Source organism: Numida meleagris, chromosome 5, assembly GCF_002078875.1.
Source record: "Numida meleagris isolate 19003 breed g44 Domestic line chromosome 5, NumMel1.0, whole genome shotgun sequence".
NCBI lineage: Eukaryota > Metazoa > Chordata > Aves > Galliformes > Numididae > Numida > Numida meleagris.
Window position 1 is genome coordinate 17,869,168 of NC_034413.1, and position 121,896 is coordinate 17,991,063.

Consider the following 121,896-nt stretch of genomic DNA (forward strand, 5'->3'; position numbering starts at 1 on the left):
AATACACGTCTGGCCGCCCTCAGGAGAGAAGGGTCGGGGCGGAGGGGGCCGGAGGAGGCCGAAGTGCTTCTCCTCGGCTCTGCTGGCTGCGGAGATTGCCGTGCTTGCAGCGCCACCTGGCGGAGGGAGGCCGCTCTGCAGCACGGCGGGCGGGACGGACCCGAGGCCGCTCCGAGAGCCGCCCGCGGGGAGGCGTCCAGCAGCCGGCCGGCCCTCGTGGGCCGGGGTGGGAGCTGCCTCCGTGTCATCGTGGTCCCCGTTTGTCAGCAGCAGCAGCGAGGGGGTGTGAGGTGAGGTGCACGTAGCTCTGAGGTGATCCGGGAGTAAAGCTGGAAAGGAGGAACCGCTGTGGGAAGCTCATTCTATCAACGTAATTGCTGGGAAACAAAACAGTTGTAAAACATCAATAAAGATTTAATTACGTATTGATTGCTGCCAAAATGTTCCCTGGGTGAACAGGTGCTTTAATAAAGCGGAATCGATTCCTAAGCTGTTCTGACCAGTCCTTTCCAAACACGAATATTGACTCAGGGTCTTTCTACTCATTCACAGTTTAAGTGACATGATTTTGTTGGAAAAAAAAAAAAAAAGATAAACGCTTAGCAAAGCAAAACACAACACAGACTGTGACGGGGGCACAGTAAGAAATGCCCGAGCCTGGTGCCTGCCTTTTGCTGCCTGCGTGCCAATCCTCCTCCAGCCCGCTGGCTGCCCTCACTGCGGGCAGAACTGTGTGCCTGGAGCGGGGGGCTGCCCCCTGCACCTTGCTGTGCGCCGGGGCCAAGCCCCTGCCTGGGGGGCAGCTGTGTGAGCACCTCTCTGCTCAGCTCACACCTGGGTGTATGTAGTGATAAGCTGGCTGCAGCTACCAGCGCTGTTCCTGATCCCGAGGAAAGCTCGCAAAAATCTATTCAAGCTATGATGTCAATGTGTGCAAATTAAAGAATGTTTAACCCCCAAAGGCTCAGATTCCAGACAAAGGTGGCTTGACTCTCCCAGCATCCTGGAGCAGATGTGTCCTAGAAGCCCAAGGAATGACTGCAGGATCCCCAGGCGGTGGCCCACCATGGGTAAAGGAAGGCTCTGTAGAAGAGGTGGTCTGGCTTTGTTCAGGCCTCTGTTTTACAACAGTTTGGAGTCATTTGGTGGTAAAATGTATTTAAGCGTTCAAAGAGAGATTAGTAAAGCCATTGCTCCAGTCAGGAAGTGAAAAAAGAGAACAGTGAGTAGGGAAAGTAGGAGCTCTGTCATGGTTTTATGATTTTCGGTTATTGGTACTCCACATCATAACATCATGTAGTGAATGTACCTGGTTCTCAGAAGAGAAGGACTACTACATTTCCCAGGGTACTTTGCTCCTCTGTTACCATTTTCCAGACGGAGGGAAAAGATAAAAGCTCGCAGTATAAAAACTTGCAGATCATGAGACCTCGTCCCTTTTTCCACCGTCTCTCGTCCTGGCAGCACCTCGCTCCCCAGCCGTATTATCATCGGTAGTAGAGTAAGGCCTACCTTGATTTTGGGACATTCTCTCTCTGTGTACTGGATTTATCAGCTTAAATTGTAATTATATTGTATTGTAGTGTGTTGTTTTGCACTCCGATATATTATTTAGTAAATGAGTTTGTTTCTCCTCAGATTGTTGCCACTGTTCTTTGCTCTCAGGTCCATCTCCTTACCCTTTTCCCCTTTTCCCTTTTCCCGGGGCGTGGGCCTGTGGATCCCCCGTCCCCTTCGTCACGGAACTGGGCCAAACGCCCGTAAACCGTTCACAAGCTCTTTTCCCCATCTTCCCACCCTTAAGATTTTATTTTATTTTATTTTATTTTATTTTATTTTATTTTATTTTATTATTTGTGGGAGGAAACATGTGAAAAGGACATTCAGGCTTCCTGGCTCCCCACAGCTTCTTCCAGGAGTGCTTGGAGGCACCCCGTGGTGGTGTGCAGTGCTGAGCTGGAGGCCTGAGGGAAAGGCCACAGGCGAGGCACGAGAGCTGGTGCCGGGGTTCTATGGGGCAGCCCATGCAGCACTTCTGCTCAGAGCACAGGGTTGGCTCCAATGCAGGACAGCACAGTGTGCAAAGACTAACACAGGGACATGGGTAATACTGGCATGGACAGCCGCTTTGGTCACTAGGAGTTGGGAGAAGGGAGATCTGAAGGGAGAGTATCCTCCATGCCGAACAGATGGGAGCATTTCTGAATGAAAACATGTGTTTGTTTTTTTTAATGTTAACTTCATAAATTAATGGCAAATTAGCATTGATTTGTTAATGTAATATGCTGTGGTGAGAAAGTACTGCCTGCCACAAGCATCTGCATGAGATGATAGTCTTCTAGTGTTGAGGCTTTCTTGAAGGATCTCATTTTGCTGGCAAGATCGCTACCTCATGACGAAACTGCACTTCTTCCTTGTGGCTTATGGGAAGGTATCTCCTTTGCAGGGAAGATAGTACTAACCTATGAGCTGCAAAGGTGGGACTGCACCAATGACACAACATGTTTTACTTCAGCCTCTGCCCTGTACCCAAATGCACGAGCTGACTCCAAAGACTCTTCAGTCTTGTAGCGGTCAGGGTCAATAAGTGCAGTACATCCCCGTGCTGGGGAGACCGCAGCAGCAGTATGGAGATGTTTTGTTCAGTGCAGTGCAGTGACCTCTTCTCCTCCGACCACATGTAAACAAGAGGGCCACTCCAGTTTCCACCATTCCCATCACTGCAAACAATACTGGGCTTGTAAGTAGTTGTTCATTCTTCTGGTGTCGTACATTTGAACTCAAAGGACTCATCACCGAGTTTCCCAGAAATTATCAGTAGAAAACTGGTTGTTTACTAAAAAACCTTATGTTAAGCTTCAGAAAATAAATTTAAAAAATCATAGTTTATGATTTATGTCTGTCTGCCCTCCCAGAAGATGATAGAAACAGTCAGCCCTGGGGACCTGGGCTCCTGTCCGTTTGGCGGAAAGTATGATTTGTTCAAGCTGTGCTTCTGTTTTCCCAATATCCCTTCCTGTTCCAAATCTCAATTAGTCCCAGTGTGTCTGCATCATGCCTCAGATTACTCGCATCCTTGGGAGGTTTGGGACTGACATTTCAGACCAAAAACCGTGAACCCAGTACCTAAGGGTGGCATTGGTTCAAGTCTCCAGGAAGCTATCCCATAATACTTAGTATTTCTTTGAAACTAGAAAAATGTATATGGTGATATTTTTTCTATGGCATATAAGTCATAAAGATGCATCTGGGTGGTTTTGCAATCCCAAGAAACCTTTTCTGCATTGCTTGCTAGATAAAAGTACTTACTACAGAAATGCAGATTTCTGTAGACTCTGAACATGCAGGAATCTAACATTTGGAGAAATAAATAGCTCTGGAACACACAGAGGAACCAGTATTGTTCTCTCTGTGGTAATGAAGAACAGGATATGTTGTAGGCACAGTATTATTAATAAATAGTGAGCAATGCAATACAAATCTGTAATTCAATTTAGGATTTCAGCTCAAATTGTTCTTTGGAGTTACAGATGACAGTAAGCTTTGAAATTGAGTTACAGTCGAAGCAGGAACTGAGTCATGTGTAGCAATGTTCTAGAGAAGCTTACAGTCACAGTCTGGAGTGGGCAAAATGTCATTGAGGGTAGTATATTCACTGAAAAAATGGCATCTAGGGGATGTAAATTAAATTGGGCTTATAAATAAATGTCAGACAGCAAAAGAGGGAAAAGTGAAAGTCAACATTTCCATATATTGATTTTAAAATGGCAACTTTATTCTAAAAACTAGTTCAAGTTAGAAAAACAATTGTTTAAAGATTTCATTAATCTGAACCTGAGACATGATGTTTTGGAGGGGAAAACAATGACCGAATTCAGTTTGCCTCAGAATATGCATTTTTTTACTTTCCTAAAAATCTCCTAATTTTCTACTTTAGTTTAAGCCGACTCACCTCAGTTTTCCTTCAGTTCTGTGATTCAGTCACTGAGCTGAAATATCCCTTATTCTTTTTGCCATAAAATAGGCTGATATTCTTCCTAAGAGAGGAAAGAGTCATTGCTTTTAACTTCACAAGCTGTCTTCTCTAGCAGAAAAGACATGGTGAGGACTTAATTCTGGATGAGTTTAAACCGGAAAAGCAGACCACAGAGGAGCTGGAAAAGAAAGGAAGAGGAAAAGTACAGCTGATGTCAACCTCTAGCTTTGCCAGAGCTCTGATTAAATGTTATGAAGCGTATCAGAATGATCAAACAGCTGTTCTGTCTTCCCGTGTCAGTTGGTTATTTTCTCCTTTCCACACCTTCCAGATTTTTCACCTTAACATTACTTCATTACTTTGCTAGGAAGCAAAGGACAAGATGACAGAAATGTTTTTGTAAGAAATAATGCCAAATGACTACAAACACAGCTTATTGTTCAGATGTTCCTTATTAGCTATTTAATAACAATTTTTTCCTAACCTGAAATAATAAAACATTCATTCAACTGACTACTAGATTCAAAAAGTTTCCTTCACCAATGAACAGAAATACCACTTTTACTAAGATCGTACCAATCATTCATATTAATTGAAGGAATTACTGCTTAAATATGAGAAGATCTCATGGTCATTTCCATGCCATCACTACCTCAGCCTTAGCTCTCTCCATGCAGGCAAGGCAGGCAAGGGTTTGAGTCCCCACATCACACATGAAATGTGCGGGGCTGGAATGAAAGATGTCCTGCAGAATCTGAAAATCATTCTGTAAATCCATTTATTCCTCACTGTTTCTCATGCTTCTGGGACTGAAAGAAAATCCCTGCTCAAGGCAGTTTTCTGCTCTGCAGATGTGATAGCTCTGTATTTCTAAGCCAGAGCTGTCTCACCATGAGCAATGTGCTAACTGTAAAAGCCAAGCTGAGACAGATCTTCACTTCCTGGACTGCCTGTAATGAGGCTAAATTGATTAATTTCAGGAAAGAGTTCAGATGCCATGGTGCAAACTGTTAAATCAATAGCAGTTTCAAAGTAGTAAATAACAAGATCTTTCTTTTGAAGCACCAGATATCGTGTAGAGTGAGAAACTGGTGATCCAATATGATACAGCTTGTAAGCACCAAACTAAGTATCTAGTTCTCTTCTTCTTTTTATTATTCACGTAGATTATCCTGTAAGAAATAAGTCCACAGTCACACTACTTACCTTTTTTCCTGCCAAGTAACCTAGTAAAGCTGGTCAGACAACCTAGGACCCTGAAATCCAGGCTAAATTCAAAGAGCTTGACAAGCTCATCTGTGTTCATGTACGCAATCATCTGAGTAACAGTTGCTTCCCAAAGGAAATGAGACCTGGCAAAAAGCTGGAGGGGCTCCTGGTGTGGGTTTTTTTTTTTTTTTTTTTGATAGAGAGAAGCCTCTTCTTAAACTAGCCAAATACCAAGAGGACATAGTTACTTTTTTCTGGTTACCTGGTGAACTTTTCACATATTACACTGGTAGGTCATAGCCACTTTGTTAAATGTTTTGATGACAGGAAACACAACAAAAATAATTTTCATGAGCGCATTATGCTTTAAAACTCTCTCCCTATTTTAGAAAAATCATGGTTGGAAACTGTGGCATTTGGATGACCCCAAAGCTGTTAGCTGTTCTTCCATCTAATACTAATAGTCAATTCTGATATAGAAGAGACAAACATTTGTGATAATAAACGTTCAGCCTCAGTCATTGACTTGTTTATATGAGGTTGGTACTTGAGGGATCCAGTGTAATTTAAAAGGCAATAAATTGAAACAAACTCGCTCCATTTTGGAGGCTGCTTATGAACTCTTTTAATTTGGTGTCATATTTATTTGGAGTGAATTAGATTATCCTATTCATTAGATGCAGTGGCTGGTGATGAATGGAACAACATTTCACATCAATGGCATTAATTGAATCCTTGCAAGCACAGATAATACCCCTACAGGAAACAGGAGAAGATGGAAAAGTTCACCAAAGTAGATCTGCAAATACTACTGTGAAGAGGGAGACCTACTGAACAGTCATGGTTGGCAGCAGCAGTTGACTGCTTTTCTTTTTCTTTTTTTTTTTTGTGAGACTGCTTAAACAGTCATGATCTCTCAGCATACAGTGAGGATCAGATCCTCCTGCTGCTATGCATTGCACAAGTGCATGTTAAGGGGAAGCTCCTTCTTCAAAACTCAACTTAACCAGGAAGATCACACGATGTATAAGACAGGTAGTTGAGTTAGCCATGCAGAAAATAAGTGATTTAAGATTTGGTTTAATGACCCAGTGTATCTGCTGTGGTAGCTACATGCTGACCTAGCAAACTACTGGCACTTCCTTCACTCTTACAGTGACCTGGCTTGGCAATGAGTTGGCAGAACCTCACTCGCTATCTGCAGTTTGAGACTGCAGACTTCTTCCAAGGGGCAGCTTGAGCCATGTGAAAGGCTCTTGGTGGTGAAAGCAAGCTGTTACACTGCCCTGCTCCCATCTCATAACTCTTGCGTGTTATTGGTCTCAGGCCTGGTTTTGACCACGTGCTGGTCACAGTCAGCTTGTGAAACCAGTGGAAAAGTATCTCGGCACTTTATTAGTAATTACAATTTAGAGAATTGCATCAGCTTAACCTAAGATAACAGACTAGGCAAGGGAGGGAGTCCTTACCACAGCCCAGCAGTAATAAACCTGCCTCTTACCTGCTCAGAGCCCTGCCAGTGGGGTGACACTGCCAGTACCACTATGGGGGAATGGGGCTGCCAGAGGGGAGGGAAGGGCCATTTCAGGCCAATCATGAAACTACCTGTCTCATGGCATCCACAGGTGTGTTTATGGATGAGACGCCAGCTCTTAGGTTGCTCACCAGACATGGAAACTTTTTAAAACTGTCTTGTCCAGCAGCACTGATGGTGCCTGAGGCAGAACCAAGGAGAGCTGCATGTTAGTGTCATAGACAAATCCTTTGCCTCAGGGAAATATGCATTTTCTCAGAGGGAAGCAATAATCGCTAAGACTGGCAGCCATTTTAAATGTCATGTTTGTAACCAGACCCAGGTGATTTTCTCCTCACTCATTAGTAATACATTAGTCATACATGCTGAGGTCTGTTGAAAATTTCTCAGAAGTGTGTCCTATTGATAGAGCCAGAAGCCAGTGACAATTAATTGAGGCATAATGCAGTGTTCAAAAATGAGCATTAGCGGTCTGATTCATGTCCTCTTTCAAATGAGAAGCTGTTTGTTATCAACGAATTACTTTATTGAAGTGAAAACCAGTCTGAAACATTGATGCAAAAAGAGTGAAAAAGGGAATCCAGACTACTAAACTCTGTGTTTCCTGGGTGCTCCCATGGAAGAGCTGCTTCTGTCACATATCGCAGTGGCACAAAGCAAAGCAAAGCAACTCTTCCCTTGGAATGTGGGACCCCCAGAGCTCCCTGACATGCCCCGTGGAACCTGCCCCTGTATTCCTGATGGATCCTTCCTGTCACTGGCATGCTTCCAATCCTGGGTCTGCATGCAGAGGGCACTGTGTGTGCTCCAGGGCAGTTTTCCTGGGGAATTCAGGGGCACTAGTTGGGGGCATTTTTCCTGAATGTTTTGGAACACATGCCCAAAAGCCTCCTGGTTGGTAAATGAGAGAAGCAGATAAGCACATGTTAGGACTGATGATAACTTGTGCCAAAAAGAGAGGCCAGAACTGGTCATTGGAAACACTGGTGACTGAGTGGTGACTGAGCTTTCCCACTGCACCTCTTCTGCCGGGGCAGTCAGTAGCACCATCCCTATTTTGCTGAAGCAGCAATGGAGATGAGTGACTGAAAGCAGTGGATTAGACCACAGACTGTCAGAGCTCCAGGGAAATCATTTGCCCTGAAACACCACCTTTCCTCTCCACTTGCACTGGTACATATTTCTTCCTGACTTGCCCTTTCAATAATGCAGTCCTGAGAAGATGCTTGCAGGCAAGGTCTTGAAGAGGTTAAAACAGTAATAACCACAAAGAGAGCAACATGGACATCTATAAAACTAACCATTTCAGAGCACTAATTTCATCAGCAAGCTAATTGCACATATTGTATCTAAGAACATTTCCAGCCATCTGCAGGAAGGGGATGTCTTAGTGCTTGGAAGGCATGATGTTTTTATGGTTGTGTCTTGCTGACAAATGAATGTGGTGCAGTGAGTTTGGGATGTCACAATGATTATCATGTAGAACAAACATCTCTTGCTGTTAGCTGGAAGTGTTTACATAGCGTCTTTACCATGGTATCTGAATACTGGTTTGTGTTTCTCCTCCTAGTACTCCTGTTACATTTCACCTCAGTTTTAGAGCATGGGGCTGAGTGGACATGGGAACTGTAGCTGCTCCATACAGCAGGGCTTGGCTGTACTGTTCTTCCACAGGAAACCTGTGATGCCCAAGGTACAGAAGCACAATTTCACAGGTCAAAGGCCAGTACTTTGCCAAATCTTCCTCGCGCTTTTACTGTGGATCCAGCTAAATATTTGCAGTCTCTAAACAACTTCCCTCTTAGCCTAAAGCTGATGTGCATGAGATAAGAAAGGTTGTGTCCTCTCCCTATGAAAGAACAGCAGTATGTCGGGAGAGTTTGTGCTGCCCCTGTGATCACTTCATTCTAGGTAAACCGAAATCCTCACTTGGAGGTTTTGACAGACACTAGTTCTGCTAGAAGGTAAGGGATGCTTATAAAGCAAATAGGGCAGAATTCACCACGTGGTACAGCTTTGTTTTTCAGTGCTCTTTGACTCGAGCAATGGAGTTTGATCTCTAAAGGAAAATGCTGCATCATTGGGTAGAGCTGCAGCAAGATTTGCCTTTCTGTCTACTTGGAATCAGCTCCTGAGTCTTGTGTCTCACTGGGAATTGAGTTCTGATGTTTGGCTGAGCCTCACATACCTCTCAAATTATCTCTGTTTGTAAGTACCCATTTTCAAGGACTTGTGTATAAGTAAAGTTTTTCCTCAAGTGCAAAGGTGACCTGCATTGCCCTGATGTGATGGACCTGATGAAATGGCAATGCAGCAAATAACCTGTAAGGCCTGACAGGCTCACCTCCTCCTGCTCACCAGTGAAACAAAGCAGCACAACCTTGCCACAACAAATAGCTATGTCTGCATACAGCCTGTGGGTTTTGTGGGTTGCCAGCCAAGGAACTGAGAGTTCAACAACACCGCAGTCCCTACACTGTGAGAGCTGATGGTCTTTTAAAGAGAAGCCAAAATTATTTTTAAAAATACTTGCTCATGAGTCAGTTTAATGAATGAGCTTGTCAGCCTTTCTGAGAGCTGTAATATTGATCAATGGGACACTTTTCTCACCTGGAGATTTCTGGAGACATTACATTCTGAAGTCTCAAAAGTTTCTGCTGAGATGGACACCCTGCCAAGCACAATATTTCTGCCTCGAAGACAGGGTGAAGTTACTACATCTGGGGTTAAGGCTAAGTAATCCCAGGGGTCAAGAGATTCAGGCTAGACTTGCAACATAGCTCTTAAAATATTTCCCATTTTCCTCTAGAATAAGGCAGTTAAAAAAAACAAACATGTTTCTTGTTAATTTCACGCAATTATCAATGAGACCTCGATGTTTTGCACAAAGGAAATCAAAGCCTTACTGCAGAAATAACTCACTTTACAAGGATTCATTAACATTTCCAGTGCTAGGACTGAGGACCATGGATTTTCTTGAAGTTTGCTTGGGCGCTGGAATGGGCTGCCCAGGGAGGTGGTTGAGTCATCGTCCCTGGAGGTGTTCAAGAAATGTTCAGATATAGCGTTGAGAGACATGGTTTAGTGGGGTTATTGGTGGTAGGTGGATGGTTGGACTAGGTGATCTTGTAGGTCTTTTCCAGCCTTGCTAATTCTATGATTCTGTTTCTGCTTTAACACACCCAGGCTATGGGACCAGCAGATCATGATTTGCCTGAGTACCAGACTTGTCAAAAACTGAGCCTATGTCAGTGGGAAACTCAAATTCAAGCCTAGTTTATGTTGACTGACATTTTCTTACAGAAGAAAACCTTTTTCTTGTCTTTCATGCACGTTCCCAAGACGACTGCTGTAGCAACAGCATTTTTGTCCTGGCACATGGAGGAATGGGGACCCATTTTGCCAAGGTGTGTAAAGCAGGAAGGAAATGTCACCTCAAATTTTGAAGCTCTTACAATGTAACAGAAGGCCTGCTGAAGAAAGCAGGGCCTGCATAATCTCTTCTATAATATAATAATGGAAACATTAGCCTTTGTTCATCCTACAAGAATGTAAGTATTAGAACAAGAAAACTTTGGTCTTTAGACCATGACATAAAAGGTCACCTGGAGAAAAAAAATCGGTGGATTCACATGAAAGACAGAGAGTACTCTTAAAGTTACTCCCAAATTATAAAGTAGTTGGTTCCTTTGAAAGTGAAATCCTGATTTAAGGAAAAATTCTCAGCAGTTGTGGAATCATTTAGCAGAATTCAACTTACAGTAGGCAGAAAATGATTACTATTTTGACGGATCAAAAATAATTTGTAACATAGGTGCCCTTGATGATGTATATGCAGAAAAAATAGCCTGCTTGTTCGTGCCTGAGCTCCCAATTCAGAATGCCTGCATGCAGAATGAAGCATCCTGCTAACTAGGTGTGCTTCAGGATGCTTCACACGTGGTGGGACCTGGGCAGTCCCTCCACTTTGGCTCAGTAATGACTTGTCCTGGCTGCAGAGGCCGTTACCACTCACAGGAGCAAAATCTGTTTTGCTGACTCTAGTGGAGCTCTGCTGCTTTATAGCAGCTGGAAATATGGTTTTAATTCAGCCAAATGTTAATTCCCAAAGGCTGGGAAAGTTTAGAGTGCCTGGAAATAGGTTTTTGAAAATAAAATGCTCTTCCAGCCTCCCCTACTGGGGCAGTTGCCACTTGATCTGACTTAACCTCAGCCCCACTTCCAAGATTGTTGTGAGGCACTCTTGATGCTTCAAAAAGTGCTTCATGCTTTGCAGAAAGTTGATTTTTAAGTATAATGGGCTTTTACTGCCTTTTTAATGTTGAAAACAGTCTTAAAATCGGGAAGCACATTGATTGCAATTAATTGGGAAGACCTGGGTATAAAATCATCACCTGACACAAGGAGAGGTGAGAAAATCAAACTTCATGTAATTCCAATCTAAGAAAATTAATCTTGAGTGGTAACTCTAGGGGAAGGTCCCAGAAGATTTGTTCTTTGTTTGTGCTGTTTCAGAGGCTGGGCTTTGGATTCCTAGGTGAGCTGCTGAAGAAAGCGTGCCTGAAAAGAAACAGGAAACTATTTTACTGCAGAAGCTTAGTGTGCTGCCCCATAAAGAATTTAGGTCTTCAACGAAAATTAAAAGTTATTTAATGTTTTATTTTAAAGCCCTGTTCTGAAGCGCTTGATACATAGAGAGATATTCATCTGGTGGTCTGGAAACTTGGTGTGGTTCTGTTCAAAAAGACATTTATTCTGAAGAAGAAAAATCTCTTGTGCTTACTGGGAGGAAAAAGGAAGTAATTATTGGGCTACTGCTGAAAGTCTTATACTGGTCCCTGAAGATGTGGATATCGTAAGATGTGGTTATCCTGGGGAAGCTTGCCCACAAGTGGCTTCTGCAAAATCAGGATCTTTATTGCCATGCATCATAGGAAGACACATGAAGATAGTGAGTGCTTAGTGACTTGGTAGGGTGGGTTGGAAGAAGAAGACCGGAGGCAAGGCTGGCACTGAGATTGTGGCACTGTCTGATGTCCCAGGCACCTGTCAGCGGAGCACAGGACTATAAGGGCTGGTCCACAGCTATCATCTGCTGCAGCACCAGGTAAACTCTTTTACTAGATAAACAGGCTTTATTCTCAAATAACACAGCTTCAATCAAAACCTTCTCGTTTTCAGCCCTACAGTTGTTGTTTTCATGCTAACATTGCCCGTTTACCTTCAGATTTTCTCTGACTTAATCTGCTCTATGAAGGTGTAAACTGTAACTGTAGCCTAAATGAACAGGTTCTTTTTGCCCTTTTTGGTAATACATATTCTATATTTCTGATTTTAACAATGTTACTTTACATTTGTCCTTGTTTCTGTAGCTGTTTCCTCAACGTGGGTAACTGTACACTGCATTTTGCTTGAGGTCCTTACACAACAGTACGTTTGTCAAGTATTGCAAACTTGTTGCTTTATGATGACTGCATTTTTCCTTCTCACAGCCGCCTCATGTATTGAGCCCATGTAATTCTGGGATGGCAACATTTTCCCTTACCCTGGGCAATATCTGGCTACTGAGCCTTCTGCCCTCTTTCACGCAGCTTATTTAAAAACAATTTTAGGCTCTTTGTTTACAGCCTTGCACTTTCTATTAAGTTTCATGGTGTATCAGTTATGCTCTTTCTCAATATCATCCTATCCTTTTCCATGTTGCTGATGCCTCCAAGTTTAGAGTCATTTGGAGCTCTTGCTTACTCTTATCCAGGTCACAGTAGAAAATCTTAAATAAGGTCGTTCCATTGGTGGAATGTGTTCACCCTCTAATTTTTTCTTTCTACAAAATCTGTCTCTATTGATTGTACAGTATGCTTTTTTTAAGGTTTTTTTTTTAAATTTTTCTCCATTTTCTTCTTAGCCACATCTCCTCTGAAACCCTTTGTAATGCTTCATTTAACTGTAAAGATACAGAATTTGCTACACTGCCATGCCCAAATGAAGTTAGTGAGATCACCAATAAGAGATGCCAGCTAATCTGGCATGTGCTCTCCCTGTGGTGAATTTGTGTTTTCTCTTTACCTCCAGTACTCAAATTTCACTTTTCTTCAGCACATGCTTAGGAATCTTGTATAATACTGAAGCTAAACTTGTAAATGTTTGAATGTTTGTATCCCTAATTTGAAAGGAACTAAATGTATTTAATAAGCCTGCTCTCTTATTGCTGAGGGGTGTTGATGATCGGATTCTCCTCTTTTGAGAAGCACTGGTTGGTTTTGTCTGAGTTTTCATACCACCTTTCTGGCAGTAATTTCTGGTTATCATAATTAGTCATCTCATCCTTTGCAAATCTGTGCCATGCTGTTATGCTTAATGAGAAAAAAAGTAAGTGGTTAACTTGATTTTTGGATCAGAAATAGAGTGAATCTCTTTAGTCTCTGTGTTTTCCATACCAGATAGCAGTCATATAATCACAGAATCTTGTCAATGGTTTACAGGCGTTTGGCCCGGTTCCTGGATGAATGGGATGGGGGACCCACGGACCCACGCCTCGGGAAAAGGGAAAAAAGGGTAAGGAAATGGGCCTGAGAGCAAAGAACAGTGGCAACAATCTGAGGAGAAACAAACTCATTTACTAAATAAGATATTGGAATGCAAAACAACACACTATAATACAATATAATTACAATTTAAGCTGATAAATCCAATACACAGAGAGAGAATGTCCAAAATCAAGGTAGGCCTTACTCTACTACCGACGATAAGACGGCTGGGGAGCGAGGTGCTGCCAGGACGAGAGATGGGCAGAAAGAGAAGGGACGAGGTCTCATGATCTGCAAGTTTTTATCTTTTTCCTCTGGCCGGAAATGGTAACAGAGGAGCAAAGTACCATGGGGAATATAGTAGTCCTTCTCTTCTGAGAACCAGGTACATACACTACATGATGTTATGATGTGGAGTACCAATAACCGAAAATCATAAAACCATGACAAATCTTTAAGGTTGGAAAGACCAGTAAGACCATCCAGTCCAACCATCAGCCCCAGGGTTCCTTTCTGCACTTGCATGATGTAACAAAATGGTGTACAACTTACTCATATGCTTGTGGGACAAATACTACTGCTGCTGACTTCAATCCAGGATGCTAAACAGATTCAGGACATTGTTGTTTTCATCTGATTTGTGTAAATGCCATTCATACCAAGAAGGCTCATGGGGATTTTTGCCTTCCAAGCCTGTTTTGGGTAATGGCAATCCAAATGGCTGGCGTTCCTAAGAATATTAAAATGGGATGGATGGGTCAAGAGTTAGTGTAAACTTCTTCAGGAACACACTATGTATGCTATGGATAGAGCAGTTCTCTGTGGGAGAGCAGCAACAGGCTCGGTACAACACAAGCAAGAGACTGGGGAATGGTTCTCTTGCATATGCACTGTAAAATCTTGTGCTGATACCTCAGAAGGTGGCTTCACAACTCCACGCTAGAGACCTGGTGCAACTCTAACACTTTCTTGTGTTCTGTACTGCTCAGCCCACAGAGGGGCTCTAAGCCTCCGTGCCCACTGAATTAAAGCTTCAGCCCTAGCTGAAGCACTGGAGCTAGTGTTGCATAAAAGGATATTGCGGTATCTCTTGAGCATTGAGGTGTTCAGATATGACGATGGCAGGACAATTAGGAGAGAGCATGAGAGTTATTGGAAATACTCCCTGGAATAATGATTTATTGTGGTCTTTTCTAATTTTCCTGCTCTCTGATAATTTGCGTGTTGACAGGTGTACACATAGGTGTAAATTCGGTCTTTATCAGCTAACAATTCTGAGCCTTTGAGATTCCAACTGACTCCTTGTTTCTGCTTTCCTGTCACTGAGGCCAAAGAAGCAATTTTAATAACTACATGTTTGTTCAGATTTGTTTGTCCAGCTCTCATTGCTTAGTAAGGGTCACTTAACATCTCTGCAGTGTTGTGTTGGACAAACTGAAAAATGAGGCTGTCCTTAGAAGAACTGAGACAACAGAATACAGCTATGCAAGCTGAAACACAAACAGCATCCAAAACACACAGTAGGAATTCCCCTTGGCACTGTAGTACTCAGAAAACATGCCATACATCTGCAATAGTTACAGAGCTTGGATTTACCACTCACTGGAAAAAAATGGGCTTGATAGTTTTTCTGCATTAGTACTTACACCAGGTTGTACTGTACCTGCCTTCTTGTGTTACACTCTTCTCAAGCTGAGGAAAGTCCATGGTGTTAACATGCTAATGTAGGAATGGGATGTATTTTCTGAGAGTAGGAAAGATACTCAGCCCCAACTGCAGGCTAAGTTCTTTCTGCTTTATCATTGTATTGTTCATGTTGTCAATATGGTGCAGTATTCTTCATTTCCTGCCCTGAAAGACTGTTCAGTTGTACCGACTGTTGTTAAACAGAGGTAGCATTTCACCCAGGAGCTGGTTGTGTTTCAATCCTGGATAAAGTGGTTCCTGTAAAGAAAGGTTGCAAAATGCTTTCTGTCTGAACAAAAGTATGGGCCAGTTTTTATTACATGCTATTATTATAATTATAGGTTCTTCTGCTTAATCAGGATGTCCTTAATTAGGATAGCCATTTAATTGGGACATCTCCCAAGGAACCAATTTAGCTTAATGATATTAATGCTATCTAATCAGGGCAGCTTAAGGGGAAAGAAAAAGCTTTAAAAAAAAAAAAAAAAAAAAAGACCCCCGCAGAGGAAAACATAAGCTGATGTTTTGCTGGTCTAATGCATCTACTCCATTCCCTAGAGGTTTGGGATGCATTGAGCAGCTGCAGGGATATCTCCTTAAGGTTGCAGTGTTGTTGCATTGTGAAAATATCCGGCACCAGGCTAGCTGCTGTTGGTGGCGGCAAAGTAGCCTGGAATATGAGGCCCAGGAACTTCATACTGTGCCCAGCAGAAAGAAGTCTCTGACAAATAGGAGTACCAAAGTTGATCTTACTCTGGGCAATACTGAATGCACAACCAATGAGATATGACTATAAGGAAAAAAAAGCGGGGGGGGGGGGGTGGAAATAGCTGCTGCTTCAAGGAGACATGGGATCTTGCAACTTAGACCTAAATCTCAGTAAGAAGTTTGACAGGATTCTCTTCTGCCATCAAGCTGGTGACCATGTCTAGGCCTATGGGCTAACCCTGTGGTCCTGCACTGGTCCCTCAGAATGGGTGAGGAACAAATCCCCTGACCAATGGCTTAGTGGAGCACAAGGCTGACTTCAGTGGTGCAGTTGGTTTAAGGAATTCCAGTCTCCAACATTCTCAACCCTCTGCTTGTTCCCATGCTGCAAGGTCACTGTCTCTTCAGTTGCAGTGATACAGCATTAACTGGATCAGTGACAGGACGAGGTTTAAAATAACTTCTCATTTTATTTTTTTTAGAATGTTTGTGGATTTTTCTTATTATTTTTAAATGCATATCAGTTCAGCGATCCATTTGCCAGCTCTCCTGGAATGCACTGCCATGTCTCGTGGAGTAATGAACAAGTGAATAGAGAGAGCTGGAAAGATCAGGCACAATTCATGAACCCAACACGTTGTATAATTGCTTACCGATTTCCACTGTCTCATTGAAAGCAGGATGGCTATTTTCTGACAGTAATTAAAGAAATCATGCCTCGATCTTCATCTGTCTCTACCTCTTAGGTGCTTTTCCTATATGGGTATGCAGAATTGAGTGTGCTTTCTTCAGTGCACTTGAGTAGTGCTTTTAACCAAGAAATAATTGAAATTGCATGAAAGTGTATCCAGCAAGTTCTGCACAGGTATGTGCTCCTCAGGGGCTGCAAGAAGTGAACTCATTCAAGCTAAGTTAATTACAAAATCAAGTGACTCCCCAGGAAGGATGAACGTCCTAATTGTGTGCCTGCCAGTTATTCAGGTCACCTTGTGCAGCCCTGCTGTCATTTCAGTGCTCTTACTCCTGGACTGAAGATGCTGAGCTGCAGTTTTCCGACTCATGCAGCTGGAAGCTGGCTGGTTGGTAAGTGCAGGTCTGGGTTCCACACCTGTTCACCTGTGGCCTTGGTTAGTCAACTCGGAGATGGATTTGCTGTTAGATTTCAATATACTTTTAGGAAGTTTCAAGGGTCCCATTCTGGGATTTGAGTGCCTAATCTTCAAGCTCTGAGTTTTGTTGTTTCTCTGCTGCACATGAAGTCCTATTGTGATTTGTAAATATCTATTAAAACATTTGTCAGTGTTTTCTTCAATAGATATTATAACTACTATTAAAAAAGAAGTTTGATAAAGAATAGGTATATATAGTGTGTGTGTATATATATATATAAATGAGTGTAGCCAGCCCAGCTGATGACTGAGTTGTAGCAACAGCATCAATTAATTTGTTTCCAGTTTTTAAAAAAAAAACTAATAAATACTTTATGCAATCTTCTAGATGCAGGAGGATTAAATCTGCTCTTTACGCTCACATATTCTCCGTAAGCACAGATGCCTGCTACCACATCTTTCATTAGAATTCTATTTTTAGAAAATGATGTTAAGAAAGAATCATAGAATGGTTGGGTTGGAAGGGACCTTAAAGGCCATCTGGTTCCACCTTCCCTTCCATGGGCAAGATAGTTGAAGTAAAGGCACGTTTCCTCTTACTATACTTAGGAGAAGCTTATTAGCTGTTCTGTGCTGCACAAAATCATAGTATTCAATTACAGGCCAGTCACAATTCTGCTTTCATGTGTGCTCTACAGAATTGAATGTGGATGCTTTTATGGATTATTTTAAAATACGTATAATACACCATGCCCCAGATCCTGGGAAATTGTATGATAATTATATACATGAGTCCTGGAATGCTCTGCATGTCGTTGTTTGAACTATTTGTGGTTTGTGGAAAACGAATGGTGGAAATAGTTTCAACCATAAAGCTGCCTATTGTTATCGCTTAAAGTTTAGCATTTGCAAATTTGGACTGTAAAACATTCATTTTGCAGTGCAGAGAATTGAGCTGGATCAGGGTGTTGTTAGCAAATACGATGCCTGTTGCTCTGAGTGCAGATGGAATATCTCCCATTGTTTCAGTCAGATAGGTCCCTTCTTCCTTCCCACCAATGGTAAGGTGCTCCCTAGCAGTACTCTGCCTAAATGTAAGCAACTCAGAGAATGCATCTGCACTGCTGTGAAACCTGCTTTTGCAATGCATGGGGAATAAATTCATCCTGTTAAGATCTGTTTTTTACAGAGTATTCCTGAGAGAAAGCAGCTGTATCAGCAGCCAGTAGGATTAATAATCCCAGTTGGTCTGCTGGTGATGATGAGCTCGCTTGGTGTGAAGTAGTGCACGCCCATGTGCATTGTGCTGTGCGGGACTTCTGACGTGGCTTGTGGAAATGTGGGTTGTTGGGAAAGAACTCTTCACACTCTGCAACAATTTAGCTGTATTTCTGATGAATGGAATTAGATTCATGCTGAATTTTACAGGGACATGGTGTGGTTGGATGACTTTGTCAGTCGTAAGAAGCTTAGCCACAGTGTCAGCCAGCTTCTGGTGTCTTTGAATCCAATCAGTCTTCCCAAAAGCAGAGGGCACAGGCACATTATGCTCCTCAACCAGTCAGTGCCTTTGCTGTTATTTTTAACAAGACTCCCCATTTGAATGTATTTGCTGTGAGTTTAACAGAAATGTGGAGGATACCAGAACTTTCCAGTATTTTTCAGCTGTCTCTGTTTTTCAGAAATTGATCTTTAGGACATCAGGACCTTTTCTACTGTCTGCCTTTAAATGAAATAAATACTTGGTACATGGAATTATTTATAGTCATTAAGTAACCTATCAAGCAGATGCATCAGTGGCAGTTACCTCACTGAGGGCATAGCGTGGGATAAGTGCATTCTGCTTGCAGTCATGCTGTAATAAAGTGGAATCAAGGCAATATATATGAATGATAAAGCAGTGTTTGCCCACTAGCTGTTGACAGGGAGGCTTTGTATTCCTACAGTCTGGGTAGGGGATGCAATAATTCATGACGTACAATTATTGCATTCAAAGGATGGAGATTTTTAGCTGGAGCCTTAAGGGCAAAACAAAGCCGTACGTTTATGGAGTAAAATGCAAGTTTCATGTTCTGCATGTTATCATAGCTTGCGACTGACAAAGGTTATCCTTCTACTGCCAGGGATGTCTTGAGTCTGATAAAATTAAGCTCTACTTGCATCTGTGTTATCCTACAGTAAAAATGTATTATTATTATGCCACTGTATCTAGCATAACCCACCATATTTTCCCAATTGATTGGAAAAAAAAAAACAACAAAACTACACAGTGCTATATTTTCTTTGTGCCATGACTAAATATACATATATATATTTTTAAGATTTTTAAATTCTGAAAAACAAACAACCAACAACCCACCAGCATTCAGTTTCATCCTGGGTTTTTATCATATAGTCTCTGTGTTGCTACTGGGCTTCAAGTTTATTGAGCGTTTATTGGAAAGATAACAAAACAATTTAGACAGATGCCTAATTAGCATTGTCTGGCAGGAAAAGGTATTCTACAGGAGTATAAATCTCAGCCATATTCTGCTTATGACTTCCTGAGTTCAAAGAAATGACTTCATTAAGCAAACTGAGATAGTGAGGGAAATTCATAAAAGCTGTGTGGACGCTGATGTTCATGAAATATAAACTTGAGTTACCCAGGGTACAGAGCAACAACATTAATATCAATGTTCAATATCCCCTGAAAATCAGGCCAGTATTTAATGGATTAGAAATTCTGAAGAGAATGGCCTAAGAAAGAAATGTCAGGTGGAAACACCAGGAGACACACAGGTCAAAGTAAAAGTATCTCTTATTGGGTCCTCAGGATGTGATGTCTTAACTTACTGCAGGTTCTTGGCAGTCTCAGTTGCTTCTGATTGTGTGTGACTAGGGTCTAGGACAGTACACTGTGTAGGGCCCAGTCTCCTGAAATCTGGCAAGTCTGCAAAGGTGATCTGCATCCTGGTATGAGAATGTTCAGGTGTCCCATGCTGAATTCTTGATACCTGTCCTCTCCTCCTTGGTTGGCTTTACTATACCACTATCAGTCCCTGGGAGTAATGCATCAAGGTTTTAATCCTTCATATATCAGTGATGCTTATCATGTGTTGTAACTTCTGTTTTCTCTTCATAAGCACTATTTGAGAACTAGATCTTATGTATTTAATACTCTGATTAGTATAATGCCATTTTATGAAAGAAGAGACAAAGTAACGCAGGCTGTAAAATTTTATTTATTATTACTAGATTCCTCAAAATGTGCTGCTTATATGGCAGTAGCAAATTGGTTTTTTGGTCTAAAAATCTTAGTCTTTTTAAAGCATATCACAGGTGCAGGATCATTAAAAGCTTTCTTTAAAAAAAAATAAAATTAAATAAATGCTCTGATAAAGCCTTAAAATTGCATGAACTAATGATTTACTTTGCTTGAGCATGTTTCCCCCATATTACCTTTGTAACTCAGTAGACAGGTTTCTCAAAGAACGTACACAAAAGCATTGCTGTAGTACAATGAACTCAAAATTGGTTGATCCTTCTTAAATAGCTAACTCATTTTTAAATGGGTAAAATTTATGTAAGCTTTTTCTGTCCTGTTACCTTTTTCTGGGACTAAAGAGACAGATTCCCCCTTGGTTGCATGAAAGCCTCAAAGCAACAAATGAAATGGCTTTCAACATCCATGCAGACATAATTACATCCAGCCTTGTGCCTTTGCCATCAGTGGGAACAGGGAACAGTTGATACAGCTGTTCACAAAAATGAATAGCATACTACTTTCCACTACTTTTGTGCACAGCTATATTCTGTGCACCCTGATGTCCCTGCGAAATGAAGGAGTGGTGATAAAAGTAACTTTTGTGTTCTGGCTGTTTGTGAGAGCAAGATGCCCAGTGTATAATCAAAGATAGAACTTACATGTGGCACAGATAGTTAGCCCTTTGAAACTTAGATTCATTTTCTGGGTTTACTCTGAAGCTTATTTTGTTGCCTGGGGAATCTTTAAGCAGAGTTTGGTGGGAGTTAGTGTTTATCCAGCCCAAAGCCAATTGTCAGGTCTAGAATCTGTGCTTGATTCTAGACCTGACACTTTCCCTCTTCACTAGAGGGAGCAGCATTTCTGCTCATGTCAGTATAGGTTGTTGTAAAATTGGATTGGTTTGCTATACGTGTTTACTTGGAACCATGGGTACAAATGGCCATATGAGTTGCAGTTCAAAGAAAAGTCAGACCTCACTGGTACTTCTCACCTTTGCAGGAAGAATTGGTACTTGATACAAGATACAAATGTCAGAGATCTGCCATACGAACTCCGCAGGTTTTCTACAAAAACATTCTTATTTAGATCTTACAGCGAAGACACACTTGTGAAAGGGAAAACTCTGAAGATAGCTGTTTCCATTTGAGAGTGATGCTTGAAAAACTATATATGTAAGATTATAAATCATAATCTTCTATGTTCATGTTTAGCAAGACAATCTTACTATAGCTTGACACACATTAGTTAGGTGCTGAAATTATAACAAGTGCAGAAAACAGGCAGAATTAATTAATTAGATGAATTAACCTTAAATATAAAAACACTACAAAATTTAATGGGTATTCAAGCACTCAAATAATACAACACAGTTCTGGTACAAAATCCAGTTGTTTAGGAGAGATTAATGTATTTTTTTTACTACTCAGCATTGCAAGGTTGTATCTGCTCTACTTTCAGCTACAGGAGAAAACTTCTAATTCAGGGTAAGATAAAATGAGTCCTCTTGTTCTGCATTTCTTCTAATGGGCTCAATGTCCAGTCTAGGAATGACATTGCATACAAAGAATCAAGAAAAACAAAAGGTGCAGCAGAAGGCCACATGAAAGAAGCAAAAAAATCTTGCCAGGTAATCGAGGAAGAGGCAAAAGGAAATCACGTGAACTCTCCTACTGGTATATACAAGTTCTGTCCAGAATCAGAAGCACGTCTATGTCAGAACAGCTTCTGCCTTAAGATTTTACATGCAAGAATTCAAGGTCCAAACCTGAAGCTTTGCTGCCAATTTCCGCGCCCCAGCACATGGCTAAGATTTAGCTTCCATTTTTGCCAATGGCAGTTGTGAATTCATCCTTGATGGTTCTTGCCACCCTGTAGCTTAAGAGTTTGCTCTTGCCTTCAGATGCTCTGTCCCAAATCCATAGTGCTTGTCAAGACTGACCATCTGTCTAATTGGAGAACATTAAGTTAAGGGAAGCTTTCTGCATAACTGTACATTAGATAGCTTAAACTCTGTGCAAACCCATTAACTACAACAAGTAATGACATATGATAAGTAATAACATAATTCAAGTTAGAAATGACCTAATTTGGTCACCTAGTCAGTCTACCACTAAGGTGAGTTTAAAACACAGGACAGAATACAGTTCTGTATTTCTTTAAATGAAGTAGGTTAATAATAGAGTTAACCTGTTGATTTCCTTTTTCTGCAATGAACTTCTCACTTTTTTCTTTATTTTTATTTTTTCCTCAGTATGAGCTTCTTTGGCACACTTAATTCTTGTTTCCTCAGCAGTCACTGCGCAATGTCTGATTACTATACTATTTACACGTAGGTTGGCTTTAAGATTTGTGTTTCTGTCTGACCTGGATTCCAGTTATATATTCTCACTGACTTTCTGTTGATGAGTCAGGGTTTCATCTCCATCTTTGTTGCTGATGCCAGCAATTGGAACTGGTGTCTGATATCCACTTTCATATTAACAGGAAATGGTCTGCATGTGTATACTTATTTCTTTGGGACTGCACATGCTCTGAAAAGACAAGGTTTCTTCAAAGAAGAAACAAAGGCTTGTTCAGACTTTCTGAATTGGATGCAATTAGAGCACCAAGGAACTAATGAGTATTTTGCTGCTGAAGCAGAAGTGAAATCTTGCTCCCAAAGCATGGAACAGCTCCTGTAACACAGCCACCTTTTTCTCATCATGATGTGCACTTCCAGCACTGTAGAGCTTTGTGACTGCCAGTGGCAGGAATTGCAAAACCAACCGGATTAACTTCCATGTAGATCTGCAACTGTTTTTCATTTGCTTAAAAATAGTGCTTTGCATCATGTCAGAGTGTTCCAAGAGTTTAATCCACCGAGTAACACTTTCATTTCCCACTGCTCCTCCATAAGTAACTTTCGTCTTTCTTGTTCTATGCCTCAACCTGTATGGGCAAAGCTCGTATGACAAGGGGGAGAAGCTCCAGACAGACCTCCAGTTGTTTGATGCAAACTGGATCTGCTGGACACTAACTGTCTGTCAGCTAGGAAAGCACAAAAACATATATATTTACGTGTCTCTGTTCCACTGGTGTGTCATCAGTGCATAAAAGTCTTAATACTGAAAAATGAAGCCTTCACGAATGCAGCTTTTGTCAGCCTGCAGTGTGAAATTGGATGCGTGAGGTTCTACCTTGGCAGTGGTGGAGATGTGAACTTAGCTGATAGACTCAATGTCAGTCTATGTGCACCACAGCTCAGCTACTAAGCTGGCAGAGCAGCAGTTTGTACACCAGCCCATCGTCTGCACCTCCTCAAAGACATGAACACCCTGTGCACCCCAGGAGCTATTTAATATGCTTACCAACTTCCTTTGCCTGTTCTTCCAAAAATCAGGCAGCAGTGCGCTCCTGTCTGCATTCTAGCTTTAGCATCATCAGTTGCTTTTATACCCACAGGTATGATTGCTGTGTGGTGTCAGTACAACCTCTGAAGTGCTTTCTGCTGGCTAGATAGAATTATGTCTGCAATTCAATGACAGTGAGCCCTTGGAGACTTCAGTCTGCATAGTGGATAAGGGTAAATGATCATATTCTTCCGTTGATGCAGTTACCGAATTATGCTGGCAGCTCAGAATCAGTGACTTCACTTCTTTTTTGAAGTTGCTATTGAGGAAACCATAGATGACAGGGTTGACACAGGTGGAAGCCATGGCTACCAAGTGGCACAATGAGAAGATCAGATTGTGGTGGCAAGGTGAAATTATTTTGTAATTCCAGTCCACGATGGTGTTGAAAACATGCAGTGGTAACCAGCAAACAGCAAAAGCAGCAACCATGGATGCTAACAAAATATTTATCCTTCTTAACTGAACAGCTCGGTTGCTGTATTCACTCTTCTCAAACATGTCCTTTCTCTTCTGCAGGCGTAAGTAGATACGCAAGTAGCAAAGTATAATGAAGAACAGTGGGATGCAGTATTGCAGAAGCAGTAGAGTGGTGGTGTAGATAAGCCTGTGTTGCTCAGAAGGCCACGAGTCAATGCATATGGCCTTGTCATAGGAAAAATTCATGATGTGAGAGAGCTGTTCATACAAATCGTTAGACAAGATGGATGTGGTCAAAAAGGGCAGGGACATGAGACATGCTAAAGTCCAAATGACTCCAATTCCTAGATAGGCTTGGGAGATTGTTGGCCTCCAGCCAGTTGGGTTTATGATCAGCTGGTGTCTTTCCAGAGCAATAAGGACGAGGGAAAGGATTGACACTGTCACAGACGTGCACTGGGTGAAAGAGGTCATTTTGCACATGACCTCCCCAAATATCCAGTAGTCCATCATGGTGTAAACAACGGTGAAAGGTAGGCAAACAAGACACATAAACAAGTCTGAAATTATTAAGTTGGAAATGAGGATGTTAGTGACATTGGTCTTTTCCTTCTGCCTGGCTATAACAGCAATTAGGCAGATGTTTCCCACAATGCCTAGAACAGTCTCCAAACTGTAAGAGGTGGCCAGAAAAACAGTAAGGTCGGTGACATTCCTGCACTGATTAGAAAGATGTGAGGGGAAGCTTCGGTTTGAGCTCAAGTTCTTACTGTTCAGGAAAGGAAAACCGTCATTAACTGCCCTTGTCTTATTCATCCTGGACCCCAAACTCTTTATCCAAAAAGGTGAGAAACAAACACAGTGTGGGTCTTCTGGAGCTGGCCTAAAAAGTTATGTGTTCTATTTCACTGCAGACGTTCTGTGAAGGTCTGCAAAGGAAAGGAAAAAGATTGCTTAGTTAAGTTACAAGAGATTAGTCAGAAGTGCAGTAGGGGAAAGTAAGACAGAGAAGCAAGCACCAATAATTCCATACATCTTCAGCTCCTTTTCATATGGCTAATCAGATTGTGAAATTGAATGATTTGCTAGACTATAGTATGGAAGTCTATGCAAATCTATTGAAATATAACGTTGCTACTTGTGAAGTTATCCCCGGGATTTAAGATATTAACTTAGCACAGTACCTTGAATGCCACTCATGCTGTAGGAATTTGGATCAAAACACACCTGGGGGTAAAAATCATGTATGATCTTGTATTTCATAGAATCATAACATGGCTTAGGTTGGAAGGGACCTTAAAAATCGAGTTCCAAGCCCCTGCTGCAGGCAGGGCATTTGCAAGATTCTGATCCACAGCTCTGCAAAAGGCACTTTATTGAGGGCATTTTCCTTCAGTCAAGTAAAACATCTATGCAAACATTAAAGTATATTGATGCATGAAGTTAACACCAAAATATTTTAACACAACACCAAAATATTTTAAAACAAGTTAATCTGTGAACTGAAATTGTAATTGCAGCCAGAACGTGCATTTGCTTGAGACAGCATCACCATGCAAAAATTCAGGCTCGTATCCTCAGGAGGGATAACATGGGACAATTTTGAAAGCATCTGAAATAATTCAAAATCACTTCAACATTTTTCCATTTCTACACAGCTGCGATAGGTCATGGGAACTGCAGTCCAAATTCCCTGCTTCCCCCTTCTAGATGAACCCCAGTGCCCATGAGGCACTGATGTTTCCCTCTGAGTGGCCAATGTGGCCATCGCAGGGCTTATTGGGTATATATTCCAGCCTTTCGATTTTAGCTTTCTAAATAGCTGTTTTTTTAATTCCATGTGACCAGCTTCCTCCTTCAGTGGAACTTCATGCTTTTCAACCAAGAGAGTTCAAATGTTCTAACAGTCTGTGCTGTCCACCAGATGCTGTTTCTGCACAGGCATGTCAATCTGCTGCTCAGCCATGGCTGCAGCCCCTAAGCTGTGATTTTCATTGGGATCTCAGGAAACCAAGACCTCTCAGAGTTAACTGAGGCTGCTTGGTTTTGGAAATCTACACCACAGAAGTGCCTGTGCTCTACCAGAAGGCACCCAGGAGGCTGCTGTGATCACCTGGCACCTGCACGGGTCCATTTCCCACTCTGCACGGAGGATTATATCCCCTTTCCCTTTTGTTACCAGCTCCTTTCCTCCAGTTAGTCATTAGGGCCCACTGATGTAAGTGACTACCCCTTGCTATAGAGAGCCTGCTCTATTATCCTGACTTTCAAGACCAAATCTACATCCCGGAATTGAAGGAAAAATCTGATCCTGCTGGGAGCTCTCCTCAGATCGAAGGCAGTTACAGGCTGTATGAAGACTTGTGATGTGAGAAGTAAATAAATACGCAGGGATTTACACCATTTACCCAATGCACAAGCCTTTCCTCAGCAATCAAACACTACTCAAGTTTGTGAGGATGCGATAAATTTCTCAGAGTTTTGGGAAAACAAGTGGTCAAGATAATAATGCATAAATAAAGTGATATGGTGAGACTATTACTGTTGGAGTAGCAGTAATTGCTGAGCAAATTCATGCATCGAGGTAAAAGTGGAAGCCAGATCCCACAACTTTAAGGGGCACACTCCCAAGAGGAACACCAAAGGGAGAGAGTGGCAGTGTCTCTGAAGGCTCTGCATTTTGTTGGGTTAGGCATTCCCTCTTTTAATGCTTTGCATTTTGCGGTGTCTCTCACAGGGTGACTGGCAAACACTTCCCGATCATGCATTCTCATGGTGTTGCCCACAGGTTCATAATAAATTATTACCCTCGTATCACAGACTAGGGGATGAGGCAAGGAGGTGAGATGTGAAAGTCTCAAGGGAAGCTTTGGAGCATTAAGTGTATGTGAAAATGCTTGTCAAACCTGCTGGCTTTGGAAAGTCAGAACCTAGATCACCTGAGTGCATAGCTCTTATTCTGGTGACTTGCATGTGAAAAACATTTCTAGGAAAATAGAAACAATGAATATTGTGATGACTTAATATTTATATATCCCGTTTCTGTATCCTCAGACAACAGATTCTTGGAGTCAGTCACTGCCAAGACCTGTGTCATCTCAAGGTGTTTAATGCTATTTGGTTTGGTCTGAGTTATGAACCAATAATAATCAATATGGGCTCACTCTGTTTAGACAATTCAATAAATTGTTAGCTAACAAACTGAATCACCAATGCAGGTGGAGAAGAGTGCTGGTTCCCCTTGCTGCACTGAAAGCATGTTGATTACCCAGTAAAATATAGCCCCCCAAAAATGTGGGCAAAGGCAACAGCCTTTGTCTTCAGAAAGTGAAGCAATTCTTGATTGGCTTGCGGGAGCAACGAGCTTCCTAAATCAGCATGGGGAGGAAGCAGGGGGAAAGAGTTGAGTTGCTGTTCCTTTGTTTTCAAAGACGAAAGGATATAATTTCAGAATCCTCAATGAACTTCAGGAAGGAGTTCAGCTATGAATGTCAACATGGTCCAAAAGCAAGGTCTTCTTTAGTTGATGCAGTGTGAGATGGTATCTCTAAAAAGTGGGTGACACAAAAGTCTGCAGCAACTTTACTGGATACAGAGGAATACAATGAGGAACATTCAGATTTAATCTTTGTTAAATTCTTCATTTGTTTCCTTTACAAACATTCAACATTCTTTTGGAAGCTAGGAAATAGAGCAGCTGAGGTCTGAAGGATTTGCTTTACTGAAAAAAAACAGTCTTCTAAACTAAGAGAAGTCACTTGGGATATCCCAAAGCAAAAAAAAAGAAACTATAATTAATCAGCTTGACTGCCATATCCTATATATGCCAGAAAAATTCTTTGAGGGAAAGGGAATTCTGGTGACATTGTGCTCTGTGAGCTACCTAGGAAAGGGCAGATTGTTCTTGCAAAGCTGACCAGCACCAGCTCTTCTCTGCATTCAAGTCAGTCTCTGTATAGCTATGATGGACAGTGGGGATTACTTTCCACATTAGACATAAGTAGAAGAGAAAAAATGTTTGCAGTTCTTGGCTTCATCATTTGTTACTCAGACACAATTACTTGTCTGGCTCAGAACTTAATTGGTAGCTCAAGCCCTGTTTACTGCTTCCAGTCCATAAGTCTTCATGAGAGAAATATCTCTTACAGCCAAATGGTTGTATTACTGATTTAGAGCTATGGCAATTATCTGGAGTAAAGCAGCTACAGGCTGTCTCTTGCAACTAGAAACAAATGAGTATTGGAAACATTTAAAAGAAGTCTGAAACGTATCACTGAGTATGCACAGACATCCCACGTCCGTGCAAAATCCATAAGGGATTTGATACAGTGAGATTTAACAAAGATCCTCTTTGTTAAATTCTATTCCAAAAGTATTGGGAGTGGGTACCTTAGGTCACTGAAGAAGATAATATTAAGTATTTCTAAAATCTGGAGTATAAGATATGTAAATTAATACTTCACAAATCTATAACATTGAGAGAAGGTTTAAATACTCATGAAAGTGAGCAAAACCAGTCTTATTTCTTATTCTCATTGCTTAGTGGAAAGCAATGGTTCGGTGTACCCATCCTCTGCGAGCTCAAATCCACATCAGTCCGGCACTGAAAAATCAGTTGTTTGCACAGCCTTAATCTGTGCTGAATGATAAAGTTAAGTATTTACTATGGCCTCCCTTGCTTTTGTAAACCTTCCTGCTAAATTATCACCATTAATAATTGTGTTATGATTATTGTGGCAGTATTAAAATCTAATTGTGAATAGGTCATTTTGTGCTTGGTGCTGTCCAGGTCTAGGGGGGTAGACAAGGCTCTCTCTAGCAACAGAGTTAGGGAAAGAGCTTTAAAAGTATACAAACAGAGCAAAGTATTTATTACTGTTTTTCCTTGCTTTGTGAGTGGATTCAGAGTACATTGATCCTTGTGGACTTTGGATCAGGTTCACTTCACTTTCCGCCCTTGTTTCTCTATGGTTTTAAAACCACCAAGAAATCCACAACAGTTTCGTGGAACTGAAGAACTGCGTAAGAATTCTTTGCTTTCAGGAATCCACTTTGGGGAAAGCCTTTCAGCCCACAGCTGATCTTGAATTTAAGCTCTACATCCCCATCAGATCCAATGGCCTAATTTTAAAATGTAAATTCTAATTGAAGGTGTTTCATTATTTCCCCTTGCCCTAGTAGTTTAATGAATGAAAAATCATATCAGAACTGTTTTTAATCCCTACTTTCATGTTCTTCTAAAACTTGTTTATTTGAATTGTATGAATGCAGCAACTACTCAACAACCCTTCCCTATACATTTCAGATATAAATTTCTTGCCTTACGTCCTGGGTTAAAGTTTCAGGTGAATCCTCAATGAGCTGACCAGTTTCTGACCAGGAAATGTCATCCAAAGCAGAGGGAGATCAGAGCACAAAGGAATTAATAATGATAGCATCATCTGTCAGTAACTGAAGCTGAACAAATGTTGACAGCCAAAAGTGATACCTTTATTAAAGAGATCTGAGATCTAATAAATCTGAAATAAATTCTTTAGAAAATTCTTACCTCTCACTGATGGAGGAAACGGCTGCTGTTGCTGCACTTTTCTGTCTTGGAAGAAGGGAGAACTGTTACAGCAGCAAAGTAAGACCATCTGTGTTTCAGCAATCCAGAAGAGACGCTCTGCTCACTGCTTCTGTAGGTAATTTGGGTGGCACTTCTCTCCTTTTTACCCCCCTCCCTCCTTTCTCCTTTTCAGTTTAGCCAATGAATCCCACTCCATCGCTGTTCTCTGACTTTGAACTTCTGGCTCCCTCTGCTGTACTGTAAGTGCAGAAAATCTACAGATGCATGAATGAGATGGAGAGCAGCTTCAGGAAAGAGCTACGAATTGATTGAAGCACAACACCCACTCGTGCTGCACTCTTCACATGTACGAGTGGAAGTGCTAAAGCAGAGAGATGAAGCGCAGGAACAGAGTGCCATTCTCTTCTCCTTCCTGAGGAAAGGTTTATGTAGGCTCCAAAGAGGATTTTGCTTCGTTATTTTTTTTAAACGTTGCCAGTATTGGTTTTCTCATTTTTATTTGCAGTTCACCATAGACTAGAATTGCAACTTTATTTTAGAGGGATCCAGGCACACATCTCTATATACGCAGCTTGTGGAAGGGGAGAGGTGCACTGTAACTCAAGCAAACAACTCAGAAGTGTAAGAGCACTGCAAAATTTGGAAATAGAGAAGAGGGATTGCACCACTACCAGATTTCCTTGGGTTGTTTGTTTGTTAGCTTATTTCTCTCTTGTGAAAACCAAAGGCAGAAATCAGAGCTGCAAATTTTTCTCTTGCATTGAGAGAACATACAGACAGAATATTTCCAAGGGCATTACCAGGTAACCTAATTTTCACCTTTACTTAAAATGTGCTTTAAGCTGTGGCTAGCTACTTACCTGGTCCAGTGGTTGCTGCTTTTCAGTGCCCTTTTCAAGGTGTGATAAGTAGCAAATACGTAGTTTCATTTGTAGGCGTGTAGTATGCCAACAGAAATCAAACATTTCAATATCAAAAATAATGACAAGCCCTTATCACCTAAAGTAACTGTGAAAATAGTCATTTATTTGTACTGTGTTCTTTCTTTCATTTTTTTTTTCTGGTACCAGCTATTAGAGGTAATGTGTCAATGTACTTAAGCTCTTGCCTGACATCTTTCATCGTTAAAGAAATAAAGCAGGAGTAGAAACATGTAAGGTATTTCTAGCTTGTGCTGACATTTCTTGTGCTTTGTGATGCTGAGAGGCTTTAAAACTGAAACGTGCAGTGAATGGTTTAAGCTGGAGAGTGGTCCTTATTTGGTGCTCCTTTCTTCAGCGCATGTCTGCTTTGTTTTTTATTATGCATTTTTCCTGGCCTCCTTTTCAGGAGCTTTATTTACCAGCTGGTTTGTAGCAGCATCTCCCTGTTTGCCACCAGCATCTCCATCCATGGGGAAGGCGGCGTGCAGGCAGCACCCAGGCAAACCCAGACCTTATTTCCAACTCCTTGGGCAATAGGGGCTTCCAATCCTACTGGAGCCAGAGAAGCTGGAATTATTTATCTGGCCTGCTCACTTCTGTTTCTTCCTTAATTTATTTATCATATGTTTATTAGTTCTGCTCTTCCAAGCATCAAAGGAAGGGGAGGGAAGCTGCTAGGAAGCAGGCTCTGCTTTTCCTGGGGAATGTTTTGATTTATGGAGCTGTTCCTCCTGTCTACCTCAGCTTGCAACAGTGCTCAGCCAGCTGTATCTCCACACCTCCCAGACAGTTACAGTTATGCTGTGTCATGTTTATTCCCTCAACGCATACATTTGGGAATAGCCTGCAACCAGCAAATTAGCATCTGCTTTCCTCTTATGGTCAATAGAGAAGAGCTGCAGCACTGTTCTTGAAAGACTGCTCAGGCTTCTGCAGCACAGGGAGCAGGAAATGATCTGACCATAACTACTTGGCTACGGCATCGGGGTTTTTCTTGACTGATTTTTGGGCTGAATTGCTGTATTAAGGTTCTGGCCACATTTGGTGAGGTGAATGGGGCTTTATTAGAGTCCTGTTTCATGCAGTTTTTCCACACACTGCCCAGATGCTCACTGTTAACAAGCTGTTGTGGGAGCAGAAGTAGGGGCTGAACCTGGAAACATGCAGCAGCTGCTGAAGCAGGACACGGTGGTGCTGGGGCTGCCAAGCACAACTGTCCCAACTACAGCACAGCAGGAGAATGCTGGAGCAGCAAGGAGCAAGAGCAGCTGCAGCAAGACAAAGGTGCAGATGCCTCTTTCCTCATCCAAGTGAGTCTTGTTGCCTTGGTTTGGTGCCTTGCTGAAAGGAATTCTGGTAGCTGAGCTGGCTGGTTCGAATGTGGACATGTTTAATAGCACTGTTCAATAGGGACTACTGAAATTGTTATTTGCAGAAAGTGTCTTTGGGGATCCTGATCTGCTCAGGCTTTTGGAAAATGCACGAGAAGGGCTTTTAGAAGGTTCCAAGGGTGGAAATTCCTTCATATGCAAAACACTTGCTGCTGGGAAGCAGCCTGGAATTCAGTAGTCTCAGCTATTCCAAGTCCTGTGTTAGTCAGTCTAGCTGTTCCTGTTCATGTCAATAGGTTTACATAGACTCTAGCAACCAACGGACCAGCCCTTGTTTGCTGTTGATAGGGAAAGGAGTAAAACTGTGGCTGGCATGGTGTGAGTCTGTCCTCCCACCTCTGTGATAAGAACACGTGCTCACGTTGCTGCCCACAGCATGTGCCCCTAATACAGGAAGGCACTTGAGATCTGACCTCTTTCCTCTGCTGTACTTTTATGTAAGAATTGGCCTATATGGAAAGAACCTGTTTCAAGGGGGTTGCATGGGAAACAGCACTCTTTGTGATGGTCGGAGAACTCCTTTCTGAAAGAGGTTACGGTAATAGCAAGGCCTCTGCCAATATTCACTGGACACAGTTAGCACTTTCCTGGGAGTGAGGGGAATGTGACAGCCCTGGGATTACAACTGCACTTCGGATGCTCTGAGGGTCCCCTCCAGCCACACTGGCCTCACGATGGAGCTCTGGAGCTCTGTCTCTCTTTGTCTCTTCTGAGCTTGGAATTTCAGAGGCCAGTTCACCTACAACACATTTAGCAAATTGAATTGTGGTTCAGCATTTGGAGTCCTGATCTCTCTGGCACTCTTAAAGAGTGAGTATGAGCTACTTGATGACAAAAATGCTGTGGAGGAAACGTACCAGAGAGCAGCACATAGTCCATGTATACGCTAAGCCTCCCAGGAAGGTGCTGGGAGGTGTTGTCTGGAGGAGTTACTACCAAGCAGGTCTAACTAATCCTGAAAGCCACAGATTTAAGGAGCTACAACTGCATTTCTCATTTTGCTTACATTCTCAAGTCACCATAATGACTTTCTGGAAGTACCTGGAACCATGAATGAATTTTCCTCTAAAATTTAGTAGGCAGTTTTCCTTAGTAGGTGCAGGTTTTCTACTTGCACACTCTCAGCACTGCACTTGAAAATAGGTTGTGTGACTATGTTTTTCCTCAATGGATATAAAGAAGACATTGGGTTTCCATCACCTGAAATATGCCCTTGTAATACATTTCAGCAAGGTAGAAAAAAGAACATGAAGAAAACACATATGTGTTACTGTTAAATAAGCTGAACTTTCTAAATTATTTATATGGGCTTTCAATGTTGTACAGCACTCTTATTATAATTGCTGTTTATATTGTCTAAACATGTTTTATAGGATATTTTTCATATAAACCACTCTCATGGACTTTGTACCAGGCACAGTGTCGTGCCTGAAGCCTACTCTCTAAACATATTTTATAGTCTAGGTTTTCTACACAAACAGCTTTCACAGGGTTGTTTGTCGCTGGACTTTGATCCAAACAAGATTATTGCAGGAAATTCTACCCTAGTATGGAAAGCTACAGAGCTATTTATACAGCATTTCTTTGCAATAGGTTGGATTCTAAGGCATGAGTTGGCCATTTTTGTAAGATACCAGTTATCTCCTGAAAAATATGTTCCCTTGTACATCTGCACTAATGGATTGACCTACAGAAGGCACTAAGGTGGGAGAGGCTTTCAGAGGGCTTTTTTTCTGTTTGTTCCATCCTGTTCTCCTAGTCCACATGCCCTTTGGAGAAATGTCAATGAGTGTAACAGCGTAGTAAATCTGTTTGTCTGGCAGCTTTGTGTAATACCTATTACTCTAATTGCTAGATTATTTCAAAATCAATATTTAGCTTTACAACCACGTTTTTACAGACACCATGAATTCTTCTGTTTTCAACAAGACCATTCAGTGAGTACTTGGAAGAAAAATAAATTATTTGATATATGTGAAAATTTATTTAACCCTGGATACCAACAGAAAAAAAGTCACAAAGTTATGTGTGGTAAAGCTTTGTTACAAATGTATATATAATAAGACAAACCACCTAGTGTCAGAAATAAGACAGATGGCACAACTAGAGCTGTGAAAGGCGTGAGGTGAATCCATTCCTCCTGAAACCACGCTGCTTTGCTAATTTTCTCTAACTGAGAGATGTAGAGCATATCTAACTTCCAGGGGATGTGCAGAAGAAAGACGAGAAACACACCGAAAAACCTTAACCAACCCCATTGTAGACTTTGCAGCTTATGTCAGGATTAGTCTTCTTCACTACTCGGATGGAGCAGCTTTTCTTGTGGAACAGACCAACGCAGTTCACTCTGTCATAGTTCTTGGGGATTGAAACCCTGTCATTGAGAAAGGCAAGGAGACAAATCAGGAGCCAATGCCTGGACTGGGATAAGGATGCTTACTGAGCTACAGCCATCCGGTGGCAAGCTACATTATGGATTGGTTTGGCTCATGGACTCCGTTAGCATCAACACTGAGGAACCGTCACCAGAGGGGTTGTAGCTTGATGATCTTTAGTGTCTCTTCCAACCTAAGTTATTCTGTGATTCTGTGATGAGGGAGAGCTGTGTCCTTTGTAAGACCTTAGCTGTGTTTCATTTTGTTTCTTCCCAAATAAGTCTATGTGGTTAGCAAATAATTCTGCTTGGTCATGATTAGAGCTAACTGGGATATATGAAGAGGAATTTTGCCCAAGTGAGTATGATATTCTAGCTCAGGCTTTCACCAAGGCTTTTTAAGTCTGAACATTTCAACCAGTTCCTTAATAAGCAAGCAGTAATTTGGGGGGAACTTACAAGCTGCAGCAAACCATCGCATTCATCTTACACTTGCATTGGTAACAATCTTCAGTCTTCCACACCGCACCGAAAACATAGAGGTTTCTGTTTGAAATGCACCCTATGTGCACACGTCAAAAAGCAATAGTTAGTAAATCAATATGGACATGTATTAATAGACATAAATCACAGTCTTATGTTCACGGGCTGGGAACCAAAACTCTACTTTACATTGAGTCACATCAGGAAAGAATCTGATCCAGTGCTTTGCAGAGGAGATACCAAGTCTTTGCTCCCGAAGTGCATGAGAGAGTACAACATGCCATGATTAAGTGGTAGCAACCACATACTAAAGAAATACTCCTCTGCTCTCGTGACAGATCTATAGAAATACATTAGCTGATGGCTATGGTAGGATCTTTCTGCCCTTTCTCATACTGAACATACAGATCTAGACTATAATTTCTCCCTCCTTTCTTCTCCCTCAACTTTTATTAAGCTTCAACACTACCACTCCTGGAGCCTTTGCTTTGATTTTAGCGTTAGGCACCCTACTCGGGTTAGTCAATGCTTCTTGACAGTTCATGTGTTTTGCCACGTGGGCAATGGCTTCAGATACACATCAGCCCTGAGGGTGCACCAATATCATGGAATAGTGTCTGTCTGCCTGGAGATGTCTTCAGATGGGCTGATAGCCAAGTATCCCACTGATTGAATCAGTCTTCAACACAGAATGCATTATACTATTCCGACATTTCTAGCAAAATTAGACTTTGAATTTCTGCTTCATGGATGTCCAGTATATTTGCCATTCTTACCGTACTTGCTGGATGTTCTAAAATAACAGCGGGCATTGCACAGAGTCCTTGAGAAGAGGATCAAGCAGAAGACCAGCAAGAATTTCTAGAAAAGAAGCAGAATTTTTTCTTTAAAATCAGGTGTTTTTTCAGTGGTCTAGTGAATTGACACACTTGCACAGAATTAGGGACAAATCCTACTATTAAAGCTCAGATTGAAAAATACTTTCTGTGTACGTACGCATGCGTGCACACATAGAAAATAAACTGCTGACTTACCATACTTGCATGGGCTGCTCACATCTCATAGTGAGGAGCAGCTGTGTATTTATATACAGTGCACAAACAATGGTCACTGCAAAGGGAGGTGATGTCACCATGAGCACCCTGGGAGCCAGTGGACACTCTAACCTGCTCCTACCATTGATCAGAAGGTGTCACCTCAAAAAATCTTGCAGAAGCTTGTTTTGTGCACTGATGTACATCTTGACCTCTGCTGTGCCATTGTAAATCTAAAGAAACTCCAGCAGATAAATTAGTAACTCCACACCAGCACCAGTGTTGGAGAAAGCTTCTGACTCCCCCAAAATCTGCACCCCCAGTCCTGGCAGGCCATCAGGGAGCAGTGGGGAAAGGGCATGTGTGCAGCAAGGCAGCGGTGTGCTATTGTTCACCTGACCTGCTGCCGGAACATCACCCTGGGTCTGGAACAGGTCATTCCTACAGTGCAGCGGTGTGGAGACTCCACTGTTCTCAGACTGATTTATTATAATTTCAACTTACATGCGACATGTCATTCTGTCCATATTTAATGACCTCTAGGGACTAGCTATAGAGTTTTGTATCTCCCAGTTGCTGATGCAAACCCCTGCCCACGAGACACACACAGATCACCATGAACAGGCAGCACCTTTTTGTCAGCAAAACTGAGATGAGCTGCGTATGTATTGTCTCAGTTCAGAACTGAAACTAACAGTCAGGGTGCTTTTGTAGCTCACATCTTCCTGACAGCAATAGTAGTGATGTGAGGGATTAGGAAAAGCAAAGAAAGCAAAATTCCAGCTTTTTTTTCACCTCATACATACCCTGCCTCCAAGGCAGCAGGGATCTTGCAGCGTCAGTTCTGGAGATCATCAGGATATCTTACCACAGGAGTTGGGGTCTTTTGCAATTGCACCATTGCAGTACACATTATGTGAGGCTGCATCTCACAACCAGCCAGGAAAACTCTCGCAGACACCAGACTATCCATGGCCATGCCGGGGTCTGGAGGAATCCATTGCTTTGCTGAACTGGGGCACAGGCATGACAAGCTCTGAAGGTTGCCAGAGAATTCCCAGCAAAATGAGTTGTGTTAATTCTGCTGGCAGGGATTTTTCAGCAAGCCTGTGCTTGATTAAACACCTTGATAACTCGTTAGCTTCCACTGATTGACAAATAGTTGGAGGAAGCCAAGCTGCCCTGGAAGGGGTTCTTGGACAAGAGGTGCAGTGGCAGAGTGTCAGCTGCTTCTGGAGGGGTCCAGAGCAAAGGAGGTGATTGCAGAGAAAGTGGCTGCTTCCTATTTTGACAGAGGAGTTGATCTGTGTAAATGCGTTTTGTTTTGTTGTTATTCTTAGCAAGAAGCTTCAGAGATTTTATTGTAGTTTGCTTTTAATCTTGTATTTCTGTGTTCATCTTTTGACTTTTCACGCTCTGTGTGTGGTTCTGCTTTAGGAAACGGTTGTGGTGTCTGATGAAGTATATCATGGAAAAACTTCTTCTGTGGTAATTCTTAAATTAATGAACTCCTGTCTGAAGGGAATGATTTCTTCAAATTAACTCTGCTAGATTTTAGAGGAAATAAAGTGAAAATACTATTTCTCTTATGCTATCAAACCTTTAAATAGGTGATGGCCTTCAAACTTCTGTCCTGACCCTGCTGTCACTCTTAATCTTGTCATATTCCTTGATGAGTGACTGTTGAAGTATGTAGTATCTGTAATAACAGTATAGTTACAAGGAAATATTAACATTCTTGAAGAGTCCAGCGCATTCTAAATTCTCCTGAAATAATAAGCTTATTGTATTTATTATTTTTTTTTTTACTGAAAATAAAAGAACTATATTAACAAGTTTTTCCAAACTACTGCTGTTTCTCAGGTAGCCAAGCTCACTGTGGTGGAAGCCATTGTTGACAGAAATACCTGGTGGTGCTGCTGCCTTAATCTGAGGTGTGTGCTAAAGCATGCTGTGTGTGATTTCTTTTTTGCCTTTAAAGTAAAAAAGGCATTCTAAGGCCACTTAGGTTACAAACTTGAGAATGAAGAAGCCAAGTGCTTTTGACAGTTGATAATTTTGAGTTATGTATGGGATCTGTAACAGCAGAGGCTGAACCAGTTTCTCTGTCCATGCTTGCCGAGGTGCTCAGGAGTCTTCTCTTGAGATGGTAAGGCTTTCCAGGTAAAGCAGGTAGTGAAGGAGCAGAGGGTTCTCTGTTGTGTAGATGTGAATGAACACTTCCCCTTAGGATTGTAGAGGTGTGCCCTTTGGGGTCCCTCTGTTAAGAGAAGGATAAATCAACCTTCCCTAGTGGATGGCTGTAAGAGGTGAGGAGGCTGAGTGCCTCCTGAGACATGGAGTGCTTCCCTTCTGTCTCAGCTTGCTGCTTGCCTCTGTGCCTTCTCCCCTGAGATCTGTGGTGCCAGTGGTGCTCACAGCCTGGCTCCAGACAGCCTGTAAGTCTTTCACTCGCTGTGGGATATGGCAGCAGTTAATATATGGGTGTCCTTAGCTTGAGGTCTGTGAAGCGATGAGAGGAACATCCAGCCCTGCCTTTCCCTGTTTATCTTGCTGTTTGTCAGTGAAGCTGCCAAACTAAACTGGTTAAATAATGCAGTGGTTTGACAAATGCAGTGACTGTGCCAAACCAAGGAGGCAGTTCTGCCTGGAGATGCTTTTGCCAATTAGGAGGGTTTTGAATAGCTTGGAGATGCCTGGAGCCAGGCTGGGCTGCTCCCCCCACCTCAGACCAGAAGGGTGCCTTGATGTCACCCCTGGGTCACCGAGGCTCTGACTGCAGGCCAGATCTCGCTCCTGTAACTCAAGAGAAACTTGTCAGCACTGAAAACCTAACCTGTCTTCAGAAGCCTGTAGTTAGACACAGACTGCTGTCCGACTGTTGCTTTTTGAAGCAAAAATTGAGTTTTCTGACTGCTGCTCCTGCAGAAGGCCTCACTCTTTAAACTCTTCAGCTACATGACATAACACAAATGCAATGTAATCACTTCTTCAAAGAGAGGAAAAACTTACTTTGTTCCTTCCTTCAGTACTAGGCTTGATACCTGTGGGCCTATGTGGATGGATACTTAAACTCTTCCCTCTTCCAAGGTTCCAGTTGCCTTCTCAGGAATTGACCCTTGCACAAACCTTGAATCTGAGTCCAGTGCAGTTTCATCTTGTCTTGTTGGCTGTAACGTGCTTTGGGGCATCTCTGCTTTGGTAATGGCTCCTTTGAGCCATTGTGCATTGACCCCTTCTCAAGCTCCCTGAGCTACCTGATGTCATGAAGTCTCAGGACTCTGGTAGCAGATCTAGTGATCAAGCCCTGCACTAAATCGTCTCTTTTTCCTCTTGCAGATGGGATGCTGGTCATGTCTATGGATCCTACCTCTATCCATGGTGTCGCAAATGTGTCTACCTGACTAATAAAATCATGCAGTTGAATTGCAATGTGTCAGTGTGCTATAGTTCCCTGGTAGTCCACAGAATTCCTTCTTGACAGGCATCTCTCAAAACTAGTGCTGGGGAGGAGAGTGGCAGCAGCTGATGGCATGTATGCATTCTGAACTGTAAATGGGATGTTCTGCAACTTGTTCCTTCGAGCCAATGCCCATGGCCTTATCAGTTATGAGCTGCTGGTTCTGGAGAAAGAATTGTCCAGGATTACTTGGCGGGCAAGCAGTTGTATCTCTGTTTCCTGAAATTAAGGCTTTTGAGGAGTTCGGCTGGAAATCTCAGGGTGTGGGGCTGCAGGCTGAACTTCTTAGTCCTGCTTGAAGCTGAGTCTTTAGAATAGACCCCAGCCTTGGGACCTGAGCAGAGGTGAGCTTAGCAAACGGAGCTTGTTACCTTCCAAGTTAAGGAACACTGCACTAACACAATGCACAAGAAACTTCTAAATCTGACATTGAATGTGTTTACTGGCATGGACTGTTGAAAAATCTGTCAACAGGACAAACATTTTTCTTCATGATATTGGAAATTTACTATCTAGAATCTGCTTTTTCTACTCTAGAAGGCAAGAAAATTGGTGGAAAAAGCGGGGAAAGAAGGGACAATGTAGTCAGAAATAGGCATAGTAAAACTGAAGTTTTTGATGACAGCATGAAGGGAGGCTTGCCACCACGGACTTTAAAGCACGAGATCAGTCTTACCACAAACTCTTGTCTTTGTGTGTTTTTTTTTTGTTTGTTTTTGCTCTGTTAAAAAAGTAGAGATGCTAATGCATCTTCTTCCTGAATCTACCTTTGGGTTAGAGTTATCGTTGAGCTTTCTTTCTCCTGTATAAGGGATAACAATAGGCAGGCAAGTCTATGTCCAAGTCCAAAGATCTTATAGGTGCTCAATCCTGTTGATGACCTCTTCAGAAGCTTCTCTCAGTACTAATAGATTAAAGATACTTCTAAAAGGCTGCTTGCATTCTTAAACCCCAGTAGAACAAATGAAAATTAAGCTCAAATCTGCCAGCCTGCAGAATTAGGCTTCAGGTTTTCATACTCTGTAGATTTGGCTTGACCAGCCTTTCCTTCTGGCACAGGAGTACTGTTGTGGAACTAGGATGCCATCTAGTGATGTCATAGCAGAGAACGAAGTAGCTAGAGCTATCTGCTGTGTTAAATTCTTGATAACTTCCCGTAATGCTTGCTAGAAAGTTAGACCTTCCCTGCAATTCCTGGCTGCTGGTGAGCACCAGGAGAAGTAGCACTGGTTTTCCACTTTCCACTTCCTTAGGGCTTCCTCCTCCAAAAAAGAAAAAAAGAAAAGTCACACGAATTTTTGATGCTTCATCTGGTTTTATTTTTAGCCTTAAAATATAGCTGTGTGCAGATAACAGAACATACTCCTTGGCACTGATGTGAAATGAGAGAAAAATTAAAATCATCAGCTGATGATGATGCATAAGGTCATCTTTAATTCTGGGTATCTAGGAAGTAATAAGTTAGTTCTTGCGGCACAGAGAAGCAGAAGGCAGAGAAACGGGGAATCTTTTGTGTGTAGGTTCTGTTTTATCACTCAGGAAACTTCTGTCTGAGTAGACTTCACTTGATGGCTGCATTCTTCAGCATTTTTAAATTTGTGAGAGAAAACCCTTGAAATGAAAAGAGGACTTCTCCCCCAAATCCATGGCTCTTCTTTGTTAGCCCACCCACTCATGTACTTCGCATTTTTTTGAGTGATCGGCTTTCTCCACTACTTCGTAAGAGCAGGCGGTCTTGTTGAATATGCTTATGCATTTTTCTTCGTCAAAATTAACTGGTGTTGCATAGCTGTCATTGGGAAAAGAAGGACAGGTGATTAGAGCAAGAAGGAAGTGGGTTCCATTTGAAATGGCATGTTGTAATTTGGAGAGGTGATGCTGAGCTGGTGTTTAATAATAGAAAAGGGAGCTCATATGAAGCTGACAGCAAGAGGCTGCTCACGCCACTGCTTAAACAGGATGAGGGCAGAGTTATAGTTTACTGATTTGTTTTATAACAGAAGGATGCTTGTCATGTTTACTTGCTACTGCAATATCATTTGTTTTCTGTTTAGCCACGATATGGAACAAGAATTGCATGAATGTTATAGGCAGGACAGTGCATGGCTGGCTGCCCCTCTTAGAGAAAAGAGGTAATGTGTGCTTGGAAAGATCTTAACTAGCAGCAGTAGAAGACTCTTAAGTAACTAAATCTTTTCTCTTGAATAAGTATCTTGCCTGAAATTTTAGCCTGTTCACAATTACTCCCTTTTTTTTCTTTTGTTATATCAAGGATTATTTTTTAAAAATGAGCTCTATTTTTTCAGAGGAACTTCTTGCATGTTCATTGTTGGGTTAATGCTCAATTTTGTGATATGAAAGGAGTGAGTGAGAGGAGGGTCTTGGTGGTTTCTCGGAGACCCCTGTGTGAGGGAAGTGCTTTGTGCCACATTGTGCCAGCGGAGGGAACCCCGCTGCTCTGAACTTACCTGGTGCAGCAGCTGATCCCAGACCTTAAACAGGAGCACTCTAAGCAGTCTTCAGTCTTCCAATGAGAACTGAGTTCATGTGGCTCTCCCTTCATGTCATAGCAGCCTGAAAATGTAGCATGCAGGCAGCTGTCAGACATACTACACTAACAACATTATTGCCTTCACAGTTCCTATAGGAACTTCGTTGGATTTTCACAATAATGGGGCAGGACTACTGTCATATTAAAGCTTGGAAAAGGGTCTCCTCAACTCTGCTGTTCTCCATGCTTCTCGGAGCCATCAAGTTTCCTAGAATAGCTCATCTTGGAACTAGGTGCCCCAAGCAGGGAGGAAACTGGGCACAGTCCTGGTCAAAAGTAAGCAAAGGCTTTGGCTACACTCCACCATGAACACTAACTGTTCTTCTCCCATCATTTAGAGCATGTCTAAATCTCCTCGGTAAATTTGTCCTGATCCTCAGCTGCAGGAAGGAAATATGTACTGGATATGAAGTTCCTGTCCAACACTCATGAAATAAACTTCCAGGTGATTTGGAAAGCAAAATTTTATGAGGACTGGGCTTGAGCGAGGGGAGGATTTGGGAGTTCTAGGTTATGCCTTTGTCTACAAATGTATCCTGTTTCTTTGGCATCATTAGCTCTTTTTTCTTCTAATACCAATAGCTTTTCTGAAAAAAAGGTTTATCTAGGGTCTCTTGGTTTATTTTGCGTGCTGGCACAAATCAGCTCTTGTTGCATGCAGCTTTTGAACACTTATTTTCCTGTAGAAGCTCTCAGAATAGAAACAAGAAAAATGACATTGCACAGATGTATAAATAAGCCTCTGCTACTTCCCTGTACAAAATCTATTTGTAATTTCACCTGTGCCATGTTTCTTAGAAAATTTCTCTTTTATAACATATTATACATTCATTTCTTTCCATACCCTACTTTCCTCCATTTCCCATCAGTTTCTCTCCACTGTTTCCACTTATTTTTAAATTATGATAGATTGCACCATCTAGATAAATCCAATCAGGCAGTGCTTGTGGACTGTATGACAAGATGAGGACAGCTGACTTCTTACCTATAATCTCATCACCATGGATCACTGGCTTCAGTGGCAGAAAGTAGCAGGAAGCATTGGACACTGTCACGCTAACAGAAAGAACAAGAAGGCAGGCCAAGAAGGTTTTCTGAAGAAGAAAGCAGAATTACTGAAAATATTTAAGTATATACTAAAACTTCCTGATGGTAAATATTGCTGTTAGAAACAGGAAAATACACTGTGGTTTTGAATAAAAATCCAATTGCCATTTGTGTTTTAGACACTGTAACACGCCATCAGGAATATCAAGCCATTTAGAAGACACAGAGGCAGAGCATCATTTGAGAGGAAAAATAAACAAGTCTGTCTTTCCAAGCTGTTAAAATCATGTGTTGCCTGAACCAGGAATAGTAGATCCAGTTACTGTCTATGGAAGTAAACTATTCGGGGAACGTGTTCTACTCCTTCCCTCTCCTTATTCATTTTTCTTGTTATTCACTGCTGCTGCTTGTGTGGTTCTTAACAATCTCTCTCTGTCCCTGTGTATTTTGTGTGTGTATATGCATATTTATCTATTTTGGACAAAGTAGGACTGGTGACTTCTTAAAAAATAAGTTAGACTTTAGATATGGAAGGAAGGATTAACATGCATTTAATTTTGCAGAGAAGAAGTTATAAACCACCAGTTCGTTCAACAGGCATCCCTAGAGGGACAAGATGAGTAAAACAACCTGAGCACTGAAAACAAGGGATTTCATTGGAAGGCAGGAAATCTATAAAGTAATGTGTATTTTAATCATGCAAAGTTTGTGATAATTGATTCCATGGAGTTGGACAATCACACAAACATAAGTATCATGAGCATCTGATAATCCTAGGCAAGTCTGACACAAAATACTACCACATCATTTATGTTAACAACCTGCTCTTATTTCTTAGCTTTCTGCATTGGCCCAACTCCGACATGGAATGGGACAGATTGTTTCCTGTATTAAGACTATCAATCACAAAGTAAAATAAGTTGAAAGATGATATTGTAGATGTCACTTAAAGCAGCTACTTGATCTGGACCCAGAAAGTAGGATTTTGGTACGGATTTACAGAACCCTATTAGAATGGGACTTGCTGGATGGATCAGTCTGCGAGGTCCTTAGGGATACTACAGGGATGGAAACAGTCATACTAACCAGTAGTTGCTAGATCAAGAATTTAAGCATATTCACTGAAATATTTTGATTTCTTGAAAGAAGAAAACAGAATTCTAGTACTTACTGAGATAAATTCTCTCCTGGGGGGAGAATGTAGTTATACTTGAGCTGAAAAATGATTAAAAACCAAGATAACATTTTGGGGTTTAAATAAACATTCTGATGTTATCCTGACTCTTCATAAAAGTGATGGTCAGTGCTAGGCTGAGGAAAAACAGAGCTGCTTTCTGCCAGAAAAGTGATTACATTCAAACATCTCACACAAGTGAAAAGCCTTCATCTGGAGTCCTGTTGGACATCTCTTGCATTGTAAAGGCTGAAATCTTTTACCCAAGGTTCTTACCTGCCTGTCCTCGTATGTCTGACTTTTGCTCTCAAAACTCAGTTTTGAGTTATTTAGATCTCTGAGTGCTCAGATAAATCCAACAGAACGTCTCTGAAAATCTGTGGCAAGATAAAATTGTCTTTTACAATAAAAGATGTAAGGACTCACCATTTTTGCAGAATTATGAGGCTTCCAGTAAGGAGATAGCCTATAGAAAGCTCATCTTGTCCAGGAACTTATATAGAGAGGAAGTTTCTGATATCAGTCCTTGAGTAAACTGAACATACATGAATAACTCCAATGAGGTTTCCGCAAAATGATCTCATGCGGTATACATTATTAGAATGAGGAAAGTTTTTGGTTCTGAAGAGATAGGTGTGGCTTTGTTCAACTTATTATCTAGAAGGGAGCTATGGCAGGTACTTCAGAAGGAATTTCAAGCCCAGAAGGAATACTTGGCACACTGAGAACCCCATTAGTGACTGAGTGGTTGTGGTTGTTGCCCACACCAAGTAAGGCTCTTGTGAAAAGGAAGTGGTGGTTGGAAGGAATATGTGGAAAGCCAGGTTTCTGTGGGGAGACGCTAGCCCTTGGAGAGTTGAAGGCCCTTAGAAAAGGGTAGTAGGTAGTAGGTAGCTATTTTCTTCACTAGTCAGTTTTCCATCGAGACTTAAGTGCTGAGGTCTTGTCAGGACAGGCACTCTTTCCAAATTCTTTGGACAGTAATTTGATAGTAAAAGAGCCAAGTACAAATCCCTTTTGTTTAGCTTTGATCTATGTGGTTCAAATATTGAGAACTGTCTATCCCTGGTAGCACGAGCAAGACTTTTAGTTACCAGGACTACACAATTTGCAATAATTTCACCAGTCTGGCTACCTAATTATTTTGCCTCATTGTGTGGATTTGAGAGTTGAGGCTGAATTCCAAGCTGGGGTGACTACCCCCACAATCTAGAGTTGAGAGCTAGCTCAGGATGTCCATTTGAGAAAGCCAGCACTATTGCAATGTGTGTCACGGTGTGACCAGGGCTCATATGGAAAGCCTTAGCTGGCTTTCAGCTCAGTAGGCTGGGTAAATAGCTACCACATAATGAATTGATAGCTTTTTTGTAACTTCCATGTGTCTTTTTTTTAAATTCAGGATGGGCAAAAAGAGCTAAAGAGTTTGCAGGTATTCATAAATTTGATAAAACTGCCCAGAACCAGCTTATCACTAAAAAGTTGGATTTGGCAATGTCAATATACATACTGCCCTAAAACAGGAGATGACTAACACTACAGCCATGCGGCTCACACCCTTGAGCCCTAAACTCTAATAAGTCAATGAAATGTGCTAGTCCATGAGCACAGGCACTGGAAATTTCTTTAGTGACGTCAGCAAAGAGCAAATGTCCTTTCTGGATGTCTCACAAACATATATGAAAAAAGTTCAGGTGTCATTGTGGTTTAAGATACTATCAGCTTTTCAGAGGAGTTATTGTGGAGCGCGTGCATTTTTCCATTAAAGGAAAGAAAAGGCTCAGTAGGCTACCAAGCTTATATACCATGGTCCTCAGCCAAGGCCTTGCTTTGTGTTGGTTGCAGTGCAAATTGAGAGACTCCCACTCTGCCTTCCATTGTCCTGTTCCTATGCTGCCTGACCTAATTGATTTATGTCTGTGGAGTGACTGAGGACAAGTAATAGTTTTGCTTGCCTGTATTTTGTAAGCTTTATATTGTGAGGAAGTAACTATTTCACCTTGGCTGAGGACATGGCAGGAAGCACCACTGAGTCTTGTTCAAGGTACTGGCTCTTCTGCGTCCACAAAATAAAGGACCAAATATTCCATGACAGTTTGAAAGAAAAGTGCCATCAAATTACATTGCCTTGATTCTGTTAGTATTACTGAGCCATGTATTTTTTCTTCTCCTACGGTGTGGATCTTGCATGCAGTATTTTGCCTAACAGATGTACTGCAACAGGTTTTGTATGAGGACTCACCACCAGACACATTGCAATCTGTGATGCAGGTGAACTAGAGTGAGACTTGTGGAATCTGTTACTGTCAAAACCCAGTAGAACTTGCTAGATTTGTGCTGAGTGACAGAGAAAGTGCTTGTTGCTCTAACTCCAGAAGACAAAAATCCAACCAACACACATGCATTCTCTCTCCACCTGTCAGACAAGCGCTGACCGCTCAGCTGCCCCCATTGCAGGGCCTTCTCTGTTTTTTCTAGGTGTATGCAATGCCTGGTATGGAGAGAACTTCTTGCCAGCAGCTTTCTTGGGAATGCAGTAGAGACCAGCTGCAATGCCTAGGGACAGTGAAGAAGCTCTTTTCATGATCAATGAACACCTCCAGTGTATCCTGTTTGTTCCTAAGGAGGTAAAATGGCTTGGAGACTTCCTTGAAGATTTACCTCACATTTTACTTAGTCATTCTTCACCTGGAAGTTTCTGGTTACGTATCACTGAACTCAGGTAACAGGGGTAATGTAAAAAAGTTAGCATTTTTTTTACTGTATTTTTCAGTGCTAGACAGTCAACAGAGAAATACAGTGTGATTTCAGAGTAATGCTCTTAAAGGAATCAAACAAAAAACTAGCTAATACCTATGAAAAGGATTACTCTGTGAACAACACTAAGGTAGGAGAGGAAGCATGAAGCATATCAGCACACAGATCATGAGTAAACACCATCTTGCAAATATATTCCCACTGACCTTAAACTGACAATGCTAGGTGTAATATATACTGGTTTTACAATTGTTGAATGATGTCTGCCGCATTTGCACATGAGACGGGACAATTGTTTAAGGAGAAACATAAGTAAACAGCAATAAAGGATACGGTGTGCTTTTGACACACAAACATATTGTGAATGTGCTAGAAAAAAGTTTTATCTTGGTGGGAACGTCTTTGTTAACTCTGAGGCTCATACATCCACAAACCTCAAAATGTGTGTTCTCAGATCTGTTCTGCTCTAAGAAATATCCAGAAACTTTAATTTTGAAGACAAAGCACTGATGGTGTGGATGGTTTGTCCGGGTGATATCTTGAAGAGCAGAAGTTTGAGCTGAGCTCTCAGTTCAGGCTGAGAGGCCTGAGCTGGAGTCAATAATGTCATTCCTCCCCTAATCCAGACACCTCTCTCTCCTTCCACATGTAACAGAGTCCCCATCCCTGAGCCAATTTTCAGTTAGAATTCCATGTGGTTTCAGGAGAGAGAAACACTTCATTTTTTCCTGCTTAGTTCTTTGGGAAAGCAAAGATCCCTCTTCCTATGAAGAGGAATGACTCTTAAAATGCATGGAAATTCCTCTTCTGGCCCAGAAAATCCCAATATGTCATGATACCAAAAGGAAAGATCAGAGTTAGGCAAGGGATATTAAAACAAGAAGATCTAAAGGACCAGCTGTGAAGACCAAGCTGTGTTTGAAGGAGGACGTCTGTCTGCTATGTAGGAGCCCTGGGAATATCACCACAGGTACTATAGCCCCAAGAAGGGGCGGAAAAACAGAATGGCGAAGAGTGACAAAGACAACCAAAAAGAGAACTCAGCTTTATGGGAAATGCAATATTTCCTACCCTTCTGATTTTCAGCTGAAGTCACGTGGTAGCAAAAAGATCTCAGAAATCTTCAGTGAACCAGAAAAACAGAGAAGAGCTTATTCCAGAAATGAGAAAACACAGGCATTCCAAGTACAGATTGTCATCCAAACTTTGCAGCTGATTAAGCAAATGAAGATTGCAAGTTTGTGAAAAGGTGAAGATTTTTGCTGGAGGTGTGACCTAAGCAGTCAGTTTAGGTCAGTGTTGGAAGGACGATGGGTGGGAGTGCTGCTGCTCTTCTTGTCATGGGTAGGTGCCTCTGGCTTGGTGGGATGTGCTTGTGTCAACAGCAGATCTGGTCTGGCTGCCCCAGCTTTGGAAGTACTCCTTTGGTCCTCCAGGTGATATCCAAATTTGGGCAGCTTTGCATCTTTAACACACTCTGCAATGTATGCACAAAATGAAAGGAAATCTTCCTGCTTATCTTCAGTTTTATACTCTCAGTTTCTCAATTCAGTGACCCCTGGGATTTTTGGGGGAAGACTAAGTTAGTTCTGTTTATCTTTCACCTATGCTATATTTTGGCTATGTTTTGAGAGTCTGAGCTTGTTTCCATTATCTAAACCTATTAGTCACTAATTCCAAGAAGATAAAATTTGTTGTTTAGATATTATTGCTGTGTGGACTTATAACGGTTTGGAGTGGGGTGGGCAGCCACATTCATGGGATATCTTGGCTGGGGGGATCTGCTCTCTTTTCTTCTTTCAGCTGTTTTTCACTGTAACATATAAAATCCTGCTTCCTTCCATTTCTTGTTCTAGACATTTTCTTGTTGCTACCAGCAGACAGCAGCTAGACCAGGGCAACCCAAAGTGTGATGTTGTAGCTCTTGCCTCTGTCAGTTCCACCTGGAAATCACTTATAATCTGAGATTTGTGCTGAGGGATTCCTCATACTAAGAATGTAAATGTGACCGTATGAGATAATAAAACAATTTTCATGTATTTCAGAAGAAATACTATGGTAAGGTAAAATGTAAAATGCTGAAATATTCTATGGTATGGCACAGTTCCCAAACAAAACAAGCTGGTTGTCAGTGCTGATGTGTGCAGTTCTCAAGGATTTGAATTTAAAAAAATAACCTGTAAGAAGCATCCAAGTCCCTTCTGTTAGCAGATTTATATTTGAAGTGAGCTTTTAAAAGAAAAAAAAAAAAAACATGAAAAGTCATTTTTCTCAAGAAACAGTTCCATGAGCTACTGTAAGTAGGAATCCACACATTCAAAAGACGACTTCTGCTAAGAAGCAGAAGCTGCCTGTCTTTTAAGTGAGAAGGCTCATGCAGGTACCAGTTTAGGCTGTATTCTTTGTAATTGTAACATGAGCTGGCAGAAAATGGAATAAGTCATTCAGAAGTTTCAAAACTCTTCTGCAAGATGCAAAACCTCTGGAGAAAACTTACCTTCAGCAACAGGAGAACATTCGTTTCCACATGCTGTTTTTGGGAGGGGAAGCAAAAGTTTGAGGAATGACATGCTTAAATCAGTGAATGAATATAAAATTTTAAAAATGCATATGCAAATATTTGTGCTGCAAAAAAATGCTGAACCAACTCTAAGTCTGTCCCCTCACATTTTCTACAGCTTAGCAGGAAGCAATTTTATGGAAACATGGACTTACTGACTGATATCCAGCTCACAGTGCAGTGGACTTTAGAAGGCTAAGAATGTAATACCAGCACTTGCAAAATGCTTGGATGTTTCTGACCCCCCCCCCCCCAAAAAAAAAAAAAAAGAGGTATCTTGAAGCCATAAGAAAGTTTAAAACAGTGTTCATAGCCAATTTACCAAAAACAAAGCCAGAGAAAACTTACCACATTAAATCGTTCTGATTATTTGCGGGCAGATTTAGGATAGGACTGAGTGGGAGGTTCTGTTTAGAAGCCCATCAGTGGCTGCACTTCTCTGCCTGGTGACAGGCAAAATCCAAAATTTAGGACTGCAGAAACACAGGGATATGGGATGCCTTAGGTAGCTCTGCATGCAGTTGGAGGATGGGCTTGGGGTGGCCTTGGTAGAGCAGAAATTGATGTCAGGGCACAGCATGGCTGTTCAAGTCAAACAGAGGCAGGAGAACATTTGCTGATTCTGGAAGGGAAGGTGGTTGCGAGATCTCATGTTGAGAGGGAAAGAAAAAGGAGCAAGAGAACTGGAGTTAATATTTCAGCAGATGGCAAGTGGAGGTGAGACAGAACACCAAGTGTGCCAAGCACTGCCCACCCAACATGAAAAGGTTGTCCTCAGGAAAATGAGGTACACAGAGGATCAACTCACCCTGCAGTTTTTCTTTCCATTTCTCTTGTGAAAGCCCAGCCGGTTGCTGGCTATGTGTTAATTTGTCTACTCCCTCTGCCAGGAGCTCACCTCCTTAAATCCCAGCCTAGCTGATTTGGCGTTCTGCGGGCATCTGAGTTTCATAGGAGGAGACACCTGTTGTTTCAATGGCTATGTTACAGACCTGGAGAAGACATTGATCTTGGGATGAGAAGGCACTGTAAGAACATACCTCGAGACAGCTGAGATTATGCAGATATTGGGTTCTTTTCAAACTCCAGAGATTCTGAAATTCTGACAGGTGGGATCCAGCTGTGCCAGTCACTCTCAAGAAGATACCGAAAGGTTGTCTCAGAGAGCATCTGACATGGAGGAGGAGAGAGCTTGCTGAAGAGAATCTGGTCCAGTGTCCTCCTCTCCTCCCAAGACTGCTGTGTGCCTGGAGTACGAGCTATGGCAGATCATGTCCCAGATAGTGCATCACTTTCATGTTTTGGCATATAGGGAGCTAAAATGGCTGCTCTGATGCTTGGCAAGAACAGAACCTGTAAAGTGTGCAAGCGGCTTCTGTCAGGGCAGAGATATTTAGCATGTTGGAGTAGTGAGGGAAATGCATTCCTCTCTCAAGAAAGATGTTGTTCCTCAGTGTTATTATGTACAAAGAACCATCATTATGAAGCAATTCTGGATGTTTCATCTGGATTTATTGCATTCAACAAAGCTCAGTGATATCAGTGCAAGTAATGACAGAAATAAGACTTTGTCTCTGATTATGCATCTTGTATATTGAATTAGAGTAACTGGGAGATTAAAAGGGATCCACTGAAGTACTCTTTGTTATAAGATCTCTCATGTCTTCATGCATCTCTGTGATGGCAAAGCTTTTCTAGGAATGGGCAAATCACACAGCACAGAGAGGCTTGGAGCAGGCACATTGTTAGCCTACACGACTGTACCGAGAGCACGGCTTTGAGGGGTCCTTCGGCAGCACATCATAGTCACATTTTTTCTTGTTGAAAATGACTTTACATGTTTCTTTGTCATAATCCACAGGAGTATGATAGCTGTCATTGACAAAGAGAAAGCAAATGTTAGGCAGAGAACAATAAACAATTTAAGAATTCAGTGCTTTGGTAAATATATCTTAAACTAATGCTGAGTGAAAAATCTCTGAAACTATGGCTTAGACCAGCCTAGCTAGAGTGTCCACAGCTACAGCTTCCAGGTCCTCAGCCAATATCTTGCTGCCCTCTGCTGTGTAGAGGTAACAGTATGTTCAACATTAGCCTCGGAATTTTCTAGCACAACACTCTGCAGTGTGGTATAAGCACGGTTTTCTCTCTTTTCCTGTGATTTTTCATAATCTTCTGTATGCTTGGAGTGTGGTTTCTGTCTCCTGACAGAGGGTGTCACCTGAGAAAAGACGAGGAACGTAATCACCCCACTTTAGTTCTTGGAGAAGGTGGGATATGAGGAAAGGAGGATGGAGAGAGAGACACATCAGAGCAGAGCCATGTCACTCTAGAGTCTGCATGTTCAGTGCAGAAAAGCATCTCTGGAAAGGGATTCAGATCATCATGAGCCCTTTAGAGTATCTTAAGTGCCTTGAGGTATGAAATCCTTCCTACTCCCTACTTTTCTTGACAAGGAAATACTTAACCACTCTGTAAAAGGAGCTCATAAGTTGCTCAGCATTGAAGCCAAGCACCAACTGGATGTGTCTGGGAGGGTCTTTGTCCACTCACAGTCAGCAGAAATTGAACCAAGGTTATCACAACCAAGGAGTCAGAAGCTACATGTGGCTTGCCCCAGCTCTGTGATGGGTGAGGAAAGGCTCTCTTGTGTCTTTAGAAACTCGTTTATTCCCAGCAGATGGAAACCTATGGTCTTTTTATGGGCAATGATGCCAGACTTACAGGGAGCAGCAATGCATTTCATGTTGGCTGCAGCTGCATGTGAGGCATTCTTCTGTCCTTGGGATCTCTCCAAAGGGGTACAACACTCCATCCAACATGCAGCCTGTGTAACACAGCAATAAAAGATGTTATTTAAGCCTCCACACTACAGACTGAAAGGTTTAAAAATGACTGCATGTTTTCTGGAAATGTTTGTTCCTGATAATGGTAAAACAAGTCACTTTTCTCCTTTATCCATTACCTGGATTATTTTGAGAGCATGAACTTGTTTCCTCTTTACTTCTCAGGGACAATTTCATTGTTACAGACCTGGGGTGAAAGTGAGCAACCAAACATCTGGGGCTGCCATCTAGGACTACACTGAATTCAGAAATACTCTCACCTCCAGCAGCAGCTCCATGTGCAGGAGTAGCACTAGCAACCTACCACCAATAGCAATAATATTGCTGCAACTATATCTAGTCCAGGGGAAAGCTTTGTTTTTCCCTAACTTTGGAAACTTGTTGCTGGAACCTCCTGTCCAGGTCCTTCTGACATCTCCCACCTCCTTGATATTTTGAGCCCTTCCCAACAGTTGTGCATAGAACGGAGCCAATAAAATACTATCGAGTGAGAGAACTACCCCTGTCCTTACCATTTTTAGCCTCTCCTGGCTTGAACATTTTACTAAAGCAGAATGCATCACCATGTGTCACTATGATGCCCATTGCAAGAAGGAAGGACAAAATAATTTTCTGTAAAAGAGATACAGAGATATTTAATTCCACATTGATTATAATCGCTCCAAAAATCTAAGTAACTGAACCTGAAAAAGAAATTAGAAATAACCTTATATGGATGCAAAAATGTTGGAAAAGGGAACTCTTTCACAGCATTGATTTTCCCTATGTGGGAAGAGGCAAAATCACAACAATTTTGGCTGCAGCATCAATCCCTGTCAAAGTCCAATTTCCAGAAATCACAAAAAGCTTCTGTAGAGATTTATACTTCAAAGCCCTGCCAGATTCTTCTTAGCTTTTTTTTAATTGCCTTTGAGTCAGATGTAGCTATTTCTCCAGTAAATCAATCTACGTAGCACACCCATTCCTTCGCTTTTGAGCACAGCAATTTTACCAAATGTGGCAGTAAAAGAGGATCTTATAGCTAATTAAATCCCACTAAGTTTTATGAAATAGGTGGCTGGATAGAGAAGAGAGACAAAAATTAGTGCCTTAGGGCAGAATACCAGTGCCGTATATTCTACTTAGCAGCATTTGAACAATCTTGTCAAACCATGCACACAGATCTGGGTATGGAACCATGCATCCTTCATGCCTAGTGGTGGAGACAGCTAAACAGCTGCAAGAGCTTTTCGGTGATGTCAGTTGGGGCCTGCTGAACATCCAGGACTTCTTTGGAAAGACCTACATAACTTTGTAGAGGTACTTATATGGAAATAAGGAGACTGGGGCACACAATTAATTTGATAAATTACTCATGATGGATAACTTCAGGCAAGGGTTTAGAAATGGCCAGAGAATGAGAAGCAGTAGGAGACGTACTTCAATTTTCTTGATAGCACTTGCAGACTTACACAAAGCTTTGTAATATGAAAAGGTCTTTCCAAGTCACTGTTCAGAACACCAGAGATTGCTTCTACTTGAAAGCGTGGTTAAAAATACCAGTGAGAGTCTTTGCTTTTAGATAGCTCTGCTGCCTACCTTGAGTTACTAAAATTATAAAAGTAAAAAGATAGTAAAAGTTCTGAACCAAGATGAGCCAAGGGGAATCTCCTCTGTGCTGGAAGACAACTGGTATTTTAATTCTTGAAGTGCTACTGTCTTACAGGGCTGTAGAAGAGTATGTAACATAGTAACTGGTCTCTCTGGAGGTTTCATGCACATTTGGAGTAGAACTTTGGAGCTACTCATTCTGCACAGCTATCTGGGGCTACGGGAGTTCAGGGAGTTGTGGTTTTCCACAGAGGATCTCAGTGTGCTTAGGATACTGCTTGCTGTGTTTTAGTTGTCCAGAGCATGTTCAGTTTGGTGGCAGCCTTCCTCCAAACTGGTGCAGGGCCCTGCAGCAGCACAGGCCACTTCTGCCAGAGGTCTGAGTGCTGTTCCTCACGTTTTTATAGCAATGACTGAAACTTTTTATTTGCTGTCCTGTGCTGTGGTTCTGTGAATGTTTTATCCTTTGTTTGCTCCAGCATTTGTCCTTATCTTGCTATTCAAAGAAATGCAAGCCAAATGAAACTGGGCATGCTCCTCTTTCTAAAGAGCAAAGTCCCGGACCCTCCACTGAATCTAAACAGAAAGAAGGGGAAGTGTGTGGTGTTCGATCTCTTCTGAACTGGTCTTTCGCTGGAATAACCAAGGGAAACATGAGCTAAGTAACAGATGGCAGGCAGGAGGCAGGCTGAGCAGAGAGGATCAAATGGATAAGAGGGCACTGGCAAAAATGGCATTATTTATTAAATTAAGAGATATTATTTCAGTTAGGTTAATGACAAGGACTTTTAGTTCTACATCAGGCTTGTGTTTTTTTTCTGGGCTTTCAAAAGCATGACACTTCAAGGAATCTTTTTCACTTATTTGCTCTCTTACAAAGGGAATGCTACCAACCATCTTGCAGAACAGTCTTCTGAACTGGATTTAATGGACTCTGCAAGTGGATGGATGAGTTGATGTGGAATGAGATAGCAGATCACCTTGACCAACTAAGTTTTTTTCCACTGAGTACTGTCGAGCTCTAAGGAAAATTAAGCAGAGAAAAAAGTAGATGATAATTTCTCCCTTCATTTCCAAATCTACATATATCACAGAAACTGCTGCCTCTTCTGTAAAACTTACTCCATACCATACATTGTCATCAGAGATAGTAACTGATGTCAGTAGTTTATGAAACTAGGTAAGCATAAACAAGAGAAAAACTGGTCCATAGGACTTTGTCTGTCTATTTAGCAATATCTAACTGGTGATTCAGATTCTGCAAACACGTTTGGAGCCTTAAAAAGCTGAAACAGGACAGGCCTTGATAAATCAAAAGAGAAAAGCAGACAGAATACACTGTACTATATATTCACTTGTAAAGGAAATTTTGTATTTCACAGCTACAGATTTTGACAGCATGGTTCTAACTGATCATGGAATTGTGAATATTTTCACAAACAATTTGGAGAAAAGGGTAACAACAGATGAAAGACCCAGACATATACATACAGTTGGGTTTTGTTCCTCAAATAATTACAAAGTAAAAAACCAAAGTTCATAGTAATCTTCATAAATGCATATTTCTTTGCATCTTCAGGCAGTTTTTAGGGGAATATATCCACATCTAAAAATGCCTAATTAGGTGATTCTCTTAAATATCCTTCTGTTTCAAAGCAAATAGTAATCTGTACCCTCCTTTAAAAATAAACCTTTGACTCACCATTGTGTAATGTGTGGCTTCCAGAGAGCTCCAAGTCTCCAGAAGATCTCTGCAAGTGCTTTCTGTGGAATCTGAAAGCAGATATTTTATGATGGCTTTTTGTTGAGCAATTTAAGTCTAGAGAAATAGCTTGTTCAGCTCAAATGTACTTATGTTGAAATTTCTGGAGAAACTGCTGAAATTTTGCCAGCTGGCACTGAGAAAATGTTTGGATCTGTGGAGCACTGACCTGGGTAAAGAGTTGAACCCCAAGCAAAGTTTTCCTTGGAAGCTTTATGATTAAAAAAAAAAAAAAAAGCAAAAAGCCTTTCTGATAAAATATAAGTATTTATACGTAGCTGTAGACAGTACCGTACAGGTCAGCCCAGGTGGCTTTCAGGTACGGCAGGAATTCATGTTGACAGTTTCTTCTCTCAGTGGGCTGGAACATGATTGGAGGAGAAAATCAGGAATAGCTTAGAGATCTCTTGCCAGATCTTTGGATACTCGCATTTAATACTAATGTGTGCACTGTAAGATAGCCAAAAGGACTTGTTAATTTCTGGTATTAAACTTCTTAACAGTCAGATGTTGGTCAAAGCAGGATCACATCAGAACATTTCTCCTTACCTTCAACTATCAAAGAAGTATTTTCTCACAAACCAAAAACCTGCTAATCTTGTGGGACTGTGCAGCCTTTGATTCGAGTACCTGTGATAAAGTATGTGACCACATTTATACGTGCAAAATACTTTCACGAGCAGTGGAAAACATCAGAGTATTAATAAAATGCTCTCTCTCATACTCCTGCAACCTCTCTTCAGAAGGAAACAATAAACTGTGGCCCTGCCTATGTTTCAAAAAGAAATACTTCACTATAAATGTTAGCAAGAAATAGAAAATTATACATTCCCACTGGAGATTTAACACCAGATACTGGAATATGGCATATGATTTTAAGATTATATTTAGAAAGCTTGGACAAGTAAAACCAATAATATCTGGCTGTATTATAAGCTAAATAAATTTGGGCTTACCTATTCTAAGAGTCAGTTAAACAATCCACAAGGTTGTAGATAATTCGGAGTGGTAGAAAGGGAAATTGTCATTCACTTACTCCCACATTTCCACAGAAATACACATACAGTGTATTTCTGAGCACCACTAATAATTAGTTTAGCTTTCAGATGTACTTATTCCAAAGAAATCAGCAGGAACAAGAACAACAACAAAGAACAACATCACATCAGAATTCCATGACCTTCTTAGAGAAAATGCTGAAACTGAAGTCTCTGCAGTTTTGATAATCACTGAGTAAAAAAAATCACAATTTATGAAAATTTCATAAGCATTCAATTTTACAGACTACACACTTGTCTCTTTTTGTTATTGTTCTAGTATGTTTAAAAACTTTCATTTCGTGAAAATCCTGTTTATGTCACTGAGAAAATTCAGTAACTTTCCTTTTTCATCCTTCCCTTTCTGCATTCCAAGTAGTAGTCTTTTATCATAGAAATCTTCCCCTTGTCTGTGCTTACAGACTATCAAGTCAACTTATAACTTATTTCAAATGAGTACAGTGGTTTTAGTCTACAGGTGAGTAGCACTGATTCTTTCTTTCCTGTGACCCGTTTCTAAACATTTCCAATTTGACAGCATCTCATTTCAAAACTGAATAGAGAGAGAGGCATGGGAGCTTGCCAGTGCAGTGGAAATGACCACAGATAAGATGAAAACAGATAATAATGCATTTCCAGTATACACACCCGAGGATCACAACTGCTATCTTAAGTACCATATTTTTCTAGTATGTTTTAGGTACATGATACTGTCTTTCCATCCCTGAATTCTTTTCAAGCCCACTGAAACTCATGTAAAATTCCTATTTCTATAAAACATATAAAATCTCTAAAGCATGGAGGATTAACCAAGCACAGTTTATTTTACCATCAGACAACCTCACTTAGTCATTTTTTGTTTCATTAAGGATTAAAGATCTACCAACAATGATTTTATATTTTCTCACAGATCACAGCTGCAGGGGAATTGGACTAGATGGCCTTCAGAGGTCCCTCCCAACTCTAAGGATTCTATGATTCTATGATCAATAGCTACAAGTAATTCACACAACCATAGAGAAACTTCAGACCATGTGCACCAACCTATGGCTTGCATCAGTTTTGCATTATTCTCTTCCCTTCACCTACCACGTTCAGGATTTGTTGACCCCAGGTCACCACAGGCTTGACAAGGATTTTTATGCCAGTCCTTTTGCGGTTTTTCATAGACAGCTCAAAGCGAGACTAGTTTTGCTTTCAAGGCACTTGTTAGGCAGAACACCTTATTCTTCTGCCAGTGAGTTTCTGATCAACACGCTGGAGCCCTGCCAGACATGCTGCTTGGTGTAGGTAGGCTGGTCGTGTTCCTCTGGGTGCCTTTATAACTCCTGTCTCAGGATATAGAATCATAGAATCATAGAATTGCTCAGGTTGAAAAAGACCTTCAAGATCATCAAGTCCAACCGCAACCTAACCATACTGCTCTAACTCTAACAACCCACTGCTAAATCATGTCCCCAGGCACCACATCCAAATGGTTTTAAAACACATTCAGGGAAGGTGACTCAACCACCAGCCTGGGGAGCCTGCTCCAGTGCTTAACAACACTTTCTGTAAAGAAGTTTTTCCTGATATCCAACCTAAACCTCTCCTGGCACAACTTGAGGCCATTTCTCCTTGTCCTGTCACCTGTCACCACTGAGAAGAGACCAGCCCCGCTCTCACTGCAATCACCTTTGAGGTATTTGAAGAGAGCAATGAGGTCTCCCCTCAGTCTCCTCTTCCCCAGACTAAACAGCCCCAGTTCCTTTAGTCGCTCCTCGTAGGGCATATTCTCCAAGCCCTTCACAAGCCTTGTTGCCCTTCTTTGGACCTGCTCCAGCACCTCAATGTCCTTTCTGTACTGAGGTGCCCAAAAGTGAACACAGTACTCGAGGTGGGGCCTCACCAGTGCCAAGTACAGGGGCAGGATTACTTCCCTAGTCCTGCTCACCACACCATTCCTGATACAAGCCAGGATGCCACTGGCCTCCTTGGCCACCTGGGCACACTGCTGGCTCATATTCAGCTGACTGTCCATCAGCACACCAAGGTCCCTATCCATCAGGCAGCTTTCCAGCCACTCCTCCCCAAACCTGTAGGGTTGCCTGGGGTTGTTGTGATCAAAGTGCAGGATTCGACACTTGGCCCTGTTGAAACTCATATGGTTTACCTTGGCCCATCGATCCAGTCTATCCAGGTCCCTCTGTGGAGCCTTTCTACCCTCTGGCAGATCAGCACTCCCTCCCAACTTGGTGTCATCTGCAAACTTACTGAGGGTGCACTCAATCCCCTCATCAAGATCATTGATAAAGATGTTCAATAGAAGAGGCCCCAGCACCGAGCCCTGGGGGACACCGTTCGTGACTGGCCGCCAACTGGATTTAACTCCATTGACCACAACTCTCTGGGCCTGGCCATCCAGCCAGTGTTTCACCCAGCAGAGCGTATGCCCATCCAAACCATGGGCAGCCAGCTTCTCCACAAGGATGCTGTGGGGGACAGTGTCAAAGTCCTTACTGAAATCCAGGTAGACCACATCAACAGTCTTACCTTCATCCACTAAGCGGGTCACCTCGTCATATGGAGGTCTTGCTTGAAAAAAATTGTTTCCCCAGTCAGTTCCTAAAGACTAGATCTGGGTACATCTCCAGTGAGCTGATTTAAATACACTTTTTTGAAGAATGATTGCTTCTGTAATACCATGCTGACTGTCACATAGGAATAAGAGAGAGAAAACTGCCTGGAAGGTCTGCCCAAGACCACTAAAAATCAGGAAACATTTTTAAGGTTTTGTTGGTATGACAGCTGCTAAGGATTTTGTACTTGGAGCTTTACCAGTTTCCCTTTTGAATGCTGCTAAATATCTTGATTCTCTTTGCATTTCTCAGAAGGCATTTTCTTAGAAGTGTTGACACCTGAAGAAAAATCTGAAAAGCTCATCCTGACCAACTATAGTGGTATTGTTTTCTAGTAGTTAGACATGATTTTCTGGGACAGTAGGCAGCCCAATATGACACAGTAATTTTGAGAAGCAACTATTTATCTAGTCTGTGGTGAACCAGTGGCAGTCATTCAGAATATCAGATGCCTTTGCCTGGGCAACCTGGGGTTTGGCTGGGCGAGCAGATCCCCTGGAGCATCAGGGGACATGTGAAAGCTAGCAGCTGTGGGAAGCAAGGTGGAAGGGGTTAACAGAAGCTGAGTTGAGGCATGCATGAAATCCCACTGGGCTGATTTAGGGTGACAGAAAGCAAGGTGATGCCATTTAGCTTCATCCTGTCCCCTCAGTCCTGCTTCACGTCCCATCAGCATTTTGCAGCTCAAGGTGACCCATCGTTAATGGGCCTTTTGCCAAGCACATTCGTAGAGCTGGAGGGAGAAAGAAAAGCCTTGTTCCCCTGGTTTCACTTTCAGTCCATTTAAAAATCTTCTAGTCAGACTAATGCTTTTCTTCCATTTTAAGCCTACTGAACTTTTTGGTGATTTAAACCTAGCACCAGCTTCAAGGAGTACTTTGGTAATAGTCATAGAACAGAATTATCATAGAATTAGCCAGCTTGGAAAAGACCTACAAGATCATCCAGTCCAACCATAAGTCGTTTAACTAAACTCAGATAAACTGCTGGAGAGATTCATTTTATGTGCAACCGAATGTTTTTGCACTGGCTTAAATGAACTAGTTCAAATTCAGTATTGTTAAACCAAAGTAACCCTAAGTATAAGCAAGAGTTCAGTTACGTTCTTGGAGGGAAACATTATCATCTGCTAGACTAGTTTTTTCGTACCATTTTTGTTTGTCAGGACTGATGTATGCACTGCAACAGCAGACCATCAGCAGCAATTTAAAAGTCCTTTAATTATCCTTTAATGTCGTTAGAGGCAGCATTTCTTGTATGAATGCACATGCACAAGACCTAGAATTCTTTGGTATGCCCCTAGAAGTACCCTGCAGCTTTATTCCCCTTTTGGCTGCTTTCAGCTACTCATCTAAGTATGTGCGTATAATTTTGCTGCTTCCAAATTCACATAAAACTAAATATGCTTTTCTCTCCTTTTTAAATGTAAGCTGTGTTCTTACTGTCCATCATCAACAATCTCCCTTTCAGCTCCTGCACAACCAGAGGACAGATGTCCTTGTGGCGGGCTGATAATCGATGGGAGAGCAAGGATTTTGCAATGTTTGCTGCTGATTCCATCTAAGATACATAGACCATGCAGATAAATATTTGTACAGAAGTGATACAGAGAAATAAACTATATACAGTGGGAATAGAGATTTTGGCTTAAATAAGAAAAAGCTGGAGAAAGCTGAAAAGCACCTGGTTAACTTCTGCATTCTTCAGATTAGATCTTAGCATTTGAATCAAACAAAGCGCTTACACCTTGACTTTAGACATGCAGGTCGTTTCATTGTTTCCAGGGGAGCCACTCCTTGTTCTCAGGCATATGCTCGTTAAAAGGCTTTGCTGGAACGTTAACTGATAGTTTTCTTGCCTCCTTGTTGCTTTATCAAGTTGATATATCAACCGATACTGGATGTGTAATTTCACAATTTCACTGCTCCTTTTAGTTTCATATTTTTGCTAAAGAGTGAAGGGGGCAACCATGATGCTGTGATTCAGAAGCTTTTTTATTTGTTGGTTCTAACAGTGACCTGATGCATGACTTCAGGTAGCTCCCCTAAACATGACAGTGGTGACAAGTTTCAGAACTTACCTGACTATAAAGGACTGCAGACCCTAACACTCACATTCCCCCCCTCCTAACACATTACCCAGTCAATCCTACTCCACAGCAAAGGAACTCCCAAGTAATGATCATCCCCTAAGACCGTGATTTTACCAGCAGAGGAGAACTTTTGGGATCAAAAACCACATGGTTCTCCCATGGTGAGCCAACAAAGTCATGTGTGTCCAAACCAACATTCTTTTAGAGGGTTAGCAGCTCTGCTCTGGATTTCTTTTCCCTTCTTTAGGACTTCTAGTTACCTGAAAGGAGTTTATCAGCTCTGTTCCTTTGTTTTGTGTTGTGTTGTTTCTTTGTTGGTTTTCCTGCTTGCATGACAGCTTACTGCAGTAAGAAAAATCCAATCCATTTGACTCAGTGCCTGGAACTGAGGTCTTACAGGTGATGGCGGGTAATCATAGTCTGCTTATTTCTGATACACAGATTATAATTAATTATTTTAAAGGAAAGTCAGCTAATTTTGGATTCCCTGAGGTGAATTCTCTGATACATGAGTGGTGTGTTCCATCATGCATTAGCCAGTAATGAAACCAAAGCAGAGGAGGAAGTATGCCTGGGAGCTTCAGCTCCCTGTGTTGGTCCACATGTATTTATTTCCAGCTATAGATAATCCTTTCCACACTGTGCACCAGACACTGAGGTATCCTCCAGCCCTGACTTTAACAGCCACACCCAGGCTCTGGTAATTGCAGGGTTTGGACCGTCATGTCTCACTCTGTGCCCGTACTAAACCATACAATGCAACATGTGCATAAAAATGAGGAGTGGCAGGGAAAATGAAGAACAATGAGTGAGCTGTGGTTTTGATTGTAGTTGTGTTTTTCTTCTCCCTAGCATGATTAAAGAGCTTATCTTTTTATTGTAATTCAACTGTTTCTTTTGTTTGCATCCTGTTCTAAAATTATTGAAAACATATTTACTCTGTGTTAACTACTGGGAAAGCTGGCTGTGGTATTCTCCTTTATCTTTCACTTTGTAAACATTTGTGAGATTAATCGTGTGCTGTGGTTTTCAAGCTTTTGTTAACACTTAATATTTAAGGTAACAGAAAGCAGTACTTCTGACAAACATTTTACCCACAGAAAAAAAATATCAAATAAGTTTTACCCAGGTTAGTCCTATGGTATATCATTACCATGGATTATCAAGAAGAGATAATTAAATTTAAATTTATATTGAATTTCACAGCATGACTAAGTCTTTGTCCAGTGTAACTGTAAACTACTCATGAACAAACACTAATGTGAATTTAATAGATGCTTCAAGCAAATGCTTCAGAATCAGATCCTTCTAACAATCACGTAGCAACTCAGAATATTTCTTACTTCATGATCTGTTAATGTGCTTTAGAAATTGTTCCGTCTTTAAGAAAATTGCATATGGTCTAAAAGTGAATGAATATAGCATACACAGTATCTCCCTTAAAGCTGGCCCTGTTGCTTTGAGGGTATTTTTTGGACAAAGTAACCTATTGCTTGCTTTGAGAGTAGTCACAATCCACTCCAAATAAAAATGTTTACCCTCAGCTCTGCTGAAGTTGTACAGAAGCAATAAACTGATCACAGATACCAAGTATACAACAACAGCCTCTAAATGATTTTCAGCCTTGCATCATCTTGCCTTTAGCCTTTCACAGACTTTCTTCAGCTACTAGAAGTCCTGTGCAAGTCCCATGGACCTGTGGAAATTATTGAGGATGCCACCGAAGACCAGCTGTCAGCTTGTGCAGGAACGCAAATGCACAATTTCCTCCTTTGCTTTGCAATCGCTTTTATATTGATGTTTGCAGCTGTTTCTCTGTGAACATAAGGAATGCGCTTGTGGTTAAGGTAACCTACACTTAAACTGGTGGATTAATGATTCCTACTGTGCTCTTTGGTCTGGATACCTCCAACTGTTTGTTGTATTTATCCCACCCTTTTTTACTCCATCCCAGGCCTTGGTTTCCACATGAGGGAAGCTTAAGGACTTCAGTCAGGAGAAAGCCACCCAGGATGAGCCCACCACTGCTCAATATAACCTCAGCTAATTTCATTAGTATATTGAGGAGGCAGACCTCAAACACATACTTACACTTGTATCTCCAACTCAGTTGGGAAATCCCAGAGCCAGCTGTCATTTCAGGCATATTACTGATGCCAAGTCTGTACATACGCAAGCCTTCACCCCTGAGCAATAACCTTTCATTTCTATTGCTGCCAGATTGAGTGTTTTCTTGAAACCCTTCATGTCCTGTATTCTGGCCCACCTCTGCAATCCACAAACAGTGGATCCTTCCAGTAACATTCTGATGGTCTGACTCCGCCTTAAGCACTTTCACTGCAGCCTTTCAGAGCCCACCAGAAGATTTCTGGCTCCTCTCACTGCAGCAAATGCACAAAGCAGAGCAGTGGGACTGCCAGAGTGACAGAGCATCAGTCTGCTGTAACTACTCCTTGTGGCCATGCAAGAAAGAGAACCTTGACTGATTTCAGAAGCCCTCTGCCCTGCTCTGCAAAGCCCTAGGGAACCTGAGCAGCACAAACACAGATCTTAGTGCCAAATGTAAGTAGCAAGCTGTGCCACAGAGCTCAGGCATACCTATAAGTGTGGGTATCAGGCAGCTCAGCTCTATGTAATCTTACATATTCTGCTTCTCAGAATGCAGGTCAGTCCCTGATAATAAACGTGATTATTGATACCTTTGCATTGCATATTTATTTTAGAAGTTCTGAGGAGAACCACAACTGACTTTTCTTGTTTCTGTCTTCTCTCTAACCCCCACAATCAATCCAGCTAAATTCTTCTCTAGAAGGGTTTTTAGGACTGATATGCCTTCTGGGTGCCTGACAACAATATTTAGGTTGCACCTCCTAGAAAGCAGATTTTTACTGTGCTCTTTGTATCTCTGTCTGCTCAGAGAATGGTTTATGTGTCTCAAATAAACAACTGCCCCTAAGGAGCATTCCATGTCGCCATCTTTTTTTTTTCCCAGTAGACACTAATTCTCACAGGTCCCCCAACCTGATGGTAAGGCCCTGCAGCATCATGACACACAGAGCATATAAACCTCACATTCTGTCATGTGCTGGTAGACAAACCCGCATTATCAACCAAGAGCTCGTTGGGCTTCATTCTGTATTTCTGTGAATATGGAAACTAAGGAAAGGCAAGTTTGCTGTGTTTTTGAACACTGCAGAGGAAGGAACTATAGCAAAACACTACAAGCCTTGGGGAATAACTTTAGATTAATCCCATCTGTAGGGCTTGCTCAAGACCCAGTTGTGAAACCAGCCTGGACAAACATTTTTCCACATGGACTTTTTTTGATTTTCTGCTTTATTATCAGCGCATAAAAATACTTTAAACTCTTCTAAGGCTGAAGGATTGACCCAGCCCAGTAATGCTTATAAAATCATTGTAAAATGGACTTAAAACAAATGCAGTGATATTTTCGTGAAGGTGTTCTTTGACCCTAATCCAGCCATCTCCTCCAGGCGTTTGGATGTGGTCATCGAAATCAATAGCCGGCACCGAGATCTGGAGATCTGGAGATCTCGGTGCCTTTTCTTAAAGGAACCACCCCGTGCCCTGCTCCCTTCCGAGATGCAGTTCAGCGTGACAAATAAACCAACTCCACGTGGTACTAATCGAGCGCTGTTCTAGACTGACTGTTGCATGAAGAACTTAGTTCCCAGCAGGGAGAACGCGATGTTGCTTTTATATGCCTTCTCGTTAAGTCGCTTGTAAAAAAGAACGTAGGAAATACAGCGCTGTGAGGACGCTTTGCAGGGGTACGACGCGGCCCAAGCCGAAACCTCCCTCCCTCCCGCCCGCGGCGCCGCCGCGCCCCCTGCCGTCCCGCCCGCCCGCCTGCCGTCCCTCACGCAGAGCCGCGCCGCTCTAGGCTGGGCGGGGCGGCGGCCTCGGGGCGGGCCGTGCCGCGCAGCGCTGTGCGGCGGGTCACGTGACGGCGTTCAGCTGACTGCCGGGAGCGCGGCGCGGGGCGGCCCGGCCCGCGGTCAGGGTGAGCGCTGGGACGGGTGGGGTCGGGCCGGGCATTGCTGCCGGCCGCTCGCTCGCTCGCTCGCTCGTTTCACCGCTCTTTTCCCGCAGATGAACGGCGCGCAGGATGCGGCGGAGCCGGCGCCTGTGTGGGAGAGGCCCTGGTCGCTGGAGGAGATCCGTAAGGGCAGCCAGAGCTGGTCCTTGGCCTCGGACGCGGGGGTGAGCGAACGCTGCGGAGCGCGGTCTCAGCTGCGTGTGCGCCCGCGGTGCGCGGAGCCGCCCTGAGCGCCGCTTCCCGTCCCACGCAGCTCCTGCGCTTCCTGCAAGAGTTCTCTCAGCAAACCATCTCCAGGACCCACGAAATCAAGAAGCAGGTGGATGGGCTGATCAGTGAGACGAAAGCCACCGACTGCCGCCTTCACAATGTCTTCAACGACTTCCTCATGCTGTCCAACACGCAGTTCATAGAGAACGTGAGTACGCGCGCAGCGGTGCCGCGCTCCGCTCCGAGCGTCGGCGTGTCCCTGTGCTGTGACTGTGGCACGTCACCGGGAGCGCGTCTGGAACTGACATACAGAGCTGTAACAGTCTGCCAGGCTGTTAAATCAGTCTGTAGGCTTACCCCCTCCCAAAGCTTTTACCAAGCACTTTGTTTTGATCTGTGTTGCGCTCAGGCCGTGTGCGTCTCCTCTGAAGCCATAATGCAGTTATTGGGCAAATGCTGGCAGAGGATGAGGTGATGAAAATCTGGGTTACTAGTATTCATTTTCAGCGCTACAATGTCTTTTCTGCCCTACCTTTGCTGTTCAGCTCAACGGTTTTGCTGAGAACAGTATCTAAAGGAGGCTGTAAGAAGTAAAGGGACGGATTCTTGAGCAGGGTCTGTGGTGAAAGGACAAGGGAAAATGGTTTCAAACAAAATGAGAGAGATTTAGATTGGCTAGAAGAAAAATATATATATTTTTTTTTAACTGTGAAGGTGGTGAGACACTGACACAGGTTGCCCAGGGAGGCGGTGATGCCCCCTCCCTGGAGACACTGAAGGTCACCTGGAAGGGGCTCTGGAGCAACGTGTTCAAGCTGTAGGTGTTCCTGTTCACTGCAGGAGTTGGACCAGGTGGCCTTTAAATGTCCTTTCCAACTCAAATGGCTCTATGATTTTGTACCAAACATTTTAAGTCTTGGATGCTTCAGACTGTTTTTGCCCAAACCTAAGTGCACAGAAAAGGGCCCTCACTTCTAGTTCTCAATTTAGCAAGAGAGATCTGTCTCTTCTGAGGGGATAACAGCCACCTGTGTTTGAGAGATGTGGATTCGGGTTTGCAGGTTCAAGGGGTGCTCTTTATTCCGCTGTGTCTCCTAGTAGCTGATCCTGCAAGTGAGTGCTCAAAGCACTGGATGGAGCAATCACCAGAACAAGCTGAGGGCTGGGGAAGGATGTGATCTTTCCCTGTAACTGCAGGAGAAGGGCAAACAGGAAAGAAGGAGAAAAGCTTCTAGAAAGCAAAACCCAACTGTCCATAAGTAAACTTAGGCTTACTTCTGAAAACTTCTAAAATAGCTTAGTAATAGGGAGTTAAAACAGTGTTGTGTATTGTGATTATTTTGCTTGTCTGTTTTAACATTAACTTAATCTGTAAATGGGGTTAAATGCTCAGCTTGTCTTCCGCTGTTGCAGTGTCATGTGCAGTCTTGAATCATCTTAGTTGGATTGAGAGGCTTCGTGGCAGGATCTTCATAATAACTGCAGTGCATGAAGGATGCTATGAAGATGCCTGGCATCATCTATGGTTTCTTTTTTTTAATATCTCATGAATAAATTTGTAATTTTATTTTATAGGTGATGCCCGTGATTTAGCTCCTGCGGCAGTTTGTTGCTCTTAATTCAATTAATTTTGCTTGATTTTTTTAGCGAGTATATGATGAAGAAGTGGAAGAGCCTATACCCAAAACAGATGTTGGGGACAAAGCAGAGCAGGTAGATAACTTCATCTTCCACGGATGCTTACAAATCAAATTGTTAACTTTCTTCTTGATATCTTTACTCTTTGTAGCATATGCCAAACATAACATTGACAGTAACTTTGAAGGCTCCTACAGCATATGATAATCTTTTAGGGCCTCCCCAGTTTCAGTATTGGAATCTGTTAGACAAGACTTGTGTTTATTTTCCAACATCTCTGTATATTTTTTTAGGAAGATAATTGAAGATTCTGTATTTAAACATAGTGAATTATGGAAGTAGAATCTGATTGCAACTACCAGGGATGAAAACTCAGAGGTTTCTATATATATCTTATCGTCTAGGTGTATTATCACTTAAAGGTTCCCGTGATGGGCTGGGAGCACAAAAAGGAAAGTAGAGCATTGTGTTAGTGTGGGTATTTAGAACATCTCTGTTTACAGGGTTGAAAAAAGTGAAGTCAAGCAAAAAAAAACAAAAAAAAAAACAAACCCTCAAAGCTTGTCGAGGTCTTTTCTTGCATATAGTGAAAAACTTTCACTATACTAATTTGAAATTAGATTTTTGCATGCGTGTTGCAGTGAGTTTGAGTCTTGAGTAAAATGCAATGATAATATTTTTCCTGTTGAAGGAAAAGACACGGGAACAGAAAGAAGCTGATCTGATCCCCAAAATCCAAGAAGCAGTGAATTATGGTTTGCAAGTTCTGGACAGTGCGTTTGAACAGCTAGACATCAAAGCAGGCAACTCTGACTCAGAAGAGGATGAAAGTAATGAGAGGGTAGAACTGATACTTGAGCCAAAGGTACAGAGACGTGTTCTTGCTGGAAGCATTGGATTTGCGTTTATCTTTGTTGGACTTGCTCTTCACTTGTGTCAGCAGTAATACTGTGTTGTTATAAAACTGATGTTATTTACCTAAAAAGAGGATTTGGTGACTATCTCTAAAGCTGAAATGCTCTGTGCTGAGCTATTTCTTTGATAGCCTGCTTGCCTTGCAGTCGGGTTAGCGCTGATGAAAGGTGTCCCTAAAGAGATTTAGTTGAATGGGAGTGGACTTGGGAATTTCACTCCCTGAATTCTGGGTGGAATGAGACCTTTAAATGTCATACTTTTTAGGTATAAACAATATTTTCATAGTCAGTTTTTACTGTCCCAGTAATTAACAATCCTAGAGGTAGAATTTGCAAGGATATTTTTTTGTTAAATACAATCTAGAAAACGTATTGGGATCATGTAAATAGAGATAGTTCATGTTCTTTGACGGTGTTAAGAAGGAATACGTCTCAGCTGGCTCACACCACCTGAACAATGTTTCTGGTGAGACTCTCTTGAAATATGCTTGTATCTTTCTTACGACCCTTGTTTTAACATAAGACTTCGGTCTGCATCAGCAGCATAGAGCTGTTTCTAGCTGTCAGAAGGACTTGATGTTGTCTCTTTCTAGGACCTCTATATTGACAGGCCTTTACCGTACCTGATTGGCTCCCAGCAGTTCATGGAACAAGATGATGTTGGCCTTGGGGATCTGACTAGTGAGGGTATGTGCTGGTATAACTTTTTATTTCTGTGGGAATAACTAGTTCCTAATCTGAAACTTTGGTCTTTTGTTTTAACTGAATAGTTTGTGTTATTCTGCGTAGTTGATTTTACCTGTTTAGATACATACTGAAAATAGCTACAGAAAAACTTGAGCCATGCCATAGCAACCACCGTTCCAATATGTGAGTGAGTTGTCAGTAACTCTTGCCCTGTGTATTTGAAACAGAATGCTAGAATTTCAGCAGCCTACAAAGCCCTTTCAGGCCACTCTTATCCACTTGATATTTAGTTCTCATCACAAAGCTTTTAGTGTTGCAATAGTTATGTCTGGTGACCAGCAAGCTCTGTGTACAGATGTTATGTCTGATTTTAACTTCTCTGTTTTCATTTAAAATAGAAGGATCAGTTGATAGTGATCGTGGAAGTGTACTTGACAGTGAAGAGAAGGAGGAAGAGGTAAGCAATGAAATACTGGCTGCTTTGCATAAGTGTTCATGAGTCCTTATTTACATGCGAGGCCATTAACTGCCTCACTTCTTCACTTGGAGTCTCGAGACAATATTGCAGTGTCTCCTCCCTATGTCTGTTGTGGTAAATGTACTTTTCTGTTATTGTTTTTATGCGGTAATTTTCTCTGCAGCCTCCCAGAAGAGCTGCAGTGTGTCACTGGCTGTAAGTAATGCTATAGTAGAATATTTCAAACTGAAACATAGTATCCAGTCTAATTTCACTTTGTGAAGCAAGACAACTTGATTCTTGTGCAAGAATTCGAGAATTGAATTTATGGAGAACAAATTTGTTGTAAGTTACTGTGGCTAAGAATGGGTTGTGAACTAACAGGAATAAGTTTAAGCAGGTTTCAGTGATTCTCCTCCAGGCTTTGCCTCATGAATCCAGTGCATGAGACTGTCAGTTTCTGATGTGTTCTGTCTGCCTTGGCTGGAATATCTGTGGTTTGTAGCTGTGCTGTAGAAGCACTCCCTTTATCATCAGGTGTTTACCCTTGGTATCTTTTCTCTATTAAAGTTAAATCCCTTTTGAGTTACTCAAATGCACTGTTGGATGGAGCTCGTTTACTTGGCTAAGTTAATGAAACTTTAGTGAGCTCCTTTTCAGAAAGATATTCAGTAGTGGTCAAACAATTATGTGGTCTGGATGGGGTGAGGCGATGTGAAGTATCCTAACTTAAGCAAGTCCAGAGCTTCTGAGCCCACTCCTTTAACCACTGGACAAAGCAACATGTGATACTTGTCTTTGTGTCTCTTGTGTTCCAGGAATCCGATGATGAATTCGGAAACCCGAGTGAAGATGACCAAAAGATGGTAAGATCATATGCTCGGGTACAACCTGAAAGAGTTTCTGCTTGAGACACAGTGAGAATGCAAGAGAGAGGAGATCAGAGCTCTAGACAATTAGCAATTAAAAGCCTTGGTTAAGCCTGATTTGTATAACTTTGTGTGGGTAGGTTGTCCTGGCCAGATGGCACTGTATTGTGCAAATGAACCTGTGCTGGGCTTTAAAGCATGCTTGCCAGCCATCATTAGATGCAAAGCATATGTTCAATGGCATTGTGTGGTGTGTGTTTTTCTCGGAAGTAACTTTGGAGCCCTGGAAGTTGAAAGAATCAGCCCCAGGAGAACTAGGTTTCTGAGAGATTACTGTGTCTAATTACAATTCTAAATTTGTGATATAGGAAGTAAGGAACAATGCAATCTGAGTATGATGTGAAATCGAAGATGAGAGAACAGTGTGAAACATTTGAATAGTTTGGCTATTTGGATAACAAATGAAAGAGGAAAATAAATGCTTAGGTTGAAGAATTCAAACCTAACCTCAGCTGTTGGGAATAGGTAGCTACCTTGCTGACGGGAAGGAATACTACCCATGTTTAAAGGCATCAGTGGAAAAGAGGCTTATGCTGGGGACCCTCACTTTGAAAAGGCTCAGGACGAAAAGAACAGTGTTTCAAAAAGCAACCCTTTTTTTTAACCTACATGCTGATAAAACAATGTTATAAAAGCAATCAGATGTTAGCTATGTTAAGCTGTCTTGATCTGCGTAGGTTAACATCGTATGCTTGATGTATTTTCAAAACAAACAAGTATCTTAAGGTTGTTTATGACATAGTTCACTTCTAAGCCCTTCTCTTTGTCAGCCCACAGCTCAAAATTCACTTTGTTTTTTATTGCCTTGTTTTGGTTGACATGAGTGAAGCCAAGATATGGGCTCCTGTTTCTGTCATTCTGCTTTCTGCTCTTGAAATATCTTAAAATGGTAAAATTTTGTACTAGCTGATGTCAGCGTTCCAGAGTAAAGACTTAATTACTAGATCTTTGCTGGAGAGCATTTAGTACACTAAGGGAAGATGGGCAAACAAAGCAGGTTTGTGTATAGAAACAGCATGCTCCTTGTGAGCACTAGTGTTTGGTGATGCAACAGAGGAGTGTACTAGAGAACGCAGCTAGTTGCTTGCAGCTACAGGCACTCTCTCCTTACCTCTCAAAAGTTGTTCAGTACCCCCAAACTGGCTGAGTGTTTCCATCCTTTCAGTAACTTTGCTCTGAATGTTTCATCTAAGCAGATGGAGATTTGTACTTGTGCTTTTGTATACCAGCTTGAGGAGAGCACAACAGGGTATTATTTTTTTTCTTAGAAGACAGCACAGATGAGTGATGAAGATGATTATGATGGTTGTGATCTCTTTGACTCTGAAAAAGAAGATGAGGATGGAGACTTTGAGGAAACCACAAGACCTGTAAGTAATTGCTGCCTCTCCGTGGGGATAGGTTTTGGCTTGTTTCGTGAAAAATCTGTTGTTGCGTGTGATTATAATGGTAGCTTTTGGTTACCTGAGATCTGGGATCTTGTAGAGAGGACCTGTGAGAATCTTTTTTCAACGTGATTGTTCATGCTTTGTCCCTTGAAACTAGGGACTCCTGCACCTTAAACTAACATCAAAACTGTCTTTAAATGCCATTAAGAAATTGTTGTGTTTGAGTATGGTAAATGCTTCTTGCTTGTTATATTCTCTAATTCAGATGACATTAAAAGCTTTATAATCATAAAGGACTACAAATGGCTTTTCTTTGATGCACACATAATCTCTTAATTGCTTTCTTAAAATCCTTACGAGTGCTTCAGTCGAAGACTAAATAGGAACTTGTATAAATAAGGCTGTGGCATACTGCATTTATAATTGCACAGTTGCACCTGCATCAAACTGGTAACGGGATTGAGTGGAGTAAATATACGGTTTTTTGTCCGTACCCCTCAGAAAAAGAAAAGGCCAACATCATTTGCAGATGAGCTTGCAGCTCGAATAAAAGGAGAAATACCAGTCAAACAGGAGGAGGAGTGTTCGTGTAAGTTAACTCGTAGATTTTGATGGATGAATGTGAGATGGTGGAGAACTCCTGAGAGTGTTGGGGAGAATTTGTATAACGGTATTTGAAATTACATGGATCTGTTGTTTGAGCATGTATTAGTTGAAGGCCTAATAGGAGGAATTGAAGATGCTATTGTAACTGTTTTGTGCTCTGGGAAACTCTTTGGTCATAACTTATAGGTATGAATTGAATTCTGTTGAGAAAACTCAGTGCTTTCAAGTGAGACAAATTACTTCTCAGATGCATGTGTTATTGCAAAGGTTTTCTCTTAACTCTGATTCTCCATTGGCTTGTAAAACAACTGCATGTTTGACCATATCCTTCCCCGTTTAAGGCAAGTATGCGGAAGCACTGGTCGTTGTAGTCTTTTTTTAGAATTCTACAGTGGAAAACCCCCCAAGTAATGGATTGCTCTCATGGGATATGGTTTTGTTTGTTTTTCCCCACTCTATTAGGCTTAAATATGTTGTGTTTTGAGGAACTTCTCCATCCTGCTGTTTCCACTGATACGTTAGAATAAATAGTTTCTGCATTTACAGCAATCTCAAATGGAGGAGCCACTCTCATGTAGTTATTCTTATAGCAAAGCAGCAGTTGAGTATAAATGAACTGAAATTAAGTTTTAGAGTGCTCATGAGCTTGCTTTTGCCTTGTATTTGTCTTTTGTGCTCTCAGTGTTAGAACGTTTATTTGTTCTTGCTTGGTTCAAACAATCAAGGTAGGATTTTGGATATTGGAATATAAAACCTACCAGCTTAACTTATTCAGTTACAGGCCAATCTTCTGTTAATTGAAATAACCTTGCTGAGAGATGAGAAAGAGAGGGAGTAAAACTTTGTCTTAAGTAACTGAATCAAGGCATAATGTATGGCTGGAGACAACTGAGGTTCTGCATGCCCAGTGTGGGATCTGTACTATCTGTAATGCTGTGTTTCTCTATAATGTTTCAGGTGACATTAGTCAGTATGAACAACTATATTGAACCCATACTGTCTGACAGAATGATACCGTTAAGTGCCAATTTTAGAGCTTGTACTTCACAAAATTGCTTAACTGATATATTTAAAACACATAGTTCAGGTTGTTTAAATTATTTTTGAGACTCTTTTTTACCGTAGGTCAAGCACAGGTAACAAGTAAAGATTAACTACTTCATTTACATTTTGAACTTTTCTTCTTAAAGCACTGTCACCAGAGATCAAAGCAAGGAAAACTCCAAAAGAGAAGAAGGAAGTTAAAGTTCCATCAGATGGTAGGATTTCCTTCTATCTTGTTTTTCAATCATTGGTTGAATTGTAAGATACTGCTTAAGAAAACATGGTGTTTGCTCTAGAAAGTGTGAGGGATATCAGTGAGCATCCTTCAGGGTGAGTATGTATACAAGTCTAGGTGGTTCCTTGTGTGCTAAAGAGGGCCAGAAACAGGTCCAGTGGGAGTTTCTCCTTAAATGTAACACTGTGGAGCATCCGCATACAACCTGATAGATTACAGCAGCTTCTTTGTACATATCATGTGTATAAGAGAGAGGGGATGGAATCAAACTTTTGTTTTGACTGTCCCTTTGTTCCTTTTCCTGAATCTCAGTCACTACTCTTGTCTCTCGTGCTTTCTAGATGATGATGATGACATCTTCAAGCCTCCTAAGCTGACTGATGAAGATTTCACACCTTTTGGTTCTAAGGGTGGTCTCTTCAGTGGTGGTACAGGTCTCTTTGATGATGATGAGGTGAGAATGCCAGAGAGAGTACAAATGGAGATGTGTGTTTCCTTTAGAGCAAAACAAACAAACAAAAATAATCCCACAAATTCCCAACAACTCTGGAAGGCGGTGAGAAGAAGCAACTTTTTGTTTCTTGTTAACATTCAAACATAATGGAACAGTGTATCTTTCTATTGGACAAAGAGAGCTGTATAAGTGAGGTACTTGTGTTTCCTTTGGCACAAAGCCTTCTTTTTTGCAGTAGTGCTGGTAGAAATGCAAGTGTGGTTCTGGCACTGCATTAGAGAGGTTTTGATTCCAGCTGTGTACTCAATGCCTCACTTTTATCTGTGAAGATAAACTAAATACTATACTGCTTGTTTGTTTTAAAACAGATGATTTCTATTAAAAATTAATAAGGTTTAAGGGTCTGACAGAAAAGTTGTGTAAAAAAGATGATTACCTCTGATTTTTATCACGTAGTTGACTGTGGGAAAAGTCCAGCTTAGTCCAGAACAGTAGCTAAGCCATTGCCTTTGCAGGGTGTAGTGTTCCTAGTTGTAACTGCTGCTCCTTCAGTTACATGTTCTTTGGTGGCAAGTTGGCTGTTGAACTGGAATTTGGAAGGAGACCTCATGTACAGCTGGCCTTGCACTTATCATGCCAATCTGCTGGAATGCATCCAACAAGCAGCAGACAAGGGCATTGTGTGAAAGGAAGAGGACAGTTACGTGTGATGCTTTCCACTCTGATGTGGCTTTTATTGAAGAAAAAAAAAGCTAACAAGTGTTCTTTTCCAGTGGCAACTAACAGATTTAAAAAATAAAAAGTTAAAGTCGGATACTGCAGGCCAGCTTTACATCAGTGCAAATTCAGATGAAGCTATCATTTAAGCACTCTTGCTTACTTATTGTCAAGATTACTTTCTTCATCCTGCTAGATACCAAACAGCCAAGCAGATGTGTCTGTGAGCGTTGCCCACCTGCATACACTTATTCTTACTTTTCTGTTACCTGAAAAATGATCATCTAGGAGGGGTAACTTATTTTCACTTACCTTATACAATGGAAGAGGCCTCACTGTACCAGATGGCAGCCACAGTAGGTCAACAGGCAGACAGTAATTGACAGATGTGCCATAACTCAGTGACATACCTGACCCCCTTTTACCCTTTCCTGACAATTTTTGCCCTCTTTCCACAGAGCTTTACACAAAGTTTTGAATATACAGGGATGCAATTCGTAACTTTGAAAGCCTCTATCTTTCATAAGTGGTCTTTACTAACAAGATTCAGTGGATTCCTGGAAATCTAGGCTGTGATTCTCAGTGTGGAGTTCAGCTGTGTGATCAGCGTAGGGCAACTGCAGTCTGAATGTAGGGAGTAGTTTCTTCTGGGCTTGGATGTACTAAAAATGGTTTTGATTCAGTTTAGTTGCTGCTCTGTGAGCTGTAAGAGTTTGCTGCCTTGGGATGGGGAGAAAAAGGGAGGGACCTGTTCATCTGTGCTGTTCCTTAAGGACTCTCATTGGAGTGTCTTGTAATGCTCTTGAGCTATAATGTATCGCTGCACCATAATAGTGTATTGGAGTCTCCCTGGCAACAAAATAAATTATTCATCTTAAGCGTGTGAAATTCAGGAGGGTTTTTATGACTGTCCAGACCTGAATTCTGTCTTCGAACCTTTCTGTTTAAGTTTCAATAGGAAAGCTTGGAGGGAAATACCAAGGGCCTGAACAGCTGTAGTTTAACTAGTGTAAGGAAGTGTGCAAAAAAAAAAAAAAGGTCATTCCTTCTCTGCAGTAAACAGACCGATAATCACAGTGAAATACAGTGTAAATTCAATTCTAGAAGACAGAAAACTTACTCTCTTGAACATCTGCACTCATGTGAACTCTTGAGTAGCTAGGTTTAAGTCTGTATGTGCCAACACACATTTGAAAAGGAAGTGGTGATTACCTCCTCTGTCTTGGCTTAGAATTGGATATTCTGCGTGGCATATTTGGTAACTGTCTTTTCCAACAAAAGAATTACTTTACCCCCCTACTCCTTTGCATTTTTGTCTACTACCAGAGTGATCTTTTTGCTGAAGCACCGAAAGAAGATTCAAAAGAGCAAGAGGAACAACTTCCTATCAGCGCAGGTAAGCACCTGCTTTTGTCTCTCTACTTCTATCTATGCTGTAATTTATCACAGCCAGCAGCTGGAACTTAATTTTTCCAGCTAGGAATTCTGGAGTAGCAATTGTTTTAAAATCTCTTATTTTCTTCAATCTTAAAGAAAACATATCTGCTCTCTATTGAATTTTGTACATGCACTGTGATTGCTTACACACACCTGTTTTCCTGGAGCTGACAAGATATCCTTACTGATATTGGCTGAGCTCGCTGCATACACTGGGTTCCTGTTGCTGAAGAAAACTTTGCAGGATCCAGTGGTGGGTTTCATTGGGGTCGGAATTGTTCCTCACAGTTGGAATGTCTAAATTTCATTTTTGTTATATATACAGACTCTTAAGGAGTCTGAGCACTTGTTCGGTACTGCAGCAGTTTTTATTGAAACATAGTACTTACTGAATTTTCAGATATGGGTTTAGAGATTGAGCCCTTTTGTTTTGGTTGCACTGTATCAAAGTAGTTTCAAATGTGTGAATGTGAACCCTTGTAAATAATGCTATGTGTAGATGCATACTGTATTTGTAAGCTTCAAATTCATAGGCAAGTTTTAATGGATCACAATAAGCTAGACTTCTTACATGCATCTGCAAAAAGGCAGAAGTTCAGAGAAGACATCTTAAAGACTTCTGGGCTGTTGAGCAAAATGTGGAGCTCAGAAGACCTCTCGGGTTCCTATTTCTATGGTAGAGTTCTAAAGGCTTTGATAGCGTAAAGAGAGTGCATCCAATTGTATTGTACTTCCTGTGATTTCAGCAACCTCTACAAAGTCCTTAAAGAAAGTTCCTGCAGGTGCAGTATCTCTGTTCCCAGGTATGATTCATTCAATAGCAAATGGCTTCATGCACAAAATGTTCTTTTCTTTAAACCGCACTGAGGAGCTTCTAAAGAAGAAAGCTGTGAAAGCTCAGCAACACTGCACTGCTTGATCACGTGCTTAATGACAAACACAGGCGCTTCTACCATGCTAAGCCTAACTTGCAGCATGCTTTATATTTAATCAAGGTTCTGCTGGAGTTCTGGAGGTAGGTGCCAGTGATGGGAGATAAATAGCAGCAGCTGTCAGCTTTGAGAGTTACGCTAGTTTACTCCTAAGGATATGTGCTACTTTAAGTACTAATATACTGTTTATGTCTGCAGTGCGCACAGTCACGCCTTCGACTCATACTCTGAGAGGGAAATGCATTTTCATCTTTCAGTTTTGATCACATTTTCTTTGGTTAGCAGAAGCTTGTGCTGTTGATGAGACATTGTTGCAGGAATGCTTTAAGTATTGCTGTGATGGAAACTGTGTGTCTGGTTCTGCTTTCACAGGAGGAACTTTATTCAGTAGCTTTTCAGTAACTCTGGCTAGGGTAACTGTGTGGATCCCTTTCCCCCATCTGACCTGCAGGAGGGAGTGATGTCTTCAGTTCCTCAGTAATTGTGGAAAAAGACAAGAAACCTGCAGCACAGAGCACAGAGAAAGCTCCTAAGCAGCCTGGGAAAGTTGTTCTTTTTGATGATGATGATGATGACTTCTTTGTGGGAACAACTAAAAAGCCTCAAGGTCCAGGTAACTCTTCATGTGCGCAGTGGCGGGTTAAATGTAAAAGATGACTGAAGTTCAAATTGTAGGAACCAATGAGTCCATCACTGTTATTTTTGCCTGGGTTTTTGTTTGTTTAACTTGATCTGTGTTTTAACTTTTTTTTCTATTAGCAACTCTTTTCCTCAGAATGATGTGGGACTGGTTTATTTGTACATGTTCTCCACTGGCCTCTCTCTCTTAAGATGTTAATTCTGCTTCAAAGGCAGTATCCGGACTTAAAGGAGGAAAATAAGACAGTCTTAATTCATGCAGCCTTGAGTATCTCTGCTCACCGGCACCTACTGACAGGCACTAGGCCTTTAGATGTGCCTAGCTAATGTAAAATGCTGTGTTGAGGGATTTAGAAGCAACCATTCAATGAGATTCCAACTCGATGCTTATTGGCTGCATTGTCTGTCACCAGTGCTCTCAGGTTCACTTGTTTCACTTCAAGAGCTTGCCTCATTTTTTTCTCTTTAAAGATCTCTGGTACTGGTCTCTTTTTTTTTTTTTTAAAAAAAAAAAAGCACAGTATCTTTGTCTGCTGCCTCTTGTTCAGTAGTGTCTGTGCTGTTCTGTTCTACTCATTTCATTTTTGTTTTGTCTCTTAATGCAGTCAAATCTGCAGCCGACCTTTTTGATGATGATGATGAAGGTGACTTATTCAAAGAGAAACCTGCCATTCCTCCTGTTGCTGCTAGCACAACTAAAGAAGTAGAGAGTGAAAAGGTAATGGAATATAAATAGGTTGTATGGCCAAGGTTTTAGGGAAAAGATATTACTGTGTCTGAGGTCATCTTTCCATATAAAACAGTGTGGAAGTGCCATATTTTTGTGGCAGAACTGGACTCATAGGGTCTTATGTGACCAGAAGTCCTTAAATGCTTCAGGAGTCCTTAAATGTCTTTTGCTTCTCTGACTTTAGGTTTATTCATGGCTTTTCGCTTGTGGGCAATGATTAGAGAATCTTCTTAAAGTGGGACTGAATTGGAAGCAAAATGAGAAGTCTTTGCTAGTTTAAACAAACAAAACAACAGCAACAACAAAAACATGTAGGAAATTCGTGGCTGGAAAGAAGTCAGCCTGACTTATGAACCTTTGGTGTCATGGTTCTGTGCGGCACAGACTGCACAGACTGTTTGCACTTACATAGACTGCTGACAGGAACTTTACTGGCAACCCATTACTTGTATATATTTTAGGATAGGATTGTGGGTGTCACATTTCTACCTAAGCATATGCAAAACTTGGAGCATTCAGAAAACAGCTCTTCAGCTGGAAACTCTTAAGTTACCGAAAGCTATAAATGCCATCGTGAGGACACATGCATAAATCTATGAGATCTTAATGCACAGTCAATTTTATTTTTCAGAGCAGTGTCTTGGGGAAAGTGGCAATGCTCTTTGTTTCTGTAACAGAGACTGTATGTGTTCGTTGTATACATGCTCACTGTCTAAGCAGTATATGAACATAATGAGCTACAGTGAGTCTTCTACCCTCCACACTGAGAAGTGTACAGTGCTGGGGATGTATAATGCAAATTGTTGAAGGACTCTATCCATATTGCCTTTTAAAAAGCACTTGAGCACAAAGCCCAAAGCCAGCTCCTGTTTCTGATGCAATGCAAAAGCAGGAGAGGTAATGGGAGAACGTCCAGTAGCACTGTTCAGATGTCATAGTACTTTCCTTTCCTGGAGGAAAGGATGAGAACTGATTCAGTAGCACCACTCTTGCTCTGTCAGGAAGTGAAGGCTATTTTATACTCCAGGCTTCCTGAAGGTAGTGTTTGGGTCTGGAATCGTTCAGACATTAATGGTAATATAGCTGGTGGCAGGCCTGGACCACGTAGTGCTAGTAAAGGAAATGATGGCTGGCACGAACTGTCCTTTTTTCTGTCTTTTTTTTTTTTTTAAATATGGCTTAAATCATTTTTGTTTGACTCAAAATGAGGTGAGGCCTGGTATGAGTTGCCGCACGCATTTTCTGCTGAGAAGGAAGGTGGTGGGAGAGGAGACCTTTGCACAACTCTGGCTGCATAAGAGTTGCTCACACAGCAAGCGAGACTTGAGCTTGTGGATGGCAAGCATGTTTCCTGCCCTTTTGACTTCTGTCAGCAGCATGCCCCTTAAAAAGGCCAGTGTCCCTGTCCTTACTGACTCTAAATAGGTGCTGATGCAGTGGTTTTCCTTGTCCTTAAGAGTCAGCCATCTCCAGGTGATGATTTCAAGCCTTCATCTGAAACACCTCAAAGGAAACAGAGGGGCCTCTTCTCAGACGAGGAGGATTCTGAAGTGAGTATCTCTGAAATAAATTACTGCAAAAGTCCTTGGAATCTGAGTCACTCTGACTTTATTCCACTGATATCTGGGGCTTCCTTGTTTATCTGTACAGTTGGGAACTCTGATGCCCATGTATCTGCTTCTGGCCTTTTTGAAAACTTCTTGCTCCAAGAGTGAAATCTTTAACTTCTTTCCCAGTGCTAGAGACCTGAACTTGTGTGGTACACACAGGCATACTTTAAAAGTCTAAAGGGAGGGAAAGAGCAGCAAATTAAGAACAAGAATCACAAAGGACTGAATGTGTTTAGACTTGTGTCCTTGATTCTCGGTAGTAATTAATCTCCAAAGCTGAGGGAAATTGCCATGAGGTTTTAGGTATTCATTGTATCTGAAAGACAGTCTATCCTGAGTTCACAGACACACTAAACATTTTTTTTAAAGGAAAAACATGGATCTCCCATTTAGAGTTCTTTGAGTGTATAGCAATGCTTTGCATAGTGATATTTCTTTGGTTTGTGCAGGATTTGTTTTCATCAAGTAAAACTGTGACATCAAAAACTACATCTCTTCCCACCAGCAAGTCCACAACAAAAGCTCCACTCTCCTTGTTTGATGATGATGAAGAGGTAAGTACCACTCCCTGATCCTACCTGTTCATGGGAATCCTTCTGCACAGTCTGCTGCAGGAAATACTCAGATGATTAAAAATCTGAACTCGTAAATGGAGCACTAAATTTTGAGCACCAAATTAATCTTCTTACACTCTATAACAGTTCTGAGCATGCAGACGAAGTAGTCTTGTGAGCTCTTGATATCTTTTTAGTATTTTAGCCTGTGCATATCATCTTTGAATCTAAATGCTGAGGAAAAGCAAGGAAAAAAAAGGATGACTGCTAGTGCAAAAGTTGAGATCAGAGCACAGTTTGTGCAAGAAACTTTACAAATGTAGATCAGCGCCTGCTTTTCTTATCTGTTGTGCCCTCTTCTCCCTCCTGCACACCCTCCATTGAGTTTTCAACTTTGGGTCTGTAGCCTTCACGGTGAGTTAAGTTACCCTATAGTCCTAATGTGAGACAGACAGCGTGTTCAGAGCTGGAAGAGCAAGGATTTCTGCAAACTCAAGATAATGATCTTTTGTTCAGGAAGGGGCTGCTTGAGCTCCCCCCATTTCTGAATAGGGGCTGTACACAGAAGTAACTGGTAGGACTGTAAAACATTTTGTAATGTGGTAAAAATCTCTGGATTTTAGCACATTCTGGGTAGATTGTGTTATGGAGTTCAAGTGTATAGATGTACAAACTGTGCCCCATTATTTTAGCTATTGTGCTGCAGAAATGCTGTATGGTGGATTTTGGAGAATCTGGAGGCCAAAATCAGGCTGTATGTTCACAAGTTTCTGTTCTATCAAAGTCTGTGTGCATGGAATTCCCTGTACCATGGTGTTGTATTACACTTGAGAATATCTTTAAAAAGGGTTCACAAAAAAATGCTTCTTTGTCTTACTTAACAGAGAGATGGGGCAATGGTGCCTTGCATGCTGATGACTTCTCAGTAAGCTTTCCATGGTGGATTTGGATTTTCATTTTATTGTTTGGGGATTTGTTTGTTTGTTTTTAGGATCTCTTTGGTGTGGTACCTGCCAAGAAGCAACAGAAAAAGCCCCTGGAAGAGAAAGCAAAATTGTCAGAGCCACACAAGAAAGCCAACAGCTTATTGTTCAGCAGTGATGAGGAGGTACTGAAGAGCAAGACTTGATTGAAATGGGTTACAGGGTTTTATTACTGGACAAAACATAAAACTGTTCAGACAGGAACTACAAACTACTGTGTCCACTTGCTATGCCTACCTCATTCCTGTGACCTGTTTGCTGATGAGGAAGCTTGCTCTTGGCTCAGATTAACTCAGGATCTGGGCAACAGAAATTATGTGGAAAAGAATCAATATTTTCAGTGTAGCATTTAGGAAGACTGATAACAAATGGAAGACACTGCTGCCAACAAACCTGGCTTAAAAATACTGAATGAAAAAAATACATTTGTTTCCTCTTTATTTTTTGTAAGGAAAGTTTAAAGTTCTGGATAGATATGTTGTTTGGAGTTTTTTTTTTTGCTTGGGTTTCTTGTTTGTTTTGATTTATTTATTTATTTATTTATTTTAAATTCAGAGATGGGAAAAAAAAACGCAAGGATGAAAATTCCTGGGGACCAGCATTCTATTAGAGATAGCTGATGTGGTGTCCTGCTTGTTAATTTGAAACTCAGAGACACTAAGTAACTAAAAGCTTGTCTGGAAAGTTTACGCTGACCTTAGTTCTTGAGAGCAGCTGTAATAGGAAAGTGTATGTACATTATTCTGTTGGCAAATGTATGCTGAAAGGTGATAAGGTGCTCTGTGAAGCCTGATCAATGTCAGATTATGTTGGCTAACACAATAATGCAGGAAAAAAAACCCAAACAGAGAGATGCAAAGACTGCCAAGATGCTGAACTGTTTCTGCTTAGAGAGAGGATGCGAAAGTGGCTTTGGTAAGGCAAAAGAAACTTAAGAGTTCTTTATTTTTAAGGAACATTGGAATGTCTCCAAGCCACTAAAACTTCCTTCAGAAGATAATCGAAAAGAGGACCCTGCAAAATCATCTAGCACCACCAGTCAGGCTAAAGCTGCGAAGAAGACGAGCCTATTTGAGGAAGATGATGAGGAGGATTTATTTGCAATCACTAAAGAGAGGTGAAAATCCTTTGGGGGGGATCTTTTTTTAGAACAGTCCAGTTCTGCCCTAAAAACCTGACAGAGACAAGATACATTGTGTGTGTTTTCTCTTCTTAGTGCTGCTGAGGACAAAGTAGTGATGTGTGAGTGGGGTGTGTTGGGGGGCAGGGTCGCCAGCCACTAGGCTGGGCTGCTCAGAACCTCATCCAGCCTTGCCTTGAATGCCTCCAGGGGCGGGGCATCCACTACCTGTCTGGACAACTTGTTCCAGTGCATCACCACCCTCTTGAGTGGAAAACTTCTTCCTAATATCGAACCTAAATCTCCCCTGTCTTAGTTCAAAACCATTCCCCCTTCTCCTATCACTGTCAACCCATGTAAACAGTCATTCCCCCTCCTGTTTATATGTTCCCTTCAAGTATTGGAAGGCAACAGTGAGGTCTCCCCAGAGCCTTCTCTTCTCCAAGCTAAACAAGCCTGGTTCCCTCAGCCTTTCTTCATAGGAGAGGTGCTCCAGCCCTTTAGTCATCTTAGTGGCCCTCCTCTGGACCAGTTTCAAGAGCTGTGCGTCTTTCTTATTGAGATAGTGAGGAAACCAAGTCTTATCTGGGATCACACCCTGTGAATGAAGTTACGTTTCTTAAAAAGATGCAGAATATGGGCCTTGAAACTTTTGCGTTGATCGTCCACTTTTATTCTTTTCCTCACTGCAGCCAAAGAAAGCCACAGAGGATATCACTGCTATTTGAAGATGACGCTGTTACTGGAGAATCGCTCTTCAGTTCCCAATCAACGCTTCCTTCAGCTGCTTCAGTGGTATCTTCCCTTTCTTTTAAAAATAATGCAGAACACTTGCACAGTGTTTACATAAGTTAACCTCCTTGTTAGGTGATGTAAGCCCAACTTGTTTTAAACAGTAGTAGCTCTCGCAAACTTGGAATGGGATCAGACAGAATTCTTACATGTAAAACTTCTCTCTTAGCCTGATAGCAGAAAGATTTCAAAGTTTTCATTATCATCAACCTTAAACTTGTTTAGTTTATGCTGAAAGCCCTTTCTGGGGGTGTTTTAAGGTCTTTCAAGCCATGAAGTACCATTAACAAGAACTAACAGCTTACTGCTGACTGTGAAACTGGAGTTCCATGTGTTGTGGCATCTCAGCTCTAGCTTACTGGCCTTCGGTGGAGTAGTCTCGTGCTATCCTCTGTCTTACGAGCTCAACCCACAGTGTGCTGCCTGTCTGGTTGTGCTTTGGAGCCGGAAGTAAGAATTGCAGAAGTTTAATGCAGCATTATCAGTAGCACTTGCTGCATGTGTGACCCTGCTCCCCAGTTTTGCCTTTCTGGTTGCCAAGAAAAGAGTTGCCACAAACATATTTCATGGCCTTACCTTTTCAGATTATGTTAAGTACAGATTTTTGGAGTAGAAAAAGAAATAAGCAGGCTAGTCTGGCTGTTGGCAGTCTTGGGAGCCACTGCAGTAATTGAACAGGATTCCTACAGCATCTGCTTTAAGCTTGCAACTGCTTCCTGGCACTCTTCATTCAGTCTTAAGAGCCTATAATAGTAGAAATCAAAAGTCACAAACCAGAATGTCCCATGCAAGAAAAGGAAGCACTGTCAAGCATATTGCCAGTGTCCATGTAGACTCCAGGATAGCAATCTGAGGGTCTGCTATCCCTCGGCTGTATTTTTCCTAAATACCAAGCAATTCTGTGTCAATGACATTCTCATGATTTTGCAGGAGAAAATAAAGCCAGAACAAGCACCACCCTTGTTTAATGAAGAGGAAAAAGAGGAAAAGGATGATCGACTAGATATGGCAAAGTCTAACCAGGCAGAAAATGCATTGTGGTCTTCAGAAGAGCCTGAAGCAGTTCCTGTGCCTAGCGGAACAGACATCAAAAGGCAGGTGGCAAAGGAAAAAGTGAGAGATTTTCTTACATTAATCTGACACTTGGCAAAGATTCAGTTTAAAAACATAACTGCTCAGGGACAGAATTATGTTTTTTTTATTGCATCTGCTATTACTTAGGAGAGAATAACTCAACCTTTAGCAGAATCACTTGTTGGTCAAGCACACAGCAAATTGATTAAATGGCATTTAAATTCATTTTCCCAATGAACCTTTAGTGGATGCCAGTTGTATCCACTAAAGGTTTGTGTTTCAGGTTATTTTTCCTTTCTAGGCCGAGTGGGGCAACCTTTTTCACACGTGCAGAGCTCTCCTTTTGAAAAAAAACAGACAGCTTATACTAATGGATATGTTCTGTAAAGCTCAGTAAATTTTTTGTTTGAGCATGCTGTCTGATGAATTGTAGACGGTGTTGGTGCCTGTAGAGTTGAGGCTCATAGGATTGTGAATTTCTCATGGGCAGTAGTTTACAGTAAGAGATTTGAGTGCATTATTGAACAAGCTTCAACAGAACTTAACTCCTGAGCATTCTCCTTCTGAAAGATAGTTGGGGAATTGGCAGCTGATGGGCTTTCAGTGTACTGTTGTGGCGCTTTACATTTTTCTGAGCGCAATCAGTGCTGAGTGCTGCTGCCCACTACAAGGAATCCCAAACAGTATGAGCTAGGTACCTTGCAGATAATGCCAAAACAACTGAGTGTAGAGTTGTGGAGCGAGATGTAACCTGACATATAGGTGGGAGAGAAACTGTATTCAGAAATCTGATTATCAATATCACTATGGTGTAGAGTACAGGAAGAAAACTACGTTCATTTCAGAGTTATGAAGTGTTTTCTTTATCTATTGAAATGTGTCTTGATAATCTCCATGTTGCTATTCTGTCTGCTTAGTATAATTGAATTGAACTTAGTTGTCCACTACGGTACCAGGCTGCACAACTCTGACCACAGTTGGCATTTAACCAAAGCTTAGTGGGTTTGGAGCAGACCCACACTAAGTAACAGCTTGATGTGGTTGTTTGTTTATTTATTTATTTATTTATTTTGATGGAGCCTTTTGCAGCAACATCTTTGGAGCCAGATCTGTTCGCAGCGTCACCACCAGCTCTGGAGAAAGATGCCAGTATCCAAGCTAGGAAAGTGTTAAGCTTGTTTGATGAGGAGGAAGAGGAGAGACTGGAAGATGACAGCATTAAAAATGCACACAAAGGCAATAATGTGGTGAGTCTAGGGACATTCTTGAACGTTGGGAAATAATACTTCTGCCTCTAAACCAGTCCTATTCTAAGCTAGTTTGTAAAAGGGTTTTTTGTTTGTTGTGTTTTTGGTTTTTTTCACACCTCCTTTCTCTGAGTCTTGCAGGTTAATCTTTCTCAATTTCTCAATTTCCAAATTCTTGGATGAGAAATAATTCCTACACTTACCCGTTATCCTGAATCCCTCTGCAAACTTTTCTATCCCACTGTCTCAAAAACAATTTGCCCTATGCTAGTTCAAAAAAAAAAAATTCTTTACGGATTTTTTTGGTGCAGTTACTTGATGTCTGCTGTAAAGAACTGATTCCTCAGTTACTCCTCAAGGTTGGAGGTATTAGAAAGTAGAGGGAGATGGAGTATGAAGCCTTGTAGTTTATCCCTCTTTTAATAGTGGTGCAATCTGCTTCCTCTGTGTAAGCCAGCAGACTTAGTTCTAAGATGACTCTAGGTGAAGCTATGTTTAATTCTGTTTTCCAGGCATGTGTTCAGTATTTTTTTAAAAAGCCTCTAGTTGCCATACTCTTGCTGTCTGGCTTTCCTGATATAGCCTATTGCATCAAGATGTGGGCTTTGAATCTTCAGCAGCGATATCCTTGAATCTATGGCAATGTTCATATTTCTGCTTGATGCAACTATACCAAAATTTGTTCAGTAAAGTTGAAATCATATCTAAAAGGACATACTCTATGCTCGAGTATACCACAAGTTTTTGTCATCTTATTGTAACCTTGTAGAATAAATTTTCAACACCAAAGACTGTACGCACTGTATTTGTAAGCCCCTGGAACTGGATGAAACAGATGACTCTTCATCAAAATTCCCTGTTTATAGATGCCTCTGAGTTAGCTGAACACTTAATTACCTGTTATGGGCATATACTGTGTTTTTTTTGTTTTTTTTGTTTTTTTTTTCCAAGGGGGAGGTGGGTGGGGGTGGTATGGGGAAGTGGCTGGGAAAATCTAAGCCCTTTTAAAACTTTCCTAGGAAGCAATCAGAATATAGCAGTGGTGGAGCGATTAAGGTGCTGAAATGCATAATCATGCAAAAATCACAATAGGTGGTTTAGAAAGCTAATCTTTTTGACAGGGAAATCTGAAAGGTGCTGCTATTTTGAGTGCTTGGTGTGTGTGGCATCCATGCATGAAACTAGATGTGCATCAAATCTTTGTGTATTTGTGCATACACAACTGTTCTAGTGCTCCAAAAATTTGACCCGGGTTTTGGTGTAAAGCTAAAGCGGGTGAGTGAAGAGGCTGAGCAGTAAAGAAAAAATAATAATAATAATAATAAAAATAAGAAGAGTGGACCAACAAATGGTGTCATGGTGTGCTGGAAGCTAGCTTTAGAAAGCAGATGCTACTGGTCGATTTGCCAGGTTATGGAGGGCAGATGAGGTGACATGTTTGACTGTTGACTTTCCCTGCCACTCAGCAGCTAAGTTGAAAGTACATGTGTTTGCCAAAGGCAAAAGTTCTGTTCTTCACTGTGGGGGTGCTTTTGCTTTAAAGGGAGGAAGATGAGCACTTTATCAACTATAACAGCTTTAAAGAGCTTTGACTTTGTCTTTTTTTTTTAGGTAGCTTAGGAAGATAACTAACCAGATTCTCTTCTCACTTCTGTCCTGCACCCTCATCTGAATAATTCAAAGCGTAAAAGTTTCTTCCTAAAATATAAACCTTACTGTATACTCATAATATCATACTGGTGATCTTTTTTTCTTCCTCCTAGGGAAGCATCACAAGTAAATAATAAAAGCTGGCTTTCAAACTGGCAGACCTGAAAGTACGTTTTGCTTAATGTCTTCTAATCAAAATGAACTGATAATACAAGTATTTACATTATAGGTTTTGCGAACTGCAAAAACACAACTTGTGGTTCAGGCTGCATTTTTTTTGCCAGGGCCGTAGCGTAGCCTCAGGTGATTTGTAACCTGCCTTATCACTTGGCAAGTAAAGCCCTGAAGCAGATGTCCTCTGTAAGAAGGATTTTATTTTATTGTATGAACCTTTTTCCTCTTCTTTCAGCCTTCTGAGAAGAGCATTCGTCCCAAAAGCACTGGCGTCTTTCAAGATGAAGAGCTTCTTTTCAGTCACAAACTTCAAAAGGACAATGATCCGGATGTTGACCTCTTTGCCAGTCCCAAGACGTCAATGGTGAGTCCAAATCCCTGCTCTGAACCTGCTGTTTAAAAACAGTCTTTGAACTGTGTGGCCTTCTAGTGTGTCTCGGTTGAACACAACTTAAAAGTCCCTGATCCCTAGGGATGGCCAAGTGCTAAAATCAATTAAGGCATCATGGGCAGAAGATGGGCTTTTGATCTGTGACACTTTTTTTTATCCTTTTTCTCTTCAGTCTGCAAATCGCATTCTGAAACCATCATCTGGAGGAAGTCTTTTTGGGGATGATGATGAGGACGATCTCTTCAGTACTGCTAAAACAAACCCTCCGGTATCTGATCCTCTATTATAAATGGCTTCTGCAGAAGACCTTGGAAATAAGCATATAGAAGGGAGTTTTTCCATATGTGTTCCCCCAGGACATGAAATTACTTAAAAATCTTTTTTAAGAGAATAGAAATGGCTCTTTTGACTCTGAGCACATATGGAACAAACAGTTGCAGCAGACTTCCCGAAGCTGAGATTTGAGGATTACATTCTTTTCCTCCTTCGATGCCACTGGGTACCACTGGCATGAACTTAAAGAGCATACCTGAGCAGAAATCAGAATAGTAGAGCTGCTTTTGTATTATTCAGAGTCCGGCTAATTTCATGGTTATTGATACCTTGGAGATATTAAAACTTTGGCTTACCTCTCTGCAGTGAGGTTCTTTAGGCTCAGCGTGCCTTGTGGGAGTGGTAGCACTAAAGACCTTTATATAGTAGTTCAGATGAACTATGACTTACATCATTTAAATCTGTAGATTGGTTTAGTTTAAGGTAATGAATGTGTTAATAAAATCACTGGACTGTTTAATAACAGGGTGAGCAGCTGCATTGAACTACGTAATGGGTGGTTTGAGGTCCAAGTCGTAACGTGCAATCTAAACTTCTGTTCTAGATGTACAAGGACTGCTCCAAAAATAATGCCTCCTATTTTATTATGTTGGCCTACAACATCAGAGGTGGGTGTTGGTGGGATGGCAGTGGAGGTTGAATCTTCCCACCAGTATTCCATTACCTGTTGTTGCTGTGCAACAAATGACAGCAGAGGGGCAGTCTGACAAAATAGTATCTGAAATGCTGAGGTGTATAGTTGAATTTCTCTTTTGGAATTGTACCCACTGACATTCATCAACGTTTGCTGAAAGTTATGGAGACCAAACAGTGGATGTGAGCAGAGTGAGCCAGTGGTGGTGTGCTTCAGCAGTGCTAACAGCGACTGTGGGCCACCCCTGCTGTTGCAGACTTTTACGAGCACAGCATGCAGCCTCTCTTGTTCATGGCTGGCAAAAATGATGGTGACCATGTTGAAAAGTAATGTTTTAGCTGAGAATTTGCTCTATCAAATAGTGTTATTGTTCTGTTTGTAGCTGTTGTAGTTTCCATGGAAACAAATAGGAGGCATTACTTTCAGAGCAACCTGTGCACCTATGGAGCTTAACTAAATTGAAGCTGACTCTGACTTTAGTCTATTTTCGGTCAATAGCTGGAAGCTAGGCTAGAAAGCTGGCCATATTTCCTGGAAACTGTTTCTCTGAGGAGTGTGGGAGGGTGGGTCTCTAGTCAGTGCTTGCAGCTACATATGAAGCCTGCTTGCTTGCAACCCTTTGAACAGTAGTGTTTCTTAGCTAGCTTTATGCTTTTACTTTCCCTGCTATTCTGTATATGAGAAATGTGTATGCTTCTGGAAGCTTATCCAGACTCACCTTATTTTCCATTGGTACAGACAACAATGGTTTAGGTAGGTTAAAAGTATGAGGGAGTGGAAGGCCCTTGACATTGCTGACCAAAAAGCAATGCCTGTGCATTGCAGGCCTGAAAGATGTGGGCGGTTTTCTTTAGAAATGGAAGTCGGATCTTGAAAAGCTTTGCTTGTTTTCTTGCTCTGCTGGTCATGTTCTTACAAATCATGTTAATTTGTGCTCTTAATGCTTTCAGAAAATAGCAGAGAAGAAAACAGTTAAGACCAGTCCTGTCCCTTCCTCGGAAAATTGTAATCTAGAAAATGCTTTAAGTGCCAAACAAGATGAAGCTATGAAGACAGTAACTACAGAGGCAAGTACTGAAAGCTTGTGTCTTGGACAGCATGCACAGGAAAAGATGTTTTAAATAGGTCTCCTGAAAAGATCAAAACTAATGCCTGGTTTCATGGGCTGCACAGCTGCAGAAATGCAGTAATGCGTGGCCATACTTGTCTCTGCTTATCAACAGGTGCACTGTTATTACCAAGAACTTTCAATGCTATTGCTAATGTTTTATTCACTGCCAGCATGTTTGTGATGGCCAAGTGCAAGGCAGTGAAGAACTTCAGCTGCAGTTTGATGGTGTGATTTGATCACATGCTCATTCTTTGAAGTGTCAGTATCTGCTGGAGTGATTGTGGTCTTTAAAGTATAGGTGGGCTTTCTCAGAAAAGAGAGCATGGCACACAGCACAAATCAGTGGCAGCTGAGAATCTTTTCATGGAAGTTTTATAGCGAACAAACAAGACTCCTGATCTTAATCTTGCAGAACCAAGCATTCCCCTCACAGATGGGGAGTTTGTGTCTGAATTCTGGCTTGTCTCATCAGAGCTGCTTGTTTGATTTTCAGCTGTAGGAAATGAGCTTTTCATTTGGGGGGGGCTTGGGGATAGGGTAGTGGAGGTTGTTTTTAGCCTCCTGGGCTGAGGAACACATAGTAAGTCTGTAGGGCTAGTAGTTAGCTTATCTTCCCTTTTGGTAAAGTACTCAATGCAGGAGATCACATTTGACTTCATTCTTTTGTAGCCACAAATACAGGAATGATCTTGGTCTGTGTAAGGTTCAGACAAATCCCATGTGTGTTTAAGTGGTGGATTATTTCAGGCAGCAGGATTCTTCTGTCCAGCTATCAAGGCCCCCCCGCAAAGTGTACAAACCCTCGGTGACTGCTCAGTCACACCAATGGCAGTACAGCCCAGCTCATAAAACCACAGCAGATCAGAGACCTGTGGAAAGCAAGCCCTTTTGAAAGGGGGCTTTTGTTGATTTGGCTTATCCCTGAGTCCCAAGTTTTCAGGCCACACAGCTTTCTTGCTCATTGAGCTTGCTGGTCTTATTTCTGGTACTGGTGGCCTGCTTTCTTTAGAGGAACGCACCCTTCTTGAAAGCCTTGCAGGATGAGATATCCAATTTTGGAACTCTCTTGGCTTCTGTGTGGGTTTCATTAAAGTCTGTGGCCCGGCTATAGCCAGTGACAAGCAGAAAAGTCAATTATAACATTTATATTATATATATATATATATATATAATTTACATAATTATGCATATACATATAATTATAACAAGACAGCATGGCCTTAGGATCTTAGGGGAGTGGATAAGCAAGGAGGGAGGGTGGCTGTCACAAATGGATTTGACTGATGTGGCATGTGACCTGGAGAAAAGTGGAAGTTGTAGATTTATGGTATTAAAACATAATATTGGATAGAAAGTGTAGAAAGTGGTGAAATGAAAATGTTGTAACAAAGATAGGATTATGACATGAGGAACTGAGAATTTTAATGTCAAATGACTATAGTTCTGATATTAAAATGTGTGTTAAAGACAAGATATCTCCAGAAGAAGCTGATAAGCAGTGAGATGGTAATCCTTTCTATAGATGTTTTGCAATGCAAGCTATAGTCTGGTTAAGATGTTAATATTAACTTCTCCACCTGTTGTTTAATTCAGTGTAATTTTGTGCAGAAATCTACAGGTCCTGTTCCCATTAAAACCAAAGAGCCCTCATCTCGGATTGGAAAGTTACAAGTAATTACTTTACTGGCATTCTGGCTTTTGAAAAAATAAAAAAATAAAAATCTTCCTTGCCTCACTGATGGCTCTTCCTGAAGCAAAATCTTTATATTTCCCTACCTTACTCTTGCCATTTTTTTTCAGATGACATATTCTCTATTGTTAATTTTTCTGTATTGCATGTTTAACATTATTTTCCCCCCTTACCTTTCAGACCTGACTATGAGCAGTGCTATTTAACTCTATTTGGGGGCAGAGGGTGGGCTGCTTTTTTTTGGCCTGCTATTCTTCTCAGCAGTATCTTAAGTACGCTCCGATACTGGATAAGGGTTTTGAGTTTCGGTTATTTCCCTCTCTTGATATGAAAAATCTAATAACTGTCTATATAACAGTTTCACTCCAAAGTCAGAACCAGTCTTGTCCTCAGACAGGATACTGGGCTACATAGGTTTTTGTGCAACGTAGTGTGACCATGGTGTTCTTGAAGTTCTTATACAGCGTAATAGTGTTGAGCACTCAAAGGTTTAGTGAGACAGAAAACATGGGAGATGCAGAAGTGAGTAGAGGTGAGAGAGGCCAGGCACTTCTAGGAGTAGAACTTGAATGCTTAAACACACTAGTTCTTGCTGCTTCTCTGGAGCAGTGTTAACGTGATATCTTTGTGTGTGTATGTGTGTTTTTTTTCTGTTTTGTAGGCTAACTTAGCTATTAACCCTGCAGCCTTACTTCCTGGTGCAATGCCTAAGGTCTCCAGTGTAAAGTCCCCCTTCCCAGTTTTGGATACTCCATTGCATGAGCCCGATGACGTACAGAACAGTGAAGCCTTCCCTTCTGCAGGAAACAATGAAGAACTAGGTGTAAGCTTTGATCAGCCTATGCAAGCGGATACCTTGCACAGCGCCAATAAGGTAACCTTGGTATTTCAGATGAGAGAAAAGGGGATTAAAGCTAAATCAGCATCTTCTCATCATTCTTTGCTCAGGTTTTACAACTGAACGTTTGCTTAAATGTACAGGTAGCAGCTTATAGCTCTGGTTTAAGTAACTTAAGCTAAACTTGAATTTAACTTAGTTTCAGTGTGCTAGTATGAAACGAGTAACACATGTTAATTTGCAGTGTTATGAAAGAAAAGTGTTATAACAGAATAAAACATGGATCCTAATCTGCCTTCCATGAAGTGTAGGATTTTTTGTTTGTTTCCCTTCTATATTACCCTACTCTGTTTTTACTCTTTTCCTACAGACCAGAATCAAGGTTACAGGAAAACGAAGGCCTCCAAGCAGAATGGCCCGCCGGCTAGCTGCACAAGAGTCTGGTGAGAGTGAAGAGGTGGACAGTGCTAAAGATCCACAGTTATCATTACCAAAACAGAGATCAGCAGTAGAGAATATAAAGGAGCTTGTTGTTACTGAAGCAGAGTCCAAAGAAAATGGCTTTCTCTCTGGCTTGTCACTACCAGCTCATGGCAGCATTAGGACGAACAAACTTCCTCCAGAATCCACAGACCAAGGAGATGATCTTTTTGAATCAGAAGACCTTTTTGCAAGCCACTCGGCATCCAGAACAGCTACACAATCAAAATTGAGGGAGGAAATGCCAGACACCGTGGCCAGTGAGCCCATCAAGGGGATGGAGAAAAAGCCTGATCTGTCTGCTCTGGGTAATCAGGACAGCAGCGATCTTTTCCAGTCTGTACAGCAAAAATCTTCATCAAAAAGCAACCCTATATCTTTTTTGGAGGAGGAAGAAGATTCTCTTTTCACCAGTCAGAAAACTGGGAAAAAGGAGTTGAAATCTGCTGTCCGGCAAGCTGTTGACCCTGCTGCACAAGATATTTTTGAGGTAATGGCTGAGGCTTGCTGGAAGGAGTTGGGAAGGAAAGCCTGCTACCTTGGCCTTTTTGATCCCTAGGACCTTATGCAAATGCTTCTATTTAAACACAGGCTGAGTGGAGGCTGATGCAGGAAGGGGACTGGGCAAAACAGTTACTGAAGTGTCAGTTGTGCTCTGCTACTGGGCAACAGAAACACTTACTTTGGGTGTTCATTTGTTTATTAGCAAGCATGGATTAAAAGGTGAAGGCTTAACGCAGAGCAGCCAGGGCAATGAATGTGCTGTGACAACATACCCATGATTATGACCTTTTTCAGATAAATGAAGTATTTGGTTCTTTTCTGCTACCTGTTCAGTGCACAGTAGCTCAGATAGATCTTCAAAAAAGGAATAAGGTTGGCATTCTGGAGTGATGATACCCTGTATCTCTGTATTTGACCTGTGCAAGCTCCATCACTAGGGCACCTCTTGTAGGGGAGAAGGGACACAAAATTCTCAGGTTTGAGAAACCCAAGGCTGTCAGTCTTTTAAACACCTTAGCTGCTGTGTACAGGCAATGATTATTCTCTTGAAGTGTGCTGTGTATTGATGATCTTTCTATACTTTGCTCCAAGGATGATATATTTGCTACTGAGGCAATTAAGCCAATGAACAAAGCAAAAGAGAAAGTGCCAGAGACTAACCTCTTCGATGATAACATTGATATCTTTGCGGATCTCACTGTAAAACCAAAAGAAAAAAAGACCAAGAAAAAGGTGGAACAGAAATCCATATTCGATGACGATATGGGTAAGTGTCTAATATTTTGCTGTTAATGTCGTGTCTCCAAATGTTTATTGGTAATGTTTTAGAACCCTTCACTTTCTTTAACTGTTAACTACTCTGAAGTCTGGGAACATGCAGGATTTTAATCTTGCATGGGAACTTCCTAGATCTGTAGGAGCAGCAGAGCATTTAAATGCTTTAGGAAAGTGTATGAAACCCTTCTGAGAGGAGGAATAGTTTAATTCCTGTAGGGATCTTTTCATCTGTAGGGATTAGAAAGTTTCTTGTCTAGAGTAAGAGAATAATCTCATGCTGTTACAGAATTGAGAGAAGTTCTGTGTTTAAATTAGCACAGCTTTTTGTATTCTATTTTCAGATGAATCACTGATGTGGAGAAATCTTTCCCCACCCCAGGTGCATTAACTATCTTTGAGCTCTTATGATCTTAAATTTTGTTTATATCAGTGTATACCCAGAGCAATTTCGAAATGCTACACCTGAAAGCAAAGTTTGCTCTATATAATTAGTTGAAAAAACAGCATACAGTAACTTGAAATGATGCAAAGCATGCTCCTTTCTTTTTCTGTCAGTGGAGGTGTCAGAAGCCATTTAATCTCCGACTGCATCTGTTCTCAGACTCTTCATGTTTATAACTCTCCTTTGGGATTGCATGTAGATCTTTTCCTCTAACAAGAAAAAAATCCCTTCTCTGGCTTTAATTCCTGTCAGTCTTCATTCTGTTCAACCTATTCAAATTGAATTTAATTTATCACTCTTTTGCTTGTGCTTCTATTAAGCACTCCAACCTGATGGAATGACCTGGCTGAAGTCTGTGAAGGTGTTAAAACTCACAAGAGAATGAAAAGGTTGAGATTTCAAAACATTCCCAATGATAGAAGAAAAAAAACAACTAAGGCTTACAGATTTGCAGGCAAGATTCTTGAAATATATACTGAATCAAGAGATATATTTCATTCAAAGTTTACTTTAGGAATATTTTATTTTAATAGTTTACTTTTTTCCATGTTGCCTATAGTAAATGAAAGAACTTCATGAACCACTACCTCTTCTAAATACTTCTGCACAAAAATCCAGAGACTCGTGTTGAAAAAACAACTGGAGAGCACCAATTTGAAAACAGTTTGGAAAATAAGTCACAGTGGATCATGCCCTTTGCACTTCTACTTTTGACATGTATTCTAGTGCTAGAGCTTGTTGTCTGATGTCTCATTTGATGTTGATACATAAGAGCATCTACAGCGCCATGTGTCTGATAGACTTGGTCTTCCTCTAGAGCATGGATGTCCAACATTTTGACTTTCCTGGGCTGCCCTGAGTGAAGAGGAATTGTCTTGAGCCTCATATAACATATATAATAAATAATAATTGGAATAAAATATATAATATAATTAATGTATACAAGTAACAAAACACGTGTTTTAATAAAAACAACAAAAAAAGGGCAGTAAAAACATTGAAGCCACGCTCAACTCATGAAAAATATCGCTAACAATTGCTTAATAACTTTAACAGTTTATGAACTTGTGGGGCTGCATTTACCAGCTATCCAGGGCTGCATGTGGTCCACTGGTTGGACATGTCTGCTCTGGAGCTTTGTTTTTTGGTGCAGCCACAGGTATGCAGCTTCTTAGTTCTCAGAGCTATAGGTGCTAACTGGAGTGCAGGGAAGACAGCTGATGGTGAAGATGTTCTGCTGGCCTTAGGGCAGTAGAACTGGTGCTTGCCTGCTCTGCAGGTTAAGGCTTGGATTCAGTAATGTGGTAGCACTTTATCTAGGCTGAATGTTGCAGAAGGACATCCTTTCTCCTGCAGATAAAACACTTAACTGGCTGCAGTTCAGCTGCATGGAGGCCACAAGCTGCTTGCCTTCTTTGTTCTACCACAGTTTTGAATCATTATTTAGTACATTTGTGGTAAGCTTGTGGTGGCAGTATTAGCAAAAATTCTCTTGTAGGTCTTTATCCTTCTTGCCTCTTCAGTGGCCACATGGCTGATGACACAAGCATCTTGATGTCATCTCTGCCCATCTAGAAGAGTCCAAAAAAGCACAAGCAAAAGAATGAACTTTCTTCTGCATTGACAAACGCTGGTATTCATGGCCAAAACTCTTTTTTCTTTGACGAGCCTTGTTATAAAATGTGAGTGATACCTCTACTGCTGATAGCACTTACAGTACTTCCCAGCTGACTGTGAAGCAAATGCATGTGACAGCTTTTTGCTTTGGAGTGATGCCAGCAGGGGATTACTCTATTTTACTGCTTTTTCAAACTGTTCTTGTGCTGAGATGCTGTCCTGGATTATTCCTGTGTAATCCTTATGATCACCACAGTAGCAAACATGTGCTGGAGGGGAAGAAGAAGCAAGAAGAGAAAGGCAAGCATCTTGTGACAGGGCACTTCTCACTTGGCCACTGCTCGATGTTAGGATACATATTTAAGGCTGGAATATTAATTTTCATACTCTGGACCAGTAAATAATCAAGAACCTTTGCGTGGGGTGTGTTTTCTAAGCAGGGTTCCAAAACCAGCTATGAAAGGGCCTTGTGAATCACTAGGAATCCAGGTATCTCTGCCTAGTAAAATAAATAAAAAATTAAAAATTAAAAGAAATCCCTTTCATGGTCCCCAGAAAACCTCATGGCAACACTTCAGCGCTTGTACAGTACGAACTGTCTTCTTCCATGAGCACGGTCTAAGCACTAGCCGCAGCAAGGACTGAAAGTTTGTGGGCTCTGCTGTTGGTATATGGTATCTGTGTTGGAGGGTTTCCCCTAACCTATTGTTATCTCGGGAAATAACTCTGTCTTAATAGAACAGAAGATGTTTTTTCACATTGCAGTCCTGTTTACTTTTACTCATAACAGAAATACTTACACTGAGGAAGGTGGTGAGAGGTCTTGATTCAGGACTTTTAAATACTCAGCAGGATGGTGGTCAGAGCAGTCTGCCTCCTGCATCTTAGCTGTGTCCTGTTCTCCAGTGATATATGCTGTGTTTTTATTGTGCTGTAGGTTAAAAACTCTCTGGTATGGCTAGCAGATGGCACAGCAGTCACTGGCAAGTACTATGGGTTTTCTCTTGTGATTTTCTTTGTCACCAATCTCAACAATTCATAGACTCTCTCACATTCTTCAAACAGTAATGTTCAAGATAAGCAGGAGTTTGTCTACTAGAACTTGCAAGATGAAATTTATCGCAGACATTTAACTTATTAATACTTGTCAAATGCTTTTGAGAGCTTGAATATGTTATGAAGTATAAGTATTATTCAGCTTTACGGAGAAGAAAAACTATTCTTGATTCAGCTTGCAGCTACCAGCTCCCACGTATGTCCTTAACAAATCCAACTAGAATTGCAGCAGAAAAGTATTTGTTTATCACAGAATGTCCTTGGCAGTTGCTGTTGCGTGCTGGGGACTTTTCTGTACAATGATACTTCTGTTTAGCAGTCACTTCCCATTAAAGCGATCTTTTTTTTTTTTTTTTTTTTTTCTCCCCCCCACATCTAGATGATATATTCTCTGGCAGCCAAATCAAGATGCCCACTCCCAAAAGCAGATCTTCCCAGGCAGCCTCGGAAGTGAAATCTGAAAGCAAGGCACTGAGCACGTTTGATGACCCGCTGAATGCCTTTGGAGGCCAGTAGCCAACGGGAGTGCATTGCAGAGAGAAGGCCTTCCCTGCATCCTGTCCAGTACTAATACTCTGGATTCTCTAATCCAGTAGAGCCGAAATGAGATGGCTGTGGATATTTAAGTGGCAGATTACCCATTTAAAATGGTTAGTATGCTCTTGTGCTGGGTCCAATTGCGCTTAATGATATATTTGAAGAAGACAGTAACCTCCTGCTATTTTTTCCATGGTGTCCAGATGAATATAGCCTGTGCAATACCTTCAATGAAGTTATCTATTATACAAAGTATAGTTTGTTTTATTGAACAGATCTATAGAGAGAATCATTGATGTTGTTAAATAGTAAACTGAGGCTGTTAAATGAGATATGTTTGTACGTCTTGCTTTCCTCTTTACCGCTTGCTAAGGATATCTGCATCGTGACTAGAAAATAACCAAAACCACTGCTGCGCTTTGACTGGGTCAGCTGTCAATCTCCCGAGCTAATGTTAGTGTTAGACTGGGTTTTGTTATCAGGTACAGCTCCTCTTATATAATCCTGCACTTAAATCTGAGTGCAGGGATTAACAGCAGAGAGAGACTGGTTATTTTGTATTGACAGCTAATGCGATCTGTAAAAATAACAATGGTTAGAACTTCTCTACCAGAGTTTGTTACAGAAGAATAATAGAATCCTAACATAATCTTCTGTTCAAGTTGTAAATGAGTTTTTCACCTGCCTGCATTTGCCAAAATTTTACAAATAATACATCCCAAGAAGTCCATCTGCACTGACCATGCTAGGTTGCTTCCAATCTGGCAGGCCTGAATGCAGCCCTTAGTGCAGGGCCTCACAGAGGCTTGCTTCACCTCTTACCGCCTTTCCCATGGAGGAACACCCATATGGACACGCACCATAGGCGGGCCTGGCGCTGACGCGCAGTGAGCAGGAGTAGAATGTGGGAGATGCACGCAAACGGTGGCTGTGAGGAAGGCGCTTGCGTGTTATTTATAGGCCGAGCATCTGCCGCTTGTGCCTCATATGTAGGGTTGGAGTGCTTATGTGCTCCTTTCTGTTTTGCTGAGAAGGGATTCAGAGACAGGCTGGGGAGAGGGGGAGAAATGGTGAGTGCTTCTGTTTCATTTCTCCTTCCTTTCACCTTGGTAACTTCAGTTAGTTAGCATTGTACAGCGCTGCCGGCAAGATTTAGACTGGATGTAAGGAAGAAGTTATTTACAGTAAGGGTGGCAAGGAACAGGTTTCCCCATCCCTGGAGAAATCCAAGGTCAGGCTGGATGGGGCTCTGAGCAGCTGACGGAGCTGAAGGTGGCCCTGTTTGTTGCAAGGGAGTTGGATTAGATGGCCTTTAAGGGTCCCTTCCAACTCGAACGAATCTAAATGAAACTGAATTTAAAAGCTTTTTTCTTCAATGTGAAAACTCAACAGAGGAAAAACTGTCCGTCGCACCTCGCCCCGGGGCATAGCCGCAGGACTACCTGTCCCATGAGCCTCTGCGCCCCCCCCCGCCGTGACGTGCCCGCTGCTGCCGGCGACGGGGCGCTGCATCCGGGTCCTTCCGCGCACGCTCCACCGCCCCGCGTCTTAACGACCACAACAAGTGGCACCAGCCCTGACGGCGCCGCCAGCCCCGCCCCCCGAGGGAGCCGATTGGCCGAGCCCTCGGGCCCGGTCGCCTCATTGGCCCGCGGGAGAACTCCCGCCGGGGATGTCATAAAGGCGAGGTAGGCGCGGAGGCTGCCGGGCGGCGAGCGGCGGTGCGGGAGGTCTCGGCTACCCCCTCCCGCCGGCGGCGGCGGCTCCTCCCCCCGCTGCACGAGGCACGCCGGGCGGAGGAGGGCCGCGCCGCGCCTCCTCCGGTCTCCCCGTAGCCCCCGAGCGGGCCCGGCGGCGGCAGGTAGGATGGCACCCTGTCCTCTGTCTCCGCTGCGCGAGTGCCGCTGTTCCCCCTTCCCTCCTCCGGTTCCCCCGGAGCGCAGCGGGGAACGGGAGCAGCTGTCCCCCGGGGGCGGGCGGGGTGAGGCCGCCCTGAGGCGCGGGGGCAGCGGTGGGCAGCTGCTCCCGCTCCTTTGTCTGCGAGAGCCCCGCTCCGCCGCCCCCGCCCCGCCGTGGGGCCGCGCCGCCGCCTCCGGGCCCGGACGGGTGCGCGGTGTTACGTCGTTGTGCCTCGGTCCCCTTGCGATGAGCCCAGCCCGTGTCGTTGGGCTGCGGGTCGGGCTGTCCGGCGTTCGGGAGAGCAAACCGTAAATAAACGGGTAGCAGAAGAGCCTGAAATGCTGTCTGACGCCGGAGTCTCGGAGCTGACACGGTTTCCTGCACGACCTACACGCTAATTTCCCAGCTCTTATCTGGTGTTATGTTTTCCTTCTCGAATAAATGGGAATGGCTGTACCCAGACGTTGTCAGACTGCGCTTGTTTGCTTTATAGGTGGCCGTTCCCAACATGAGCAGCGATACACCACACCTGTCCCCAGGGCTGGGAGCAGGACACAGCTTTCTGGCAGAGCTTCCTACCGAGCTGTGAGTCCTTTGTCATGGCCAACAAGAAGGAGCCTCCTTTCTTCAATGAGGATAACATGGGACCATTTCACTGCAAACTTCCCTTCTACGAAACCATGGAGCTCTTCATTGAAACGCTCACAGGAACGTGCTTCGAGCTGCGAGTTTCGCCCTTTGAAACGGTGATTTCCGTGAAAGCCAAGATTCAGAGGCTGGAAGGTACCGTTCTCTTTTGTTTCAGCTTAAACTCGATCGCTTCAGAGGAAGTCTTGTTTTGCAGATTACTCGTTCAGTAATGCATGTAAGCTAGGCACTCTACTTGTGGGTTAGGTTTTGGAATTGTTTTTTCTTTCATTTTCCTATCAGTTCATATCATAGGCTTCACTGGAATGGATTTTTTTCTTACTCTTTTTTTAATGTGTGTATCAGTGATAATTCGTAAGACATCTGTGGCAAATCGTTAATTGTCTTAATTACACAGGACGTAACCTTTCTGCTGTTCAACATGTTATATGACATAGAAGTCTCTTGTTAGTCAGTGAGGGTTCTCAAAGATGAGGCAGTCAGGATTCTTGCAGTACATCTGTATTGCAGCTCTGAGCTCATTTCAGTCTGGGTGCTGCAGCTGTTGCCTCTTAGGTCGGATGGTTTATGGCAGTTCCATTTGTCTGATACCACAGTCAAAAAGGTATCTGCTGTGCAGGCCAGCTGCAAGGACAGTGTGAGGCTGCTGTTGGGAGTTCTGAGTAGGTAAGAGATACTGCAGCAGTGGCAGTCTGGCTGAAGTGCTGCTTTGTAATGTGATGAACTTTGCGTGTGTCTTACAAAGTGATAAACTTTAATTTATGAGGCTGGTGTGATGCTAATGGAAGGAGAAAATGTGTGTTGGGTCAGTTCTCTCACTCCTTTCTTATCTTGCATGGAAGAATGTGGTTCTGAATACCTCCTGTATCAGTACTCCCGCTGCTTTGCAGCATTGCATGCTCTCACTTCATAGTCCTTACAGTGCCGTGTAGCTGCATAAGCTGACAGTACAGGAGTTTCTAATTTCAGTATAAGGGATCCTCTTTCCCCTGTATACCTGTCCACGTTTTTCATCCTTCTGTCTGCATGTAACCCACTTGGGAGATGTAATGTGATACTTGAATTGAGGATACTAGTCTCCCTTTATGGAAATCTATGCTAATGACCTGAAGCAGAAGCATTGCAACAATAAGGGTGACTTTTGGCTAGTGAGGTCATGGCAGTAAGGGTGACTTTTGGCTGGTTGGGTTACGTACAAGAAACTCCTCCATGCACATAACTAGAGATGTACATCAGTGCAGCTGAATTAGTGTAGCTATGTGGACATTCTTTTTGTTACCTGTAGTAGAGCCCCAATTAAACATGGGTCAGGGAACATGTTGAGGAGCTCCTGGAGACTAAGAGGTGAAGTGTGAAAATGATTTTATTATTATTTTTTTTTTTTTTTTTACTTCCGTGGTTGATTATTACGGTACAAAAGGTGCGAGCAGATACATGATATAACGCTATGAGTGAATTGAAAGAGAGTGTAAGCAGCGGATTACAGCAGAAGGCAGAGTGCTGAAACAGCACAGGTGAAGGCAAGGGCTTTAAAGGATGCATTAAGAGACCAGTGGAAAATGTGGGTAGAAGAATTTCAATTTCTTGTTGTCCAAAATAGGAGACTGCAACTTGGCCCACTGAATTATATCTATAGCCTATTACTGTAGGCCGGTTATGCCCAACTATAAAGTGTCACAGCACTTAACAGAGATTTGGCTCTTATGTTGTACTTTCTAGGATGATAAATTAACTAATGATCCAGGTGCTTGCTGTATTGACTTAAATACTAATAAAGCTGGTTCTTATAATCAAATACATACAATCTTATAATCAAATACATACAAAAAAACATAGTTAAAAGATCTGTAACATCCTAGGCAACATGAGTTACAGAGGGGGCAGAGGAAACTGACTGGATATGTATAAAAGTGTGAAGGGGACAGACACAATGACAGATCAATTTTGTGCTGCATTTGAGGCTCCTATTGTGTATTAAAAAAAAAAGCAGAAAACTACAACTTTTCAGCAACAAAGTTTCTATTGTAGAGCAAAAGTTCAAGCAATGAATCACTCAGGTGGAGGGAGAATTGTGAAGTAATTTTGTGGTTATGGTCTGGCATGGGAAGCAGAAAGCTTACTTCTGTTCTCTCTTTTTTCAGCAGATATTTTTCACTTTTTACTGTTGTATCATTTCAACTTCCATAGAGCGTGAACCTCTCCTGGTTAAGCTGCATATGTGTCTGGAGAATGCTCCTAGGAGTCTCTGCAGGTCCCTTAAAGTGCATGTTGTCTCTGTAGGCTGATATATGTATTGAGGATGATGGTACATACGCATATAACAATATGATTTGGAAAAATGATTTGTTTTGCTACCTGACATCTCCAAAAACAAAATCTAGAATCATATCAGAAGTTAACAGATTTGTTAGACTGTCATCGGGCCCTCTAGTTCTAAGATGCTAATAGTAAAAACTAAGTCACTAAATAACTTCTGTCAAAAACTAGACTATCAATAGCTGTAGACTAATAAGAGGGGATAGTATGGATGATACGTAAGGAATTTCAAAATACTTGCGATGCTATTTGTTATCTTGGTACCTCTTTAGTGAGCTGATACGAAAAGAGTTTGTTTAGACAGCTGTAGTAGATGTTGGTACCCTAATAAAAAGAGCTTTGGATCTCAGCTCTCTCATTCCAGTTAGCTTTAATCAGGGAATGTGGGTTAAAATGCATTAATGGTTTCTAGCACATCTAAAATTTCTGTGCTCATCAGCTTGTAAATTGGAGTTGACTGTGTTTTTAGATCAGATCCAGGCATGTGTCTGAAACATGTCCCATGCGAAGCAAGCACTTGCTATCAAAACTTCAATTTGTTATAATAATGGCTTTTGATCTACTTCAGATAAATTATCCCTAGTCTTGGGTTCACCAAAGGAGCCTTCTTAAGAGTTACGCTGGAGAAGAACTCGTTCCTTTGTCTCTGCTGGTGGCATAAAAGCCAGACTGCTCAGCCAGCAGCTGTGTATGGTGTTTTCCCTTTGATTCACATGTAGATGTTTTGATCTTAAAGTCGGACCATGTGTTGATGATCAAGGGTGGGGACAGTACCTGGGTTTCAAGGTGATACGAAAGACTGAGGTTTAACACATTAATGATGCTTAAAAATAGCAGGATTTCACTGAAAGAGCAAATAGCATTTATTTTAAATGATAAGCATTGGCCACTCCCTTAAGTGATCTCTTCCTGCTTCCTCCATTGTGCAAGTCTTTGTGGCTGCTGGGCTGGATGAGGTTTAGTATTGTTCATTCAGAACCACAACTTATTATATTTAATTTTATAGGAGGAACATTCAGGCAGTGCACTCTTTGTAGTGATTAATTCTTTGGTCTGTAAAAGAATTGTAGATAATACATGAAAACATGTACACTAATGTGGGCTGCTATCATATCAGTGAAGGCTGGTGACTTTGACAGTTATGGAAACATCATGTGGTGCTGTAAGTTGTTGTGAACCTTTGCAACTCTTCCCTATTGTAGCCAGTTTAGGGGGCAAAATGGAAGCTGTCAACCCAGCCTCTGTAAGCAGGAACAAAAAGTAAATGTTTAAGGAACTCTTCAGCAATTTCAACATGGGATGAAAGAAAAGTATGTTGCATCTGAAGTTTGAGTTGAAAATATTTGTGCTCCTAAACATAGTAACATTCTACCTGCAACATAAAATGCCCTGAAATCTGTAGGGCTTTTTTAGGGTCAAACCACATCGGTTTTTTTGAGCCTACTTTCCGTACCAGGAAGAAGAGTAAAGAAGTGAACTGTTAGGGTGTGTCTGAACGGCTGATTCAGAGGCAGCATCAGATCACTCCTTCCCTCTCCTGTTGCCCCATTGTCACCATTTTAATAGGTCATCTTGTGTGTTGAAATGGCTACAGGTATGTTGACAGTCTGAAGAAACTTCTGTCTTCCTACAGCATCACCTGGCTTGCCCACTTGCTTTTGAGCACTGAGCTTTAGCTCACTGCCCTATTTTCCTCTCTTCTCAGTATTAACTTACAGCAGAGCAGTGATGCAGTCATGCGCTGCTTGAGGAGGAGGGGATAGTAGATGAGTATCTTTTAGTTCTCACTGTTGTTGCCAATTCCATGTACTGATCCCACATGCGAATGTCTCAAGAAAGATTTACTATAATCCAGAAAACAGTCGGCTGATGTCTAACTTCTTGCAAAGAAACCTATATAAACCACATGGCACTTAATTTGTGTATACATACAGAATTCTTAGAAAGCAGCATGAAGGGAAATTAATAATAAATACTTATCTGTTTCCCATTATACTATAGTGTTTTCATCTGTTCCTTTAATCAAAAATACATCGTCATTGTTAGATGAACAAAAACGTGCTTCACAGCAGCACTGCCGGTTGCAAGCCAGCCTTTTTAACAAATACTCTCTCAGTTTATCAGAGTAATTGGAAATTGCTCCTTGGAGGCTTCTGAAACCATAACAAATGCAGACGGTAATGACTGTTTGTGATCAGGAGACTGCAAAACAACAAAGAACAGGACTTTACTGCAGACTTGCTGGCTCTTGCTGGCTCATTCTTGTTTTGCTTGTGCTGCAGACTTGAAACTTAACCAGTAGCCAGTTATTAAGTAGCTGGCAGGATAATAGCTATTATGTTAGTCTACCATATGAACACATCTCCTCATAAATGGCTTGTGTACTTCAGATAATACAGGACTCATTTGGACTACCTTCCAAGTGCAGCAAAGTTGTGTTGGTCATTCATAAAAGAAAACATTAGCTGTAGTGGGAAAAGCAAGTAGTCATCTTCTCTATAGCTTTAAAAAAAAGAAACAAACAATGATAGTTCCACCAATACTGATTTCACCAAGTGCATTGAGCGGAAGTGCTTCCTTCTGATGCTTACAGGAAGATTAATTAATTATTTATTTTCAAAGGCAGGAAAGAAAGCCGTTCGTCTCCCCAGTAGCCTTACTGTTTTTGGTGGTCAGAGGTGTGTCATCCTCTCTCGTAACTGTCCTGATTTGTGCTCTGTCCAAAAGTTGGAAAGAGCTTTCTAATAGAAATGTGTGAAGACCTCGGGTTGTACCAGCTTATGCTTTCTCTCTTCAATGTGTATTATGTCTATATTTAAAGAAATTGATTGTGCAGGCAAAAAGAACAAAGTTGATCATCATGTGGACTGACTGTTAAGTAAGCATGCCAAGTACTTGTTCTTTATTCGTTCTAACAAAAAAGCGGTGCCAAATCTGTCCCAGAACTTGAGTCGAAAATGTGTATTACTAGATAATAGTAGTAAAACATTCTGATGGTCTAGAAGAATGCCTAAAGAAATTAGAAGTTTGTAGTGTGAATTTCAGTGTATTGTACACAAGAACTTCTGGTTTCCAAATCAAGTGGCGATAAAACACATTTATAGTTGTTAGCACTGTAATACAGCTGTCACCAGTTACTTTAATGCAACCTTGTCTTAGCTGTGAGTAACACAGAATATCACAGAATTTATCTGTAATAAATTATTCAGTACCTCTGTAGTTAGTTTTATCCCATTTTTTGTGTCAGTAGACAAAAAGCTCTGAGGTACAGGTAAGATGGGGAAAACAAAACTGATCCTCCCTCAGCTGATGAATAGAGCATGTATTCTATAAGTCTGAAGCAACCGAATGTTTCTACTGACCTGCTGAGCCAAGAGGCTGAGCTCCTTGTGTGGGCGCAAGCCTGCTGAAAACATCTCCTTCATTCTTAATAACTATTCAGAAGGCTGGATATCATGACTGAGGGCTGCTCAAGTGTCTGTCCTTGTCCTGCTTGCTTGCTTCCTTCTCTTGTAATCTCCTTTCTTATCTCTCATCCTTGTACCCACACATTCTTCAAAAAGCAAAACTCCCCAAAAGCCCACTCATCAAACTCCAACTTTAATCTTTTTTTTTTCTCCCTTCAGGTATTCCTGTCTCTCAGCAGCACTTAATTTGGAATAACGTGGAACTGAAGGATGACTATTGTTTGAATGATTATAAGTAAGTATACAACAAAATTGCGATGAATGTTTCCAAATGATTATTAGCATAGACAATAGAGTGCTACAAAAATTAATTTATTGTTATTTACAGCATTTCAGAAGGCTGCACTCTGAAGTTAGTTCTGGCTATGCGAGGTGGACCTATTAACACTAGAAGAGGTAGGTGCTAACTTTGTTAAAAACTAATAGTTTCACATAAAAACTTAAAACTGTGAATAGCTGCACTGAACTATTTCAGACAAGCAGACTTCAGTTCCCAGTTAATTGGAAAATATTTGGTAAAAATATCCCTGTTGTTTCTTCCTCAGTGTGATAAGTGCACCACCTCTTTAATTTTGTTTACCCTCAGTTTAAGAAGTATCTTTATACAGCATCATCAAGTCTTAAAGTCAACAATTCTTCACCTGTGGGGGAAAGAAAAAAATGCTACCACAATGTTGTTTAATAAGAAACATGAATTGCTTTAGCTTTGGTTATGTGGATCATCCATAGAGGAATGAAAACTGAAATTAGAGAAATTCCTTTAATAATTTTCACTGGGAAAACACTCAACATGTCCTTTATCTTGGGAATTCCAATTGTAAACTGAACTGAGTTCTTAAAGACGATGAAAATATTGTGCCGAACATTTGAGTGCTTTAGTGTAATGAAGCCTCAGTTGTAATGCTGTTCCAAGTATAGTTTACCAGAGATTCTTTTGGTAAAACAAGGTGTATTTACAAGGTGAACTTAACCGAATTAACATTTTAGGTTGTATTACTGTGGGAGAATTATGTTAGTCTTTGTTTTAGAAGAACTCAGTACCCTAGGAGGACTGATTGTCATCTGGCAGCAGCTGACAGTTGGGTGATTTGAGCTATGACAGGTTTTCTGACACTATGGAAGAAAAACAGCTAAGACATTACCTTTTATCGTGTAAAATTGAAATAATTGAACTAAACTACATCTTTCTTCTGATTCTGTAGTGATAGAATTACCCAAATTTAGGCTGTTTTAGAAAAAAAAAAATTAGAATAATTTTATTTTAGACCCATTCTTCTGACTCTGAAATAGGCTCGCCTCTAAAACATTTAAAGATTATTCTTATTTGTTGACTTTTTTTTTCTCTTGTATCTGTCAGTGGAACTGTTCGGAGTACCTCTGGAATGGATTTTAAATTATGGTTAGGTGAACAAACAGGTTTTCAGAGGATCAATTATTTAAATAGTAGGCATATATCATTAGCATTTAAACTAGTTTATTTCCAAAGACTTCTTGTTGCTGAGATGCAGAGTTGTAAATCTGGCTTATTTAAGCATCTGACTAGAATCTATAGAGTGCCATTTGCAGAACAGCAAGAAAGTTTCAAAGAGACTGTTTCAGGTTGCGTCTTTGATGTTGTATTTCAGTGGACAGACTTGCTGGAAAAGCTTCTGTATTGTAACTGTAGTATTTAGACATGGTATGAAAGTAAGATGTGATTGCCAGAAGTTCAAATAATTTGATTTTATTCTGTTTTTTTCTCTTTGTAGTTCCTGTAGAAGACCCTATAAGGGAAATAGCTGAATGCATGGATCCCAGCAGAGATGAGATCTGGGAGAAAGGACCATCTAACAAACAAGTTACCTTCTTAGTATATCGAGAAGGAGATCAGTTGAATTTCTTCCGTGTAGTAGACCGAGGAGATGGTACTTTAACACCATTGTCTGAATCTTTGAGGTAAAGTTGGTTTTAATCTTTATATGGCACCTCGTCTTGTAGAATAATGTAATTTTCCGCTTTATTTGTCAAAAGAATATCTGGAATATTGGAATAATTGTGCACTAAGGGATGCCGAAGTGCTCTAAGTGGTTGACCTAACTACACAGTAGGGCTCTGTGATCAATGATCATGCTTACTGTTATCTATCTGTGTGTCAGTAAAGTGAGCTAATGCTGACCTTGTACTTGAGGCAGTTCTCAATATACCAGCCCTTTCTCAAAGGCAGTTTTACACAAGAGAAAGTCAAACTGGCAATAAGGATATTAAAAACTTCCATTAATTAAAGAAAAATTGTAATAACTTTTTTACACTTCAATTTATTTATTATTATAAAGCATTATTTTGCATATTATTATAATGCATTTATTTATTATTATTATACAGATTTCTCTGTTGTCAGTGTAAATCTTGTTTCCATATGGAATTAACTTGTGCAAGTATTTAAGCAGGAAGGTAAATGATCATCAGTGTAAACTGACAGTTTACCTAAAGTTTTAGAGAAACTTTTTTATTTTTTTATTTTTTCATTTTTTAGAAAAAAATACTGAAATAATTATTAATAGAGCTGACCTGTGAACATAACTTGACCTCGGTTTAGCTAATACTGAAATCCCAAACTTACCTTAGAATCAAAATACTGATACTATCTATGGAATTATACTGTCACTTAAGCTACTATTTTATGGTAAACAGACTGCCAGTCTGATTCTTTTTCTGACACTATCAAAATTGGTAAAATATATCAGAAAATATTACATTGTCTTTACTGGAGCTTTGGGGCAGGTTTTTTAATCCCCTAAAAAAACTTAATGTTTGTACATTTGTAAGAAAAGGAATTGTGCTGTTGTAGGGACTAGCTACATTTTCTCCAAGACTTCGGTTTGCAATATTTTAGTTAGCTATTCTTTTCACTGTTTACAAAGTGAAACCAAGGTCACATTTCTCAGATTTGAGAATTTAGTGACTGCAGTTCAGAAATTAGGTGTTTTAGGTTTTGTTTAATCGCTCTCCAGACTGTTTTGTTTTACTTGCAGTTAGTTGTTAAAGCTTGTCAAAGTGTAAGTACGTACAATGATTGTTGTCTCTGGATTAAAAGAAAATAGCTAAAGTTGTGGAGGAGTGCTGGTAGTGTTTTAAGAATATACTGATCATCTTTGAAGCGCACATTTTGTAAGCAAGAACTCTAGAATGTTGACATCAGTTGAGAAACGGATTCAAAGTATAATGAAGAACAAATCTCCCCATCCCACTCTTATAGCTTTATGTTCACATTAAAAGAAAAACTCCTTTATCAGTCTTTTTTTGTCTCTATTTAATCAGAAAATGCAAAAAAAAAAAAAAAAGGCAATTATTTTTACGTAGAGAGGGGGAAAGCGAAGCATGGCACTGTTACATCCCTTGTCTTTCTATTCTTACCTTGAAGGAGAGGAAGTTCAGAGAATGGTTTTGAGTTGATGACTTAAATCTTTGCAGATTTAAAATTCTGAGATGATTGTGTAGTGTTGAATCTTTACCAGGAGAGGTATGTAATGTGTGTGCCGACCATCCCTGTACAGAGCTGTTCAGTGTCTGGTAAGAAACGACTGGGCTATTCTTCTGACTTGTTTTGAATCTGCTCTTCAAAGTCTGTCTCCCACCTGTGTTGCCTTCTGAATTTTACTATGCTTTAGGAAAAGGATTGGGAGAGTCAGTGCAAAAACACTGGCTCTTGACTAAAATTTACAAGAATCAGAAAAGGTGCCAGCTTTGGTACGGGGTTTTGGTACTGACTTGCCCATCACCTTTATTTGTTCCTTGGTCTCTTTTGGAGAGAAGAAATTTTTGTTTGATACAACAAAATACTTTTATGAACACAAGGAAATCACCTGATTGTCACAATTTCTAGATTTTGACGATGGAAAAATTAAAACACTCTTTAAAAAGTATTATGTATGGGGTTGAAAAGGCATCAATTTGTAATAAATGGACGCTCATAATGGTTCTTCAATTTCTCTGTCAAATGTTGGGTATGTGTTAGTGACTAGGTAAGAAACAAGTCAGATTCTGATTTTAAAATGTTGATGGTTTGGATTCTGTTGGAATACAGATTGGAAAAATACAACATGAACTTCCAGTGACTGCTGAATTGAACTATTTTGTCTTAGGTCTAGCAGTTCTAATCTGTATATTTTTTTTTCCGAATGTGAGACTCTTTGGAAACCTAAACTGATCCTTTTTTTATTTTTTTTTTTATTTTGAAAAGGAGAAATAGAATATCACATCCACATGGGTGACCCCTCCATTTCCATTTATGGTGAGAACACCCCTCAGGATGGATAGAAATTTGGACTTTCCTTCCATGCCAGTGTCTGGTTAATTGGAAAACTGATCAGCTTGTTGTCTGAGTCACACTGTTAACAGCTTTGGCCCTACCTTCAGGAGACACTTGTGGAACTGGATATTCCCTCTGTGGGAAAAATATATAGTGAGTGTGAACCAACTGTATATGGTATAACAACTTCCCAGAAGTGGGACTATGTACTGGTTTCAGCATCATCATTTTTTGTGAGCACTCTAATAAGGAATGCTTATGTTCTAAAATAATGGATTTGAAATGTCTTTGCATACAGTTTTTCATAATGCTTTGTCAACAGATCAACTACGGATTTGACTTTATAGTTGTGAGAAAACATTGAAAACATGATTAAGTTGGTTAGAGGTGAAAACAAAGTTTATTTTATTTTTTTCAGCGGTGGCTCAGTTTATAACTTATATGCCGATGATGAAGATGAGACGGAGGCATCACCTTCTGGCCAACAGATTATTGAAAATTCAATTACTATGAATAAAATGAAACTGCTTAAAGCGAAGATGGAGAACATGAATCTAAGTAAAAAGGTGAAACTGCGATTTCAGTTCTTCTATGATCAAATACTTTGCACTTTCCCAGTAGAAAAGCAGATGAGATACTCCGCTGTCTGGGGAAGTGGAGTGAAAAGGATGTATGATTTATTATCTGTTATTTGAGAAGAAGAACGGTAACACATAAATGTTCTTCCCTGGGGCATTGGCTTCCCTTGGATCTACCTTTCAGTATTCAAAGAATTCACTGCTTGTCCTGGATGTATTTGCGTTATTTTTGTTGTTGTTGTTTTGTTTTTTTTCTGATACTTTAAGTAATTTTGTTTTCCAGCACTCTTCCAGTAGAGAATGAAAAATGTTTAACTTAAATGGAACTTATTTCTAATTCCATTTAAGAATTACTGTAACTAAGAGTCTTGTAGAGTTAAATATGAGAACAAGATTGCCTAGCAGATAAAATATTAGGCTGCTATTAAGGAGATCTGGATTAGTAAAATTATTTAATGTCTCTCTTGGTTCCCTAGATGTAACATGAGATATACTTTTTCTTTCATTTTTTGTCTGACACTCTCCGCTCTTCTGGGTAACTTCATTGGCATTCTGGTTTCCCTTTTCTTATTCCTGTGACACACGGCCTTTTCTGATTACAATCTTTGATCTTGGTATACTGATGTTGGTGTGAAGTCTTGGTAGTTAGCGGCAGGTAAGAGAGTAGTGTGAATGATATGATGGTGTTTTCTGGCCTTATGCTGTCATAATTCCTCAGAATATGATTTCAGCCAGATCTCTGCCTCCATAATTCAGCTACTAATTGTTGGTTTTGTTTTTGCCTGTTTTTTTTTTTAATAGCCTAAAAAAACTGTCAAGGTGAAACCTCGTCCTCCAACAGCTCCTAGACCATCTAGTGGCTCAGCGGCTGCTGCTCGTCACCGGTTTTTAAGAGTGCTCCCTCATATCGGACAGTCCTGCCTACCTCCTGGGAATTCATATCCTTCAGAGTCTTCCCAAAATGCACTTACAGCGTTGGCTTCTTTGGCTACTTCTGGTAGAACTATGCCATCCCCAGCTAATGACTTTCTCAAGGAAGACGACACTTGGCAGAGCAATTCTTGGTCTCAGTCAGTTAGTAGCATCAGGTTACCACCGAAAATATCTCGTGTTGAACTAGAAAATGCAAAAGTACCTACAAATAGTGTATTGTCTCCTGTTCCATCTCTGCCTGCAAATTTGGAAAAAGTGTCTGAAAATGTGACTTCAACAACAGAGGAGGATTCTGTTTTGTATCCAAATCTAACAAATGTAGAACTGTATGGCACAGAAGAAAAACTTCTATCTGAAACAGATACTTTTGCTTTGTTTACAGAAGCAAATGCCACTGAACAGTGTGGTGAGATATATGCCATGGGAAAGGTGAACCCAGAACTTGAACTCTCTGATGGAGATGAAGAATCTAAGGTTATAGAACAGCACAAAAAACCTATAAGTAAAGTACTGAGCACTGCAGCAATGGGAACTGGACTTCTCAGTACTCGTCAATTAAGTCCTCAGAAAAGTATGCTTTTGTCACCTCTTTGGTATTCATCACAAGTAGCACATCATAGTTCTCTGAAACCACAAACGCAACCCAAAAGCTTTGAGTCTGGTAACTTGAGATCTACAACCTCACCAGACACACTCCGATCTTTGGAAGTCCGTAGTATAGCAGACTCTTCTTTTTCTAGGACTGCTAGATTTCATAGTTTGAAACTAGATTCGCTTAGCAAAAGACCTGATAAAATTGCTAAAGCAGAAGCTAGAGACATTGCAGACGTGGGTAACAAGGCATCCAAAGAACCTGTGAGTTCTGTGAATAACTTAGGATTTCTAGCTTCGCTGGCCCGAAGTGCAAGCAGGGAAAGTTTACGGAGTTCTTGTGGGACTGGCAGGTTTCGGACTTCTGGTATTGCACTACCTACAAACCTTCAGAATTTTCATGAAGAAAGCTTTAGGAAAAGTGCTCCTCCAAATGAAGCTGCTGAATATATTCTAGTGAGTACTAATACTTCCAAAGAAATTGGGTTTTTCCTGTCTTTCCAGCATCGGCATTATGAAAGCTCTTATTTTGTGTTTCTGTCTGCATCTTTTCAGGGAATGCAGGTAGGATGGGGGTCATACACAAATCCCAGCTAGACTGACACTATTTTCTAAATTCACTTTGGTGTCTTAGCTGTATGTTTATCTAAATGGGTCCTAGAAAAAACTATTTGTTTAGTTCACAGCTAAAACTATTAGTTATTGTAATAATAGAATTATGACTATTTGAAGTGTCCTCAGATTTCTACTGCTCACTAATTGCACTTATTCCAAAATTCTCCCTGTGAATCGTACCATATGTTCCTACCTTCAGATCTCCAGTGTACTGTCTTGTTTTGGTGTGTTGTGAAATATGGGGAGACTATTAAAATTCAAGTAAGTCATTCTGAGTAAGGCTTTATATTGTATATTTTCTTCTTGTACAGAAATCTTGGACTGTTTTTGTAGGTACTCTGATACAACATTGGTTTCAAACAAGCTGATACCAGTCTGCCTAATCTTTCATTTAATTTCCATCTGCTAGTAATTTCCTTGTGGAAATTTTTTTTTTTTTAGTCTGCGCATGGGCTTGGAATGAATGGAAGTAATGCAGCTGTAGGGAAAAGAGTAGGTAAGTAATGTGACTTAATAACTGAAGATGACTCTTTAATCTTTCCTGATTTATCACGTTTAGAGGGCAAAAATCATATCTTTGTGAAGTATACGTATTTCAAAGTTCTTGCTGTGTTACACTTCTGTAGCATATTGTAACCTTTAGTATTTTAAGTAATTCTTTAATATACAAATGTCATTCTGATCTTGGGTGGATAAAACTGTGACGCTTTCATTAGTACTTAACAAGTCCTGCACGTTATCTTTAGACATAAATACAACTTTCTGCTCTGGAATTTCCAAAGCATTAGTCCTTTGAAAACTTCTGGGTGTACTAGACCTAGAGGGACTATTTTGATTGATAGCTTTGTCTTTAGGACTGCAGCCTGAGCCAAAAGGATTTAGCAAAAGGAAAGCAAGGAGGGCATGCATGCTGAAGACCGTTGATACCATGCTGATTTCCTCTAGTTTTTGTGGCAAGCATTCTTTCTACTCTAGTCTAGGTAGCTGTAGCATACTTAATGCTTGACATCTACTGAAAATCTGTGTTGTTAACCTAAATACGAAAATCTTGTGTAATTAGTTCTCTCAGGAGGAATGTATTTGTCTAGAGGAGCACTTTTAAAAAAAATAAAAAAAAGCTCTTAATCCATGTGAGTTGGTCTCTAACCTGAAGCAGCCAGGCTGTGTGCTAAGAAAAGAGCAGAAGAATGATTGTGAGCCTAGACTGTAAAACAATTAATGAGATGTATGTCCTGCCTGTTCTGTGAAATAATAATTGGCCAGGACAATAATTGTCCTGTGTTCAAATGTTCATTTAAGAATAGCTAACATACTTGCTAAATCTTGATTTTTATTTTTGTTCCCTCCTCACTGTGCATATATTAAATTGCTAAACACAGTGGTTTGCTTCCATATCTTCTGAAAACCCTTTTTTTTAGGCTCATTTTATAGTGTCAACAGATAAGTGTTGGCTTTAGGTTTTCCAGACTTTGTTTTGGTGATAGGAAAATCATCCTAGTCAATGAGAACATTGCTTTGAGGTGGTGAGGGTGTGCTGGTCTGGTAATTCCCAGAGCTGAACCAAAACTCCAAACAAAATGCCGAAGGCCCATGGGCAGTTCCAAGAAGTCTAACTTACTGCAGTTTTTACTGAAGATGGTGAGCTAACACACGTGGTGAAGATTCTCAGCACGATCAGCTTTTCTTCAAATCTTTGAGTTGCAGTTTGGAGGCTTTCTCTTCTCTCTTTATGATCTTAGGAAAAGAGAGGCATGTGTTCCAGGACATTAAGTTCCAGTACAGAGAATGAGCTAGAAGATAACTCTTCAGAAAAAAGTGATGCAACGATGTAAGGGCAAAAGCTGCTAAGCAAGTAGCCTGTGCCTTCCTGTCACAACTGCTGGGGTGCAGCTTTGAATTGACAGTGAACATTAATAAATGTGTTTGTCCATAACTACTCCATGGCAAAAGAGACAAGTCTGCGTGATGGGGAATCCTGCCTTTCTATCATCTACTCCATTTCAGATGTAGCTGTGATGAATATACTCTTTTGGTTTGTTTTGTCAAGCAAAATTGTATTTTCCAAAAGGTTTCAGACATGAGAAAGACACAGTGGGTGTCATATTCTGCTTCTCTGTGGGAGAAAGGTAATGATCGCTTCTGTCACTGACCAAAGGACAGATTCCTATTCTTACCTAAGGCCTTGATTTTATGTTTAGTTACTTCCTGTTACAACAGCTGCTGTAGGGGCTGTTGTACCGTTTTTCTGTTTATGTGTAGTTCACAGTGAAGAGTGTTTCCAAGCTCTGTCTTTTTCTCAAACTACACTAGCTGATGCTTCTGGAATACTATGCTTTTAAATAATGAAGTGGGTGACATTGACAAACACTGCCTGGAAATTTCTGTACTTAGATGACCATAGGATGATAGCACTGATTGCTAGATAGGACCACAATGTGTAATGATGTCCTGATGTTAGCTACTGCATGTAGCTACGGTATCTCAGGTGAAATAACTGTTGTGATTAGTGGTGCACTTCAGAAGGACCACTTCTCAGCTCATTAGGTTATTTTTCTCAGGGTAGCACCCCGATAATTCAGTGATACAAGCACTGAAATGTGTTTGAGCAAATGTGTTGCTCGTTTTCTATATCCTAGCATGTGATAAGCATGCAAAAGTAAAAGCATTCTTCTGCAGAAGGACAAAAGACTACTTTATGTGCTTTCCACTTACAAAGCAACAGCCAAGAATTGCAGGACGAAAGGAGTAAAATAAGTTTTTAAGTACTTAAGTCTGAGGAACATCCACAAAGTGTCTTATGAAACTGCATAGTTGATCTTGCACTTTTATTGCAATTTTGGTGTGCCAGCAAGATTTAAAAATGCTGCTATATTTATTTGGCAAACGTGAGTTATTAGCTACTGCTCATCGTACGTGCTATGTACTTGAATGTTCTATTGATTCTTCAGAAAGCTGTTGTGTGTAGTGCTTTCCCGGTTGCGCTCTGTATTTTCATTTTGCATTTGGGAATGGTATTAGTAAATGTTTGATTTCTTTCGTAACTTCGTGCTCATTTGAATTTTTAAGAGATGTAAAAAATAATAATCATCATATATCAAAGTCATGCATCACACTGCCTCTTGCAAAGGTGTTTGTGGGCTTGAGATGTGTTCTCTCTTTTGGCTTTTGTGGTTTTACTCTCTGTTTGGGCTTGAGGATCCCACTTGAGGTATCTTAAGAAATGCAAAATAAGTTTGGGTTTTGGAAGATAACTTTGTTTGTGATCAGGAATAAATAAAATTGTCTTTGCTCTCTCTCTACTTCTGAAAGCAGGTGAAGCAACCCATCTTCCACCTGTGAATGGCTCAATTCAAGCAAAAAAGAAAATTGCAAAGCATTGCTTTCTCTGTGGCAAGAAAACTGGATTGGCAACGAGCTATGAGTGCAGGTAGGCTTGGTATATAACTAGCTGTTTAAGGTGAATAGCTGGGATAACCAAAACATTTTCTGTGCTGCATGAGTAGGTTCACTAAAACCTAGCACATTAAAAGGCAACTTTCAAAAAAATTGAAAGAGTTGTTTCAATTCTCAGTTCAGCAAAACTCCAAGAAATAAAGTTCAGAAATATTGTACTTGCTCCTCTGTGGAGGAATATATGTTCTGCTGGGAGAAGAAAGAAATACAAGGTATCTTGTAATAGAGTAGACTGGTGCAGGAAGAACTTACTACGGACTTACGCCCTGCAAAGTGTATTAATAATTATACTGTGAACAACTTGAAAAACATTTTTTTGCTACAATTTAAGAAAATCTTTGTCAGGTCTGGGCCTATTATAACACATCTGTACTGTTTGTTTGCTTAAGAATTTCTATTTGACAGCTTTTTAATTCTTACGTGTGTGCTGTTTCTTGTAAAACTTGAGTCACTTTTGCACATCTGGAGCACCTCGAAAGCAGAATGCTAGTGAGCTGATCCCGCCAGTCATGGCTTGCAGACAGGGTAATGAGACTTGATGGAGGTGACTAGGAACTTTTAAAAAAAAAAAAAGAGAGAGAGAAGAAAAAACCTTTCTGTCTTGGTCTCAGTTGTGTTTAGTTGTGTTTTCCTCAAGATATTCGTGATATCATTTGCTATGAACAAGGTAAGACTAGAAGCTGCTGCACTAAGGGCTGTGTTTGAAACTGATTGGGGTTCATGCCAGCCAGTAGCAAAATGAACAAGACTTCTGCCACTGGGGAATTCTGATGGGGAGTTTCAGAGTGAGAAACTACTTCCTTACTGACTCTTCAGTCTTTTTGTTTTGAAACATCTTTTGGCTGCTGTGCAGTTTGCTGCTGAGTAAAGAGATGGAAGCTCTTCTAGAAGTAACTAAGCAGCTTGCTTAAGGTTAAAAATGAAGCTCAGAAAAAGGGGGAAAGTCGTATGTCGCCAACCATGTGACCTCTTACTAGAATGGAACATCAACCAAGTAGGGAATACAGTCTGGTGATTACAGAAACAAGAATAAAAGGAGAACAAAATTGTTACCAGGCATGAAACCCTCAGGAACTGCTGCAGAGTTTATTATGAACCCAGATAGGTAGAGAGAGGAGTACAGTAATGAGATGTTAATGCAGACAGGTAATGCTCAGTCCATTTAAAGAGCATTCTGTTTTTGAATGATGTCATTGCTTTACAGTCAAGAAGCAACTTAGTCAAGTACTTCAAGCAACAGGATACTAATATCGGTCTCCGAGCACTTTTTCAGATTAGGTACAACATCCATAGTTTCCTTTTTTTCCCCCCCCATTAAGCATCTTAGCTGGTGAGCTGTCAAAGGAAAAATCCTAATTTTAACTCATCGAGTTTGCAACTGATTCTGGAAATATGTGTACTTAACTTCCTGTGTGACTGTCTGTGTTCCCTGCAGTTTGTCCATCTATCATCTTTACAGCTAACTAAATTGGTAATAACTAATTTGAGTTCATGCCAGGCAGAAATCGTGCTGAACTAAATATTTATTTTAGTGGTTACAATGATGTGGCATTTTTTAGTTGAAGTACATTATGTGGCTTTGACCTGATGCCATTATTTTAGTTCTATGGATTTGTCCTCCAATTTGTACCTCCTGATGTTGTGTAAGGTCATTAAAATGAAATAAAATAGATCAAAGCCCATCATTCTTAACTTACATATTTATGATCGTTGCTAGCTGATTTCAGGTGTGCTGATGTGGCTTAAATTCCCAGCTGAAGAGAGTATGGGGTCAAAACTGCAGCAGTCAGTGACAAAAATGTCATTTTGATTACCAGTTAATGTTATCAGTCAAAGATGACTAGAGTCCAAACGACCATGTCAAGCAAACAAGACATGATTAAGCCAGAGGGCTCCCAGCATGTCAGAATTAAAAGCTCCTAAAAGCTTGTAACTTCTAATATTCTTGATTCTTCAGATGTGGAAACAATTTCTGTGCAACTCACCGCTATGCAGAGACTCACACCTGCACCTACGACTATAAGAGTGCAGGGAGAAGGTATTTGCAGGAGACCAATCCCATTGTTAGTGCACCAAAGCTTCCCAAAATCTAACGTGGCTGTGCTGCATGTGGCCATTCTGCCGTTGAAGAGTTGTATTTCACTGAGAGAAGCACTTGCTTAAACTGCATCATTTTGCCATGCTCCATACCTGAGGATTTGCCAAGTATCAAAAGCACACAAGGATGCATCCTATTGGAGAATAATGTGAACACTACTGCGGTTACAACTTTTCTTCTTTGCTGAATGAAAAGTTAGTTTTTAAAAACTTACACCATGATTTAACTGTTACTGCACGTCTTGTGTTGTGTTTTATATTTGGAAAAGGTATTTCACTAGACAAGTCTTTTAAAGATGCACTTTACTAACTTAATTTACGATATAACCAGACTTGAGGGGGTGTGGTTATGAGGGTGTCATGTAATGTCTTCTGTACTTTTGCATTTTTTGTCCATTGCGTGCTAAGTTATTTCACTGGGAAGATCCTCTTCCCTTCCCATTTTTCAAACTGCCTGTTTTGAGCAAGGCAGTAGTGTACTCTGCCTCTTGTTCCATTCAGATTGGTATTCATACATTGTGTATCCATTCTGAAAACAACATATCATGTTAATCACATTTTCTTAAAATAATACTGTTTATATTACAAATTTGTTTTTAAATAGAAAATCCCCCTTGATGACATTAAATATAAGGAACAACATATTTTACCTTTTTTTGTAATTCTAGATTTTTTTTTTAAGACTTCACAGCTTGGTTTGTTAAGATGTTGAATGCCGTTACTGGAAGAAATTCTAATAAATATTAAATTTTATTCTGGCTTCCGGTCTTATAGATGCACAAAATGACTTTACCTATTTCAAAGCATGTTCCTAAATTAAAAGTTGGGCTTTGGGAGGGGGGAGATGAGGATATTTTTACCTTTTCAGAAGCACTGGCTCATCTCTATTGCCACTGAAGTTGGCGGCAGAATTCCCACACGCTTCATTAGAAGTAATGTGACCAATACTGTGCTTTAAATAAACCTCCTGGATGTGGTAGCAAAGCCAAAATGGGTATTCAACAAATGACGTTTTAACCCGGAGCCTTTATCACCTCCTGCTGATGCTGTACAAAAGGCAATTCAGTGTTTACTTGCATGAGACACCTTTTAATAAGCACGTAGCTACGTCAGCAAGCAATATTTGGAACCCTCCCTGCTGAAAGCCTTTCCTCTTTCATTCCTTTAATGTGTCTGGAGTCTTTACAAGCTTATGTTGCCCAGGGTGCTCCAGTATGAATCCCCACATTGCATCTACGCATTCAAATGTCGCAGTTCCTTTCTTGCTAGATTCCTCAGCTGCTTGGTTGGTTTTAGTGTTAAAATGGTCTATGCTGCTTTGCAAACAGTAGCATCTGATGAGCACAGCAGGTACAAGTTGGGCCAATAAAAGAAAGATCAATGAAACCAAGAGGAATAATTTGAAGAATTCTCACCCTTGGAGAAAATCCTTTCCATGTGGTCTGCCTGCAGTTTCTTCCTTTGGAATTTTCAGAGAGCAATGTCCTTGGAATACAGTTTTCAAATTCGTTCTTCTGGGCAGTGGCATGTTAAGGTGGTTGTTCTGTATGTGATCTCTGGACCGCTGCTTCTTAGAAAAAGCTGCCCCGAGTTCGAAGGACTGCATGTAGTTTTTGTTCTCTCTGACATGGGACAGTATTTTATGCTGAAGGAAAAGGCTAAGGAACTGGGCACATGCGCTAGTGTTTTCCCAGCAGTTGTGACTCTGCAACTTCAAGACAGAAGTATTGTTCTTTTGTAGGTACAGGAGATCTCTGATAGGAAGTGGAGTTCAAGTAATAGAAACTGTCATCACTTTATCTGATATTGTTTAAATGTAATTGTCAGGATTTTTTTTTTTGTAGTGCATTAGAGTGACCATGCTCAAGTTTTACAGAGTTCACAACTGAGTCAAATCTTGGCTGTGACTCTCCCTTTCTGCGTATGCATAATTACTTCCTATGCTGCATAACCATACTTTCCAGAAAATATAGTGTCATAATATAAGTTCCACAGTTATAGTTTCTCATAATTTTTGTTATATCTCATTTTGATTATATCTGATAGAGGTTTTTTTTTTGTGCAGAAATCTTCCAGTTTTTTTCTGGTCTACAATACTGTGTTATGGGCACTCTTCTTTTTCAACCTGCAGTATAGCCATAAAAGCAGTTAGGTCTGTAATTAACTGTTTTATTTGCTCGTTTATGTTACAGGTTTTACTGAATCCTGCATTAGCCTGTGCTATGGATTAATTACTGTTTAATGTGTAAACTTGCCTGAATGGTTTAGTTTTCTGAATTATCACTCCGTGTTCTGTGGTGCGGTAGACAGCCATTTAGCTTTTGTGTGTTTGTTCATGTAATTAGGTTGTATCATAAAGCTTTTACACAATAGAAGTTTAACAGTGACTTTGGCGTGTGCTCCTCTACCTTCTTTTCATATTTTTTTCCTTTTAACTGGAGGACCTGTGAGACGTAACCAGACCAGGCTCTTGTTGAACCAGCTCCAGGATTCTCATGTCAAATTGGTAAGCTCCCCAGAGCTGTCGGAAGCGTTTCTGGATCCTGAATGAAAGATTTCCTTTTTTTTTTTTTTTCTGAAATCTCACAAGGTGATTAAAAATCTGTCTGCTTGCAATTCCCGTCTCTATTCAGCTGGTATTCCCTTGGGATGTAATTGCAGTGGTGCCTCTGCTAATAATCTTGTCGCAGACAAGGTTGAAATTGCTAATGCTTTATATTAGACAAATGAAGTCTTTCTAGCTTTTTTACACATGACGAATTGGGTCTCTTTTCAAGTGCTTCCAATGTTTGTAATGGGGCACCATCTCCTGGGAGTGAGCTGTGGGCTCAGAGTCGCTTGTACCTGTGGGGATTTGCTTTCACCTGTTGCCTTTGTGTTGGTGAAGGCTTTTCTTACTTTATGCAACTGGGATTCATCTTGAAATGCATTTGATGTTTTCTCTAGTTAGCACTGAGCCAAAGTACTCCTGTGAGAACATTCTTGTGACTAAGAAAGTCATGTGCAGCAATGGGACAGTTGTATAAGCCTGCATTGCTCACGCAAGGTAGTTCTTAACCTTTTAGTTTGGGCTGAGCTTGCAATGTTTGCAGTGGGTGGGGAGTGTAAAGGGGGAAAAAATGGAAGAAAGTTCTTTCTTTCCTGTGGTTATTGTCCTGTTCAAGACTGTCTATTAAAATCAGAAGATGTTCTCAGTAGAAAGATGATCTTAGGCTGTTCCCTGTGCAGCAAGTGTGATTAGAGCCATGGG

The 121,896-nt window shown here is 41.1% G+C and overlaps 6 protein-coding genes and 1 long non-coding RNA gene across 20 annotated transcripts; 3 read left to right on the plus strand and 4 right to left on the minus strand.

Moving 5' to 3' along the window:
• Positions 23,488 to 24,752, minus strand: LOC110400472 (neuropeptide Y receptor type 4-like). Its single transcript, XM_021400357.1, has one exon. It carries the CDS (start codon positions 24,619 to 24,621, stop codon positions 23,488 to 23,490), a length of 1,134 nt encoding a protein of 377 aa, XP_021256032.1. The 5' UTR covers positions 24,622 to 24,752.
• On the minus strand, positions 33,650 to 35,649 carry LOC110400301 (beta-microseminoprotein-like). The gene is made up of 4 exons (XM_021400082.1): positions 35,580 to 35,649; positions 35,322 to 35,406; positions 34,522 to 34,624; positions 33,650 to 34,062 (listed from the first exon to the last, which is right to left on the minus strand). The coding sequence occupies exons 1-4, from the start codon at positions 35,580 to 35,582 to the stop codon at positions 33,933 to 33,935; spliced, it is 321 nt and encodes a 106-aa protein (XP_021255757.1). The 5' UTR covers positions 35,583 to 35,649; the 3' UTR covers positions 33,650 to 33,932.
• LOC110400302 lies at positions 36,402 to 40,195 on the plus strand. Of its 2 annotated transcripts, none has more exons than XR_002439740.1 (3): positions 36,402 to 36,887; positions 37,443 to 37,513; positions 38,919 to 40,195. It is a non-coding gene; the product is annotated as an uncharacterized LOC110400302 (long non-coding RNA). The 2 variants fall into 2 exon arrangements; XR_002439741.1 differs by having other exon boundaries at positions 36,402 to 36,835.
• On the minus strand, positions 40,335 to 44,388 carry LOC110400300 (beta-microseminoprotein A1-like). The gene is made up of 4 exons (XM_021400081.1): positions 44,238 to 44,388; positions 42,576 to 42,684; positions 41,508 to 41,613; positions 40,335 to 40,828 (listed from the first exon to the last, which is right to left on the minus strand). The coding sequence occupies exons 1-4, from the start codon at positions 44,238 to 44,240 to the stop codon at positions 40,699 to 40,701; spliced, it is 348 nt and encodes a 115-aa protein (XP_021255756.1). The 5' UTR covers positions 44,241 to 44,388; the 3' UTR covers positions 40,335 to 40,698.
• LOC110400134 (beta-microseminoprotein-like) lies at positions 50,616 to 57,677 on the minus strand. 2 transcript variants are annotated; one of them, XM_021399799.1, is made up of 7 exons: positions 57,450 to 57,677; positions 55,873 to 55,953; positions 55,615 to 55,773; positions 55,264 to 55,334; positions 52,484 to 52,583; positions 51,850 to 51,952; positions 50,616 to 50,997 (listed from the first exon to the last, which is right to left on the minus strand). In XM_021399799.1, exons 3-7 carry the CDS (start codon positions 55,691 to 55,693, stop codon positions 50,871 to 50,873), a joined length of 480 nt encoding a protein of 159 aa, XP_021255474.1. In that variant the 5' UTR covers positions 55,694 to 55,773; positions 55,873 to 55,953; positions 57,450 to 57,677; the 3' UTR covers positions 50,616 to 50,870. The 2 variants fall into 2 exon arrangements, with proteins under 2 accessions (XP_021255474.1, XP_021255475.1); XM_021399800.1 differs by lacking the exons at positions 55,615 to 55,773; positions 55,873 to 55,953; positions 57,450 to 57,677 and adding an exon at positions 55,493 to 55,525.
• Positions 64,964 to 98,093, plus strand: LOC110399318 (WASH complex subunit 2A-like). Of its 8 annotated transcripts, none has more exons than XM_021397784.1 (31): positions 64,964 to 65,094; positions 65,184 to 65,294; positions 65,384 to 65,548; positions 66,988 to 67,053; positions 67,670 to 67,843; positions 68,486 to 68,579; positions 68,978 to 69,036; positions 69,855 to 69,902; positions 71,234 to 71,335; positions 71,855 to 71,942; positions 73,150 to 73,218; positions 73,580 to 73,692; positions 75,736 to 75,805; positions 76,593 to 76,649; positions 77,230 to 77,391; positions 78,023 to 78,135; positions 79,605 to 79,697; positions 80,207 to 80,311; positions 81,303 to 81,419; positions 82,248 to 82,411; positions 83,107 to 83,209; positions 84,137 to 84,319; positions 85,354 to 85,527; positions 87,587 to 87,715; positions 87,915 to 88,010; positions 89,660 to 89,776; positions 91,414 to 91,491; positions 92,172 to 92,384; positions 92,719 to 93,318; positions 93,924 to 94,098; positions 97,604 to 98,093. In XM_021397784.1, the coding sequence occupies exons 2-31, from the start codon at positions 65,184 to 65,186 to the stop codon at positions 97,738 to 97,740; spliced, it is 3,975 nt and encodes a 1,324-aa protein (XP_021253459.1). In that variant the 5' UTR covers positions 64,964 to 65,094; the 3' UTR covers positions 97,741 to 98,093. The 8 variants fall into 8 exon arrangements, with proteins under 8 accessions (XP_021253459.1, XP_021253463.1, XP_021253460.1 ...); XM_021397788.1 differs by having other exon boundaries at positions 91,429 to 91,491; XM_021397785.1 differs by having other exon boundaries at positions 85,357 to 85,527.
• ZFAND4 (zinc finger AN1-type containing 4) lies at positions 97,739 to 119,406 on the plus strand. 5 transcript variants are annotated; one of them, XM_021397794.1, is made up of 10 exons: positions 97,739 to 97,874; positions 100,154 to 100,443; positions 106,251 to 106,326; positions 106,420 to 106,487; positions 107,840 to 108,026; positions 110,798 to 110,945; positions 111,759 to 112,937; positions 113,538 to 113,592; positions 116,406 to 116,523; positions 118,507 to 119,399. In XM_021397794.1, exons 2-10 carry the CDS (start codon positions 100,260 to 100,262, stop codon positions 118,640 to 118,642), a joined length of 2,151 nt encoding a protein of 716 aa, XP_021253469.1. In that variant the 5' UTR covers positions 97,739 to 97,874; positions 100,154 to 100,259; the 3' UTR covers positions 118,643 to 119,399. The 5 variants fall into 5 exon arrangements, with proteins under 5 accessions (XP_021253469.1, XP_021253471.1, XP_021253472.1 ...); XM_021397796.1 differs by lacking the exon at positions 97,739 to 97,874 and adding an exon at positions 99,436 to 99,622 and having other exon boundaries at positions 117,754 to 118,649; XM_021397797.1 differs by lacking the exon at positions 97,739 to 97,874 and adding an exon at positions 99,436 to 99,622 and having other exon boundaries at positions 116,409 to 116,523; positions 117,754 to 118,649.

Coding starts and splice junctions, on each gene's coding strand:
- LOC110400472 (XM_021400357.1), bottom strand. CDS start 24,621: ATGAATAAGACAAGGGCAGTTAATGACGGTTTTCCTTTCCTGAACAGT.
- LOC110400301 (XM_021400082.1), bottom strand. Junction 34,625..35,321: donor TAGAACATCCAGCAAGTACG/GTAAGAATGGCA, acceptor GTGTGCACATAG/GGTGCATTTCAAACAGAAAC. Junction 34,063..34,521: donor GCGATGGTTTGCTGCAGCTT/GTAAGTTCCCCC, acceptor TCTCAATGACAG/GGTTTCAATCCCCAAGAACT.
- LOC110400300 (XM_021400081.1), bottom strand. Junction 41,614..42,575: donor CCATGGTGATGAGATTATAG/GTAAGAAGTCAG, acceptor CTACATTTTCAG/GCTGCTATGACATGAAGGGA. Junction 40,829..41,507: donor GGGATCAGCTGCTGCACCAG/GTAAGTTCAGAG, acceptor TCCCAATGACAG/CTATGCAACACCAGTTAATT.
- LOC110400134 (XM_021399799.1), bottom strand. CDS start 55,693: ATGTTCCAGCCCACTGAGAGAAGAAACTGTCAACATGAATTCCTGCCG. Junction 55,335..55,614: donor CACCTGGGCTGACCTGTACG/GTACTGTCTACA, acceptor ATCTGCTTTCAG/ATTCCACAGAAAGCACTTGC. Junction 50,998..51,849: donor GAAATGCATTGCTGCTCCCT/GTAAGTCTGGCA, acceptor TGTCAATGACAG/CTATCATACTCCTGTGGATT.
- LOC110399318 (XM_021397784.1), top strand. CDS start 65,184: ATGAACGGCGCGCAGGATGCGGCGGAGCCGGCGCCTGTGTGGGAGAGG. Junction 80,312..81,302: donor TGTTTGATGATGATGAAGAG/GTAAGTACCACT, acceptor GTTTGTTTTTAG/GATCTCTTTGGTGTGGTACC. Junction 93,319..93,923: donor CTGCACAAGATATTTTTGAG/GTAATGGCTGAG, acceptor CTTTGCTCCAAG/GATGATATATTTGCTACTGA.
- ZFAND4 (XM_021397794.1), top strand. CDS start 100,260: ATGGCCAACAAGAAGGAGCCTCCTTTCTTCAATGAGGATAACATGGGA. Junction 112,938..113,537: donor AAGCTGCTGAATATATTCTA/GTGAGTACTAAT, acceptor TTTTTTTTTTAG/TCTGCGCATGGGCTTGGAAT. Junction 113,593..116,405: donor AGCTGTAGGGAAAAGAGTAG/GTAAGTAATGTG, acceptor TACTTCTGAAAG/CAGGTGAAGCAACCCATCTT.